Here is a 144,179-nt window from a genome sequence, read left to right as displayed (position 1 = left end):
ACGTTGGCCTCCACCAGGGCTGCCCTTTGTCACCGGTTCTGTTCATTATTTTTATGGACAGAATTTCTAGGCACAGCCAGGGTGTAGAGGGGGTCTGGTTTGGGAACCACAGAATCTCGTCTCTGCTGTTTGCGGACGATGTGGTTCTGTTGACTTCGTCAAATCAGGACCTTCAGCATGCACTGGGGCGGTTTGCAGCCGAGTGTGAAGCGTCCGGGATGAAAATCAGCACATCCAAATCCGAGGCCATGGTTCTCAACCGGAAAAAGGTGCTTTGCCCTCTTCAGGTTGGTGGAGTGTCCTTGCCTCAAGTGGAGGAGTTTAAGTATCTCGGGGTCTTGTTCACGAGTGAGGGACGGATGGAGCGTGAGATCGATAGATGGATCGGTGCAGCATCTGCAGTGATGCGGTCGCTGTATCGGACCGTCGTAGTGAAGAGAGAGCTGAGTAGGGGGGCAAAGCTCTCGATTTACTGATCGATCTACGTTCCGATCCTCACCTATGGTCATGAGATTTGGCTCATGACCAAAAGAACGAGATCGCGAGTACAAGCGGCCGAGATGAGTTTCCTCCACAGGGTGGCTGGGCGCTCCCTTAGAGATAGGGTGAGGAGCTTGGTCACTTGGGAGGAGCTCGGAGTCGAGCTGCTGCTCCTCCACGTCGAAAGGAGTCAGTTGAGGTGGCTCGGGCATCTTTTCCGGATGCCCCCTGGACGCCTCGCTGGAGAGGTGTTCCAGGCACGTCCCACTGGGAGGAGGCCCCGGGGAAGACCCAGGACATGCTGGAGGGACTGCATCTCTCGGCTGGCTTGGGAACGCCTTGGGGTTCCCCTGGAGGAGCTGGGGGAGGTGTGTGTGGATCGGGAGGTCTGGGCGGCTTTGCTTGAGCTGCTGCCCCCGCGACCCGACTCCAGATAAAGCGGAAGAAAATGGATGGATGGATGGATAAACAAAAAGTCGCTTTGCATTTCTCAGTTTAATCACCAAAGAACATATTAAAATGGTGTTCCCATGCTGAGTGGGAAAATTATGCAAGATGTTTTTTTTTTTTTACAGTGTTTCACTTAATTGCCTTTTCAGTTTTCTAGACATAAAATAAGTTTGATTTTTTTTTTTCAGAAAACAAAGGACTTTTGGTGTAACGCGAGTCACGCTGTAATTAGAAGTAATTAAAAGACTAATTAAAGCTTTATCTTCCTTTTTGTTCATGTCATTTCACACCTTGTGCCAACTTGCACACTCTCACGCGCACCACTAGCTTAGCTTATGGTAAGTTAAACGTGGATGATCTCATTTTGGTCAAACAACTGTCCACTTTCTGGGGATTCTGTGTAATCCGCAGCCCCGACGTGTTTGATGAATTCCTGCGCAAAAAGTAGTTCCTAGATAATTGTGATCATTCCTGTGAGATAATGAGTATATCTCATCTAAATTAATGCTTAAATTTACCAGTAATAAAATTATAAAGATAACTGAAGAGTGGCTGCAATAAATATTTATGAAATTTAAAGTTTATGAGCAACTTCACCTGTTATCGCTCAAACACATTGTAAACACTGACACTGGAATTTGATGCAGAAGAGTTCAGAAAGATACGACTGGAATGTTTTGATGACCATTTACAGTTGGAGATGAAAGACTTGGGTGTTAACTTGGTGTTAAAGTCAGAACAAGAAGCTGCACTGAAAGAGATCAATCTGGGACAAAGAGACACATTCCATGTGTTGTCGCTCCAAAGAGAGTGGCACACAGAGCAGGGTGGCCAACTGGCACATGCATGCAAAAAATGGTGTCTATATATGTATATGTGTGGGAGGTACACACAAAAAATAACTTGAGAAGTGGCCAGAAACTGTACCGTGTGAGTCACATTGAAACACCCAAAAGAAAATCACAAAGTGTAAAAATCACACACTGAGGGTTTTTTGTGTATTGACAAATGTAAAAAAAAAAAAATCACTATACTGCAGAAGTGTAGAGTAAAACTAGAACAATGGCATAAAGCAAACGGAATGGCTAATAGTTTTCTTTAAACTAAATAATAATAATAATAAGTGTACATAATATAATTGTATATTGTAACTCATAATTATAATAATAATATTAATAATTTCAATAAAAAAAATTGTGAGTAAAACACCAGATTCATAGTGGTGTCTGGACAACACAGGAAGTTGTTAAAAAATAAAACTTCTCTTAAGATAAAAACCAATAAAAGCAAATTACTGAGCAATGTGGCCCTTTAATAACTGACTTTCTACATCTGGCGTGCCCAACCAGTCGATTGCAGTCAACCGGTCAATCGCGGGCTGAGTTCCAGTTTATAGCATGAAAAAAAAATCCTTGAGAGGATTTAGTGCTGCTATAACAGACTGATGCAGCAGGTGGCAGCAATGCACAAAACAAGGATGCTGGCTGTACTAAATTCCAGAGAGGAAGAAGAGCTTCTTCTTCTATGGTGGATAAGAAATGAAAAAGTATCTATTTCATTCTAGATTTTTTTTCTTCATTTATTCAAATGGTAAATCCATCTGTCTTATCTGCAATGTAAATGTGGCTTTACTGAAGAAAGGGAAATTGGAGCGGCATTTTAGATGATTCACAAGAAATACGATGTTAACTTCTAATGCTAACCTGGCTAAATCCCCTCTGCTCGCTCGAAAAGTCCAGGAATTGAAAAGTCAGCGAGCAGCACAAGGATTCATGATCCATAAATATGAAAAGTGATGAATGTGGCGAACAAGATTACAGCGTTCTGTTCGGGCCAGGAGTCTGAGGAGGCGGATCAGCAGAAGTAAATTTCTGGAATGGTCTTCTGCCTGAAATGAAAGAATTTCTGAAATGTTCAAACCATGCTAAATATGCACAGCTTTTAGATTTGAAAGCACGTTTAAAAGCATAGTACATGTGCTATCAAGCAGGTTTCAACAGTGAGACCTGCAGAACTTTCCACACATGAACACAGAACTTAACACTCGGAGGTCCAAGCTTTTTTCTTCTACCTGTAAAGCCCACGGAGAGTCAAATGACCCTGGCTAGCTGACTTGGCTAGCCACATTCTTGTGTTTGCATATTTGCTATCTGTGTTCTGAGACTTCCTTGTTTACATAACAGAAGTAGCTCTCCACAGGGGATCTTGGAGTCACTTGCCTGCTTAGCTGAAAGGGCTGCGTATGAAGCAGGAGTTGTGTGCAAAACGTGTAAAATTACAGCTGCCTATTGCCTATTACTACAACTATTTGTGCACCACAGCGGCTGAAAGATCTGTCGTTCTGGATGTCCCAGCAGGACAACATGTACTGTGTTTGGATAGACATGGACTAACAACTGCCCACTGTGACGCATGTGTGTCTGCTTGCTGTCATCTTGTGGACATAATGACATAATAACAGTGTGGGGACTGTTAGTCATTGTGAGTGACTGTAACCTGTACCTATTGTATATATTTTGGTTTTCTGGTGTGTTTTTGGTACATTTTGGTACATTTCAATAAAATCCAGAAAACAAAGTTTTCTTTTGGTGTGTTTTTTGGTACATTTCAATACAATTCAGAAAACAAAGTTTTCTTTTGGAGTGTTTTTTTTGGTACATTTCAATACAATTCAGAAAACAATCTCTCCCCCAGGGTAAAGTTATTTATCCACCTAAAAATCAGCAGCCCTTTCAGACAAATATGCAAACACAAGAATGTGGCTAGCCAAGTCAGCCCCTCCCCTGAGGTGTTCTGAGACTTCCTTGTTTACATAATCAATCAATCAATCAATCAATTTTATTTATATAGCGCCAAATCACAACAAACAGTTGCCCCAAGGCGCTTTATATTGTAAGGCAAAGCCATACAATAATTACGTAAAAACCCCAACGGTCAAAACGACCCCCTGTGAGCAAGCACTTGGCGACAGTGGGAAGGAAACACTCCCTTTTAACAGGAAGAAACCTCCAGCAGAACCAGGCTCAGGGAGGGGCAGTCTTCTGCTGGGACTGGTTGGGGCTGAGGGAGAGAACCAGGAAAAAGACATGCTGTGGAGGGGAGCAGAGATCGATCACTAATGATTAAATGCAGAGTGGTGCATACAGAGCAAAAAGAGAAAGAAACAGTGCATCATGGGAACCCCCCAGCAGTCTAAGTCTATAGCAGCATAACTAAGGGATGGTTCAGGGTCACCTGATCCAGCCCTAACTATAAGCTTTAGCAAAAAGGAAAGTTTTAAGCCTAATCTTAAAAGTAGAGAGGGTGTCTGTCTCCCTGATCTGAATTGGGAGCTGGTTCCACAGGAGAGGAGCCTGAAAGCTGAAGGCTCTGCCTCCCATTCTACTCTTACAAACCCTAGGAACTACAAGTAAGCCTGCAGTCTGAGAGCGAAGCGCTCTATTGGGATGATATGGTACTATGAGGTCCCTAAGATAAGATGGGACCTGATTATTCAAAACCTTATAAGTAAGAAGAAGAATTTTAAATTCTATTCTAGAATTAACAGGAAGCCAATGAAGAGAGGCCAATATGGGTGAGATATGCTCTCTCCTTCTAGTCCCCACTAGTACTCTAGCTGCAGCATTTTGAATTAACTGAAGGGTTTTCAGGGAACTTTTAGGACAACCTGATAATAATGAATTACAATAGTCCAGCCTAGAGGAAATAAATGCATGAATTAGTTTTTCAGCATCACTCTGAGACAAGACCTTTCTGATTTTAGAGATATTGCGTAAATGCAAAAAAGCAGTCCTACATATTTGTTTAATATGCGCTTTGAATGACATATCCTGATCAAAAATGACTCCAAGATTTCTCACAGTATTACTAGAGGTCAGGGTAATGCCATCCAGAGTAAGGATCTGGTTAGACACCATGTTTCTAAGATTTGTGGGGCCAAGTACAATAACTTCAGTTTTATCTGAATTTAAAAGCAGGAAATTAGAGGTCATCCATGTCTTTATGTCTGTAAGACAATCCTGCAGTTTAGCTAATTGGTGTGTGTCCTCTGGCTTCATGGATAGATAAAGCTGGGTATCATCTGCGTAACAATGAAAATTTAAGTAATGCTTTCTAATAATACTGCCTAAGGGAAGCATGTATAAAGTGAATAAAATTGGTCCTAGCACAGAACCTTGTGGAACTCCGTAATTAACCTTAGTCTGTGAAGAAGATTCCCCATTTACATGAACAAATTGTAATCTATTAGATAAATATGATTCAAACCACCGCAGCGCAGTGCCTTTAATACCTATGGCATGCTCTAATCTCTGTAATAAAAGTTTATGGTCAACAGTATCAAAAGCAGCACTGAGGTCTAACAGAACAAGCACAGAGATGAGTCCACTGTCTGAGGCCATAAGAAGATCATTTGTAACCTTCACTAATGCTGTTTCTGTACTATGATGAATTCTAAAACCTGACTGAAACTCTTCAAATAGACCATTCCTCTGCAGATGATCAGTTAGCTGTTTTACAACTACCCTTTCAAGAATTTTTGAGAGAAAAGGAAGGTTGGAGATTGGCCTATAATTAGCTAAGATAGCTGGGTCAAGTGATGGCTTTTTAAGTAATGGTTTAATTACTGCCACCTTAAAAGCCTGTGGTACATAGCCAACTAATAAAGATAGATTGATCATATTTAAGATCAAAGCATTAAATTATGGTAGGGCTTCCTTGAGCAGCCTGGTAGGAATGGGGTCTAATAGACATGTTGATGGTTTGGATGAAGTAACTAATGAAAATAACTCAGACAGAACAATCTGAGAGAAAGAGTCTAACCAAATACCGGCATCACTGAAAGCAGCCAAAGATAACGATATGTCTTTGGGATGGTTATGAGTAATTTTTTCTCTAATAGTTAAAATTTTATTAGCAAAGAAAGTCATGAAGTCATTACTAGTTAAAGTTAAAGGAACACTCGGCTCAATAGAGCTCTGACTCTTTGTCAGCCTGGCTACAGTGCTGAAAAGAAACCTGGGGTTGTTCTTATTTTCTTCAACTAGTGATGAGTAGTAAGATGTCCTAGCTTTACAGAGGGCTTTTTTATAGAGCAACAGACTCTTTTTCCAGGCTAAGTGAAGATCTTCTAAATTAGTGAGACTGTTGTGTGGGCCGCCAGAAGAGGAGGTACTGCTGGCCCACCACCAGAGGGCGCCCTGCCTGAAGTGCGGGCTTCAGGTACGAGAGGGCGCTGCCGCCACGGACACAGCCGGGAGTGACAGCTGTCACTCATTCTTCATCATCTCACTCCATAAAACCCAGACGTCATCTCCACCTCATCGCCGAGATATCGTACTTCTATGGAGGTAACTTTCTCTGCCTGTATTGATTGATTCCAAGAGCTATTGTGTTGCAGCTGTCTAACCAGAGGACCGGCGTGGGTCGCGACTGTTTCGTACTACTTCCCGTCAGATAAGTGGTTACACAGACGCTACACGAGTGTGTATTAGAGGTGGAGGTGGCATTCCCACCGTTGTTGTTACGGGGTGTACACACACCCACACTTGACTGTCTTTGCTCTTCGCCAGCAGTACCAGATCTGACAGTCGGGGACGGTGATCACCTGGGAATTCGGGACTTGGCGGCTCCAGTATTCACCAGGTTCGGTGGCGGCGGAAATTGTGTGGTTCCGGCTCTTCTCAGGACAGACGTCTTCTATCCTCGAGCCTGCCCACACGTCACCTTTGTGGATTGACTGTTATCAGATTCTGAGATTGTCTGTATATTCGTTGTGCACCTTCACAACATTAAATTGTTACTTTTTTGGCTCATCTATTGACCGTTCATTTGCGCCCCCTGTTGTGGGTCCGTGTCACTACACTTTCACAACAGAGACGCCATTTCCTCTCCAACTTACGGGTTATCTGCTTTAAGCTGCGAGTTTGTGAGTTATACCACGGAGTCAGGCACTTCTGATTTAAAGCTCTCTTTTTCAGAGGAGCTACAGCATCCAAAGTTGTCTTCAATGAGGATGTAAAACTATTGATGAGATACTCTATCTCACTTACAGAGTTTAGGTAGCTACTCTGCACTGTGTTGGTATATGGCATTAGAGAACATAAAGAAGGAATCATATCCTTAAACCTAGTTACAGCACTTTCTGAAAGACTTATAGTGTAATGAAATTTAAACTTAAACTTAAACTCACTGCTGGGTAGTCCATCAGAGTAAATGTAAATGTTATTAAGAAATGATCAGACAGAAGGGAGTTTTCAGGGAATACTGTTAAGTCTTCAATTTCCATACCATAAGTCAGAACAAGATCTAAGATATGATTAAAGTGGTGGGTGGACTCATTTACATTTTGAGCAAAGCCAATTCAGTCTAATAATAGATTAAATGCAGTGTTGAGGCTGTCATTCTCAGCATCTATGTGGATGTTAAAATCACCCACTATAATTATCTTATCTGAGCTAAGCACTAAGTCAGACAAAAGGTCTGAAAATTCACAGAGAAACTCACAGTAATGACCAGGTGGACGATAGATAATAACAAATAAAACTGGTTTTTGGGACTTCCAATTTGGATGGACGCCTTCTCTGGCCCCCAGAAGACAATTGACTATGGTTGCTGGTGTCGCTAACTTCACATTTCTCAAAACAGAGTCGCCAATAACCAGAGTTTGATCCTCGGCGGGTGTGTCGTCGAGTGGGGAAAAACAGTTAGCAATGTGAACGGGTTGGCGGTGTACACAGGGCTTCTGTTTAGGGCTACGCTTCCTCCTCACAGTCACCCAGTCGGCCTGCTTTCCCGGCTGCTCGGGATCTGCCAGAGGGAAACTAACGGCAGCTAAGCTACCTTGGTCCGCACCGACTACAGGGGTCTGGCTAGCTGTAGAATTTTCCACGATGCGGAGCCGAGTCTCCAATTCGCCCAGCCTGGCCTCCAAAGCTACGAATAAGCTACACTTATTACAAGTACCATTACTGCTAAAGGAGGCCGAGGAATAACTAAACATTTCACACCCAGAGCAGAAAAGTGCAGGAGAGACAGGAGAAGCCGCCATGCTAAACCGGCTAAGAGCTAGTAGCTGCGCTAAGCTAGCGGATTCCTAAAAACACACAAAGTGAATAATGTGTAAATAATTTAGAGGTGATTCAGCAGAAGGAGTGCTTTAGTTAAGGCACGTGAAGATTACACTGTGAAACAAATCGTTATCTAGTTAACTAGATCAATCTAACTGCACAGATTAAACAGCTAACAGATACAGAAAAACACCGCTGTGCTCCGGAACAGGAAGTGATACAATACCGCAGTGAGAGCCAACCACCAGTAGAGGCAACATAACAGAAGTAGCTCTCCACAGGGGATCTTGGAGTCATTTGACTATCCGTGGACTTTAGAGGTAGATTGGTCATTTGACCAGACCTTGGCCTTCTGGGTGTTAAGCACCAGGACACAGAGTGGGCGGAGCCTGAGAGTGCACGTTATAATGACCACGTGCAGAACATCTTGTCAGAATTTGACAGGCGCTCAGTTTTCTCTATTTTCCATTTGGGCAAATATAGATGTGGAGTATATATCGTCCAAAGTGGCATCACTCTTCAACCTGGATCCTCACACTGAAAAATGACATTGAGCTCAAATCCAGAGCAACACCTGACATGAACGTCCAAATCTGGAATCTAATGCAGGCACACAGAGTGCATGAGTGCCTGCTTATGGCTGGACTCAGCTCATATTGTCTGGACTATGAGAGAACAGCTTCCTCCTCTTAGGGCCAGAAGTCCCACTAAGGTAGGAAACAACTTGATGCCAGTCCGAGGCCTACTTGTGCTTATTCTTTTCCACGGTGCACATTTACTTCAATGATGCATTATTATTGTTAAAACCTGCCAGAAAATTCAATTTCAGTTTCAATTTATTTTAGTTTATACAGCACCAATCACAACACAGTTACCTCATAGCACTTTACACAAGTAAGCTCTAACCTGACCAACCCCCAGAGCAAACACACAGGCAACAGTGGTAAGGAAAAACTCCCTCTGAGGAAGAAACCTCAAGCAGACCAGACTCAAAGGGGTGACCCTCTGCTTGGGCCATGATACAGACACAAATTATAAAACTGTTCATCATACAGAATCCTGGAAATGTTGCCGGTGCACAGGACATCAGGTTTTCCAGGCAGACATCACAACAAAAATTGTGTTATTATATTGGTGCACAATATATTGTGGCTACGCTGTGATGTTTGATATGGCTTGATAGATCTCGATACACTGTCAACTTTAAAAGGTTCAAAAAAGCTTGGGCACCTCTGTTGTACATGATCGCGGTCTCTCGCTACAGATGACTGTTTATGCTAATATCCCATTAGTCAAAAGCAGCTACTTTTAGCCTCCCTGCTGCTTCTACGGTGGATTTTAAAACTGGAAAAGTGTAATGTTACAAAAACAGGACACCCATTTATTTTCTTTAAATGTCTGTCTGATCATTTAGTTCCTTATAACATACTTATGTGTGTTTTACTCCAAATTGTTTCTTTTCATCTTGTTGCAGAAAATGTTTTTTGATTTTACATCTCCTATGGCTGTATGGCCACTCCCACTGAGCTGTCACATCAAATGCCCAGAGATGAGGTTATGACAAATCGGTCGATGTTGACGAGCCTGTTAACGTGACCTCACGTCAAGACGGGCAGCTTTAGATGCTGGATATGCAACATCTTCTGTTTCTGCTTTGATAAATTATTTGCTTTGGTGAGCAATAATGCAATAAGTCATTATTTTTAGAAGAGAGTCTGATTAGGCTTCTAAAGGCCCACCATTCAGCACTGCTCAGTTTAATCCATGTTGAAAAGGACATACTGCAGCTCTCCACCGGCACTGTAGCGGCTCCTCGCTCGCCCTCCCACTCAAAATGTCCGAGGACCACCAACAATCTCATTAGGATGCCAGATAGAGAGAGACGTCCTGATCCATTCAGAACTGCTCCTACGGGGGGGGGGGGGGGCATTCCCCCCCATCTGTGGGGGCATTCCCCCCCATCTGTGGGGGCATTCCCCCCATCTGTGGGGGCCAGGAACTGCAGATTAGAAGTCAGTGTGTCCGTGGCCCTGCTAAAGCACTCACATTAACAGACATCAGGGGTAGTAGCCCACGTGTGCAAATCCCTGACCGGGAGCTTCATTGCGCGTGTCATGACACACCGGGATGAAACTCTTTTTTGAATGTCTGCACCTCCACGTCCACACACAGTCTCTCAAACCTCAAATGAAGACCTGTGATCGTTGCTCTGGTCAAGGTGATTTTGTGAACAATTAATCTGTGTTTAAGGCTGTTAAGTGTGTTGATACTCCCAGTTCCCATGTTGTGTGTGTGTTTGTGTGTGTGTGCATGTGTGTGAGGGGGCAGATGGCGAAAGGAATCAAACAAATCGAAACGTCTCTCAGCCATTTACTGAACAGTGTAAACGGTCGCTCCAAAGCCTTTTTTCCAGCTTTGCTGAGCCGAGCAGTTGTTGCTTCCAGCTTTTTGATACAGGAAAACTTGTTTCTGCTTCTCTGTGTTTTCCTGCTGCCTTAACCCCCCCCCCCCCCCCCCACACACACACACACACACACTGATGGGCCACTCATGTATTAATAGAATAGAGCCTTTATTGTCATTGTACACATGCATACAACGAAATTTGTCCTCTGCATTTAACCATCTTAATTACATACAGTTACACACAATCCAACCACTAGGAGCAGTGAGCAGCCACAGTCTGGCGCCCAGGGTATGTGAGCCACGACTGCGCGTCAGCTCAGCTTCCATATGATATATGTTATCATATACAGTTGTGCTCACATGTTTACATACCTTGGCAGAATTTTTGCTTTTTTGCCCATTTTTCAGAGAATATGAATGACAACACAAAAACTCTTTCCCACTCATGTAGTGGTCAGGTGAAGCCATTTATTGTCAAACATCTGTGTTTCCTCTTTTTAAATCATAATGACAAGAGAACTACCCAAATGACCCTGATCAAAGGTTTACATACCTTTGATCAGGGTCTACCTTAAGTCTTTTGTGGTGGTTGTGGACGAGGCTCTCTGATGGTGAAGCTGCCACTGAATATCTTTCAGGCTTTATTTACATCAATTACAATGAAATACAAACAGTATGACACTTTATGGTAAATCTGCATGGAGTAGACAGTTCTCAAAAACTGAGTGACTGTGCAAGAAGAAGAATGACGAAAGCCACCAAGACACCCAGACAACCCAGAAGAAGTTATAGGCTTACATGGCTGTGATTGGAGACATTATGCAGAGTGCAAGCTTTGCATCTTGTATCACCAGTTATCCATCTTCATGATGAAGTGGCACAGAGGAGAATTTTCTTCAAAAGAAGACCTGAAAGTTTAGCTACAAATTTCCAGAAGGTACATCTGAGATACAAGCCTGGATTTGATCTGTTTTGGTGAAAGAAAATCCTTCTCTGCTCTACTCCACTATGAAGCATGTCATTCGGTGACTTGATGTCTATGACCATGGATCATATACAGAGAAACAGAAGTATCCTACTTGTATCATCCACTCGATAAGAGAGATTAAATATTAGAAATTGTGGTGGGTTTTGTTTAGGTGTGCGGTTTATTTTTTTTCCTCACAGCAGCAGCATGATGTGGTGCCACATGTTCCAGGTGCTCACACAAGCGTGCACACAACCGTCATCGTGGTATCAAGCACGCCTGTCCGACCATGTGTCCCTCCTGACACAAGGTGGACTGTTTCGTGGTTCCCCATTTCGTTTTTTGTTTGTGAGCTTTCAGCTGGTTTCTGCTTCTTTCACCCAATTTTGTCTTAGGGAGAGCCCTACAATATTAACACTGCATCTCATGAATATTTGTGTAATTCATTAATCTTTCAATTTTTAAAAAATTATGTTTATGTGTAAATGATTAATCTAATGATTTTAATAGAATATTAATCGTTTTCTGATTAATCAATTATTCTTTGGTTAATGAGTGTCCCTTCAGATGCTTCTTCTGCTTGCTGATTTGGCACAAGTTTTACACCAGATGCCCTTCCTGACACAACTCCATATTACATGGACAATGGGCAGAGGTGGGGTTTGAACCAGGAACCTTCCGCACTGGAATCAAGCACATCTGGCCACCACCCTCTCAGTTTTCCATTAAATAATAACCACAAATTCAACTAATAATTTGCAGCCTTGCATTCAAATATTTAGACATAAAAAGATTTATTCAATAAAAATAAAAAATAAAAAAATCCAGGCATAAATAATGCCATATTTTAAACTGACTGCAACAAATTAAAAAGGCAGTCATGAAAAAAACTATGGAAGAAAATACACACACACACACACACACACACACACACACACACACACACACACACACACACACACACACACACACACACACACACACACACACTTCCTAAGACACAAAAAGACTAATATATTTTAGAGAGCTGCAACTAACAAATAACAATTGTTTTCATTATAAATTCATCTGTGGATTATCTTCTGGATTAGTCCAGAAACAAACCCAGAATACGCGGCAACCATAACAAGGGGTAGAACAATGAGTCAGAACAAACGGAACTAAACTACAGAAACATCAAAAGTGCAGACTGAAGAGGTAAAACTGTGAAGCATAACATTAGAGTGCATGAAACTGAAAGTAAAACCAAGGAGACACCAGCACATCGCTCCAAACACCCTGAGGGAAAGTACAACACAGTAGCTAGAGATGGTAGTGGAGGGGGCAAGAGAAGGAACACAGGAGGCACAGGGGAATTAACACTGATACAGGGGATGATGCAGGAGTGCATGAGTGATGGGTGCATATATTATGGTGCATGTATTTTGAAAAATATCAATCAGTGTTTCACAAAGCCAAAGATGATGTGTTCAAATGTCTTGTTTTGTCCAAAGTTATTCACTTTCCTGTTTAAGACTATGACAAAAACAAGTTGTGGACCCCTTTGAAGAGAATGTCAGTTATTTGATATTTAACAGTTTATCACTGAGTTTAAAACAGACAAGCCCCAAAACACAGGAGCCAGTTCCAAACTGAGGACAGGATTTCCAAAGCAGAAGAAACTGAAAAAAAAAAAAAATGCCCAAAATTAACTTAGTACATTTTTAGTGAGGATGTCTGTCAGCAGTCATTCAGGAATACAACAGGTGGATGTATAATTTTTTGTGCACAAGGTCCAAAAACACAAACACAGTCCAAAAAATAGAAACAGCATATCAGAGAATTAACAGGTGGTTTATCCATGTTCTAGCAATGGCCAATAGCAAAGACAGCCTGAAATCATCAGTGATGGTATCTACAGAAGTTAGGTAAAAACACAGGTCAAAAATATGTAGCACAGGTCCAAACATGATGTAAGATAAATCACTGAGAATCATCACGAGAGGCTCTGGGAATACTATGAAGTTCATGTTGGAGCACACGTAGGAACAGCAGAAAAGTGAGAAAAAAAACTCACTTGGGAAACACTTGGACATACACGAGGTCTGTTAGAAAAGTATCCGACCTTTATATTTTCTTCAAAAACCTGATGGATTTGAATCACGTGTGCTTGCATGAGCAAACCTTGAACCTTCGTGCGCATGCTTGAATTTTTTCACGCCTGTCGATTGCGTCATTTGCTTGTAAGCAGCCTTTGTGTGAGGATGGGTGGAGTCTCTCATTGTTTTTTCTTTGCAAGGAAAATGACGGAACGACTGGAGCAGTGCCGCATCACATTTTGCCAGAAACTGGGTGACAGCCAGGTGGAAACCATTCGGAAGATTCAGACGGCTTTCGGTGACGATCCTCTGGGCATCACACAGATTAAGGAGCGGTACAACCGCTTTAAAGACGTCCGCACAATGGTGGAGAGCGAGCCGCGCTCTGGGCGGCCATCAACACGCTGAAACGACCAGATCATTTCCAAAGAGAACACTGTGGTGATGTGGGACCGTCGTGTGACTATCTGAGAAATTGCTGAAGAGGTGGACATCAGCACTTTTTCGGCACATTCCATTGTGACAGAAGATTTTGCCATGAAAAGAGTTGCAGCGAAATTCATCGGCACAAAGCTGATGGCGCAGCAACAGCGCCACCATGTTGAAGTCTCACAGGACATGTTGTGACATGCCCAGCTCGTCAACCATTCGGAAGATTCAGACGGCTTTCGGTGGCTTTTCAGTCGTGTGACTATCCGAGAAATTGTGGACAAGCTAGACATGTCAGGGCATGTTACAACATGTCCTGTGAGACTTCATCACGGCGGCGCTGTTGCTGCGCCATCAGATTCGTGCCGATGAATTTTGCCGCAACTCTTTTCATGGCCAAATCTTCTGTCACAGTGGAATGTGCCGAAAAAGTGCTGATGTCCACCTCTTCCGCAGTTTTTCGGATAATCACACGACGGTCCCACATCACCACAGCGTTCACTTTGGAAATGATCCAGTCGTTTCAGCGTGTTTATGCTGATCGGAGCGTGGCTCACTCTCCACCGTTGTGCGGCCGTCTTTAAACCGGTTGTACCGCTCCTTAATCTGTGTGATGCCCAGAGGATCGTCACCGAAAGCCGTCTGAATAATCTGAATGGTTTCCACCTGGCTGTTGCCCAGTTTCTGGTAAAATTTGATGTAGTCGCGCTGCTCCAGTCGTTCCGCCATTTCCTTGCAAAGAAAAAATGACGAGCGAATCCACCCATCCTCACACAAAGGCTGCTTACAAGCAAATGATGCAACCGACAGGCGTGAAAAAAATCACGCATGCGCATGAAGGTTCAAGGTTGGTGATTCAAGTCCATCAGTTTTTTGAAAAAAATAAAAAGGTTGGATACTTTTCTAACAGACCTCGTACACACTGTAAATAACAGAGAGCAACACTCACTAAAAACACAATGATATGGCAGTGGACACATGAAAAGGAGCGCCTTTTAACAGATGCTCAAAAATCAATGATAAAAGCACCGACGCACGGGAAAGAAACAAACCCGGAATACGCAGCAACCGTAACAACGGGTACAACAATGAGTCAAAACAAAAAGGAACTAACACTAAAATAAGAAACATCAAAAGTGCAGACTGAAGAGGTAAAGCTGTGAAGCATAACATGAATGCAGTAGAGTGCATGAAACTGAAAGTAAAACCAAGGAGACACCAGCACATTGCTCCAAACGCCCTGTGGGAAAATACAACGCAGTATGATAAAGATCGTAGTGGGGGGGGTAAGAAAGGGAACACGGGAGGCACAGGGGAATTAACTTTGATACAGGGGATGATGCAGCAATGACGGGAGTACAACAAAACCACAAAGAGAAACCATGAGGATGCTCTGAGGAAACTGACACACAGTAATCAGACTGGGAGAAATAAAACCAGACAAGTCAAGTCACGTCTGGGATCATGCCCTGATACTGCAGTTTGTCGCATCCACAACACCACGGAACCACCTTGGGTCCTGGATGGGAACCACCCAGGCAGACAAGCGGTCCATTCCCACATCTCTAAAACAGCCACTATCTGCTGCAGCCAGGTGAAGCGTGGGAGTCCCCTTGGCCTTCTGCAGCTACTGGAGTCCTCGACACTCAGGCATCTGTGTGCTGGATCATACACAGAGAAACAGGCCACATGGACAAAATGTCATAGCTGATGCTCCTTCATGGTGCAAGTGATCTCCTCATCTTAGTAATCTTTAGTAACCTCTCATCTTCTACAAAGTCATTCCAGTGATGAATCGAAGACACCTAGTACCAAAGACATCCAGTCATTGCCTGAGATCACATCCAAGTCTCACAACCATACAGACAATAAAACCAGAAACAAAAACCAGGACACAAAGAGGAGAACATCCACACAACTCACATGAGTGTGCACGTGAATGCAGATCAGGAGAAAGAGGAGTAAAGAAAGCAGAAAATATTCACATCAAATAATTTAGACATTTAAGAAAGGAAAAAAGGATGACCGAGAGTGTTGGTTTGGATTGATCTTCTGTGGTCACCTGTCTGGATGGCTGGGATTCTGAAACTGGATGAGCTTGCACGTACTGCTGACCTTCTGGGAACTGAAGTATCACTTCACTGACTGCATCATATCTGTGAATATATTCAAAAATCTTCTGGTGTGGCGTGAATTCCTGGATGGCTCAATTCCATTTCATTTCCTTTTATTTATGCAGTGCCAAACTGCAACATGTGTCACCCCAAGGTCCTACACACGCGCAAGGTCTTATCTGACAGACGGTGGCTGACTGCATATGAACGTCATACACTTGTAGCGGGCACTTCAAATGAGTGACAGAATTGTTTGACAAGAATTAATATCTTGAGTAGGTGTGGAGGACACTGATGAATATCTCCTTTTTTTAGTGAACTGGACCTGGCATTGATACGTGTGCTGTTGATTTTCAGGTCCAGCAAACTCACTTTACTGGACAGAGGGGAGTCTGGGGGAGATGTCAGAGGTCCAGCTACTTTGAGAATCTGCTACCTCAACAAATGATTCACAGTCGATCTCTCTGGGACTCTGACCTGCAATTTGTTTGTGTTGAAACAATTAACTCACCACTGACAGCAATCAATGTGTATATACGTATATATATATATATATATTTGCATGGTTGTTTTTTGTTTGTTTGTTTGTTTTTTTGTTGGAACATTTTCATCATCGCATGTTTTGTACGTAATTATTGTGCCAGACAGATAAACCAGACTGAATACATTAAATACCTTTTGGGTCGTGGGAAAAGCAGAAGCTTGATGGAGAAAAGTAAAACCCCAATTCCAATTAAGTTGGGACGTTGTGTGAAATGTAAATAAAACAGAACACAATGATTTGCAAATCATGTTCAACCTATATTCAGTTGAATACACCACAAAGACAAGATATTTAATGTTCAAACAGATAGACTTTTTGTTTTTGTGCCCAAATTTGCTCATTTTGAAATGGATGCCTGCAACATGTTTCAAAAAAGCTGGAACAGGGACAACAAAAGACTGGGAAAGCTGATGAATGATCAAAGAACACCTATTTGGAACATTCCACAGGTAAAAAGGTTAATTGGAAACAGGTGAGTGTCATGATTGGGTATAAAAGGAACATCCCTAAAAGGCTCAGCTGTTCACAAGCAAAGATGTGGTGAGGATCACCACTTTGTGAACAACTGCATGAAAAAAATAGTCCAAAAGTTTAAGAACAATGTTTCTCAATGGTCAATTGCAAGGAATTTAGGGATTCCATCATCTACAGTCCATAATATAATCAGAAGATTCAGAGAATCTGGAGAACTTTCTATATGTAAGTGACAAGGCCGAAAACCAACACTGAATGCCCGTGACCTTTGATACCTCAGGCGGCACTGCATTAAAAACTGACATCATTGTGTAAAGGATCTTACTGTGTGGGCTCAGGAACACTTCAGAAAACCATTGTCAGTTAACACAGTTCATGAAAATCTTTGTATTTACATTTTACACAGTGCCCCAACTTCATTGTTATTGGGGTTGTAGATGTTAACATACAGGATTCTAATTATGATTATTGATATTATTTGGCAACTTCAGTATCATTTATCATTTTATTATTGGCATCGTCAATGCAGCGTCTAATTACAATGCCTTCTCAACATAAACGTCCTCTGGCTCCTCCCGTTTTTACTGGAGGCTGCCATCGAGTCCGCGTATTGATTTGGCACGAGTTTTACCTGCTTTGATCCAACTCCAGATGTACGCTGAGAATGGGCACAGGTGGCCTTGAACAAATGACCTCACATGGAGGCAAGCACACTAACTACGGTTCCTGTAGTATTTATTATGAATTACATCCAATTAAAATACCATTTCTGCTGAATCTGATATACTATTTTCAGTTTGCATATTATCTCTGTTTTTAATACTGTGCGCAATTGTTGTTTTTTTTTCTTCTTCTTTGACTTTGTTTTGTGATTGTTTTGGTTTTTAAATTATAAGAACTGTTAAGTGTTTGGTTTGAAGTTTAAATTGTGCTCAAGGAGACTCTTCTTTGTCTACACCAGTCTTTCATAATCCTTGTCTTCAGGACGCAACATATTACACATTTCCCTTTGCCCCTAACTAATCAGAGAAGACCAGCTCAGCCACCTGTTGATTACCTGGACATGTGGACACCTTTGGGTCCTCAGGACCAGGATTGGGAAACACTGCTCCACACAAAGTGAAAAGGTGCATTATGCACAATTTCTCCAATCACAGCCACAGATGTCTCTTTCTTACTCTGTTGTTCAGAAAAGCAGACTCCAGACAGACTGACCATCCAGTACCATACTGTTCGTATTTCTGAATGGTTGAAGTAAATGAAGTATGAGGCATATTCAGCAACTTGGAAGTGTCTGTTTATCACCCTAGATGATAAACAAATTATTTAGGCAAAAATGGCTATAAAAGTGATCATTTAGTTGTGTTATACTTAAAGACGTCCTTTACTACAGTCCACGCTATTGTTTTGGTTTTCATATTTTTATATAATTAATGTGGTAAAGATTACTGTTTTTTTCTGGACATGTTGGAGTATTAGTTGCACCGTGCAAAATGTGTCACGAAGAGAAAAAACAAAAAGTCACATTTATTTTTTGAAACAAGGCACTACTGCTTCATACAAAACAAAGGTCTGCCAGCAAAATCATTTATATTAATCTCTGTGGCTATTACATAGACATGGAGACGTAACTGCACTAGTGATGAGGAAGAAAGCCACCTAATTACAACCTAAACCCTATTTGTAGTTGTTTTGGGGGTCATCTTTTCACTCCCATCTATATATTAAAAGTGAAGTGGCCTCTGTATGCGCGTGTGCGTGCATGACCATAACTTCGATCACGAAGAAACTGGGGAGGGCTAACATTTGCCGTTTGGTATGTTTATTGGGTCAAGGATGAACGCCGTGAAAATGGAAAGTTGACAGGACAAGTATTTTTGGAGAAATTAGGGACATTATCTAACAACAGTGAACAATGGATGTTGATATCACCATTAATCAGTCCCTTGGTAGCTGTAAAACATGACATCAGCTAAATGTGCCAAATAACAAATGCATTATTCACAAAATTATTCACAAAACTTTCTCATTTTATTTTCCTGCACTTTCAGTTCAAATAATTATAGAAAATTTGCATAAGTTATTACCCCCCCTCCAAAAAAAAAAAAAAAAAAAAAAAAAAAATGAGCTACCTATTTTATGAACACTACCCAATCTAGAGCCTGTGGATCCCAACAGGAAACAAGCTAGTTATTTATTTATAATGCAAACACCATGTTAATAAGCAGAAGCTAATGGGATAATTAAAATTACTGTATGAAGCAAAAAGAACTGTATTACGTATTGTCAGCAGTGAACAGATGAAAATGTCATTAGAAGTGCCCAGATGTAGGAATAGCTTTAATGCAGCACTAAACATACACACATTTATCACATAAAATCCAAATAAACTTTTGAAAATGACCAAATATTCAGGCTACACATTCAGGGTACAATTCAGGTCCATGTGATTAGGTGCTTGTGGACTTCAGGAAACTCAGTGCATTGTGTTGTGATTTTGACTCCTCCCACTCGCTCTCCTCAGGACACAAACGAATAATCTCCAGCATGGGAGGCGGATGCTTGTCCATTTGGCCAAAACCCAGGCTCTGGCCTGAGTGGCCAGAGTATCCCTTAGCTATTTGTTCATTCATTCACGTGTAACCTGATGCTTAGTGGATTTACAGTACAACATGTACTCTTTAGTTTGTATAAAGAACAAGAAAGTGCACTTTTTAAGCAGGCAGTAAAGTAAAAACATAATGTTTGGAACCTGGTGGGCAGCATGTCCATATAGCGGGACACAGCTCTCTGCTTCTCTAATTGCACCGAGAAAGTCACTTACTTCAGAAAACACTGCAGCATAGCAGCACTTTGGAGTTCAGAGGTGGAATTTTTAAAGTTTATGTCAAGTCAAATCTCGCTGTCCTCCATCATGCAAAATGCTCTCATACAACCACCATGATGGAGCACCTTAAAATGCAAGAACATTTCTCTGAATAAACCCTGTATGCATTCATCTACTAACCGAGGTCAACACCCCCCCCCCCCCCCCAGAAAAATGCAGGCTTTGAGATTCAGGCACCAGGGGAAGATTCTAAAAACAGCCACATGCATGACTTTAAGCATAGAAAGAGCAAAGTAATAAATTAGTAGAGGTCAAGCTGTTTTACCTCTTGTGCTGGAGGTCTTCAGTTCTAATGCTCTTCACTGTCGTGGGGATTCTCAGCCATTCAAACCTTCACACTGAGAGCTGTCATGGTGACAGGCAGTCATGTGAGAGTCATTTGTCAGAGGGTGATCTCGTTCGATCCAGTTTATGAGGCATTTCCACTCCTTTTTCAAACTCTAACAACGCTCAGGTGACATCAGAGCCAACAGGAAGCTCTCTACTGCCCTCTTATGCACATATATGCACTCGTGGTGAAACAGATCACAAAACCCACGGTTCGGATTGGATCACGGTTTGTAATCACTGGGAGACAAATGACAAAAAACAAACTACACAAGGAACGTAACATGCAACATAAATAGTACTACTGCACTGAAAAACATGACTCATTGGATGAACTCAATTCAACTAAATAAATTATCTTGGCTGGATGTGCTTTTTTGAGTTGGGCCTACATATATTTATTCAATGGATATCCTGCACATAATTGAATTGAGTTCATGCAATGAGTCATTTTTTTTGAGTGTCATAAAAAGTGTTCACTGTCATAAAAAGTATTTAAAAATAAAGAAAACAAAGCAGACCACAGCTGACACATTGAAACTCTTTTTCCTAAAAATGAGGATGTCTACACTGTTTGTTGAGCTGGTACACACATCGGAACGCTACCCCTCTCCCCGCCCCCTCCTTGAACATCTGCCCACCCTATTTTTTTAGAAGCTGTACAGCATTTCAAATTTCACAAAACTCACAGGAAAAAAAAAAATTTGACTGAAATCCAAACAAGTGATTTACAAGACATCCTATGTAAGATGTGTATGAATGAATTCAGAGGCGTTATGTGGTTTCAAAAAAAGTGTTTTTAGATTTAGAAGTGCTTATTACTCGCTAACTTACAAAATATATGAGGAAACACATTTGATTTATACAAAAATAAACTGTTTTGGAGCATTTACCACCATCTTGGTTTGTTTGATTTGAGTGTTATTGTGCATCTCTACTCTGATTGGCTGTTGCCATATACTTCCCTGCATCCCTTGCACAAGTCTGGGGAAGTCCCCTCGTCATCTATGACGTTGCTATCATAGACTGTACTGGTGAAATTTTCTCATCAAGGGAACTATTATTTGTTTCCAGACAAAGTGAATTTTAGTCATATTGTTAATGTCATATTATGAATCCCTTATTAAAAAGCTAATAAATAACATTTTAGTGGTGCCAAAGAAAATTATTTTATGACTTAAATCTTAAAATACCCAAAGGCCGTACACTTTTAATGAAAGTCGCTTAAATGTCCACCCTAAATTAAATTAAATTTTTAATTAAACTTTTTGATTAAACACCCACCCTAAATTATTATTTTTTTTAATTAAAGCTGTTTAAATGCCCAGCCTAAGTTATTATTTTTTTTATTAAAGTTGTTTAAACGCCCACCCTAAATTAACTTTATTTTTTTATTAAAGTTGTTTAAATCCTGATCCAGAATCTGGATAATATCAATCTGTAGCCCAAATTTGGTGAGAATTCATGAAGTAGTAATTTTGGCAAAATCTGTGCAGTAGTTTTGACATAATCCTGCTAACAGGCAGACAGACAGACAAATAAATAAACAGCAATGATTTTATTAAGTCGTGGCGGATGTAATTTTTTTTTTTCATTAAAGCTGTTCAAATGCCTAATCTGAATTAAAGATTTTTATTAAAGCTAATTAAATGCCCACCCTAAATCTCAATTTATTTATAAAGCACTTTAAAATGCACCAACAACCAAAGCGCTGTACACAACAAAAACAGGCAAGTTAAAATAAATAAATAAATAAATAAATAAGTTGCTTAAATGCAGACCATGTAAGGCTTTCTGGCACTAGGTGTTTGGACACAAATGTTGGACTCACGGATACAGGTGTAGGAGTAAAAAAGTCTTTATCCAAAGAATTGCAGATTAAGGTACGGTACACAGACAGATAGGCAGCCAGTGTGGCAGAGGTAAAGATGATCGACAGGCAGGGGTGAGGTCATACAACAAGCAAAGTTCACAAAAACACAGTGTCACAGAGTTCAGAGGGTAAGACCAGTGATGAAAGTTCTCCGGAAATGACCAGAAATCCAGGTTTTTACTCACGTGGTGAACATTTCCGGATTATTTTTGACAACATACGCCAGAATCCATTCATTCAGTTCATTTCAGTTCCACACCCAAACAGTTGGTGGCTGTAATGCACCGTGTTGGTTTGCAAACCATCAATAATTTCCAAAGAAAAAGAAGGTTATTTTGTTTTGGTTTTGAAAGTATATTAAATCATATTTTGGGGGAGTGCGCGGTGGTTCTCCTCACGGCTTACTTTGTTGTAGACATTAAAAGTTATGAGCTGTGTTTTTCCTCCAGTAATCATGCATTAAGTGGAGATAACAGGTGAAGCTTCTAGCTGCTAAAAATGCTAATGCTGTTAGCATTCTGATGAGAGTTTAACTCAGTCTGCAAGTCAAAACAACAAGATTAATGAGTTTGAGCAACAGACAAAAATTTGTCTGAGGTGAGTGAGTGAAAATAATACATGACGTTCGTGCTCCATTAAAGTTTAGCAGCTAAATTAGCTTTTTAGCTGCAGCTGATGTTGAGCTGAGCGTTCAAGCTATTTTTATTTTGTCCCACATCAGAAATTTAAACATTTGCTGAATTAATGAAGCTACCATTAGTACATGTAAGCATTACTTTTCATGCTATTTGTCTAAAAATAAAGTTTCCTAATCGAAGACAAGTGTTTTAACTTCAGAATGTACAGTAATCAGAAATTAATCTTGAAGTAAAAACACATTTGCAAGGATTTTAAGATGGCCAAGAATTTGAAAACAGAGATTTTCAGTACCTTCAAAACTCCTGCCAAAACCAGGAAAACCTATAAATGAGTGAAGATTAAATAAGTTTGTACCATAAATACCCCTGTTGTTCCATTTGAATTGATACTGAGAATCATTATTATTTTTGAGTTCTTTGAATTGTCACTTTTTTTTTTTTACAGTGTAGTTTTCTGAACCACACTGTATGTTTTTGGATTAACAGCCGGTAGCACAATACAAGTTGTGTGAAAATACTGGGGTGGAAAAACTGACCTGTCCCAACAAAAAAAAATTACATTTTTTTGGAGATTTTATTGGTGAATAAATAGACCAGAAAATGCATCAGAATGCATCTGACATCTCAAATGTTTCTGGGAGAGAAACCCCAGACCCACCCAGCCAAAAATGTTCAGTTTTTTTTTTCCCATGGCCCACTTTCATCACTGGGTAAGACGAAGGAAAGGTCCAAAAAAAAAATGAGGCAGGCAATCAGACAAGGACAAAAACAGATCTGGGAGAAAGACAAGGAAGTACAATGAACTAGCAGTGAGGAGGCAAACACAAAGGGCTTATATAGAGCAGGTGGTGATTAGGAAACAAGATGCACATGTGGGAGAAGGTTCTCTAACGGAGGCATGGTCAGGTGAATCCAAGAGACAGGAGGAGAGGAAGCAGAACGTTTGACCACATTACACCCGTTTTGGCATCTCTTCACTGGCTTCCTGCCCCTGTGAGATCAAGTTTTAAGGTTCTGCTACTAACATATGAAATTGACCTAATTAAACCTTACATACCTCTCAGGGTGCAGGACTACTTTGTGTCCCTAAGGTGTATAAAAAGTCTGCAGGTCATAGAGCTTTCTCTTATCATGCCCCTGTTCTGTGGAATGATCTCCCTGCATCAATGAAACAGTCAGATTCTGTAGAAGTCCAGACTTAAGACGCACTTGTTTTCCCTTTCATATGGCTAGCATACTGGGATAGTATGTTACTATGCTTTTTACTCTTTTAATTCATTTATTAGTAAAACTTTATCTAAATTCTGAGTCTTTTAATGAAGCTTAGGGCTAGTGGCCAGCGATCACCTTAGTATTTCTTCTGTTTTGTGTTGCTTAATGCTGACAAATTATACTGTATTTGTTGTCTTTCTGCCACCTGATTCTGTTTTTTCTCTCTGTTTGAGGTGCGGCTCCATCCAGAGATGGGTGTGGTGTCTGTTTCTGCAACCCTCCTGTCCTGTTTTGTAAATTGTTTTGTCAATTGTGTCGGTATCATGACCCAAGCAGAGGGTCACCCTTTTGAGTCTGCTCTGCTTGAGGTTTCTTTCTGAAATCATCAGAGGGAGTTTTCCTTACCACTGTTGCCTGTGTGCTTGCTCTGGGGGTTGGTATGGTTCAACCTTACTTATTTGAAGTGTCTTGAATGAAAATAATTTGAAATTGAAGTGTGAGAGGGAGTGGTCATGGCAGACAGAGACAAAGATGAGATGGGGAAGAATGAGAACAAAGATATATCAAAAACCAAAGGTGGAATAAAATACAAACATGAAAAGAGTACCGCTTAGTCCAGTTAAGGGTTGTGGGATTGCTGGAGCCTATCCCAGCAGTCACAGGGCATGATATGGGGTTCATCCTGGACAGACTGGCATCCTGTCCAGGGTGATTATTAAATACATTAATAATCCTGAGTAGGCACACGAATCTGAGAAAGTTATGAAAAGTCATGCACTATTTACGCACTATTTAACTGCACTAGTAATAATAAATATTACTAGTTATGCACTATTTAACTATGATAAATCCTTCACTCCAGCACTAAATCATCTTGTTTGTATACCTGTTTTTTGTTCGCATTTATTTCTAGTGTTTGATCTCCAGTTGCCAACATCCATTGGCTTCATATTTTATCTGTCTTCTGGACTTCCTGTGTGGTATGTTTGATTCCTGTGTACTGTTCCTCTGCTATCATATTTAGATTCTATTTTTTGCTGCTGCCCTCGGGGACACTGCTGACTTGTTGACTGCCTAACTGTGCACCAAACCCGTGCCTGTGTTACTGACCATGTGACCAGTTGTTACCATACAGACAAGTGTGAACAGACTAATACTGTCTAGTATTTGTTACAGCTTCAACATCCACTTGTAAATAAAAACTTGTTGAGCTTTTCATCAGTGTTGTTTTCTGCTCAGGGGTCACCAGCTGTGACACAAAGTTAATTAATTGACACTGACATAGGGTTTGTTTGTTTTTTTTTACATTCAGCCATCCTTTATCATAAACCACAGCACAGTTCCCATTAATGAGTCAAAACGTTTTGTGCTTTTTTTTTTATATAATGGCCTTATAGTAATAAACATTCATGGCAACAGTGATCAGCAATGATTTTAAATATAAAATAGTTGTGAGTGTGCAGCACAGAAGAAAAGCACAGAGCTGCTGTCCTTCACTCATAAGATAAATGGCAACAATGGAGACATTAAAAATTCTTAACCAAACCAGCACAAAGTACAGCGTTACCTCAATAAACATACACAACATTTAAATGGGCTTATTTTTTTCTCTTGTCAACAACTAGGTGGACCACCACATCTTCCAGAGAAGGCTGCCAACCCTGTTGAAAAAACAGTTCAAACAAAACTCCTTAACAGATTGTATGTATCAGTCGACAGATTCCTATTCGGCAACAATGGCTTTGTATGACCACATACATTTTAATTAATTATACTGTGGCATTTGGGCAAATTCATGGATTTCAAAAAATCCTGAAATGCAAATGCGCACAACCATTTGGAAAATTGTTTATTTTCACATATTCATACAATCTTTTCCTTTATATGCTGACCAAGAATTGATATGGATCTTATTCTGAGAGAAATTATACATTTTGATTTTTGTTGTGTAAGTGTGACCAGAGACCCCTGAGCAGAGAACACCACAGGTACACAGTTCAGTCTGCTTTTATTGGCTCTTCCAGTGGTACTGGAAGATCCAGGGCACACAGTGACAACATCCCATACAATAACATGATCCATGTAGAAACAGGAGGAGTGGACATTCGAGGACACGGATGATGGTTCAGTGCACAGGAAGACTGTCTGACTGACAAAATGTTTGTGACAGAATCAGCTGTCACATAATCCTGGTAAACAAGCAACTGGAGATCAAACATTGAGGAAGAATGTGAGGAAGCAGGCATAAGTGCAAGACAATCTGGCACTGGAGAGCTAAAGACAGCTATATAGTGTGTGACTCAATTAATGAGGAAGTGAGCATGTCCATAAAGCTGGAAACCTGAGGGACCCTGAAACAGGAACTAAAGCCAACAAAATACATAAGGAGTAACCATGTCAGAATAAGAGCAAAAGAACAACAACAACATGGAGGAGCATTCACCTGGTGGCACACAGATATAAGGACACAGGAAGAATAACACTAGAGAGACAGAAACCCAGAGAATAGAAAACTAACACTAGAGACAAGGTTAGACACGAACAGTGACAGGCAGTGTCCCCCCCCCCCCCCCCCCCCCACACACACACACATGCACAATACATACCATTACACTGTCGAAACTGTGGACCTATCATCTACAAACCTGGAGTATCAGAAGCAAATTAAGCACAAATGTCTAAGAACTCTCACACTGTCATGCAAGATTAAAGATCACCACTCAAGATCAAATGTCAGTAGACAGGATTAAAGGTCAAAAGCAAAAATCAAAGCTTAGTCAACAGGATTAAAGGTCAACAGTTAAAATCAAAGATCGGTCATCAGCCTTAAAGGTCAACAGTCAAGATCAAAGTTCAGACCACAAAATTAAAGGTCAGCAGTTAAAATCAAAGATCAGCCAGCAGGCTTATAGGTCAACAGTCAAGCTCAAAGTTCAGTCCACAGGATTAAAGGGCAACATCTGAAACCAAAGGTCAGTCAGAAGGCTTAAGGGTCAACAGTCAAGATCATAGGTCAGTCTGCAGGATTAAAGGTCAACAGTTAAAATCAAAGATCAGTCCACGGGATTAAAGGACAACATTGAAATCAAAGGTAAATCAGAAGGATTAATAGTCAACAGTTAAAATCAAAGCTCAGTCCACAGGATTAAAGGTCAACATTGAAATCAAAGGTCAATAAGAAGCATTAATAGTCAACAGTTAAAATCAAAGTTCAGTCCACAGGATTAAAGTTCAACATTGAAATCAAAGGTAAATCAGAAGGATTAATAGTCAACAGTTAAAATCAAAGCTCAGTCCACGGGATTAAAGGTCAACATTGAAATCAAAGGTAAATCAGAAGGATTAATAGTCAACAGTTAAAATCAAAGTTCAGTCCAGAGGATTAAAGGGCAACATCTGAAACCAAAGGTCAGTCAGAAGGCTTAAGGGTCAACAGTCAAGATCATAGGTCAGTCTGCAGGATTAAAGTTCAACATTGAAATCAAAGGTCAGTCTGCAGGATTAAAGGTCAACAGTTAAAATCAAAGCTCAGTCCATGGGATTAAAGGTCAACCTTGAAATCAAAGGTCATTCAGAAGCATTAATAGTCAACAGTTGAAATCAAAGCTCAGTCAACAGGATTAAAGGTCAACATTGAAATCAAAGCTCAGTCCATGGGATTAAAGGTTAACAGTTAAAATAAAAGATCATTCTGCAGGATTTCTGATGGTCTCGGCAACTCCCTCACTATCAGCACAGTGAAGAAGAAACTGGAAAGAACTGGACTGCACTTTAGTTTTGGTTTTATAAAATTTTGCAGTGCAAACACTTGAGTAAAACATCTTGATGTGTATAGGTTTAATGCCCAAGTGTAGCTGACTGCTGAAGTGTCTTTGGGCAATAAGGTGGTCCTTACTTTTTTAGATTTAATACTCTGACCCCTGAAAAGGTTCCAATTGATGAGAAAACATGCTGTGCAAAATTTTGTTTGTATAATTAAATTTTTAGAGGTAGCTCAAAAGAATTGGAATTTTGCTATTTTCATGCTGTATAATGCTATACAAACTATAGTTTGAAAAGTCTTGAATTTCTTAGTGAGTGCCAGCAGGTTTCATCAGGACTTTTGATATGTTGTTTAGGATGGGTCGGGGCACCATTACGCCCCAACCCGTTACCTTTGTATAGCGTTACAGAGTAGAAAATAGCAAAATTTCAAATGCTTTTGAATTACCTCTAGAAATAAACAAAATTTTACACAGCATGTTTTCTCATCGATTGGAACCTATTCAGGGGCTCGGAGTATTAAATTTCAAAACTTTGCAAAATAAGGACCACCCTAATGGGCAAGATATTGAATCCCTAAGTTGCTCACCTTTGGGACACATTTCTTCCTCCAACCTCACAGAGGTGTGGGATAAAGACGTGGAAAATTCTATTTAAAAAATAAATAAAAATTCTAAAGAAAAATAGAATATGGTAAAATGTAGCAATCGCAATTTCCAACAGTCCTCAAATGTCTAGTTTTATATAAACAACAGTCCAAAATTCAAACAGCATAAAAGTAACAAGTCCATATTATTTCTGACAGGTAACAGAGGGTAGATTATGAGATCAATCCTGTCTGTGTAATTGTTTTTGTACAGGATGAATCAAAACATATTCTGCGGGTTTTAATCAAATTTTATGTGTACACGGGCCTTAAGTCACATTAGAGTGGATTAAATCTCCAAAAATCCCCAACCTTGTAACAAATGTTTACTTTGTAACATCCAAAAATGTTTTTCATTGTCTTTATTTTTCACTGAGATTTTCTTGAGCTTTCCAAAATTCTTGCAGATAGACACAAAGCTTTTTTTTAATGTCAGTTTTATATTTGAGTTCTAGAACATTTTTTGCCTTATGACACCATTTAAATATGTCCTTTGTTGTGATTTTGTTTGCAGTAAATCTACACTCAAGTCCAGATCTAAGTGCATACCGGCCAGAGCCGCCCTCTGCTGGTGGAAGTAATAATGACATGAGTCACTATGGCGCTGTACCGGCAGGGCAAACAAACACTCTGAATGCCGTTCTAGTTGGAGAAGCTGCAGCATTGAGCTTCGCGGTGCACAGGAACGTTTTGCTCCTCTGAGTGTTTAACTGTTATTTAAACGGACAGAAATAAGCAGTGACGCAGTTCAATATTTGTGATGCAACAAGTGGAGAACGTGCAGAGATGCTTTCATTCTGCACCTATATATTTTTAGGTGACTACGCACACAGTTTTGGCAATAAATGGTGGCTTGTTTTTGCTCAAACAACACACGTGCATGCGTGCATGTGCGATAAGCGACGGTCTCATGGCCCCCATCCATTCAGGCCTCGCCCAGCCTGCTCCGTGAGTGGCACGTTGACTAATATACAGGCAGATAAACACTCACACTGACAAACACGATAAGGTTTTACCCACGAAACACTGACACAGACTGACTGATCGACATCTCCATGGAGACCAGCCACCAAGACTGACACGTCTTTCGCAGCAGCAGAGCACCGTGCCAATCGACCCGGAGAAGGTGAGGGAGAAACAGACAGAAGAAGAGAAAACACAACATCACGAAGCGGCGCTGAAATATTCCAACAGATGCAATGCAGATCTGCTCTAACAGGCCATGTGATCATCTCGTCTGCCCTCCAATTTGCTCCTCAGTCTCACCCCATCACTCACACCTCTCTCTCCATCACTTTTTCCTCACTTACACTAATCCTTCCCTCCTTTCTTCTCCGTGCCTCTCAGTGCCCCTCGTTCCTTCGCTGACACCTAAGCCATGTTTATTTCCACACCTCACCTCCGCTGCCGATTTCTCCACCCTTCTGCGGGTTCTTCTCTCCACCCCTCTCGCTCTCTCCCACGCTGTGCGAAATGGAAGCGCTCACAGAGACCTGAGGTTGCCATAGTAACCTGCCATAGTAACCACTCACCATCTTGAGTGTCTCTGTCACGTCGGCGGGGGCTCAAGGCGTCCGCGGCCCTGCTCTGCAGCTCCCGGAGCGGGATGTTGGTTCAATAAAACCGAAGCCCCCAGACTGAATCACATCTCACTGGAAAAACTTTGAAACAACTACAACAGGACAATGGGCGAGAAATACATCACCACCATGATGAAGTCTTATAACTTTGAACTCCTCACTCATGAATTTGAAGTACCAAATCCAATTAGGGCTGGATTGATTCTTGGGTAAAAAGCCCATCATGCCATATCAACTGTAGCTCCAGCCTCGTGTTGTACAACCCAATCTAGTAGGGTGTCAAAATCCAATCCTTTTTCCGCATTGTGAAACCTGGGTAATGGATCAAGTAGGGGATTGCCTGTTGGGGATGAAATAGGGTGAAGATATTTTGTGTCAGGTGGCCACTATGGTAGCCATGAAGGTCCAACAGAAGACAGTTAACAGGCATCTGGGGAAACAAGAAGTCCTCAACGGGGGATCAGGAGGATGAGGTAATGGCCAGTAACCCAATGGATGTAAAGGCAGATGAAGGCTCCAGAAGGTACTTAGACCCCGATCATCTGGGATTTCCCAGCTATTGGACCAGGCTAAGGATCTGTCAAAGACCATGTGTTTTTCAGTGTGGAACAACATTCCCACATTAAGCAAAGACCCACACACAGGTGTCTCTTGATCAACCCTGAATGTAGACTTTCTCTCTGTACCATCCCATCTGGGAATCGATCAAGACACAATCTTCCTCGCCTTGAGGGAATGCCACAAATCCTAAAGCTACCTCAAGAGAAAAGTGCAAGAGGTGCAAAATATATAAATAAACCAGTACAACTGACTCAACACTCCACATACACTGTGAGGAGTCTAGGGATTTGGAAAACAAACAGTGAAGGCATGTAACGTGTTCATGCGATGCCACTGAGAGTAATCATCCCAACCATACGCCGGACTCTGTGATTTATCATAGCCGTGGCATGTGGCTCTTCAAACTGTGTCCTCTGTGGCGCTGAGAAGCCTCCAGGGATAGTCGCTGGTGCTGGCACATCCTATCAAGCTCCTATGGAGCCACCAACTCGCCGTGACATCAGCAAACTCCCTGCACCTCCCGCATCACCACCCTGGAAATATGACAGCCTTCCGATCAGATCCAACAAGGACACTGGATTACGTGTCATCTTGTGCGACAGCGCACCCACACTTCTCTCCAGGCATCTCATTGTGATCTCTCAGAGAGCAATGGAAACCAAACCTGTCTGTGTCAAAGCTGAATCACAGGCGGTGAGGAAAAACACAACAACAAGGGGGAGGAGGAGTGCAGAAAAAAGTGTTAGACATCACACTTTGGTCATCAGGGTTCTGGTTTCTCGTTTATCTGCTTCAAGCTTTGAAATCATCAATATTTATACTGTCATCATCGTCGGCATCAGTATGCTGCTCCTGTTGTGCCTCTGGCCGGCGGAGCCAGTCAGCAAGGCAGACGGAGGAACAGGCCCGGCCTGACTCTGCAGTGCTGTACTGAGCTCTTATACTGTCATTGACCTGAAACAAACTCCCCCGAGACTCTGCGCCTAGACCAAGCTGGGCCGGCTGCAGCTGCAGAGCATGGTGGTCACTGAGGCCTGACCAGACCGCCTTCATTACCCAATCACATTTATCAAATCTCATCAAACCAGAAGAAGGTATAACCTCTTCTACTGGCCAAACCCAATAACGGAGAGGGTGGGTTGACTGTTTTCACCAACTGGTACAAACAGAACTCCATCTGGACTGCTTCAACTGAGGGAGCAGCCCCTGCCTGGGACCTCGTGAAAATCTTTACGAACCTGTGATCAGATATTTGGCTGAGCTCCATCGAGGAGCATTGAGACACACTCCTGAAGAGGGAGGAGGAGGAAATGGCCTCAGTTCATTTTTCAGGCATGCCTCCCCACTTTAGGTCATTATAAGAATATCTTCCTTGGGGGGAGATTGCTCCATTTCTAATTATGTCAATTCAATAGATTATAGCATTCATTTGGTGTCATTAGCCAATGCCATTCTTCCAACTATTATTCAATAATTAATGCCTGGCCAGTCATCATGATCCCCAAAGGGCCAACACCCCGGCCGGAACTCCAGACTCAATCAAACCAATCATGGCTAATTATATCCACCCTGTTATCCCAGACAGCTTAGCATCTCTGCTGTGGATGGTTCAGCGCTCATGCATTACCCGCCCCCCGGTCACTGAACAGAATGCCAAATCTCAGCACCGCGATTCAGCCGGGGCACGAAGCGCGCACAATACGGATGAGGCGACCCTGGTGTCTCAGATGGGGTCTCGGTCTGATGCATTAACAGATGGCCTCATGGTGTTCACACAAAGTTCAGCCTCTCATAGCTGATCACCCTTCAACCCGTGGACATCAATGAGCCGCCAGCCGTCAATCAAAGTCCTCAACGGATAGATCAGCACCCAGCTCGCCATAATTAGAAGCGTTTTCATGTCATCTGTAATCGCTGTCTCCTGCGTGCACTCACATACAAACTGGAATGTGCATACACATGCACGCACACACACACACAGCAAATTTAGGGCAACAGTTACTCCATTTGAATTCTAAAGCAGTAGAGACGGTCTTCAGAATTAATGCAGTCCTTTGTCCTTTTAGGTCCAGGATGGAGATGAGAAATGGCAAACAGCGCTTTAAAGAGTGCAGCTTCGCTGCAGAGATGTACAAATTGTTGACTTTGGATGATATTTTAAGGGGTAATCATTTATATGCTGGGCTCCTTCTGCAACCTTTCCCACCTTGTGTGTTTGGTTTGGGATGATTTGCTGCAACTTCTCCTCATCTCTCCTGGAAATAATCCGCAGTGACTCCTCGATTCCAGCAGCGTCAGAGCAGTAGGGGGGCTGAACATTATCTCAAAGTCGTACCTTCCCCATAGGCCAGGTGTGCAGGCGTAATTTACCATGTCCATGTTAACCCGCTCACGTGTTTCCATCAAGCTCATTGGCTGTGCTCAAGCGGTGTGCCTTGGAAATTAAACAGCAGCCTGGTTCCTCAAATGATTGAAACTGCTCAGCCAGCGCCTAAAACGCTCCACAAAACAAAGTCGAGACTCAGTTTAGGGGGCATGCAAAATGAATGATTAACAATTAAAATACGTGTGATGGCTGCATTCCTAATGATCTGCTTCAAGAGTCCGTCTGCAGGTTTCATACAACAAACCTGTGTGATCACCTTTAACGATGAAGAAAAGTAAGTAAATAAATAAGTCAAATATGGAAGTTGTTCAGGCAAAATCAAACATCAGACAACCTGGTACAAGCAAAAAGTTTATATTATGTGACACTGTTGAGAAAGTTCAACACTTCACTCCTTCTTCTAATCCATTTTTCAACGTTGTGCTCAGGTCTTACTTTATTGGTAAAGGGGCTGTCCTCCAAGCAGGGACATCCCAATCAAGTAGGGGTGTAACCATACATATCCATCCATTTTTCTATACCCGCTTACTCCAACTAAGGGTCATGGGGGAGCTGGAGCCCAGCCCAGCAGTCACAGAGCATGAGGCACCCTGGACAGGACGCCAGTCAGTCACAGGGCTACAGACAAACAGTCACCTTCATACGCACACTTGCCGACAATTTAAAGTTTCCAGTCCACCTAACCTGCAAGTAGGAGGAAGGTGGATCGCCCAGAGGAAACCCACAAACACAAAACAAACTCCACACAGAAAGGGTGGGAAGTGATCCCACAACCTTCTTGCTGTGAGGCAACAGTCTTTTTCAGGGACATCCCTGCTTATTTCAGCAAGACAATGCCAAGCCACATTCTGCACGTGTTACAACAGTGTGGCTTCGTAGTAAAAGAATGCGGGTACTAGACTGGCCTGTCTGCAGTCCAGACCTGTCGCCCATTGAAAATGTGTGGCGCATTATGAAGCGCAAAATACGACAACGGAGACCCCGGACTGTTGAACAACTGAAGTCGTACATCAAGCAAGAATGGGAAAGAATTCCACCTACAAAGCTTCAACAATTAGTGTCCTCAGTTCCCAAACGCTTATTGAGTGTTGTTAGAAGGAAAGGTGATGTAACACAGTGGGAAACATACCACTGTCCCAGCTTTTTGGAAACATGTTGCAGGCATCCATTTCAAAATGAGCAAATATTTGCACAGAAACAATAAAGTTTATCAGTTTGAACATTAAATATCTTGTCTTTGTGGTGTATTCAATTGAATATAGGTTGAAGAGGATTTGAAAATCATTGGATTCTGTTTTATTTACATTTTACACAATGTCCCAACTTCATTGGAACTGGGGTGTAGCATAAACAAATGGAATTGTCTGAACAGCTCTTATCAGTTCCACTTAACACAACAGTGTAGTAGTATATACTTCAAAGTAAGTGAGATGTGATTATTATGGTGTTGAGCTACCTTCACTTTGGAGATGATACTGTGATCTCCACAGAATCCCTGGATACGCTGACTGCAACATTTGACAAGCTGAGTGGGGGATCTGAGTATCTTGGTTTGCAGTTGTCCTGGATCAAGACTGAGATACATGCTTTCAATAGCTTCCTGGATTGGGCCATCAGGGGTGTATATGCATGTGTTTAAAATGTTGAACTTGTAGAGACATTTGTGCATCTTAGCAGAGACATTCATGTCCGCGGGTTTTCAGCCTTTGAAAACTGAGAAATGCCTGGAAAAACATATGAAGACATGAGGTTGTTGGTCAGAGGTGTTTGGCGATGCTGACATTTTTGCAGGACAATGAAGGTCTAAGTTTTTAGGGTCCTGCTGCTTCCTGCCTTTCTCTTTGGTTGTGAGACTTGGATGCTAACCAGTGACCTAATGACAACTAGGTCTTTTTGGTACTAGATCTCTTCTAAAGATCCTTGGGCACCACTGGAATTACTTTGTGTCAAATGGTTACTTAGGGAGACTTAAATGAGGAGAAGTATTTGCATTATGCGGGAACGTCAGCTCCACCATTTTGGATATGTGCTGCATTTCTCTGGGTTTGATTCAGCACAGTGTTGCGTCAGTGTTGAAGACACCAGCTGCTTGAGGAGGCCTAGGGAATGCCACATTTCACCTGTATGTATCAGATAGATGGTTACCTTTGACAGGTGAGGATGGACTAGTTCTCTGACTGGGTGGGTGCCATCCAGAAACCAAGGCAGTTCTGCAACCAGCACATACTCCCACACCCAACGTTTACCTCTGTACCCTTCAATTTTCAATTTATTCAATTTATAACGTGCTAAATCACAACAAAAGTTGCCTCAAGGCGCCTCACACAAATCAGTTCAAAATCAAAATGAGTGAGTAAATTTAAAGATTCAAATACACAATTAAAATACAAGTAAAAGAATAAAACAGACTTAAAAAAAACAAAAGCTATTCATAAGAAAGGTAGTAAAAATATGTTTTTAGTCTTGACTTAAAAATGTACACAAAATCTGACTGCCTCACAGTCACAGGGAGACTGTTCCATAGAGCGGGTGAATGATAAGAGAAGGCTCTTTGACCTGCTTTCTTCTTCACACTAGGAAAACACAGTAGTCCCGCATCCTGCAACCGCAAAACCCGGGCCAGTACGTAGGGTTTCACCAAATCAGCCAAGTAAGAGGGGCTACCCTTAGATCTCAGATATTGATGATGGATGGTTTGAAGAAGGCACAGAATCTGAAGCTAACAGGTGTGTTAACAGTAGCTGGCATGCTTTCAAGCAACAATTTTGACTATACACGGAGGTCATGAGACTGGACCTAAAGTTGGTGTGGCATATGATAGAAATAGTATTGGTGTATATTTGAAGTGAACCAGAGCATAGATACATATTTCAAACAATTCTTAAAGACTACTTGTGAGGTATTATTACCATATTACCCCATTAGAGCGCTTCGCTCTCAGACTGCGGGTTTACTTGTAGTTCCTAGGGTTTGTAAGAGTAGAATGGGAGGCAGAGCCTTCAGCTTTCAGGCTCCTCTCCTGTGGAACCAGCTCCCAATTCAGATCAGGGAGACAGACACCCTCTCTACTTTTAAGATTAGGCTTAAAACTTTCCTTTTCGCTAAAGCTTATAGTTAGGGCTGGATCGGGTGACCCTGGACCATCCCTTGGTTATGCTGCTTTAGACGTAGATTGTGGGGGGGTTCCCATGATGCACTGTTTCTTTCTCTTTTTGCTCCGTATGCACCACTCTGCATTTAATCATTAGTGATCGATCTCTGCCCCCCTTCACGGCATGTCTTTTTCCTGTTTTTTTCCCTCAGCCCCAACCAGTCCCAGCAGAAGACTGCCCCTCCCTGAGCCTGGTTCTGCTGGAGGTTTCTTCCTGTTAAAAGGGAGTTTTTCCTTCCCACTGTTGCCAAGTGCTTGCTCATAGGGGGTCGTTTTGACCGTTGGGGTTTTTCATAATTATTGTATGGCCTTGCCTTACAATATGGAGCGCCTTGGGGCAACTGTTTGTTGTGATTTGGCGCTATATAAGAAAAAAGTTGATTGACTGATTGATATTAGGACCTGAATAGAGTTTGTCTTTCAGCTCTATTGTCCCATCACTTTCAAAATGGACCACAGCGGGATCCAGGGTCAGTACAGTAGTGTTCAGAATAATAGTAGTGCTATGTGACTAAAAAGATTAATCCAGGTTTTGAGTATATTTCTTATTGTTACATGGGAAACAAGGTACCAGTAGATTCAGTAGATTCTCACAAATCCAACAAGACCAAGCATTCATGATATGCACACTCTTAAGGCTATGAAATTGGGCTATTAGTAAAAAAAAAAGTAGAAAAGGGGGTGTTCACAATAATAGTAGTGTGGTATTCAGTCAGTGAGTTCGTCAGTTTTGTGGAACAAACAGGTGTGAATCAGGTGTCCCCTATTTAAGGATGAAGCCAGCACCTGTTGAACATGCTTTTCTCTTTGAAAGCCTGAGGAAAATGGGACGTTTAAGACATTGTTCAGAAGAACAGCGTAGTGTGATTAAAAAGTTGATTGGAGAGGGGAAAACGTATACGCAGGTGCAAAAAATTATAGGCTGTTAATCTACAATGATCTCCAATGCTTTAAAATGGACAAAAAAAAAACAAAAACAGAGATGCGTGGAAGGAAACAGAAAATAACTATCAAAATGGATAGAAGAATAACCAGAATGGCAAAGGCTCACCCACTGATCAGCTCCAGGATGATCAAAGACAGTCTGGAGTTACCTGTAAGTGCTGTGACAGTTAGAAGACGCCTGTGTGAAGCTAATTTATTTGCAAGAATCCCCCGCAAAGTCCCTCTGTTAAATAAAAGACATGTGCAGAAGAGTTACAATTAGCCAAAGAACACATCAACTGGCCTAAAGGGAAATGGAGGAATATTTTGTGGACTGATGAGAGTAAAATTGTTCTTTTTGGGTCCAAGGGCCGCAGACAGTTTGTGAGACGACCCCCAAACTCTGAATTCAAGCCACAGTTCACAGTGAAGACAGTGAAGCATGGTGGTGCAAGCATCATGATATGGGCATGTTTCTCCTACTATGGTGTTGGGCCTATATATCGCATACCAGGTATCATGGATCAGTTTGGATATGTCAAAATACTTGAAGAGGTCATGTTGCCTTATGCTGAAGAGGACATGTCCTTGAAATGGGTGTTTCAACAAGACAATGACCCCAAGCACACTAGTAAACCAGCAAAATCTTGGTTCCAAATCAAGAAAATGAATGTCTCGCAGATGTGAAGAAATCATGAAAAACTGTGGTTATACAACTAAATACTAGTTTAGTGATTCACAGGATTGATAAAAAAGCAGTTTGAACATAATAGTTTTGAGTTTGTAGCGTCAACAGCAGATGCTACTATTATTGTGAACACCCCTTATACTCTGGAAAATAGGGACAGTGTAGAGAGTGACGTGGTGCCAATCCATTGGTGAGCAGGGGTGCAACGTCACCTCCTGTTGGCAACAGTTGCGGTAACATGACAGCATTTACAAAAAGCAGCTCCAGAGCGACACCACAGTTACTTGACAGCCAAGACAACAATCTAAAACACCCAAATGCACCCAAAGTACACACTGCTAGACTGGAGTCGTGGCCAGAAAAACGTGGGGGGAAAAAATGTTGTGTGGGCCGCTGAAGAGGAGGTACTGCTGGCCCACCACCACCACCAGTCGGCGGTGGTGGTGGGCCATTCATGTTTCACAAAAAAGGTGAAACATGAATACATATACGAGGTCTGTTAGAAAAGTATCCGACCTTTTTATTTTTTTCAAAAACCTGATGGATTTGAAGCACGTGTGCTTGCATGAGCCAACCTTGAACCTTTGTGCTCATGTGTGAATTTTTTCACGCTTGTCGACTGCATCATCTGCTTGTAAGCAGCCTTTGTGTGAGGATGGGTGGAGTCTCTCATCGTTTTTTCTTTGCAAGGAAAATGGCGGAACGACTGGAGCAGTGCCGCATCAAATTTTGCCAGAAACTGGGCGACAGCCAGGTGGAAACCATTCGGATTATTCAGACGGCTTTCTGTGACGATCCTCTGGGCATCACACAGATTAAGGAGCGGTACAACCGCTTTAAAGATGTCCGCACAATGGTGGAGAGCGAGCCGCGCTCTGGGCGGCCATCAACACGCTGAAACGACCAGATCATTTCCAAAGTGAACACTGTGGTGATGTGGGACCGTCGTGTGACTATCCGAGAAATTGCGAAAGAGGTGGACATCAGCACTTTTTCGGGACATTCCACTGTGACAGAAGGTTTTGCCATGAAAAGAGTTGCAGCGAAATTCATGCTGATGGCTTCAGCATGAAGCTGATGGCGCAGCAAAAGCACCTTCGTGTTGAAGTCTCACAGGACATGTTGTGACATGCTCACCTCTTCCACCATTCGGAAGATTCAGACGGTTTTCGGTGACTTTTCAGTCGTGTGACTATCCGAAAAAATTGTGGAAGAGGTGGGCAAGTCACAACATGTCCTGTGAGACTTCAACACGGAGGCGCTGCAGCAGCATGAATTTCGCCGCAACTCTTTTCATGGCAAAATCTTCTGTCACAGTGGAATGTGCCGAAAAACTGCTTATGTCCACCTCTTCCTCAATTTCTCAGACAGTCACACGACGGTCCCACATCACCACAGCGTTCACTTTGGAAATGATCTGGTCATTTGAGCATGTTGATGGCCGCCCGGAGCACGGCTCGCTCTTCACCGTTGTGCGGCCGTCTTTAAACCGGTTGTACCACACCTTAATCTGTGTGATGCCCAGAGGATCGTCACCGAAAGCTGTCTGAATCATCCGAATGGTTTCCACCTGGCTGTCACCCATTTTCTGGCAAAATTTGATGTGGTGCTGCTCCAGTTGTTCCATCTTTTTCCTTGGAATGAAAAAACGTTGAGCGCACGACACACACCTCACACAAAGGCTGCTTACCAGGAAATGATGCAATCGACAGGCGTGAAAAAATTCACACATGCGCACGAAGGTTCAAGGTTGGCTCATGCAAGCACACATGCTTCAAATCCATCAGGTTTCTGAAAAAAATAAAAAGGTCGGATACTTTTCTAACAGACCTCGTAATACTTCTAATGTATGAAGATCTGCCATCAGTACATTTGTATTGTACCAGTAGTCTGTAAGTCTTTATTTTTCCAATGTGTAAGCTAAGCCTAGCCTATGCTAACAAGAAATAAGTGCCACACTTTGTCAACACCACGGCACCACCTTCTGTCATGGATGGCAACCACCCAGAGAGACGACCGCTCCATCCCCACATCTCTAATATAACCATCTATGTGCCACAGCTGGGTGGAACACGAAGCAAAAAACATGATTTAAAGCCTATTTTCAATTGCTGTCTTCTCGTGCGACTGATAAACGCGAGATCTCACCATTAAAAGTCACACAAACAATCTGAACAAACCTGAAATGCTTTCTGCACAATACAACGTCCACTCTTATATATTTACTCATTTACAGTTCAAAGCTGAATATTCGAGCAATCCAGTGAGTGAAGTACACTTGGAAATGTGAAGAAGTCTTCTCGTCTTACTTTGTGATGCTTGTGTGAAGTGTCTCAGAGGAAAGCCCAAACTTCTACAGCATAGAAGAGTAATATCAGTCCTCTATCAGCCCACCGGCCCCTCTGCTTCCCGTGTGTATCTCTGGATATTGTTGCGTGAAGCGGATGAGAATCCACGACTCCGCCTGGATGGGTCACCAGTCCATCACTGTACCGGTTCCCACAGCTGGATGGACTGGGACAATGTCTACAAACTGTCTCATGAAAGACACAGACTGGTTGCGTGACCAAGACTCAAACCGGGTCGACATACTGGTTCCACTGAACTACCTTCTGTGCTAAATGTGTTCATAATAAAAGCAGTGTGTTTGTTATCCAGCATCATCTGGCTGCTACATCAAAAAGACCAGGATGTGACAACACACCACAAAGCCTGTGCTCCTCAATCAGTCTATGTCCCAGATGGAATACTATTCAACCCGGACTTGGAAAAACAAAACAAAACACACAAACAAACACAATCCACACAGACACGGTCATAAAACATTCACTCCATCCCTTTGCGTCATCATAGTGGGATTTTCGACAACCCCAGTAGACTGTCAGATGAAGTATGTCGCCGCCTTTACAGGATCAGAATTCCTGAAGTCACAAACACATCATTCTCTTTGTATCCCATCAACCAATCTGTCAGCTTTCCTCTACCATTAAACGGAACCCATTTGTTTTTAGATAAAGTTGTCAATCTTGGAATCGACACCTCGCCTTCACAGATGCTGTGTGGACCACGTTGTCATGTCCATCACGTCTGCTGTATTCCGGCTGCCTTTTAGGAACCCCACTTTGAATTGATTGAAGCCTGAGTCGCTTTGGTGGGCAGTGGGAAGGAAGAGGTGACAGCGTTCCTAAAGAACACATTCTACTGACATTTTGGCCTTACTTTTTTTTTTTGACAGCTGTGAGGTTTGAAGCTTGGTTGGAGAGGTTGACCTTAAGGTGTCACATGACTAAGGCCTTTATGAAGTCAGAGCATCTCACAGACTGGCTCAAAGAGTTCATGATCATTTTGGAAGAAGTCCTACTTCTTTACTAGCAGTCATTTAAAAGCCGGTATTAAAAACTTATTATCAGCTTAAAATTTTACATCTTTTTTCAGCCCCCCCCCCCCCCCCCCCCAGACATACTGGAAAGAATATGCAGAGAAATGAGAGCTCATAGACAGTTTGAGTCCTGGTCATTGACTTGATGATTGTGATTTACAGGTTTGCGGTTAATAAGAACCACAATCAAAGTGGAAATAAAAGGAAATGACACTACGTGCACTTCCACTCAGTCCATTTTTTCACCCTTTAAGATAAAGATTCTTCCTCAGCAGGTGTGCAGAAAAAAAAAAAAAAAAAAACCAACAGCATCAGTGACAGCAGCTCTGCACCCGCCCCTGGACTAATCCTGCCCCGGTGCCCCACATCACCCTCCAACACCCCATTAATAACTTATTCTCTTTATCATCAAACTCAGGAGAACATCCAGCTGGTCTTCTCCTCAGCATGTCCCCACTGGTCCGGATTTCTCTGAAATCCCGCCCATTAGCATTTAAATCCTCTCATAACCGTGTCATTGTGTTGCAGATAGAGGCAGCAGATCTTCATTCATCAGTCCTAATCTATCCGCTCCTTGTTCTCAGCCAGAGGGGCCCGGGCTCTGACTCACAGCTCAACACACCGCGCGCGCAACGCGCCAGGATCCTGCGCATTTCTGCTCCAAACCTCATCAGCTGTACCGGGGCCACACGGGGGGAACCGACCCACCGGGAGGTTAAAGAGCTGTCACATCGAGTGATCACATGTGAAACTTTGCTGTCATCACTCCCCCCCCCCCCCCCCCCCCCCCCCCCCACACACACACACACACACATACATACAAAAAAAGTTTCCGTTTGGCACGTTGATCACATCCTGACTGTGTAAATCCAACATCCAGGCGCGCAGTGAGGAGGCGCGCCTGTCTGCGCTGTGCGCGTGGACTGTGTCGCGCGTCGCATCAGGTCGTGGATGCGGATTTTTTGCGCGCGGAGCAAAAAAAAAAAAAAAAAAACAGGACGCACGGAAACAAACAACACAAACACCACAAAGCGCGCGTGTGTGCGCGTCGTGGCGCGCGGAACACACGTGTTGGACGGTGTCTCACCTTCACCGTGAGGACGCGGTGCTGCGCTCCGTCCTCCTCAGCGCGCGCGCCGATCCGGTACTCCGAGAGCGAAAAGAACACCGTATTCCTCCGCAGAGCCTCCGACACACTGCTCCTGCTCCCCCGCCTCCTCTCCTCCCCACCCCCCCCCCCCTCTCTCTCTCTCTCTCTCTCTCTCTCTCTCTACTGTTCATTTTTTTTATTTTCTTGTCTTCTCGTGAATCCATTCCCAGCCCTGCCTCGCGCTTTTTTTCGTGCTCTCGTCACGAAATTTCTTTACTGATGCCATCATGAAAAGGTATGAGACTGGTTTGTCCACTCCACAGGTACATGTAGACTGAATCCACGCACAAGAACATTGGTTTTTACTCAACCTTTCCAGCAGGACAATGGGTCAAAGCCTCAAAGCCCTAGACTCCCATGCTGCACTGCCATAAACCACAAACAAGTCCTCAAACAGCTCCTTTCCCTGATGGACCCACATGCCCCCACACACATCTCCCACATACACACAAACCTGATTTAGCAAACATCTAGTTTTTAATGTTAACTAACAAAAAACATTGATCCATGACCTGAAATACAAACATTACAGGTGGCTTTAATGTTGCTCAATTCCATCTTTGATGCTATTGATTGCTTCCATCAAAGAACTTAACATTTAACCAACGTCGCCAAGCAATCGTTCATCTAAGCAGAGTGGGATGGAGCAATGTCCTAATACTTTTGGACCAGCTGTTGCCTAATCATCAATAAAGACAATTCACTATGGCAACAGGAGAATATTAAATTACAATTAAATGCTGTTACATCATCAAATCCATGATCCATAGGTACAGAAGTATCACACCCGGGCATTGACAGGGCATGTGTCTTATATTATAATCAATAGCTTTAGAAACTGTGTGTGATCAGCCAAGATCAAAGCTCAGTCAGCTGGAATCTCACTGGTGTCCCTGTACTGGACTCTGATTGGTGTCCCTGTACTGGACTCTGACTGGTGTCCGTGTACTGGAATCTGATTGGTGTCCCTGTACTGGACTCTGATTGGTGTCCCTGTACTGGACTCTGACTGGTGTCCCTGTACTGGAATCTGATTGGTGTCCCTGGACTGGAATCTCACTGGTGTCCCTGTACTGGAATCTAACTGGTGTCCCTGTACTGGACTCTGACTGGTGTCCCTGTACTGGACTCTGACTGGTGTCCCTGTACTGGACTCTGATTGGTGTCCCTGTACTGGAATCTGATTGGTGTCCCTGGACTGGAATCTCACTGGTGTCCCTGTACTGGACTCTGATTGGTGTCCCTGTACTGGACTCTGATTGGTGTCCCTGGACTGGAATCTCACTGGTGTCCCTGTACTGGACTCTGACTGGTGTCCCTGTACTGGACTCTGATTGGTGTCCCTGGACTGGAATCTCACTGGTGTCCCTGTACTGGACTCTGATTGGTGTCCCTGGACTGGAATCTCACTGGTGTCCCTGTACTGGACTCTGACTGGTGTCCCTGTACTGGACTCTGATTGGTGTCCCTGTACTGGACTCTGACTGGTGTCCCTGTACTGGACTCTGATTGGTGTCCCTGTACTGGAATCTGACTGGTGTCCCTGTACTGGACTCTGACTGGTGTCCCTGTACTGGAATCTGACTGGTGTCCCTGTACTGGACTCTGACTGGTGTCCGTGTACTGGACTCTGATTGGTGTCCCTGTACTGGACTCTGATTGGTGTCCCTGTACTGGACTCTGACTGGTGTCCGTGTACTGGACTCTGACTGGTGTCCCTGTACTGGACTCTGATTGGTGTCCCTGTACTGGAATCTGACTGGTGTCCCTGTACTGGACTCTGATTGGTGTCCCTGTACTGGACTCTGACTGGTGTCCGTGTACTGGAATCTGATTGGTGTCCCTGTACTGGACTCTGACTGGTGTCCCTGTACTGGACTCTAATTGGTGTCCCTGTACTGGAATCTAACTGGTGTCCCTGTACTGGAATCTAACTGGTGTCCCTGTACTGGACTCTGACTGGTGTCCCTGTACTGGACTCTGATTGGTGTCCCTGTACTGGAATCTGATTGGTGTCCCTGGACTGGAATCTCACTGGTGTCCCTGTACTGGACTCTGATTGGTGTCCCTGTACTGGACTCTGATTGGTGTCCCTGTACTGGAATCTGATTGGTGTCCCTGGACTGGAATCTCACTGGTGTCCCTGTACTGGACTCTGACTGGTGTCCCTGTACTGGACTCTGATTGGTGTCCCTGTACTGGAATCTGACTGGTGTGCCTGTACTGGACTCTGACTGGTGTCCCTGTACTGGACTCTGACTGGTGTCCCTGTACTGGACTCTGATTGGTGTCCCTGTACTGGAATCTGACTGGTGTCCCTGTACTGGAATCTGACTGGTGTCCCTGTACTGGACTCTGATTGGTGTCCCTGTACTGGACTCTGACTGGTGTCCCTGTACTGGACTCTGACTGGTGTCCCTGTACTGGACTCTGATTGGTGTCCCTGGACTGGAATCTCACTGGTGTCCCTGTACTGGACTCTGATTGGTGTCCCTGTACTGGACTCTGATTGGTGTCCCTGGACTGGAATCTCACTGGTGTCCCTGTACTGGACTCTGACTGGTGTCCCTGTACTGGACTCTGATTGGTGTCCCTGTACTGGACTCTGACTGGTGTCCCTGTACTGGACTCTGATTGGTGTCCCTGTACTGGAATCTGATTGGTGTCCCTGGACTGGAATCTCACTGGTGTCCCTGTACTGGACTCTGATTGGTGTCCCTGTACTGGACTCTGATTGGTGTCCCTGTACTGGAATCTGATTGGTGTCCCTGGACTGGAATCTCACTGGTGTCCCTGTACTGGACTCTGATTGGTGTCCCTGTACTGGAATCTGACTGGTGTGCCTGTACTGGACTCTGACTGGTGTCCCTGTACTGGACTCTGACTGGTGTCCCTGTACTGGACTCTGATTGGTGTCCCTGTACTGGAATCTGACTGGTGTCCCTGTACTGGAATCTAACTGGTGTCCCTGTACTGGACTCTGATTGGTGTCCCTGTACTGGACTCTGACTGGTGTCCCTGTACTGGAATCTGACTGGTGTCCCTGTACTGGAATCTGACTGGTGTCCCTGTACTAGAATCTGACTGGTGTCCCTGTACTGGACTGTGACTGGTGTCCCTGTACTGGAATCTGACTGGTGTCCCTGTACTGGACTCTGATTGGTGTCCCTGTACTGGACTCTGATTGGTGTCCCTGTACTGGACTCTGACTGGTGTCCCTGTACTGGACTCTGACTGGTGTCCCTGTACTGGAATCTGACTGGTGTCCCTGTACTGGAATCTAACTGGTGTCCCTGTACTGGACTCTGATTGGTGTCCCTGTACTGGACTCTGACTGGTGTCCCTGTACTGGACTCTGATTGGTGTCCCTGTACTGGAATCTGACTGGTGTCCCTGTACTGGACTCTGATTGGTGTCCCTGTACTGGACTCTGATTGGTGTCCCTGTACTGGACTCTGACTGGTGTCCCTGTACTGGACTCTGATTGGTGTCCCTGTACTGGACTCTGACTGGTGTCCCTGTACTGGAATCTGACTGGTGTCCCTGTACTGGACTCTGACTGGTGTCCCTGTACTGGAATCTAACTGGTGTCCCTGTACTGGACTCTGACTGGTGTCCCTGTACTGGACTCTGATTGGTGTCCCTGTACTGGAATCTGATTGGTGTCCCTGGACTGGAATCTCACTGGTGTCCCTGTACTGGACTCTGATTGCTGTCCCTGTACTGGACTCTGACTGGTGTCCCTGTACTGGACTCTGACTGGTGTCCCTGTACTGGACTCTGACTGGTGTCCCTGTAGTGGAATCTGATTGGTGTCCCTGTACTGGACTGTGATTGGTGTCCCTGTACAGGACTCTGACTGGTGTCCCTGTATTGGACTCTAATTGGTGTCCCTGTACTGGACTCTGACTGGTGTCCCTGTACTGGACTCTGACTGGTGTCCCTGTACTGGAATCTGACTGGTGTCCCTGTACTGGAATCTAACTGGTGTCCCTGTACTGGACTCTGACTGGTGTCCCTGTACTGGACTCTGATTGGTGTCCCTGTACTGGAATCTGACTGGTGTCCCTGTACTGGACTCTGATTGGTGTCCCTGTACTGGTCTCTGACTGGTGTCCCTGTACTGGACTCTGATTGGTGTCCCTGTACTGGAATCTGACTGGTGTCCCTGTACTGGACTCTGACTGGTGTCCCTGTACTGGACTCTGACTGGTGTCCCTATACTGGACTCTGATTGGTGTCCCTGTACTGGACTCTGATTGGTGTCCCTGTACTGGAATCTGACTGGTGTCCCTGTACTGGACTCTGACTGGTGTCCCTGTACTGGAATCTGACTGGTGTCCCTGTACTGGACTCTGACTGGTGTCCCTGTACTGGACTCTGACTGGTGTCCCTGTACTGGAATCTGACTGGTGTCCCTGTACTGGACTCTGATTGGTGTCCCTGTACTGGAATCTGACTGGTGTCCCTTTACTGGACTCTGATTGGTGTCCCTGTACTGGAATCTGACTGGTGTCCCTGTACTGGAATCTAACTGGTGTCCCTGTACTGGAATCTAACTGGTGTCCCTGTACTGGACTCTGACTGGTGTCCCTGTACTGGACTCTGACTGGTGTCCCTGTACTGCAATCTGACTGGTGTCCCTGTACTGGAATCTAACTGGTGTCCCTGTACTGGACTCTGACTGGTGTCCCTGTACTGGACTCTGATTGGTGTCCCTGTACTGGAATCTGACTGGTGTCCCTGTACTGGACTCTGATTGCTGTCCCTGTACTGGTCTCTGATTGGTGTCCCTGTACTGGACTCTGATTGGTGTCCCTGTACTCTGACTGGTGTCCCTGTACTGGAATCTGACTGGTGTCCCTGTACTGGACTCTGACTGGTGTCCCTATACTGGACTCTGATTGGTGTCCCTGTACTGGACTCTGATTGGTGTCCCTGTACTGGACTCTGATTGGTGTCCCTGTACTGGACTCTGACTGGTGTCCCTGTATTGGACTCTGATTGGTGTCCCTGTACTGGACTGTGACTGGTGTCCCTGTACTGGACTCTGATTGGTGTCCCTGTACTGGACTCTGACTGGTGTCCCTGTACTGGAATCTGATTGGTGTCCCTGTACTGGAATCTGACTGGTGTCCCTGTACTGGACTCTGACTGGTGTCCCTGTGCTGGACTCTGACTGGTGTCCCTGTACTGGACTCTGACTGGTGTCCCTGTGCTGGACTCTGATTGGTGTCCCTGTACTGGACTCTGATTGGTGTCCCTGTGCTGGACTCTGATTGGTGTCCCTGAACTGGAATCTGATTGGTGTCCCTGTACTGGACTCTGACTGGTGTCCCTGTGCTGGACTCTGACTGGTGTCCCTGTACTGGACTCTGACTGGTGTCCCTGTGCTGGACTCTGATTGGTGTCCCTGTACTGGACTCTGATTGGTGTCCCTGTGCTGGACTCTGATTGGTGTCCCTGAACTGGAATCTGATTGGTGTCCCTGGACTGGAATCTGACTGGTGTCCCTGTACTGGAATCTGACTGGTGTCCCTGTACTGGACTCTGACTGGTGTCCCTGTGCTGGAATCTGACTGGTGTCCCTGTACTGGAATCTGACTGGTGTCCCTGTACTGGAATCTGATTGGTGTCCCTGTACTGGAATCTGACTGGTGTCCCTGTACTGGACTCTGACTGGTGTCCCTGTGCTGGACTCTGACTGGTGTCCCTGTACTGGACTCTGACTGGTGTCCCTGTGCTGGACTCTGATTGGTGTCCCTGTACTGGACTCTGATTGGTGTCCCTGTGCTGGACTCTGATTGGTGTCCCTGTACTGGACTCTGATTGGTGTCCCTGTGCTGGACTCTGATTGGTGTCCCTGTGCTGGACTCTGATTGGTGTCCCTGAACTGGAATCTGATTGGTGTCCCTGTACTGGACTCTGACTGGTGTCCCTGTGCTGGACTCTGACTGGTGTCCCTGTACTGGACTCTGACTGGTGTCCCTGTGCTGGACTCTGATTGGTGTCCCTGTACTGGACTCTGATTGGTGTCCCTGTGCTGGACTCTGATTGGTGTCCCTGAACTGGAATCTGATTGGTGTCCCTGGACTGGAATCTGATTGGTGTCCCTGTACTGGACTCTGATTGGTGTCCCTGTGCTGGACTCTGATTGGTGTCCCTGAACTGGAATCTGATTGGTGTCCCTGGACTGGAATCTGACTGGTGTCCCTGGACTGGAATCTGACTGGTGTCCCTGTACTGGAATCTGACTGGTGTCCCTGTACTGGACTCTGACTGGTGTCCCTGTGCTGGAATCTGACTGGTGTCCCTGTACTGGAATCTGATTGGTGTCCCTGTACTGGAATCTGACTGGTGTCCCTGTACTGGAATCTGATTGGTGTCCCTGTGCTGGAATCTGACTGGTGTCCCTGTACTGGAATCTGATTGGTGTCCCTGTACTGGACTCTGACTGGTGTCCCTGTACTGGACTCTGACTGGTGTCCCTGTGCTGGACTCTGACTGGTGTCCCTGTACTGGACTCTGACTGGTGTCCCTGTGCTGGACTCTGATTGGTGTCCCTGTACTGGACTCTGATTGGTGTCCCTGTGCTGGACTCTGATTGGTGTCCCTGAACTGGAATCTGATTGGTGTCCCTGTACTGGACTCTGACTGGTGTCCCTGTGCTGGACTCTGACTGGTGTCCCTGTACTGGACTCTGACTGGTGTCCCTGTGCTGGACTCTGATTGGTGTCCCTGTACTGGACTCTGATTGGTGTCCCTGAACTGGAATCTGATTGGTGTCCCTGGACTGGACTCTGATTGGTGTCCCTGAACTGGAATCTGATTGGTGTCCCTGTACTGGACTCTGATTGGTGTCCCTGGACTGGAATCTGATTGGTGTCCCTGGACTGGACTCTGATTGGTGTCCCTGAACTGGAATCTGATTGGTGTCCCTGGACTGGAATCTGATTGGTGTCCCTGGACTGGAATCTGATTGGTGTCCCTGAACTGGAATCTGATTGGTGTCCCTGGACTGGAATCTGATTGGTGTCCCTGGACTGGACTCTGATTGGTGTTTTATGCATCTTTTTGAGTTGACTCTTCCTTCTTTTCCTTCTGACCAAATTGCAAATAATTTATACTAAAAATAAATAAATGAAATAATAATGATTAATAATAATATTAATGTATTTATTTATAAAGCAGTTGAAATTAAAAAAAAATGAACAACCTGCTGAACAAACTCTAGAACAACATTAAACAAAGATCCCCATATCACAGAGTAAAAGAAATTAAAACCATAAAAACAACTTTGTACATTCAAAACAATTAAAAGAAGCTAAAAACTACAAAAAATGATAATAGAAAATACAAAGGTTTTAAGACTAGTCTTAAAAGAGTCAGTGGAAGTTGCCTTTTGAATCCAAGCAAGCAGGTTATTTCACTTCTTTTTAACCGTTGGGACACAGAGCAAGTCCACATCCAGTGACTACAGAGTACCAGGAGGCACATAAGGCTTAACAAGTTCATCAAGATAGTTTGGTGCATGTATATTTAGAGCCTTATATGTCAGCAACAAATCCTTGAAATCTGCTTTTAGAGTCACAGGGAGCTATTACATTTTTATTTTTCTACCGTCTAATGGATTGTTAGTGCTTCTCTTTCATTTCTTCTTCTACTGTTTAACCCTCTGGGGACCAATGACACTCTCACAATTTTACCATACCTTCAGTAATTCCCTTTGGGTGTAATGCCCACGTGTTGCATACCAAAATGTGCAGAACATTCTCAGTTTTCTGAACTTAAGACATATATTTGTCTAGAATACTGTCTGAAAATATATAATTTTGATCATTTAACTCTAATCACTGCAAAAACTGATATCTAAGAAAGCATAAAAAGACTTGAAAATTTGACTTAATTTTTTGTCAAAACAGAAAAATAATCTTATCAAGCATTTTTTACATAAGAAAAATGTCTTATTTTGGGAAAATGTATCTCACTTTTTCTTAATTTTTTCCATCTAATATCAAGGTGTATTTAACCAGTAACAAGTTAAGACAATGGAGTTCAAATCATCCAAGCAAAGGAACAATATTGTTTTCCTAATTTTAAGACAGAGGCTAATTTTAAAAAAGAATTCTGTCCAGTTTTAAGCCATTTTGATTATTCTATGCTGAGACATTTTACTCATTTTGAGAATTCTAACCAAGTAAATTTTTCTTACCCCATTGGCAGATTTCTTTTGCTTAATACAAGACATTTTGGCTAGATTTTGGATTATTTGGCTTATTTTCAGAGGGATGGTTTTTACAGTGATGCTGAATATATGAAATATATTTTTAGTAATTCTTTAAATCTTGAGTGACTATACACTTTTATTCATGTGGATTTACTGTTTTGATGTTAGAAATGGGTTACCAAAGTCTTTAGGTCACAAAAGGTGAAGGGGAGGTGACGGTCTAGTGGTTAAGCATTGGGCTTAACCACTAGAGACCAGAGGATCCTCGGATCAGAAAATCACTAAGGGCCCTTGGGTGAGGTCCTTAATCCCCTAGTCGCTCCCAGTGCTTAGTGAGTGCATTACATGGCAGCACCCTGACATTGTTTGCGTGAATGGGTGAATGTGAGGCATAACTGTAAAGTGCATTGAATGTCTGATGCAGATTCAAAAGCGCTACATATATGCAGTCCATTTACCATTTACAAAAGTAGTGTTATATATGAAAATGATTTGTATAAATAAATTTAATAAAATCAAATATGTGCAGTGCAGCGCAGCAGCTCCAACCACTGGGAACTGTGCATAAAGTACTGCACATAGTAGAGTACTGTTCACAGTAGAGATGAGCATAGTTGTAAAAGAAAATCACTCACCAGTTCCAGGTAGATGTCTTGTGTCTTCAGGAGATCCATGAATGTCCATAAATATGGAAAGTAGTAAGTCACAAAAATCACAAAAATGCCCTTTTCCTCCATTGAAAAAGAAAAATAAGGCATCACAATTTTCATGACAGTTTTTTATTTTGCTATTTATAATCCTCCCCTTCTTTTAACCCTAACCATAGCGTAAGTGTCTACCCTCCCCTAACCCTAACCCTATAACCCCACCAGACCCCCCAATCACACCACATTTCATGCCCCCGTTATGAAAAGTGCCCCATTTTCGTGCCCCCATCACAAACCCATAGATTAGTGTACTTTTCGTCATGCCACCACAAACTATCGTGAGACTGGGTTGAATCTGGACCGAGACCACCCCCTTTGGTCTGACCATATTTTGGTCCATTGGTTGGGACGATGCTACGCGGCAGCTCTCACACTTGCCAATTTGGTTTGCACCAAACTGAGCTGTTCAGTTTTAATAATCCCTACAAACTCCTTAATGTTCAACTTGTGACACCATCGTAATACATTCAAGCATTTTCTAAAGGTTTTAAAACGGGTGGTGTCGGGTCACTGGGGGCACGGAATGACTGCAGAGAGAATGTAAAGACGCAACCTGGTCTCATGTCAAGTCGTGATTCAGCAGCACGAAATATACATTAATCTATTGGTTTCGTGATATTGTGATGAAAAGCTCCTCATTTTTGTCACGGCAGCAAAAATTCTTTCTAATTCATTCTGTGATGGCTGCACGAAATTAACAGTGAAGCGGGGGGGGGGAGGTTGGGGTGGTTATGGTTAGGGTGGGGGAGAGGAGTAGGGTTAGGAATAGTGAGTTTTTTTTTAACTCACTATTCCTAACCCTAAACGTCACGAAAATTTGACTGATTTCATGACGGGAGGACGAAAAAAAATGTGAGACTGGGCTGAAAGAGGAGGGCAACAACTGGTGAGTTCATCTGATCCACACGGGAACAAACAAATACTCTGATATCAAACTTAGAAAGAACTGGGTTTGAAAGATTTACAGAGAGAGAGAGAGAGAGAGAGGAGGCTCCTGAAGTACAAGACGGACAGATATTTGACAAGGAAGAATTAAAAAAGCGACGTTCATCAAGCAAACATGTCAGAGAAAACCAAAATAGGACAAAAGCAATTTTACGCTCAGGCTCTCTGTCAGAGCTACGAGAATCTTACTGCATTTAAAAACTCATTTTGAGACCAATGTTTACTGATTTTCTGTAGAAGGTTTCTGACTGAAAACTGCACAATTAAATTTTTGGACAGATGTGAGTTTCCCATTTTTTCTTATTCCGTAGCTTCGCTCCAGCACCTCAGCATAGCCTGGTGTCAGGTACAGTAGTGTTCAGAATAATAGTAGTGCTATGTGACTAAAAAGATTAATCCAAGTTTTGAGTATATTTCTTATTGTTACATGGGAAACAAGGTACCAGAAGATTCAGTAGATTCTCACAAATCCATCAAGACCAAGCATTCATGATATGCACACTCTTAAGGCTATGAAATTGGGCTATTAGTAAAAAAGTAGAAAAGGGGGTGTTCACAATAATAGTAGTGTGGCATTCAGTCAGTGAGTTTGTCAGTTTTGTGGAACAAACAGGTGTGAATCAGGTGTCCCCTATTTAAGGATGAAGCCAGCACCTGTTGAACATGCTTTTCTCTTTGAAAGCCTGAGGAAAATGGGACGTTCAAGACATTGTTCAGAAGAACAGCGTAGTTTGATTAAAAAGTTGATTGGAGAGGGGAAAACTTATACGCAGGTGCAAAAAATTATAGGCTGTTCATCTACAATGATCTCCAATGCTTTAAAATGGACATAAAAACCAGAGACGTGTGGAAGAAAACAGAAAACAACCATCAAAATGGACAGAAGAATAACCAGAATGGCAAAGGCTCACCCACTGATCTGCTCCAGGATGATCAAAGACAGTCTGGAGTTACCTGTAAGTGCTGTGACAGTTAGAAGACGCCTGTGTGAAGCTAATTTTTTTGCAAGAATCCCCCGCAAAGTCCCTCTGTTAAATAAAAGACGTGCAGAAGAGTTACAATTTGCCAAAGAACACATCAACTGGCCTAAAGAGAAATGGAGGAATATTTTGTGGACTGATGAGAATAAAATTGTTCTTTTTGGGTCCAAGGGCCGCAGACAGTTTGTGAGACGACCCCCAAACTCTGAATTCAAGCCACAGTTCACAGTGAAGACAGTGAAGCATGGTGGTGCAAGCATCATGATATGGGCATGTTTCTCCTACTATGGTGTTGGGCCTATATATCACATACCAGGTATCATGGATCAGTTTGGATATGTCAAAATACTTGAAGAGGTCATGTTGCCTTATGCTGAAGAGGACATGCCCTTGAAATGGGTGTTTCAACAAGACAATGACCCCAAGCACACTAGTAAACCAGCAAAATCTTGGTTCCAAACCAACAAAATTAATGCCTCGCAGATGTGAAGAAATCATGAAAAACTGTGGTTATACAACTAAATACTAGTTTAGTGATTCACAGGATTGATAAAAAAGCAGTTTGAACATAATAGTTTTGAGTTTGTAGCATCAACAGCAGATGCTACTATTATTGTGAACACCCCCTTTTCTACTTTTTTTTTACTAATAGCCCAATTTCATAGCCTTAAGAGTGTACATATCATGAATGCTTGGTCTTGTTGGATTTGTGAGAATCTACTGAATCTACTGGTACCTTGTTTCCCGTGTAACAATAAGAAATATACTCAAAACCTGGATTAATCTTTTTAGTCACATAGCACTACTATTATTCTGAACACTACTGTAACTCAGTATTTAGTGCTTGACAAAGACTTCCTAAAGCAATCCCATGCCGATGTGGTTAAATCAGCTATTGATGAATGACTGTTCTAGATGTAGTGCCGTCGGAGGGAATTGGTAATCATGGATCCCCCCCAGCTGTTGTGTCCTGAAGAGGTTTGTGCAACATGTTCAAATATCATTGAAACCACAGATGGACCCATTCGCCTTCTGGTCCTCACGTGTCCAACTTTGGTGGCACCTGGTTGGAAAAATCCAGTCAACATTTAAACATGTTTGTCATGAAGAATCACGTCCAACAGTGGGCGGTGTCACACTTTATAAACACAGTCTCTCTTTTTGTTTTCTAGATTTCTAACTGCTTGCTGTTGATGATCCTTCTGCTGTTTACAGCTTTTTACAAGGAACATTTGCTGCTTGACCGGTTTCCTTGGCAACACCGAAGCACATCCAGCACCGAGCCCCACTTGTACCATGCTGCCTCATCAGTTCGAGTCCCGCCTGACACTGCAGTTTCAACGGAACGTACAAACACACGCCACAGGTACAACGGCGAGCGACACGGTGCAATGACAGGAGAGGAGGTCGTGGGTGCGTGCCGTGTGCCAGCATGGTGGTTTGTTTTATAGGTACTCAGTTTTTCCTACAAAGAATAATTAACGAGCGAAGAACTCAAGGAGCAGAAGGTGGTGGGGGGGGTGTGAATCCTGCACAATCTCTCCATGACAACCACGTGGTCACACGTGACGGGCATCATTTATGAATTAATGATGGACAGCTGCATATTTTTTTGCACATTATGTGCGACGTGCACTTGCTGTTTGACCCGACGCTCGTCCACAGTCTGCTTCACTCCGTGCTGCTTTTGCTTTGCCTCCTCTCTCTCTCTATTAAATTTCCAGTCACACAACAGTGCAGTGGATAGCCCTCCCTCCCCACCGCTGCCTCACCCCCTCCCTCACACATGGCTCAACAGTCTGTTCATGGAGACGATGCCGTGGTCCAGGATCTCACCACATCTGTCTTTTCACCGTCTCCGTGCACATCGCTGCTACCTTGTTTGTTACTTTAAAGAGTGCCCCCCTCTTGCATTTGGCTTTGTGTGTCTGTGCTGCAGTGTGTGCAGCGCCCCCCCTCCCCCTGCTGTGGTGGGAGTGCAGAGCTCGTGCAATCAGGTCGACATTTACCCGGCTGATTGAGTGGACACCGCAGGCCGATAAATGAATAAAGATGGCCACCGCTGCCAGGATTAATGCACCTCATATGAAGACAGAAAGCTCGCCGTCTATTCCTGCCTCTGTGCCTGCTGCCATGGCACAGCGGAGGCACGCTGGGCTGTGATCAGGGGGAGAGACCCGTGTCATCGGCACGGTGCGGAGACGTAGGTGGACCTATGTTACCTCGGAGGCCCCAACAGAGCCCTGATCCGTATCTGATGGGGAGACGGAACGGCAGCAGCGGCAGATTCCAACCTCTCGGGTACCCAAACGGACATTAGCACAGTCACGACTTGTGAGACAGGGGCGAGCGCTCTGAGGCGTGTACCCTCCAACATAAGATTTTCACCTACACAGGAAGAAGCAGCACTTTCAAACACAGAGTTAAACAGGCCTGCACCGCCGCCGCTACCGCTGCAGCTCTTTGATCAAAAACAGCCAACCACATCCCGCTGGGACGGTTTGATGGTCACACACCCGCCCGAGTGGGCTTTAGGTATGAGGCCTCAGAAGGCCAATCTAATTTTAGGTCATAAAGCCAACAAGTAACATCCTGAACAACAACTTTTCTGTTGTTGTAATTTTGTCTCTGTGCACCAACACGAAACGATTCAAGTGTCGGACTTTCAGCTTTACTTCAATGACTTCAATAAAAGTGTTGCATTTTCTGGAGTATAAGTTGCACCTGCCAAAAATTGCTGTTGAAGAGGGGAAAACAAAACAAAACAAAAAACAACCAATATACAAGTTGCACCATTTTTCTGTATTATCAACTTTGTAATTTTGGATTTTACTCTATTGTTGTTGTGTATTATTAGCTTTTATTCTTTCATTATTAGAATTAATTTGGTTTAATGATTTGATTCTCACAAAAGTCCAATATAAATAGTCATTATAATTATTATTGTTCATAACCAATGTGCGATTTTTCTGCATGTAAGTCAAAGGACCTCCCAAAGGAAAAGACAGTATAAATAATTAGACAAACTACACTGAACAAAAATATAAATGCAACACTTTGTTTTTGGTCCCATTTTTCATGAGCTGAACTCAAAGATCTAAAACATTTTCTGTATACACAAAAGACCTATTTCTCTCAAATATTGTTGACAAATCTGTCTAAATCTCTTACTTCTCCTTTGCTGAGATAATCCAACTGACCTCACAGGTGTGACACATCAAGATGCTGATTAGACAGCATGATTATTGCACAGGTGTGCCTTAGGCTGGCCACAATAAAAGGCCACTCTGAAATATGCAGTTTTGGTTTACTGGGGTGTCTGAGAACCAGTCAGTATCTGGTGTGAACAACATTTGTCTCACACAGTGCAACACATCTCCTTTGCACAGAGTTGATCGGGTTGTTGATTGTGGCCTCTTGGTCCACTCCTCTTCAATGGCTGTGCAAAGTTGCTGGATATTGGCAGAAACTGGAATGTGTTGTCATATAATCCAATGGGTGACATTAGGGTGGTCCTCTGCAGTACGCCAAAAATGTGACTTTCTGAAGGTGCTTCCTGACAAAATTCTTCATCTTGATAAAAAAATGTTTTTGCACAAAATTTTATTTCAATTCGACTATTCTATCCACTGTTGCACGTGGGGTGGAAACTGCAATGGAGGAGAAGCAAACCCCAAGGCTGTGGGTCTGGGGCCCACATAGGGTCCTGGAAGCTGAAGGGTTCTACTGCTCTGAAATGCATTCTCCTGCACTTCAAATACAGGCTGCTCGTCAACCTGCTCTGCATCACTGTCTGACACACCTCCACCCGTACCTTAGACTACTCCCCAGTATTCTACACTTTAGAGACCAGCCAACACTTTGAACCACCTATGCAGGTCATCAGCTTAGATGGTGCCAACGTGTTGTTTTCAAGCAATAAACTGAAATTTCACAGAGAATTTCATCAGTTGATTTAAGAAAATTTTGTGAAATACTGCAGTGTGAGTATTTATTTGTAATCACAAAGTTACACGTCCTGACAATCGAGTAGCACCAGAGCATAAGTCACAGGACCTTCAAAACTAGTAAAAAGGTGTTCTGAAGAGGAAGGTCTAACCTCACCAACCCCCATGAGCAAGCACACAGGCAACAGTGGTAAGACAAACTCCCCTGGACATTTTTGTGATTGTAGTAAGAAACCTCAAGCAGACCAGACTTGGAGGGGTGACCATCTGCTTTGGCCAAACTGACAAAAAAATTAAAAAATCTAAAATCAAAGTTCAACAAAGAATTGTCAAACATGCAAAACAGTGAGGCCAAGTGTCCAGATAGAATGAGGCAGACAGGAGAACACCAGCTTGACCCCGAGATCCTCCAACTCCACTTGGTGGTGTAGAGACAAAATTACACCCCCCACAACCGCCATCTGTCCAAATACTTATGGACCTGACTTTATATACACATCACTGTTTCACACCCTTCTCCTCTTCTTCTCCTTCTCATCTCCCCCTGTGTGACCAATAACACGTTGACCAATTGTGCAGTGATGCTTAATAATAAGAATAAAGCATCTTCTGCTCCTCCGGCACTTATTCCTGTCAACATCTCCTGCAGCGGGCATAAAACAAATGCTGCCCCCCCGGCCTACGGAGCCCGGTGTGCCCCGCAGTGTTGCTGCTGCCACCAGGCTGCACAATCTGCATCTCCTGCGGCCTCTCATCTTCGAACCGGCCCCAACGGCTCTGACTGTTCTACCCGTAAAGACAATGGAGGCTGACAGCGGGATAGTAGCCGCGCGACCAACAGCAAGCAGGAAGGTCGCGAGAAAGAACAGCCACGGTGTGCCGAGGCTGTAATGGAGGCGAGCACGTTCACCGGTGTGATCACCGACTTTTAATGCAGCCGTCGTAAATCTATATGAGGCGTATTAATGGAAACACACTCAGATGTGCTGCGTTGTGATTGTTAAAGCGTTACAGGAGATATTTTACAATTGTGTCAGTGAGCTCAGATGTTTTGGTGCCATTTCAAAGTCACACTGGAGCGTCATGTAGAACTTAAAACCTTTAATTCTGCATCAGCGGAACTCACAAGAACACTGAGAACTGGACACGGAAGAAAATGGAAATCAAAGGATGGAATTTTTTTTTTCCTCTCCTGAACTTTTACAACCCCAATTCCAGTGAAGTTGGGACATCTTGTAAAATGTAATTTAAAAACAGAATACAATGATTTGCAAATCTTCTTCAACCAATAGAGGGTTTTCAATCACGTGACCGATTTGCTGCAGGACAGGTGCCGTCTCCATTCTGGATTACAAGGAGGCTGGCACATGATAGAAAAATGGAGAGATTGTCCGGTTATTATGATGCTTTAAATCCTCAAGATAAAGCTATTTATCGTGATAGATGTGTAGCAGTCGGTTCAGTGGATCCGTATCTTATACCAGATAGTGAATTTAGCGGTGATGTAACAAACTGGCCGACAGTGTCACACTGCGATATTGTGAACTAGGAAGCTGCCGACCAGATCAGCCTCGCCGGCCTCCTGCAGAGCATCACAGTGAAGCTCTGAAAGCGGAGGTCGTCTTGAAGTCCTGAGCGATTTCTCTCACCAGACGCTGGAAGGGCAGCTTGTGGATCAGCAGCTCGGTGCTCAAGGACCACAATGTAAATAAGCATCCGTATTGGAAGCGTTCTTGTGTTATCCTCGGCAGTATTTTTGTGTATTCTTATATAATTTTATTGCCGAATAAAATAAAATAAAATTCTGGGAGCAGTGGATTTCTGGTAGCGGTGGATCTCTCTCAGCGCCACGGTGCCGTGAGGCTTCTTCACACCGACGATGAAGCTTCTGCAATTGTTCACCAAATGCACGAAGTGTAATCACAGCGGCCACCGCGTCGTAATCCAGAATGGCCGCGGGACACAAAATGACGTGACAGATACGTCACACGAAAACCCTCTATATTCACTTGAATACACCACAAAGACAAGATATTTAATGTTCAAACTGATAAACTTTATTGTTTTTGTGCAAATATTTGCTCATTTTTAAATTGATACCTACAACATGTTTCAAAAAAGTTGGGATGGGGCAACAAAAGACTGGGAAAGTTGATTAATGCTCAAAGAACACCTGTTTGGAAAAAGGTGAGTGTCATGATTGGGTATAAAAGGAGCATCCCCAAAAGTCTCAGCTGTTCACAAGCAAAGATGGGGTGAGGATCACCACTTTGTGAACAACTGCGTGAAAAAATAGTCCAACAGTTTAAGAACAATGTTTCTCAATGTTCAATTGCAAGGAATTTAGGGATTCCATCATCTACAGTCCATAATATAATCAGAAGTTTCAGAGAATCTGGAGAACTTTCTACACGTAAGCGGCAAGGCCGAAAACCAACATTGAATGCCCGTAACCTTTGATCCCTCAGGCGGCACTGCATTAAAAACCTACATCATTGTGTAAAGGATCTTACCGTGTGGACTCAGGAACACTTCAGAAAACCATTGTCAGTTAACACAGTTCGTCGCTACATCTACAAGTGCAAGTCTGTATTTTCTATCTATTAAGGTGCAGCTCCATCCAGGGATGGGTGTGGTAATTGTGCTGGAGACCCTCCTGTCCTGTGCACCAACAGCTTTTCCTGTGTATTCATTTTGTGAATTGTTTCTGTAATTTGTCTGTATAATGGCCCAAGCAGAGGGTCACCCCTTTGAGTCTGGTCTGCTTGAGGTTTCTTTCTCAGAGGGAGTTTTTCCTTACCGCTGTTGCTCTGGGGGATAGTAAGGTTAGACCTTACTTGTGTGAAGTGCCTTGAGGCAACTCTGTTGTGATTTGGCACTATATAAATGAAATAAGTTAAATTAATAAAATTAAGTTAAAACTCTACCATGCAAAGCGAAAGCCAAACATCAACAACATCCAGAAACACTGCTGCCTTCTCTGGGCCTGAGCTCATTTGAAATGGACAGATGCAAAGTGGAAAAGTGTGCTGTGGTCTGATGAGTCCACATTTCAAATTGTTTTTGGAAATCATGGACGTCGTGTCCTCTGGACAAAAGAGGAAAAAGACCAGCCAGATTGTTACCAGTGCAAAGTTCACAAACCAGCATCTGTGATGGTATGGGGGTGTGTTAGTGTCCATGACATGGACAACTTACACATCTGTGATGATACCATCAATGCTGAAAGGTACATTCAGGTTTTGGAGCAACACATGCTGCCACGGAGACCCCGGACTGTTGAACAACTGAAATCAGTAATGCAATGAAGACACACATCCCAAGCATCTGAAGAGGCGTGCAGGATCAACAGCATATCACCATGAAAAAAAAAATCAAAATGATCCGCACAGCCACAGCGCTCTCAATCCGAATAAAGTTTGATTAAAAATTTCAGTTGTTCCCACCAGAACAACTGAAGTCATACATCGAGCAAGAATGGGAAAGAATTCCACCTACAAAGCTTCAACAATTAGTGTCCTCAGTTCCCAAACGCTTATTGAGTGTTGTTAGAAGGAAAGGTGATGTAACACAGTGGGAAACATACCACTATACCAGCTTTTTAGAAACATGTTGCAGGCATCCATTTCAAAATGAGCAAATATTTGCACAAAAAACGTAAAGTTTATCAGTTTGAACATTAAATATCTTGTCTTTGTGGTGTATTCAATTGAATATAGGTTGAAGAGGATTTGAAAATCATTGGATTCTGTTTTTATTTACATTTTACACGACGTCCCAACTTCATTGGAATTGGGGTTGAACTTTTATCATACTGAAGTGCCAGCTGCCTGTTTAATGCCGAAAAATTAAGCCAATGCTGAAGTGTCAAAACCTGCGATTCTTTGAATTTCCATTGGAAGGACCATCAGTCCACATTACTTCCTCTGTAACAGATGTCATATCATCAGGTATGAGAGTTGCCATAAAGATGGTCAATGAAAACATTGCTTTTCTCCTTCGTGCCCGAGCGCATTAAGAAGGTCGTACTGTCACTATTCATAGCTTTTTGCAATTTCACAGTTGTGGGGAACTTAGACAAATTTCACATCCAGCTCAACAGTGACCGTCTGCTAACTGTTGTCATGTTAAGTGTGAATGGCCACATATTTTCTAAGTGCCACACAAGTGGTTTAAGATGTTTGTATCACCAGGAATTTGGCCGACACCTGCCGTGAGAGGGTTCGATGGGCTCACTCAGCGCACTCGCTGTCTTTCAGCCGCTGATGTGCACAAATAGCTGTTGCAACAAGTGTATGAGGCGTTAGAAGCAGCTATGATTTTACACGTATTGCATACAATTCCTGCTTCATGCACAATTTGACCAAATTTGCACTGTTTAGGGGCCCTTAGGATGGGAAATTTGTATTTTCATGTTTTAATTTTCTTATGTATACGTTGTCACTTCAGTTTAAGTGTTTTAATATTTTTCCGTACAGCTTTTATTGAATATTGTAAAGAACTTTGCATTCATGCTATTTGTGTTAAACATACGTAAATAATTATTAGATCTGTGAATATTCATTAACATCTTTTTATTTCAGTTTGTTGTTTGATACAAACAGCATTTCAATGTCCAATGGCAACGTGGAAACAAACCCAAGTTGTAATGGTGGTGACTATTTTTTGAATTATGCAAACACACAAACCTGATAACATCCTCATCAATCCCGAGTTGGCAAGTTGAGTGTTGTAACAATTAGCAGAAAAACTCCACGTTGTCTTTTGTGCTCAACCGACTGAAGGCCAAAGTGAATTCAGTCCAGCAGGCGATGATCAGAGTATTTATGTGTAATTCCTCAGTCAAAAGTGACAACCTGAAGTTAAAGATAAATAAACGTTAACCCTACAGTCACAGTTAAAAACCAGGGCAACGGGCAGGTGTTTGTCTCTTGATGGGTGTTCCCAGCTCGTGGTTACTTTGTGCTAACGTACACAATGATTAATGACGAATTATAAAAGATAGAAAACCAAACAGTTGTTACGAGTTTTTCCTCCATGCTTGACCGCTTAACAGAACCAAAAGGAGATTCAGTCAAACATCTTTCACAGGGACGTTCTTGTATCGGCAGTTAGCATGCTAACATCTCTGCAGCATGTCTTGTAAATCACTTCAGAGGCGTTATCTGGTTACAAAAACAGCATTTTTAGAATTTGAAGTCTTTATTTCTTGTAAATGTTGACAAAATATGAGGAAAATGTTTAACAGATTTACAGAGGAAAAACAGTTGTTTTGGAGCATCTCCCGCCATCTTGGATTATTTTGTTTAACATCACGCTGCCTTTTTACTCGGATTGGCAGTCACCAAGTTACTCACCATTTGCACAAAATAAACTTCTCATTTATTTGGCCCCTCCTAGTTGGTGGCATAGCAACCATTGTTGCTCCCTTGTGGCTACAAAATTGAATGTCTGCTCATCTCTGCCATGTTGCCTTAGTAAACGTCACAGTGGATCTAATGTTGCCACACTACATGCTAATAATCAATCAATCAATCAATCAATTTTTTTATATAGCGCCAAATCACAACAAATAGTTGCCCCAAGGCGCTTTATATTGTAAGGCAAGGCCATACAATAATTATGTAAAACCCCAACAGTCAAAAACGACCCCCTGTGAGCAAGCACTTGGCGACAGTGGGAAGGAAAAACTCCCTTTTAACAGGAAGAAATAAGGAGGAATTCAAATGACATTTCAAAAACGATTGAAAGAGAAATGAAATCTTCGTTCCTAGTCTCACCTATGGTCATGAGGGTTGGGTCATGACCGAAAGAACTAGATTGCGGGTACAAGTGGCTGAAATGAGTTTCCTTAGGAAGGTGGCTGGTGTCTCCATTAGAAATAAGGTGAGAAGTTCGGTCATTCGTGGGGAGCTTGGAGTAGAGCTGCTGCTCCTTCACATTGAAAGGAGCCAGCTGAAGTGGTTTGGGCATCTGGTAAGGATGCCCCCTGGGTGCCTCCCTACGGAGGTGTTCCAGACTCGTCCATCTGGAAGGAGACCCCGGGGAAGACCCAGGACTAGGTGGAGAGATTATATCTCCACACTGCCCTGGGAACACCTCTGGATCCCCCAGTCAGAGGTGGTCAATGTGGCATGGGAAAGGGAGGTTTGGGGTCCCCTGCTGGAGGTACTTGCCCCTGCGACCGACCCTGGATAAGCGGTTGAAGATGTATATATGTAGATAATTTACACATAAATGATGTAGAAATAAGAGTGTATGATACAAAACTTCTTGATCAGAAATTATGTTGTAAATCTCACATTAATGATGTAAAATCAAAAATAAAGTCAGTAACGTTAATACACAAGACTAATACGCAAGGCCTTTTAAATCAACATGTACTGAAATCTGACATTGTCCCATGTATAACGTACTGCCTGGAAATACATACAAAGCAAATACTAATTCAGTTTGCATATTGCAAAAAAAAAAAAAAAAAAAGAGCAATTAACATGACTTGAATAAGAAACATCGAAATATGAATTTAAAGGATTGACTGCGTTTAAAAAAATGAGGGCAAGAACTAATATAAACAGTAAATGTATTTCAATAACTGTACTTATGGAACAACCCTGAGGACAAATTAAAAATGTGTAATATTGTTTATACTTTTAGGAGGCTGTTCATAAATAGAATAATGGACATTTATGTAACAGACTTCAATTCAATTTCAATTCAATTTTTTTTTTTATATAGCGCCAAATCACAACAAACAGTTGCCCCAAGGCGCTTTATATTGTAAGGCAAGGCCATACAATAATGATGTAAAACCCCAACGGTCAAAACGACCCCCTGTGAGCAAGCACTTGGCTACAGTGGGAAGGAAAAACTCCCTTTTAACAGGAAGAAACCTCCAGCAGAACCAGGCTCAGGGAGGGGCAGTCTTCTGCTGGGACTGGTTGGGGCTGAGGGAGAGAACCAGGAAAAAGACATGCTGTGGAGGGGAGCAGAGATCGATCACTAATGATTAAATGCAGAGTGGTGCATACAGAGCAAAAAGAGAAAGAAACAGTGCATCATGGGAACCCCCCAGCAGTCTACGTCTATAGCAGCATAACTAAGGGATGGTTCAGGGTCACCTGATCCAGCCCTAACTATAAGCTTTAGCAAAAAGGAAAGTTTTAAGCCTAATCTTAAAAGTAGAGAGGGTGTCTGTCTCCCTGATCTGAATTGGGAGCTGGTTCCACAGGAGAGGAGCCTGAAAGCTGAAGGCTCTGCCTCCCATTCTACTCTTACAAACCCTAGGAACTACAAGTAAGCCTGCAGTCTGAGAGCGAAGCGCTCTATTGGGGTGATATGGTACTACGAGGTCCCTAAGATAAGATGGGACCTGATTATTCAAAACCTTATAAGTAAGAAGAAGAATTTTAAATTCTATTCTAGAATTAACAGGAAGCCAATGAAGAGAGGCCAATATGGGTGAGATATGCTCTCTCCTTCTAGTCCCCGTCAGTACTCTAGCTGCAGCATTTTGAATTAACTGAAGGCTTTTTAGGGAACTTTTAGGACAACCTGATAATAATGAATTACAATAGTCCAGCCTAGAGGAAATAAATGCATGAATTAGTTTTTCAGCATCACTCTGAGACAAGACCTTTCTGATTTTAGAGATATTGCGTAAATGCAAAAAAGCAGTCCTACATATTTGTTTAATATGCGCTTTGAATGACATATCCTGATCAAAAATGACTCCAAGATTTCTCACAGTATTACTAGAGGTCAGGGTAATGCCATCCAGAGTAAGGATCTGGTTAGACACCATGTTTCTAAGATTTGTGGGGCCAAGAACAATAACTTCAGTTTTATCTGAGTTTAAAAGCAGGAAATTAGAGGTCATCCATGTCTTTATGTCTGTAAGACAATCCTGCAGTTTAGCTAATTGGTGTGTGTCCTCTGGCTTCATGGATAGATAAAGCTGGGTATCATCTGCGTAACAATGAAAATTTAAGCAATACCGTCTAATAATACTGCCTAAGGGAAGCATATATAAAGTGAATAAAATTGGTCCTAGCACAGAACCTTGTGGAACTCCATAATTAACTTTAGTCTGTGAAGAAGATTCCCCATTTACATGAACAAATTGTAATCTATTAGACAAATATGATTCAAACCACCGCAGCGCAGTGCCTTTAATACCTATGGCATGCTCTAATCTCTGAGAGAGACCTAATGTTTAATAGACCACATTTAACTGTTTTAGTCTGTGGTGCAGTAGAAGGTGCTATATTATTTTTTCTTTTTGAATTTTTATGCTTAAATAGATTTTTGCTGGTTATTGGTAGTCTGGGAGCAGGCACCGTCTCTACGGGGATGGGGTAATGAGGGGATGGCAGGGGGAGAGAAGCTGCAGAGAGGTGTGTAAGACTACAACTCTGCTTCCTGGTCCCAACCCTGGATAGTCACGGTTTGGAGGATTTAAGAAAATTAGCCAGATTTCTAGAAATGAGAGCTGCTCCATCCAAAGTGGGATGGATGCCGTCTCTCCTAACAAGACCAGGTTTTCCCCAGAAGCTTTGCCAATTATCTATGAAGCCCACCTCATTTTTTGGACACCACTCAGACAGCCAGCAATTCAAGGAGAACATGCGGCTAAACATGTCACTCCCGGTCTGATTGGGGAGGGGCCCAGAGAAAATTACAGAGTCCGACATTGTTTTTGCAAAGTTACACACCGATTTAATGTTAATTTTAGTGACCTCCGATTGGCGTAACCGGGTGTCATTACTGCCGACGTGAATTACAATCTTACCAAATTTACGCTTAGCCTTAACCAGCAGTTTCAAATTTCCTTCAATGTCGCCTGCTCTGGCCCCCGGAAGACAATTGACTATGGTTGCTGGTGTCGCTAACTTCACATTTCTCAAAACAGAGTCGCCAATAACCAGAGTTTGATCCTCGGCGGGTGTGTCGTCGAGTGGGGAAAAACGGTTAGAAATGTGAACGGGTTGGCGGTGTACACGGGGCTTCTGTTTAGGGCTACGCTTCCTCCTCACAGTCACCCAGTCAGCCTGCTTTCCCGGCTGCTCGGGATCTGCCAGAGGGGAACTAACGGCGGCTAAGCTACCTTGGTCCGCACCGACTACAGGGGCCTGGCTAGCTGTAGAATTTTCCACGGTGCGGAGCCGAGTCTCCAATTCGCCCAGCCTGGCCTCCAAAGCTACGAATAAGCTACACTTATTACAAGTACCATTACTGCTAAAGGAGGCCGAGGAATAACTAAACATTTCACACCCAGAGCAGAAAAGTGCGGGAGAGACAGGAGAAGCCGCCATGCTAAATCGGCTAAGAGCTAGTAGCTACGCTAAGCTAGCGGATTCCTAAAAACACGCAAAGTGAATAATGTGTAAATAATTTAGAGGTGATTCAGCAGAATGAGTGCTTTAGTTAAGGCACGTGAAGATTACACTGTGAAACAAATCGTAATCTAGATAACTAGATCAATCTAACTGCGCAGATTAAACAGCTAACAGATACAGAAAAACACCGCTGTGCTCCGGAACAGGAAGTGATACAATACCGCAGTGAGAGCCAACCACCAGTAGAGACTTCATGTATGATACTTTGCTGATATTGCTAACAGTAAAACCATCAGAGTCTGATGGTCTTCTATTTCTAGGTTGGACGATGTGGGTGATTTAGAGGCTGCCCTCTATAACTGGGATGTTAAAGCCTCAGTCTTCACCTTTTTGGTATTTTTATTAGAGCCATTATAGTTAATATAGATTAGTGGTATCCCTGTGCTAGCATATAAATTAAATAATGCTAAAATTTCACTCAAAAGAAATACCGGAGCACCAACATCTTGCTTGTTCAGTTAGTGTACTGTATTTTCTGGAGCACAAGTCACGTTTTTCTAAAACTTTTTTTACTACTTTGAGAGGTCCTGCAACTTGCACTCTAGTGCAATACACAGAAAAATCACTTTCATTAGAACTTTCCAAGGAATCAAATCACAAAACAAAATAAACTACCAATAAAAAGCACACTACAACAATGCACAAAAATCCCTAATTCAAGAGTGAAAAATCCAGAAAAAAGTGACTTGTACTCTGGAAAATACAGTAATTAAACCATATTATCTCAGATATTTGTAATAAAATGCTGACAGAACAAACCCACAGCAACAAGCTGCATCCTAACTCTGCATCACAGCTGTCACTCAAAGTGATCACGCCCCTAATTATTCATAACTTTATGCTGTAAAACAGCTTGAAGTTAACACACAGTCCTTGAGTACTGACAATTATAGTACATGTGACCGATTAACCCACAGAGCCAAGCAGTACTTATCAAATACTTTATTTACACGGAATATTCAAACATGGTGTGATGAAGCGCCTGAGCGCAGGTGGATGGTAAAAGCGTCATAATGAGTGGGAGACAGATACAAAGAGGCGGGAAAAGACAGAAAAGAGACAGAGCGGCGCTCAGCACAGCTCCGATGGTCGGCCAGTGATTAAGGGGCTGAGCAGCAGCCACTGAGGGACCAGTGTCTGTCCGTGTGAGTCCATGTGAAAGCGCGGCTGAAGAAAGGCTCGCAAACAAGAACCCTCTGTCACGGTATCTTAGCAACCGTCTCCGTCTCCCAGGTGACAGGGACTGATGTCACTTCCTGTTGGTGCATGTGTGTACATAATGTGTAAGTCAAAACCAAAAAAAAAACTGCTGCACTCATTTGTCAGTCAGTCGCACTTTTCTCTTTTCCTGCAGGTTTGGTGCGCGACGGCACGCGTGTGCGGGGTGCCACTCTCACGCACTGCTTGGGTGGTTTTGAGAAGCAGGTGCTGTGTATGTGTATGTGGAGTCGGCGCCATGTGCACATGGGGTCAGCCTGGTTGCACGTCATGCCAAGGGGGCGGAACAAAACGCAGCCAACTGCTGCCATCTGGTAGGACTACTTGGTGTGAGCGGGACACTGTACGGGTCCATGGCATATTGGAGTAGTTAAAATGAACACTGTGACACTATTGGGCAGAAAAAAAAGACACTGATGGCGCTGCGACAGAATCTATTTCAGGCTGTCGCTCACCTTCAGAGCCCGAGTTGATCAACATGGTGTCAACAGACAATAAAAAGATTTCTTCAGTTAGCTGTGGTCCTGATATCTACTCTTATTTAAACTTAAAAAAAAAAAAAATGCATCACTTTCCAAAATTCATAATTTTCCAAAATTAACCTTTATTTGTTATATTAAAAAAGAAAGCAAAAATGAAACGTGAGTCTTATCCAAAAGCTGGCCGTCAGAGGAGGTCCCTGAGGATTTCATCCTCCGTGACGCTGGAGATCTGAGGTATGCCGGGCTGAGGAACCGCCCCTCGCTGGCCCCCAGACATCAGCATCTGACCTACACACAGGTGGGGGTGTTTAAGGTGAGGGTTAAAAGGGCAGAGACACACACACACACACACATTTATCAAGGGTTTGTTGCCACATTTTTGCACTTAATAGAAACACTTCTGCAGTTCTTTACAAGAACTTCAAATCAGGACAGTGAGACATTATTTCTTTGAATGTCTTCCATATGAAGACATTCTTTACAAAGCAACAACACAACGTCACTGTGTCCATCAACAGTCAACTCACGGTCTTCAACCCTGACTGACAGACATCATCCGTAACGCTGCTTCAGTGGCATCTACAGAAAAGCGACGTACGAGTTGGTACGTCAAACGCTGTGGCTGTTTTCTAATTCAGCAGTAAACCAATTAAAAAAAAAAAAAAAAAAATTAAATACATTTACATACACAGAATACACAGAGGCACAGGCTTTGGCAACTAACTGGTGGCTTGAGGGCCAGACACGGCCCTCGTCTTGAATTGAGCCGGTCCTAACATATGTCAGAGCTGTTTCTGTAGCAGTTAGCATTCACCAACAGGGGGCAGCAGAGTGGGTACTGACTCCTTCCTACAGAAAAGTCTGATAGAATAAGACTGCAAAGCTGAAGTCTAAATTATATCAATCACATACGATAAGCCTACAAGAGCAAAGGACACAACTGGAAGCTGATTTTGGCTGTCAGCCCATCTTATTTTCACTAACTTGTGATCTGGATTGGCAGACGTCAGAAATTTCTGATTGCTCTCGTTTGTTTGTATGTTGTTTGCCATTTTGTCAAATAAGTGTGAAACTCGTACAAAATATGCAGTGAATTTAGTCTCAGAAAATATACAGCTTTGCAAATTTCGTCATTTTAAACTGTGTTTGAACAGACTGTCTGACCGTGACACTGAACAACACCAACGACTCCAACTGCAGATCCAGCCCATCGCTGAGTACGAGTGTGAACCAGACAGAGAAGACGTGATGAGACATGCATGAAGGTCTTTCAGCTGTGGTGTTATCCACGGATCCTGAGCCCATCCACACCACTGCAGCAGTAGATGGGCTGTGATAAATAGGACATGGTAGACCAGGCTGGAGATGAAGGGTTTTTGGATGCACTGTATGACTGAGAATTCCGTCAAACAGGTCATTGTAGATGCGTACGTCAAGGGCAGAAGACAATATCAAGACATGGATGTGGCATGCAAGAAGTGAAGACAACAGTGACAATACTGGTGTCTTGTCCTTCCATGAACATTACAGACCATCATAACAGGTGACGGTGGGTAGGCAAAGTTGCTTGTCCTTTCAGTAGAATCACTGTGTTCATTTTTATGCAAATTTCTGTCTACTCATAAGAATTCACCACATAAAACCGTCACGAAGGTCATGCTAAAGCTGGTTAAAAAGGCTTACAGACTGGAAATTATATGTCAAACAAAAACACTTTGCGTGCGACCTTCAGCCTCCAAAATGGTTTTGTTGGGCTGCGCAGCTGTCAGGATGAGCACCGTGTGCAGGTCCAGTAGGTCTTTAAAAGTTGACTTTTGCTGCAAATTCACAGCTAGAAGGAGGAACAACTAGTTAAAAGTTCCACTGTACTTGTTTGAATAAAAAAAAAAAAGAGCTAATGAAACATCTCCCATCTTTAGGCGGTTTAAAAAATATTCTAAAACTTTTCCTTTAATTTAGTTTATAGTTGTGTCCTCATTTGCCTTGTTTTTTTTTGGGGGGGGGAGGGGGGGGGTGCTTACTCACCTGTTAAAGGCTGCCTCCACTGGTTCTGCATTTGCGCCCCCCCTCCTGGCTGTGGATGAACCATCTGCTGTCCCAAACCTTGGTGAGACATCAACACGCCGCCTTGCTTAGAGGACAGAGACACAGGAGAGCCACGTTAACTTGTGCAAAGACCGAGAGGTCCAGGAAACCAATGGGGTCGCACACGGCCAACTGCACAATTCAAGCAGCCGTCTGGCTGAGCGCTTACTGGCTGCTGTTGGCTGAGGAGGAGACTGCGAAGCTGCGGATTGGCTCCCGGGTTGGAGAGGCGCAGTATGGGGCCCTGGGGTGGAGCTTGTCCACTCTGGGCAACCTGGTTTGGCGGCGCGCTGCCAACTGGCGGCTGTTGGTTGGCTGGTCCAGCTGCTCTCATTGACATCTGAAGGAATGTCAGTTTAAGAGGTTTTAAGCTCAAAAATCTATTTATGGTTGATAAAATTAAGATTTCTTGAGGTAAATTCTTCTAAATTCAAACAAAATTGCAGCAAGTCCTGTCAGGCTGTTTCTCCAGTCATTATGTGCTGGTTTTACCATTAATGATGCAGTTTTATTTTTCTCTGGAAGTCAACGTGTATCGTTTTTCTATGATGAAGACAAAGCATCGGAGGTGAAGAGGAGAAAACATTCCAGCCGGGCTTTGTTGATGAACTCGGTACTTCCCATGTTGTGCACAATGCAAACATCTGTTATTTTTCAGGGTTACACATGCATGTTGTAACTAAAGCATTCAAATCAGAAACAGCATGCCACATGGGGACTGAAACAAAGTTAAAACATGCTGATAGGAAATGAACTGTCCATCAGTTTGATACTGAACAGTGGGAGGAGGAGGACATTAACACCTGCTCCTCTGCCTGGAGAGGATACGTCAACTGCAGACAAAAAAATAAATAAATAAATAAAAAACAGAGTGGATGACATGTGATAGAAGCTCCTGAAGCAAACTAAGGTGAAGACTAAACATCTTTGGGACCAGGTCTCTGGAGGATCCTGGAGTACCCCAGGAAAGACTTTATGTCAGATGAATGGGGGCTTGGGGAGAATCAGATGAGGTGTAGCATTTGGATCATGAGGGATCGTTGGCTACGATATTTTGGTCGTCTTTGGGTGTGATCCAGGTGCCTCAGTACTAAGGAGCCCAGTGGCTGGACAGGGCCAAGTTCCACCTGGATGTGGAAGATAGATGCTTATTTTTGAAAGGTGGGGGATGGACTGGTTGCCTGCCTTGATAGTTGCCATCCAGTCACCAAAGCAGTTGGGTCATTCCATCTGACATCAGTTTTGAACAACTTTCCCAGGTCACCCCTCAGCTTTATTCTGTCAATTTTATATGTTATTCACATTCCAAAGTTACGGTGAAATGCCAAATATTGGGTCTGTATCTTGAAAACTTTTGAAGTTACAGCATTTGGAAATTTTTGTGATTTTTTTCCACATATTGTGAAAATGGTGTTTTCTACCAACTTTGCATGTCAATAATGAGCTCCCTATACACCTCACAGCTTTGAAACTGCTCATGCCAGGCTAACGTTTGGTGTAGAATTGAGAAATTGTGGCAGTTCTGATGTATCTAGTGCGATCTGCCTTCCACAAAGGCCTCTAAATGGTAGAAAACCTGAAATTGTACATGTCGTTGGTATCTTTGATTAGTTCAAAATCAAAGAAATATACCAGCTATGGCTATAGAACGTTTTGTATGATGGTTTGTGATATAATGGAACATATCTACACATTTAAATGATACACCAGGTTGTTTTAACAAAACTGATAGTTTTTGAAAAAAATTCTAATCTTAAAAAAGTGTCAAAATATGCCAATTTTCGTCACCCCAGATGCTAATGTGGACAGTTGACTATCATATTCATATTTTTACATATCTCAAGATGATATGCTGTAAATATGTTTCAAAGCTGTGAGGCATATAGGGAGCTCATTATTAACATGCAAAGTTGGTAGAAAACACCATTTTCACAATATGTGAAAAATTCACAAAAAATTCCAAAGGTTGTAACTTCAAATGTTTGCAAGATACAGACCTAATATTTGGCATTTCATCATAATGTTGTAATAGGAATAACATATCAAACTGACAGAACAGAACTGAGGGGTGACCTGGGAGGCTCTGGGTGAGGAGATGTTTCTTAATGCAGATGTTGTGATGGGTGGCACCTGTTCATGCTCCTAGACCTTAGCGTGACTTTAGTTTAAAGTCCAAATCATGATTTTTAAGTGTGATTTTCAAGTATGAGTCAGGATTAACGGTGTCACACTTTTTTTTTTTTTTTTTTTTTTTTACAGTGGAGTTCCACACCGTTAAGGCGTAAACAATAATTTGGGGATTACAGGAAGTGTCTGAGTCTTCCAATTCATTTCATTTCTCTGAGCCTAAAATCTGCAAACTGTAACTTAATCTGCAACACCTCCACAACTCGGTGTTATGAAGAGAAAGTGTGCAAAAAGCATCTTCAGCAGGTGCAATTTTTTTTTTTTGTTACATTTTTTGTGGGAAGGTTAGTCGAGAGTGAAGGACAGAAAAACAAAAACCATGAGCAATTTGATGAGCAGCTGGTGAAGGAGTTAGTGTACCTTGACACTTGCACAATGAGTAAATGTGTCGTAAACTGTGCGTGACTGCATGCCAGTGTGCAAAGAAAATTTTGAAAACGTTCAAAACTTCTGGCACGCATTAATGTCGTGAACATGGTCATGAACAGACAACATATTTGAAAACACTGTGTGTCAATGTGCGCAGCGCATCTGAAAGATTATGACGAGATGTTACATCTATAATAAACAGAAATTTAAAAATACATTATCTAACTCATAAGGAATGAAAATGCAGCTGTTTTACCAATCCATTACTATATATTATAAATAATTACTTTTGAGACAAGATTCCAAATGCGTTCTCCACTGCAAGGCGCACACGAGACAACCTGCAGCTGTAGATAATTTCATTGTGATTCTGGCAGCGATGAGAGATGGCTTCATCAGCAAATGTATCATCAGCTATGAAATGATTATTTTATATATACAGTGTGGCATCAAGCAGCACTGGCACGACGAAATGCGCGGCAGTGCGGTATGAAATTTGTGCAAGCGTCAAGGTGTCTTTACCTAAAGTACTGTTCTCTGTAGGGCTGATTGTTCACAACTATTTCTTCTAACTGTACGGCGCCACCCATCACAAATCCAGCAAAACCCACATGTACATCATGCAAATTATTTAATGTGAAATGACCAGATAGTCTTCATATGGAAGATCTGTCTGAACTCCCACTTCCCTGCCCCACGCACACACAGTTCGGCACGCATACAGACCGAGGAATATTTGCAAAGATTGCACAAGAGTGCGAAATGCAGATTTACTGTTACAGTGACTTCTTTTTAAAGTAATAAAATTCTGTGAATCTTGAAGCAGAGCTGCAGTGAAATCAAAGCAGCTGTGCATTCACGTGCATGAGGGTTAATGTCGATGCATGAGGGTATCTAAGCATGGAAAGAATCACTCCAAAAAATCAGGAGTTGAGGAAGGACTGCGCACCGTGATTCCGCTGTTTCATCCTGAGGTCACTGAGCCAAGCACAGGCGGAGCCACTGAGTTCAGAAAAAAAAATGGTTTTCCCAACTTTTACTGGGCGGTGTGTTATATTTGTGTGTTGCCCTAAAAAATGCGCCAATCTATCATTTTTTAACATGTTTTGTTTATAGCTCTATAATTGGTTAATACATAACAAATAAATCCTACTTGAAGACAAGTGGTTTGGGACATAAACAGCATTTGATAAAGTTACTAAAATAAACATGACAGTGAAAAAAAAAAAAATCTGTTGTGCACTAATCTAATAACAGCGCTGGCGAAATGAACATTATTATATGAAGACCCACAAGTTTTCAGTTCAAACCATCTGCAGAACCTTAAGTCCCGTGGACTCTCTACAGTCCTGCTCCTGCAGGTCTCACCATGCTGTTCTGCCTCTGCTGTTCCTCCATCATAGTGACCTGACTAACAGGGGGCATGCCCACCACCACCGACTGGACACAGGAGAGACAGGAGGAAGAGGAGAGGGCAGAGTGGTGGAGCAGGAAAAATAAGAGACAGTGGAGGAAAGTGTTAATGTCGAGGCAGGCAGAACCCAGAAGCCACTGGGGCAGGAAAAGGTGTGAACAGCGTGAAAAGGGCACCGAGGTGAGAATGCAGGCGGACGCGACAGCCCATGTGGATGAGTGTACCTGCTGCGGGACGTTGCCGTGGGATACGGGGATGGGCCCAGGGGGCCTGTTGAAGGTTTGGTTGGGGGGGACTTGACCGGGCTGCATTGGACCCCCAGCACCACCCAACTGTTGCTGACAGAGAGAGGTCAAAACAAGGTGAACCCACAACATTCGCCACCAAGTGATTTCACAGGGACTGACGGGGCGTTTGACTGCTTGGCAAAAACAAATCAGCACTCTTACTCTGGATGTAGGTTTTCTTAAATATCTTGATTTCTAATTCGTTTCTCTTCTCCTCCAGAAAATAAAATTGTATGACTCATCCTGCACTCGAGGGCAAAGAGACTAATTAATAAAACAGAATAAATTCAAATGTGATTTGGGCGACTGATTAAACTCATAAAACGACACATCCATATTTGATAGATGGAGAAACGTATCATTGTGGCTTTATAGTATTTGATTTAGGAAATTCTACTTAAGGACAAAGAGTGTAAATTAGCTTCAACTACAAATCTGACACTGAACTTTGCTAAAAACCCATCTGTGTGAAAGTAAAGACAATTATTACATTAAATGAGGGTCTGTGATTAAATGCTAGCTGGTAATAATGTTTGCATTTTCCAAAACTGGCTGAAAAAAATACAAGTGAGGCATGAAGAAAATATTCCTCTGCAATGTGAAAGTACTCAAATATTCACGTCCTAAGGGCTACGACATCAAGTGGCCGACGTAACGGATTCTCAAATATCTATGGGAAAAACCAGAGAAGGCTCGCTCCAGGGCTCCAAATTTGCTGTTTCACATGCAGGTCACTGTAGCACTGGTGGAGCTCTACGCTCAGCAACAGTCCACTGACTTACTATAAAACGTAGTGACACTTTCACTGTCAGAGGGCAGGTGCACTTCACAGAGCAGTAGGGGAGCCGGTGTCACAGACTGAATGGTCCCCCCTAAAACTCAGTCCACCCTGCCTTCACTGCAGATGCGTCATTAGCCGCGGTTCACTGATTATCACCTCGTTTCTGCTTCAAACTGCCTCCAGTCATCATCTATATCAGCGACAGATATCTGAAGCTTCTGTACAACAATCATTTCCACATAAATTCAGCATTATTTCATCATAAATGACAGAGGAAGCGATCAGAGCGCCGCAGCTACACGAGCTGCTAGCTGTTGTGTTCACTGCGCGTCCGTCATTTCAAAGAGTCACCGAGTATCACCTCGTTTCTGCTTAAAACTGACTTTAGAATGATTTAAGAAGTTTTGCTTTGTCATCTGATAGTTAATAGTCACATTAATCCATTTGATCACTTTGGGTGAAGAGAGTCTGTCTCAGATGAGCTGCTGAGCTCCGAAATGAGACATGCGCAGTGGAGGCAGGGCGGACTCATTTTTAGGGGGCTGTTCGGTCTGTGACACCGGTAGTCAACTCATTGTTTGCAACGTCACGTGACGTAGCTTTTTCTAAATCCCAAAACGACGCATATTGCGGCGTTTTGGGATTACCTTTCACTGCTATGCAGAAGATACTCAGTTATACATGCCGATAACTGCTGATAATCTCTTTCACATAAAATCCTTAGAAGATTGCTTTGCAGCAGTGAGAAGTTGGATGTCTAGAAACTTCCTACTTTTAAACTCTGATAAGACTGAAACGATGGTTCTTGGTCCAGTGAGACATCGGCATCAATTTGACCAGTTAATGCTCAGCCTCGGCTCGTGTGTCATACATCATCACTCTGCATTTAATCATTAGTGATCGATCTCTGCTCCCCTCCACAGCACATCTTTTTCCTGGTTCTCTCCCTCAGCCCCAACCAGTCCCAGCAGAAGACTGCCCCTCCCTGAGCCTGGTTCTGCTGGAGGTTTCTTCCTGTTAAAAGGGAGTTTTTCCTTCCCACTGTAGCCAAGTGCTTGCTCACAGGGGGTCGTTTTGACCGTTGGGGTTTTACATAATTATTGTATGGTCTTGCCTTACAATATAAAGCGCCTTGGGGCAACTGTTTGTTGTGATTTGGTGCTATATAAAAAAAAAAATTGATTGATTGATTGATACATCACACTGACAAAGTGAGGAACCTTGGGGTAATTTTTGATCCTTCGTTGTCCTTTGGACTCCATATTAGAAATATTACTAGGACTGCTTTCTTCCACCTGTGAAATATAGCGAAGATTAGTCTCATCCTGTCTATGGCTGATGCTGAGACCCTGATCCATGCGTTCATCTCTTCTAGATTGGACTACTGCAATGTTCTATTTTCTGGTTTACTGCAGTCTAGCATTAGGGGTCTCCAGTTGGTTCAGAATGCTGCAGCCAGACTTTTGACACGAAGCAGAAAGTTTGACCACATTACACCCATTTTGGCGTCTCTTCACTGGCTTCCTGTCCCAGTGAGATCAGATTTTAAGGTTCTGCTACTAACCTATAAAATTATTCATGGACTGGCACCTCCCTACCAAGCTGACCTAATTAAACCTTACGTACCAGCCCGGGCTTTACGTTCTCAGGGTGCAGGACTACTTTGTGTCCCTAAGGTGAATAAGAAGTCTGCGGGTCACAGAGCTTTCTCTTATCGTGCCCCTGTTCTGTGGAATGATCTCCCTGCATCAATAAAACAATCAGATTCTTTGGAGATTTTCAAGTGCAGATTTAAGACACACTTATTTTCCCTTTCATATGGCTAGCATACTGGTACAGTTTTGTTTTACGCTTTTTACTCTTTTAATTCATTTATTAGTAATTGAAGTGGGCTGCGGCCTCAACTTTACCTAAATTCTGGGTCTTTTAGTGAAGTTTAGGGCTAGTGGCCGGCAATCACCTTAGTATTTCTCTGTTTTTCTTGTTGTTTAATGCTGGCAAATTATATAGTATTTCTTGTCTTTCTGATGCCTGATTCTGTTTTTTCTCTCTGTTTAAGGTGCAGCTCCATCCAGAGATGGGAGTTGTATTCGTGTTGGTGACCCTCCTGTCCTGTGCGCCGATAGCATTTCTTGTATATTCGTCCATGAATTGTTCTGTGAATTATTTCTGTAATTTATGTCTGTATCATGGCCCAAGCAGAGGGTCACCCCTTTGAGTCTGGTCTGCTTGAGGTTTCTTCCTCAGAGGGAGTTTTCCTTACCACTGTTGCTCTGGGGGTTAGTAAGGTTAGACCTTACCTGTGTGAAGCACTTTGAGGCAACTCTGTTGTGATTTGGCGCTATATAAATGAAAATAAATTGAAAATTGAATTGAAATTGTAGCTTAGATAAACTTGATGTAACGCTACAAATGATTCACTTGCTACTGGTGCATTGGCGAGACAGTTTCTACATATTTCTTCACATTTTATATTTCTTCATGCCCAGGGGATCCAGAGGAGGTGGTGCATCTAGTCAAGCCTCTGACGGTGGCCAGCGAAGGCGAGTGGAGGAGAATGGAGCAGTAACAGTGTACTAGCAAAAGTTGCGTAGCGGCAGTGGAGTTCAACTCTTGCTGGAGTTTTAGCATGACCATTGAAGTTTTTCCAAGAGCACGGCAAACATCAGCATTGCCCAACTAATGTTGACTTAACTCTCGTGGAGTCTGGCAGATCCTCTGCATTGGTCAACATTAATCAACATTTCATTCTCAGTCAGGGAACGGCACGCTAATCGTCAGTGTGAATGGGATGTATTCATTATGGCTCTTCAAAGACTCACTGAGTGACAGCCATGTTTGAAATATCAAATCAATCAGTGTATTCGTAGTTTCACAATTGTGAATGTCGCACCATCTCGCGGCCCGTGACTTATACAACCCCTGGCAATAATTATGGAATCACCGGCCTCAGAGGATGTTCATTCACTTGCTTAATTTTGTAGAAAAAAGCAGATCACAGACATGACACAAAACTAAAGTCATTTCAAATGGCAACTTTCTGGTTTTAAGAAACACTATAAGAAATCAGGAAAAAAAATAATGGCAGTCAGTAACGGTTACTTTTTTAGACCAAGCAGAGGGAAAATTCTGAGGAATAAATTAAATTATGGAATCACCCTGTAAATTTTCATCCCCAAAACTAACACCTGCATCAAATCAGATCTGCTCGTTAGTCTGCATCTAAAAAGGAGTGATCACACCTTGGAGAGCTGTTGCACCAAGTGGACTGACATGAATCATAGCTCCAACAAGAGAGATGTCAATTGAAACAAAGGAGAGGATTATCAAACTCTTAAAAGAGGGTAAATCATCACGCAATGTTGCAAAAGATGTTGGTTGTTCACAGTCAGCTGTGTCTAAACTCTGGACCAAATACAAACAACATGGGAAGGTTGTTAAAGGCAAACATACTGGTAGACCAGGGAAGACATCAAAGTGTCAAGACAGAAAACTTAAAGCAATATGTCTCAAAAATCGAAAATGCACAACAAAACAAATGAAGAACGAATGGGAGGAAACTGGAGTCAACATCTATGACCGAACTGTAAGAAACCGCCTAAAGGAAATGGGATTTACATACAGAAAAGCTAAACAAAAGCCGTCATTAACACCTAAACAGAAAAAAACAAGGTTACAATGGGCTAAGGAAAAGCAATCGTGGACTGTGGATGACTGGATGAAAGTCATATTCAGTGATGAATCTCGAATCTGCATTGGGCAAGGTGATGATGCTGGAACTTTTGTTTGGTGCCGTTCCAATGAGATTTATAAAAATGACTGCCTGAAGAGAACATGTAAATTTCCACAGTCATTGATGATATGGGGCTGCATGTCAGGTAAAGGCACTGGGGAGATGGCTGTCATTACATCATCAATAAATGCACAAGTTTACGTTGATATTTTGGACACTTTTCTTATCCCATCAATTGAAAGGATGTTTGGGGATGATGAAATCATTTTTCAAGATGATAATGCATCTTGCCATAGAGCAGGAACTGTGAAAACATTCCTTGCAAAAAGACACATAGGGTCAATGTCATGGCCTGCAAATAGTCCGGATCTTAATCCAATTGAAAATCTTTGGTGGAAGTTGAAGAAAATGGTCCATGACAAGGCTCCAACCTGCAAAACTGATCTGGCAACAGCAATCAGAGAAAGTTGGAGCCAGATTGATGAAGAGTACTGTTTGTCACTCATTAAGTCCATGCCTCAGAGACTGCAAGCTGTTATAAAAGCCAGAGGTGGTGCAACAAAATACTAGTGATGTGTTGGAGCGTTCTTTTGTTTTTCATGATTCCATCATTTTTTCCTCAGAATTGAGTGATTCCATATTTTTTTTCCCTCTGCTTGGTCTAAAAAAGTAACCGTTACTGACTGCCACAATTTTTTTTCCTGATTTCTTATAGTGTTTCTTAAAACCAGAAAGTTGTCATTTGAAATGACTTTAGTTTTGTGTCATGTCTGTGATCTGCTTTTTTTCTACAAAATTAAACAACTGAATGAACATCCTCCGACGCTGGAGATTCCATCATTTTTGCCAGGGGTTGTACGAGAGGTCAGTTTCAGCAGAGTTCCAGCTCAGGGTACAATGTAAATAAACCTTGTGAAGTATGGACATCAGGGCACAGCAGAAGTTCATCACAGGTGCTACACCTCCTCTAGATAACCCTCTCAACCTGAGAGAATGTGTATCATCATAATCGCAGGGGGCCATCAGGGGGAGTATGGGAAATGTTAAATTACTGAATGCAGCCAGGTCCAAAAGTATTTGGACAGTGATGCCATTTTCCAAAGCAATCAAGGTGTTCTTGTAGTGCTGACATTAAGGTTGTCTAAAGCTATACAGATACCCAGGAAAATACTCGATAACCTACAACATGTTCAACACAATGGGAGTAAACATTATTTTAAAACAAATAGCCATCGGGAGATGACCCATCCCCCCGGTCCCCACAAATCAGTATTAGAAAGTGTCGGGATCACCCGAGTACACCTTTAGGCTAAATATGAATGAATCTTGTCAAGTGGTTCTTGAGATATCATGCTAAGAAGGATGGCAGTAATAATATCTTGAATATCTCGCTGTGACCTTGAAATTGACCCCAAGGTCAACAAAAATCGACTGGTGTCGAGGGATCACCCAAATACAACCTTATGGTAAATATGAATGAAACTGGTCAACTGGTTCTTCAGATGGTAGCACAGCTTTGTGGTTAGCACTGTTGCCTCACAACAAGGAGATCATGGAATCGCTTCTCACCTGTGGCCTTTCTGTGTGGAGTTCGTATGTTCTCCTCGTGTTTGTGTAAGTTCCCTCCAGGTGGAATCTTTAAATGGAACGTAGCGTAGGTGTGCATGTGTCCGTCTGTCAGTATGTATGTGGCCCTGTGATAGACTGGCATCCTGTCCAGGGTGAAACCCGCCTCATGCCCTATGACTGCTGGGACAGCCTCCAGCCTCCCTGTGACCCTTAATTGGAGTAAGCCAAAAATGGATGGAAGGATGATTCTTGAGCTATCGTGCTAACAAGCGTGGCTAGACAATATCTTGAATATCTTGCTGTGACCTTTAAATTGAGCACAAGGTCACCGTAATCAACTGATGTTGTGGGATCATCCAAGTACATTTTTATGCTAAATATGAATGAAATTGGTTAAGAGGTTCTTGAGATATTGCACTAACGAGCCAAAATAGATGGATGGACATTGTCATTGTTATACAACCCCCAGCGCACATTTCATACCAGGGAGATAAAAAGAGGCAAATATTTTCATAAAGATTAGAACAATACATACATTTTTAAGGTTTTCTGACATAACGCAGAACAAAAATACAGGAACACACGATATATATGACAAACACTCTGCTTTCTTGGCCCTCATGGTTTAGTAGTGAGGAGAATAAGTTCATCGAATAAGTTTCAGTTATTAGCCAGGCTGTCTGCTAAGCTAACTGGTGCACAGTGAGAATCCAGAATGTCAGGCAATTTAACACTAAATTCACTTCAGGCTGTCAGCCCAATGTGATGAGTAGATCAACGTGTGCAGTGCAAGATACAGACATCTCAAATTTAATAAGTGACCTGACAGAGCAGTTCTAAGAGAAAGCAGCACAGGTTGAAACTGAAATTCTCCACATCAGGATCAATCTAAAGTGATACCACTGTAATGGCCTAAAGTATCCAGAGTGGCCAGACAGGATCTGAAAGCTTGTTAAGATGAACGGCCAAATCACCCAGATTTAAAATATTGCCAGCATGGGAGACCAGACCTCAAAGAATGAGTGTATAGACCTGGGGGCCTATATAATGGAAGAAGATAAAATGACTCCAGTCCAATAACCAGATTATGGCTTTTCATGGTGGCATGAAGGGGGCATAAAACTCGACACTCAACTGAAGAAAATTTAATATTAATCTTTAATGTTAGTGTATCCAGGCAAAGACGCCTCATTTCATTAGCGTTGAGGTACACAGTGGGCTTTTGCAAAGCTTCACATCAGCCAATCACATCGTGAGTATGCTCCCAAAATAAATAATGTATCAGCAGTGATTTGGCAGAGAGTGATGTGATGTTAAAGTCAAAGGTTAGTGGTTTAACATTACTGTGTAACAGATCAGACACTTCAAAAAGAAAAGTCTTGGAATTATGTTTTCTAAGAATATCCCCTTAATATTAAGAGGAGGTTCGAGTAATGGTAAAAGTTATTCACAAAGCATCTTAAAATTGTTACAAGTCTGAGGAGGACTTAAGTACATTTCTTAAGCAGAGGAGAAAAATGGCTTTATGTTCACCTACTAACTGATCCAGGAGTCGGCACTGCTCTCTGTCCAGTTTGGTTTTCTAGACCTTTAACTTGATTCCTAGATGTCTGCCTTTGGCTGAACGCTGTACCAAACTGAACCCCCAAATAGATTAAGTAGGAAAATTACCAGCGTAGTAAATACAAGTAAGTCTCTGAGGCTTCTCCCTTGTTTTCACTGGACGTCACCACAGCAGATCAAAAGTGGCTCTGGATGTGGATTTGGCACAAGTTTTACACTAGGTGCTCTTCCAGACACAACTCCACATTACATGGAGAATGGTCAGGGGTGGTTCTGAGCTGGGAACCTTCCACAATAGAAACAAGCAACTTAACCGCTTGGCCCTATTACACCAAGGTAGTAAATAAACATTAGTAAATCAGTCATGAAGAGGCAACTGTGCAGTAGGTACTGCAACCCCGCCTTCACCGTTTCACTCTAATTACTTTAACACCAACACTGTCTAAAAAACACTGACGTTTCTGTTACTTGCACCAAAACAAGGTCCTGCATAACTGCTGCAATTTCCAACACCAGTTAAAGAATCAATCAGGAATTAGGATGCACAAATGTACCAATTCTTTGAAAAAAGTCATAATCTGCTCCAATACCAGCACCTGGACATCTTTATAAATTATGAGGCTGGAAATCTTAATTTACTGTGACAGAGCAGGAATATGAGCTCCTGCTTGAAGCGGAGTCTGCATCTGCCGTCTGTGCAGGGTGATATCTGTTAAAAGGGACATTTTATAGCTGGTGAAACAGTAACGCACTGCCAAGTTTTCAACCCCATGCAGAGGGGTTGCAGTTTTAGTATATGTCATTTTCTGGCCTGTCTTTAGCAAACACACTAAGTTGATGTACAGATGTCTGCTTTAAGCGGCACTATATCCGGTAAGTAACGGGAAACGTTCATCACCGCAGATGACACTGGGCTTTAAACCACAGCCACGGCGAGAAGCTGACATCAGCACATGGACGTGTATGTGAAAAACTGAACTTTCAGTATCTTTGACCAGTTCTTCTAGGGTAGAATTACTGCACAACATTCATCTTTACTTTTTTAATTTGGTGCACAAGTCGTTTATTTTGGGTTTTCTTACATCAACATAAGGTCAAAAACTATAAATAGAAGGTCAAAAATATACACAGACCACAGCTAACATTTAAGCTTAATGTTCCTGAATGTTGTTTGCCATCAACAAACTTCTGGAAGAATTTTTAATCTTCAAGCAACTAAACTGAGGGAGTGAGATCATTTATGACCAGTTATATTTTCTACTTTTTAATTGACTCCATTTGTCTTGATCACACCTATACTGCTTCCTTTACCTATGACAGTCTGCAAGGTTATAACTAATGACTGATTTTATGTGATAAATCAAAGACTGTAATATAAAATAAAAAATTAAATATCTTTACAGGGTCATAAACAACCCCAATGGGACAATTCCTGTATAAAAATATGAAAAGCCATAGGACAGTTAGATTAACAAATTCAGGGCAGGTTGAATTTTTCTGATTAAAAACATCACAACAGCTCATACTGTATAAATATTTGGCCGGCGTTAAAAATGTCCCCACTTGGTCACTTGAAAGTTAAAAACAGTCCAGACATTTTCGATGCCAAGTTTGACGTATGTTTGGGGTGTCGACGTTTCAACCGCCTTGCTGATGCTTTGTTTAGCCATATAATACTCCTCCTCAATTATTCCATTCCCTTTGAGCAACGCACCAGTTCCACTGGCAGCAAAACAGCCCCATGGCATGATACTACCACCACTGTGCTCATCATTCTTGGTAGTGAACACCTCTAAACCTACCACTGGTCATAGTGGACAAATAAATCGACCTTTGTCTCACGTGAATATAACAGCCCTCCAGAAGGCTTCTTTTTTGTTTGTTTGTTTTAAATGGTGGTTCTTCCAGCAGCTACCACTTCATGGCCTTGGTTACAGACTATTCAAGTCAATTTCCTCTCACCTGTGGAGAACTTTGGTCTCCTTCCAGCCATTGGTAAAGTGACTACATCTCCCAATAACTTCAACTTTTGTGATCTGCCCCGACTTGCTTGGACGTCCCCATTTTAGCGCATGTTGGGCAATCTGATAAGTGTTAAAAAACAAACCAGTCTTTATGTTGGCAAAGAGAAGCTACTAGCTGTAGTCAGTCAAGGTCATCAATAGGAAATTAAGAGGACTTAAAAAGTTCATAGACATTCTGTACCTTTCAGCACCACTGAATTAATAATCCAGATGGGAATGTATAATGTGGATTTCAGAAAACACGAAATAAATAAAAATCATGCATCAACTTTCTTCCTGTATACACACACTGAATTTTACAGAGTACAAGTGATATGGGGTTTTTTTTGTGTGTTTGTTTGTTTTACCAATTTGGAAGGTTCTGCAACTCATACTGTGGTGCTACTTATACATAAAACAGTCATATTTACTACTAGCTGGGGTACCCGGCGCTGCCCGGGTTAACCTGTTTTAGACATAAGCCAAATGCCAATCATTTTAATCCACACAATTGCCCAACATTTGTTTTTGTAATGCTGATGTCTTATAAATATAATAGTTAATGGGCTAAAGTTTGTCCAGCAGAACTATAAGAGGTGGACTCCCCAAACTAAGTGGAAATACTTGGTTAAAATTCAAACACATTTGAAGTCCTTCATGCAGACTTTGCTTTGCAATCAAATTTATAACAAAATTACACACAAATGGTAGGTAACAGTAAATGTAAATATCAGTGAATCAAAAGTGAGGTAGTGGTGTATTTCACTGTTTTTACAAACATAAAATGAATGTATTCAGACAGGAAGGCAAACTGGGTTGTACAGGACAGTCAGGTGCTTAACAGCTGAGAACATAAAGTAGCTGAAGAAAGGGATCAAACAAACAGAGATGGCCAACACATATACAGGGCTGGAAATGTGAATCTGCCTGGTCATACCCACAGCCGGCTATTTTGGGGGTAATTTTCAGTTCAACTTTTTAAAAAATGGTACCAGTTTGTTCCCCATGTCATGAGGATTCAGAATATGTGTAGTTTTTAGGGTTACATATTATAGTTTGGGAGTTTATCGCACATGGTACAACACTGTATGGTCTTACATAAATGGCTATTTTGGGGGTAAATTTCAGTTCAACTTTTTAAAAAAATGGTACCCAGTTTGTTCCCCATGTCATGAGGATTCAGAATAAATATATATATATATATATATATATATATATATATATATATATATATATATATATATATAGTTTTTTGGGCTACATATTATAGTTTGGGAGTTTATCCTGGACAGACAGACGTAGCCCTTTATGTATATAGATTAATAATAATAATAATAACAATAATGACTATTTATATAGGATTTGACCAGAAATCAAAGCACCAAACAAAATAAACTCCAATAATCAAAGAATAAATGCCAATAATAAAAACTACACTACAACAATATGCAAAAATTACAAATTAAACAGCTGATAATACAGAAAAAGGTGTGACATATTTATTTTTTTTTTTCTCTTTAAGAGGCATTTTTTTTTCCTTTTTTTTTTTTTAAACAACAGGTGTGACTTCCAGAAATGGGCAGTTCAAGAATTCATTCAAAGCCCAACATTGTCATGATTACCATGAGTGCATGTACAACTGCACTGACTACAACTGCAGGATGCAGGGACACTTTTTCTGTGTGTGTACAATTACTACAGAGTGTCCGCTTATGGACAATGACTGTGAACCATCTAAGTGCTCCTGAGTGAGCTGCACACTGTGTGTGTGTGTCCTGTTTGTGCACGTCTACACTGAGGAAGAGACGACGGTGCATTAAAGATGTGGCTTCCCTGCTATAAGCACTAATCATTAAGTCCGGAATAAAAACCAAGCATGACGTTAAAACACCCTGAGCCATCCATCTTCCTGAATCTATCATCATCTTCAGACTGCACTCGTGCTCACTGTGTTTACTGACCAACAACAGAGCCCTGGGTCTTTGGGTAAAACCAAGAAAACAGCTGCAGTCTAACACTTCTGTCTTTAACCAGGTCACCGTGAGATTAAAGAATTCAAGCTTGTATCCCCTTTTCAAAGAAAAAGTGTTGCATTTTTTGTCTTTCTGTGAACAGAACAAACTGCAATCTTGCTCAGTAAGAATGCCACTCCAGGGCTTTGCACAGGGAAACCTTAACTACTGGGCCAGATTGAAATTTTAATTACGTTAGGCTGCTGTAGCACTTCCTTATTAGCAATGCAGCACTGAATATGTGATGATACACAAGAGGCAAGGGAGGGGGAAAATGACTAATTCCATGTCTTCTGCAGTCTCTAAATGATATAGAGCAGACCCGCTTTTACACAGAGACGTAACACAAGCAGCATGCAGACTGGAAGAGGAAATGGAATCTGACAGAGGCGAAGTCGACGGCCAGCTTCATTCATCAACAACTGCACTGTTTCAAAACTGGAGCTTTTTTGGATCCAGGAAGCTGGAGAGTAGCTTGGAATGAAAGGACACATTTTAAATCCCACCGCCTCCATATGTGAATGCACAAAAGAAAAGTGACACCACTAATAAAGCCGGCCATCACAACCGGTTTGTCTTAAAGTAGCACAAGTGCAGCCTGCTCTCTTGGTTTCCTTATTAAAGATTGGCACACACCACCGGCGGTGCAGTTTTCTGCCGGCCTCGTGTCATTTTAAAATCTGTGCTGTCGGCACTCTAGAACTGATATGCAGCCAAGATGTGTTTGGTTTAATGTTGAAACTCACTCTGAAAATTACCAATTATAGGCAGCAGCACGTGGATAAAATGTAGACGCTCTGACATCGGTGACAGCAGGATTTAAGGTCCCGTTTCCCGATAAGGCTTGTTCAAACAAACGTGAGCCGTCAGAGCTTTTACACTTATCCAGTGTGCAAAATGAACACGTTGCACGAAAGCAACAAGGGTGACCTTGAGGAGACGGAGGAGTACAAGGTCAAGCCAGAGTAAATGCATTAATTAGATTAATAAAATTATCTACTATATGGATTCTTATTTTTATATTTCTTATTCATTTAATACTTTCTAAAATGTGTGTTTATTCAAAACCATTTAATTTGTTCATTTAATTTTTTGTGTAAATTTTTATGATCATTGGATTTTGGCATGTTACAAGTTAAAAACACCTTGCTTGACAGTAAGAAAAAAAAACCTGGCAAAGGAACAAGTGAAAATTTACAGAAAAGAAATTCTGATGAGTCAACAAACTTGTATATTTATCATATTTTCCCTGTGTCTAAGTTTAAAAAAAAATGCCTGTTGAAGGGGAAAAATTAATAAACAAGTCGCACCTTTTTCTGTACCATCAGCTCTTTAATTTGAAATCTTTTTACAACTGACATTTATTCTTTCATTATTAGCTTATTTTGTTTAGTGCTTTGATTACTGGAAAAGTCTGAAATAAATAGGTGTTATAACTATTATTATTTAAAACAAATGTGTTTTTTTGGAGTGGTATATAAGTCACACGAGAGTATAAGTTGCTTGAATTACCCAGGAACCCAAATTTGTAAAAAAAATAAATGAATAAACATACAAGACTTATACTCCAGTATAGGTCTATAATACAGCATATCTTGGTGTGCAGAGCATGCAGGATGTGCATCAGCCCATTGATGGCCTTCATTAGGTTTTTGTTTTCAGTTCAGCTGCATTAACATGGTAACGTGCAACGCTGGACATAAACCTGCCATGTAAGCAGGCGTATATAAACACTGCATCCTTTACATAGCAAAAAGTGTCTGCGCTGGACTTCAGACTGTTTTGCTGGTCTATGGCACAACTGCATTTTGCTTCTATATTATAATAATCCACCTTCCCTACACCTGACCACACCTCGTTTTCAGACAAATAGGCATGTAGGTGCACAGCTGAGCACAGTTATACTCCTAGATGACGTGTGCACAACAGCGCTGGGACACGTTGCAAAAAATATCATGCTCTGATATTTTTGAAGCAGGTTGATGAGCCTTGATCTTATCACGCTGTCTTCATGTTGATTTTGTAAAGAACATTTTGCAAATTAGCAGAAAAACATTTTTCTGTATTTAAAAATAAAAATAAATAAATAAAAACCTACAAAGTAACAAAACCTACAGCATAAAAGAATAACAGACCATTGAAGCTGAAATATCTTGTCAAACAGATTTAAAGCAGTTTAAAAATCTGCAGAATGTGAACATTCAAGTCTGTAGTTTAGACTTTTATTCAAATACGATCAGACGTTTAAATAAATCTCATCCCAAAAGGAACACGGCCTTCAAAAGCGAAGTGCATTAAAGTGTTACACTGGTAGGAATTCTGTTTGTCTGCCATAAGTTTTAGTGATGTTATTCATATAAAATGGTATTGTTATTATTATTATGAACCAACTCCTCATCATTAATGGCAATATTTAATTTTCACCCCGTAGCGCTGGGTGACATTTGTGCTTGAACCACTGCTGACGGGTCCAGCTGTTTCTTAGCCACACTGTCCCCTTTCAGTTCCCAACATTCCCCCTGGGAAGTACGTTCTTTCAGAACCGTGCACTGCACTGAACACTCATACTCAAATAAGGTTCTCAACTGCAAGGATCAACTGTTCCAAGCAGTGCGCTGAAACCCTTGTTTTCCACCATTTTTTTTTTTTTTTTTAATGGGGAATTGTATCACCGGTCAGGTAAAATGTCAGTGCTTCTGTTTATCTCTCTGCAGTGCTTCTTTATCCTGTCACAGGGAATGCCCTTTTCAAATAACGTTGTTAGAGCCGTTTGTTTCAGCCTTGGATTTCTGGCTACGTGTTTGTAGCTGATGCACTTAACGTGGGATCCCCACACTGTCTGCACTCTTCAGGGTTCTTTGGATATATGCCCAAGTGACACATTTCCATCTGATGTGCAAGCTTCATATCTGCAAATAACTACCATTTGCATCATGCTGGGTTTGGAAAATCCAAACCACTTCCATATTAGCCATGCCAAGGTAAATTTTTGTTTTTAGGGTCAATTCCTGCCTATTGTGAATGACGGCACATGTCAAGAAAAGAACGTGAGATGCTTTATGTTGTGCTACACATTTTGAATGAGTGCCAAAGGAGGAGAGGAACAAATCTAAGGCAGAGCCACAGAGCTGCACCACAGCACGATGCTAACGATGATCTCTGTGAAGGTAGACTGTGGAAACATTTAATCATATCACACCTCCCTAGGAGCAAACTATAAATAACACTTGCACTGCATTGTGCCTTTTGCGTCGGGAGGACGGCCCTATGATTTATAACGATCTCCGCAACTTTAACAAAAATAGAAGCCTGTCATACCAAATGCTAAATAAAAACAAAATCTCCTCACTCTTTGCATAATGCAGTGTCAGTGTTTAATTTTCTGTCATTTTTAATAACTCTGAGAAACTGAAGACATTTATGAGCCACTCCAGGTCTTATCGTGAAATTACAAAATTTAACGATTTATGCCCTGTTCACAAGCTGGCATCAGATAAACTGTCACAGCAGTCGTTACAGCAGAATTTTGGTTTTCTGCAGCAGTAAACAGCAGGTGACGACGCTAGGCGTCATTTTTTCAATGATAACGACACAGACAATAACTCAGTTAATTGAAAGATATGACAGAGTTTATCATTTTGCACAGTGTAATATAAAAACAGGAAGCCTTGGACCTGATGACAGCTTAAAAAGTCAACTTTTTGCAAGGGTATGAATTAATTTCTTTCTGAAATATCAAATGATCCATGTTTACCTTTGAAAAAAACCAGGGAACTCTCTGCACTTAAATAATCCATCCCTTGCAGTCCATTTTTAACGCTCCTTGTTAAAGATGAAACAACATCCAGTTTGTCTTTGATGCTATGGTACACAGCCAGAGTTGAAAATGCTTATTTTTTAAGGGTGAGTGCCATCACAAATGTGCAGCTGCCATGGTCACAGCCAGAGGCGACGGAATTTTTCCATCAACCTCTGATTGAAAATAATGGAACTTAAATAATGGAGTTTCTCATCTGCCGCCTACAGCCAACATGTGAACGCAGCACTATGATTATGACTGTGTTTGTTCGGAAATGTTTTCAGATATGTTCCGACTGTAAAACTAACAATTTTCACTCTCAAGCTTTGCATGCCTTAATAACAACTGAAAATTACGCATTTGAACTTCTTGTTAAAAAAAAAAAAATCACAACTAAACATATTTAAAGAACATGGTGCACGTTGCTGAGGACATTCTGAGAGCTATTATAAATAGAACACCTGTGTGGTGTGGTACCTATATTGTATCACTTCGACAAAAGTAATGGTAGAAATTCAGCTAAGGCTTGGCCCCATTAGGTTTGACTACAGTGAGACATTGGCGGCTGTGCTGAAGATACTCGGCTTGCTAAATGACATGTCAATAACAATGCACACTAATGCCTTAAGCAGTACACCTCTATTCTCTCGTGCTCTTCATTATTCCTTTATGGTGTCTGCTCTCCCTCTCTCCTGCATCTCAGACACGCTACCTTCTGCTGCCACCACTTACCACTCGGTGCTGCTGGACTTGCTTGTGGTTGGTGATGACTTGCCGGATGCCGGTGACAAAGCCGCTCTGGTCGTTGGGGATGAGGCCCATGAATATTCTCTTCTTGGACGAGTAGAGCAGCATCAGCACACGCACTTCACATGGCGAGGTGGTGTGGGAGAAGTGGACACAGCCAGCCTGCAAGGAGGGCCACAAGGTGGTACACCAGTGTCAAAGACATTACCACTGGGATACTGCACCACTATATAGATTGCACAATACAGACAACACTTTGAGAAATCAGTTTTCCCCACAACACAACCGTGAAAATTATTTTTGAATAATCAATCATTTTGATGCATCTGAAGCTCTGATTAGGACAACAGCACTGAGGCTGTGATGATCAACACTATTTATAGTATTTTCTGGACTATGTTCCAGAAAATATTTCCTGCATCTGTCCAAAAATGTGTCAAGAAGACGACAAAAAAAAAAAAAACATACACACACACACACATATATATATTTATTTATTTATTACACACACTCACTCAAATATACATACATACACAATTTTTCCTCAGTAACGTTATTTCTAAAAGGTGCTATGGACATGAAATTCACACCAGATGTCGGTAACAACCCAAATAATCCACACATATGAAGAAATCAAACAATAGATGTTCATAAATTAAGTTATGTGTAATAATAATGTGAAACCACACAGGAAAAAAGTATTGAACACCTGAAAGGTTGGTGCAAAAAGGTGTGGAAAGCCAAGACCCCAGCTGAAATCAGTGATTAGAAAGCAGTCCTGCCCCTTGTCAGTGCAAATTAAATCAAATCAATTTTATTTATATAGCACCAAATCACAACAAACAGTTGCCCCAAGGCGCTTTATATTGTAAGGCAAGACCATACAATAATTACGGAAAAACCCCAACGGTCAAAACGACCCCCTGTGAGCAAGCACTTGGCGACAGTGGGAAGGAAAAACTCCCTTTTAACAGGAAGAAACCTCCAGCAGAACCAGGCTCAGGGAGGGGCAGTCTTCTGCTGGGACTGGTTGGGGCTGAGGGAGAGAAGCAGGAAAAAGACATGCTGTGGAGGGGAGCAGAGATCAATCACTAATGATTAAATGCAGAGTGGTGCATACAGAGCAAAAAGAGAAAGAAACACTCAGTGCATCATGGGAACCCCCCAGCAGTCTACGTCTATAGCAGCATAACTAAGGGATGGTTCAGGGTACCTGATCCAGCCCTAACTATAAGCTTTAGCAAAAAGGAAAGTTTTAAGCCTAATCTTAAAAGTAGAGAGGGTGTCTGTCTCCCTGATCTGAATTGGGAGCTGGTTCCACAGGAGAGGAGCCTGAAAGCTGAACTCCAGAAAATTAATATCAGCTAGTTCAGTCCCAACTGGTGGCCTATAAAAAGGTGCTTCATTACCAAGGTGTCACACAAGAAACATCTCGTAATGGGTGAAAGCAAAGAGCTCTCTCAAGATCTTCGCAACCTTAATGTTGCAAAACATACTGATGGCACCGTTTACAGAAGGATTTCATTTCATTCATTCAACATTTTGAATGTTCCAGTGAGCACTGCTGGACCATAATCTGAAGGTGGAAAGAGCATCATTTCACCGTTAACCAGCCACGACCAGGTGCTCCTAACAAGATTTCTGACAGAGGAGTGAAAAAAAATTATCAGAAGACTTGCCCAAGAGCCAAAGACCACGTGTGGAGAGCTTTAGAAAGACCTGGAATTAGCAGGTACAATTATTTCAAAGAAAACAAGAAATAATGCACTCAGCCGCCATTGGCCTGTATCCACGCTCAACACACAGGACTCCACTGCTAAAGAAAAAGCATGTTGAAGCTCATTAAATGTTTGCTACACAATATTTAGACAAACCTGTGAAATACTGGGAGAATATAGGCTGGTCAGATGAGACCAAAACTGAACTCTTTGGATGCCATAATGCACACCATAAATGGCACTGCGCATCAGCCCAAAACCCCACACCAACAGTGAAGTTTGAAGGTGTAACATCAAGGTGTGGGGCTGTTTTTCACTGACAAACTGTATAGGGTGTCCCAAAAAATATACATTTAAAACACTCGGTTTGACCCTTAAATGCTACAAACATAATCACTTATGTTTCTTTTTTACTTGCAGAGACCCTGAAGTTTATGTTGATGCCAAGCAAGACTTAGGAAAATGCCAAGATTAACTTTACTACAGCGAACAAAAATTATTGAGTTTTGGCACCAGATCCAGAGTGTAAAACAGGTGCAGTGACTTTATGCTAGTCTGACAAAATGCAGGGCCAATATTGACATTGGTATGAAAAATTTCAACCTTTCAGCTTTCTATCCAGCCATAAATTTATTTCCTAGACATGCTTTGACCATTTTCTTTGCTGATAAAATGTTGCATATTTTTTTTGGGACACCGATATATAACTGAAGGAAGGATAAATGGAAAAATGTACCGAGACACTGTTGATAAAAATATTCCAGGATGAAGAAAAAAACAAGGCTGAATGTTTCAGCAAGACAATGACCCCAAAAACAGAGACAAGGAAACTTAACATACTTAACTTAACATATCAAAATGTCTTTTTTATTCACATAAAGCGAGGTAATACCTTGATGTTTTAGCTCATATCACTCCACCCCAAAGGTTGATTAAAACTGTGCTGTGGTACCTCGTATGGAAGGGGCTCACACTTAGGTACATAACCCATTCCTCAGACCTGTTTCCCAATCAAACACATCAGTTTGGTAAATTGAAAGGTAGATGACATTAATTTAATTCATACTGTCTTTTCTCTGGGCTGTAAATGTAATTCCGCCAAAGAGGTAGCGCTAAGCTGCAGTAAAAACGATTAATGCCTGTGCGATTTCTCAGTGGAGTTACCTGATTAGCAATGTGCCCCACTGATGGGTCTCCAATCATTACGCCAGCCTGAATCGAAATTAAACAATTACATTTCTTTTTGTCTAAAGTGATGGCAAAGCGGGTTTTAAATCCTATTATCTGGTATGAAAGAGACTAAACGTGGTCAGGAACCCCCTCTAGAGTGCTGAACAAAACACTGCAAGACATCAACTGAATGGAGACACACAAACGTGAACCTGAGGTTCAGCATGAGGAAACGTACCAGACCACTGGCCATCATTCGATAAAGACCTTTCAGTGACTCCATATCTTTGTTGGTGAAGAGAAACTGGACCATTCGTGAGTTTCTGAAGAGGTGACCTAAAGTTGTCTGCAGACACAGATGGCAAGAAATACCTTAGTTATGCATTTTTCATAGCACGCCTGAAAGCAGAGCAAACAGGGGCGTGCGGGCTGGCGCCTTACCAGTAGCTGATGTGGAATTAGCTGCATAATAAGCTTCTGTGGCCACTGGTCTGTGTTGCTTTTTTGAGACACAACCAGGCAACGTGAAATTGTAATTGTGTGCAAAATAAAGCAGCACTGGAAATGTTGTGTAGATCATGTTCGATGGTGACTTACAGATTTTCTCCTTGGTTTACATGCACCTGACATGGCAGAGAGCGAGTGACTTTAGTCGCTGAATCCATTGACGAGTTTTTAGGTTTCTGTAAGAATCAGAAAATAAAACAGGTGAGGAGTAACAACAGAAAAGGAAAACAAAAGTGAAAGCCCTGAAATACACCCGTAAAAGTAAATGGCAACCATTACTGAGATGCCCCCCCCCCACACACACCATTTTTTCTACATGGTGTAGGACAATGGAAAACCTTTGTCATTTTTCAATTAACATGTCAGCTAATTACGAATGCTCTTAATAAAACTTGTGATTTTTCTATTTAAAAACTTGTCATTACACTAAATGAGAATAACAATGATCGATATTCAGACTTTAGTTTGTTTCCCATTTTGTGCATTTGATCATTCTTTGTAGTACTTTGCTGTGTGATCTTTGTTATTGTTAGAATGGTCTAATACTGCGTTTACACATGATGGCAACAACTCACGAATGCTACAAAGTATATATTCTTGGCCGCTGATCACAAATGTGATGATTCGGGGCAGAGGTTTGAATCTTTGACTGGACTGGGTTGCTTGACGCGAGGATGTTTCGCTTCAGGTGTCAGGAGTCCTGTTGCAACCGGTTACCACACCTTATGATTAATGGCACGTATCGATGTTTCTGTGAAGGCTGTCAGTTGTCCAGGTGGTTTCCATAGTAGAGAAGCTTGAATCTTCGACTGGACTGGGTTGCTTGACGTGAGGACGTTTGGCTTCAAATCACAGAAGCTTCCTCAGCTAAAATTCTTGCCTGAGGAAGCTTCTGTGATTTGAAGCCAAACGTCCTCACGTCAAGCAACCCAGTCCAGTCGAAGATTCAAGCTTCTCTACCACGTATCGATGGCAAATTATGATGAACCATTACGCACTGTCAATAATAATGTTTTGTTCTGTCATGAATCTGTCAGGAATGCTGCAAATCAGGCAAATTGTCTCCACACACTCCCCATATTCATCCTACTGTCAGCTGTTGAACAGTTCACATCGCTCCAGATGAATCCACAGCAGAAGAAGAACTTTGTGATTGCATGCTTAGTTGGGCTCTGTGTTACAGAGTTGTGCAGAAAGGAGGGAGGAGGAGACAGAGAGCCAGATGTCTGGCTGCACGTGGCTCTCCTCTGGCTCAGATTCATTCTCCTTAACATCAGGCACAACAGCAAGTGGAACACCTGCAGGAGCGCACTAAGGAGCATTGGAACAAGACTTAGCCGATTTGGCATCACTGTCCTCCTTCGGCATACTGCAGCAATGAAACTGAATACAGTCCAGCAGGGTTTAATTGTGCACACGTGAGAGAAGTGATTCATAGTGGTGCGCAGTGAAATGTGACACTGCATTACAATTCATGTCCAAACTTGACAGTTTCCGTGTCAATTTGTAATAACGCGTGACAGTAAGGGCTCCAAGAACCATCACAGGAACCACTACGAATGCTGTCACACTCTATTAAGGATCACCACCAATCAACACGCTCAGCTGAGAGCTGCACAGCATGAGGCGAAATGAGGGTGGTGCGTGACATTCGTGGAAGTTTTTTTGACAGCCAAAAACATGCTCCACGAATATCACGCCGTTAAGAAACCTATTCAGATGCATTAAGAATGTCAGGAATGTGCCACAAATGACATTCATAATGCGTCCTGCCTATGTGTAAACACAGCATAAGCAGTGGGCCGCCCCTCTGAGTCCGGTCTGCTTGAGGTTTCTTCCTCAAACAATGCCTATTACCCAGGTGAAGCGCATTGGGGTGACATATGTCTTGACTTTGTGCTACACAAATTTAATGACATTTCAGTTGGTGTGTTCTTAAAATTGTAATAAAAGCATTCAGTTTACTGCTCAGAAAATATGAAAACTAAACAGTATACATACTGATATACAGAAAAAGACCTTCTTCTTCAATTTGTTGTGTTTGAAACATCTTTTTCATCTTATAAGGATGTTCCAGGATTGTTCTGCATTGGTGCAGGTTTGTTGTTATGTTTGTCTGTCTGAGTGACAGTAATATTTAAAAGAATTTTGCCAGATTCAAAAACATCAAGAACCTACTCAGCAAGACTTGTGTAACAGTATTTGACACAATACTTTTGCCATTTATAAAAACAAAACAACAAAAAAAAAAACAGTTTGCTATACTTGTTGTGGTGAACACGGCCTTAGATCTGTTTCTCAGTTGTTGCCCACTGCCCCTAACCCATGTCCAACTTTCCAACAGAGACCAACAGAATAAACCGTAAAGCCTCATGGGCATGACAGGCTGGGATGCATTGTGTCTGGCTTGGTGAGATTAGAGTGGCATATCTGTCATTGATGTCTGTGCTGTACTGTTGCCTTTGTTGGACTCAGACCTCTGATGTTTATTCATGATTCTGCATCAAGTCATGTCTCAATACATAAGCAGAGACTTGATTTTTGAAAGGGGGAGAACTGCAAAGCAATGATGCTGCTGCAAAAAGAAAGAAATCCTTCAACCAAGTCATCTCCCATTACATCTGTGACAGTAAAACAGAACTGGGGACTAAGTGCAGAGACTTGACAGCAACTTGACGGAGACTGGGTTCTACCCAACTCTGAACGTTGTTGAAGTTCCTTTAGGAATATACCAGAGTATATTAGTGCTCAAACAAAAAAGTAAGGACCTTTTAGACATCATGAAAGTGGCAAACCTACCTCCCAGTCAACCATCTTTTGAGGGTGTATTGGGCAAGACTGACTGGAAAGACCTATCAACTGCCAGAGAAGACTGATGAGGAAAAGCACATATAGTCTACCCAACTCAATCCTTTTAATGCTGAGACCCGAACAAGGACTAGCAGATACCCAAACCTAAAGGAAGAATAAAGTACTGAGGAAAATAAGTCATGGCAATCCCTTGATGGTGAGGAAGGTGGTCTCTTGGTTGATTCTTGGTTGGGATTGTGTATGTGGACATGACTCAACAGGCCCAGTCTTGACCTGCATCATTTAGAAAATCTCCATTCAGGGTTGAGCTGGAGATGCCTGTGCATGGATTTGTTTAACGTGGGAATGTTGCTGTATGCCAACAAACACACGGCCCTTGTCAGATCCTTAGCAAGGTTCAATGACTGGGAAATCCCAGGCAAGCAGGGTCTGACAACCTGCTGGAGCCTTCATCCACCTTCACAAGCAAGCCATCAATCACCCCCTCCACCTGATCCACCATTAAAGAATTCTTCTTTCGCCAGAGCCCAGTTAGCTGTCTCGTGTTGAGGATTCCTGTTGGGCCTTCATGGCTATCATAGTGGCCGCAGGGCACACAAGGTCCCTACTGTATTTCACCTCAATAGGTAATCCCCTACTTGATCCATTACTCAGGTGTCACTACGCAGACGAAGGGTTGGATTTTTAAATAAGCACCGTAAGTAAAACTACACAACTTTCTCAGCACATCAATGCCCTAATCTCACTTGGAAAGTAGTCTTCCTTTTCATGGCATCAATACAAGATCAATAAATACAATCACATGGTGAGTTGCACAGTCGCCGCAGTGCCATCCATTCCAAGCATTTTGTGCCAAGGATTTATTGCGGGCATTTTATGTGCATGGCATGCTAAAGCAAGAATGAAGGTGAGTGTTAATTGTGGACAGCCAAAAACATTTATTTACATTTAATGGTGGATTTACTTATGAAGGGATATCACATTTTAAAGGAGGATTCAGAAATTTAACTAAAATTTGATGAAACAATGTTAGATGTCATTTTTGCTACTAAAAGCCAAGTGAAATGAAACAGACGAGGAAACAACACACCAAGAGTGACGCTAAATGTGCATCTTCTCAATGTTTGAAACGGCACACTTCGTGCTTTGTTTCTCTCAACCTGAGCAACTGAGGACATGTTGACAAACAAGGGAAAGAATGAGACTCCAGTCAATAGAGGCAATTGATCTTGAAGGACTCCTAAGCACCACAGAAAAGCTATTAACATCCATTTCACTGCCTCAGCACCACGACTATAAGCTAAATTGATCAGACTTTGAACCTAAACCAATAGTAGTAAGGCGTTAAAAATATGTGCAATTACTCATACTGTACTATAATCAATGGCACGTTGTTATTAAGACTTTCCACTGTGACAGACCAGATGATCCTGGATCAAAATTATGTTTGATCAGGCAATTCTCCTTTCTCATATGTTAGATCTCAGTTTACACCAAACTGAAAATATTCTACCTGATGCAATTTAACAGCTACACGTTTCTCATTATTTTTAGGTCAAGAACCATTCAACCAGTGAAAAAAACAAACAAAAAAAACAAACAAAAAAAATCTCAGACCACTTAACTCCCCAAATATACAACCAACAGGTTATTACAAATTACAACCTAATATTGACAGATTTACAAATAGCTTTGTTGAGTCAGTTGCATACAGTATATGCTACTGTCTGTACTATGTCTATACTATACTAAACGGAAGTCTCTTCAGCTGCCGCCCGCCCGCCACTCGGGGTCAGCACAGCAGATCCCATGTGGAACCTTCCACACTGAATCCAAGTGCATTAACCACTTGGCCACCACCCCTGCCTGTCTATACCATACAACTACATATGTGTGTGTGTGTGTGTCTCTCTCTATATATATATACACAACCCCTGGCAAAAATTATGGAAAATTGAGTGATTCCATATTTTTTTCCCTCTGCTTGGTCTAAAAAAGTAACCGTTACTGACTGCCACAATTTTTTTTCCTGATTTCTTATAGTGTTTCTTAAAGCCAGAAAGTTGCCATTTGAAATGACTTTAGTTTTGTGTCATGTCTGTGATCTGCTGAATGAACATCCTCCGAGGCTGGTGATTCCATAAACAGTTTGAGAAACAATTTAAATGTGACATTTTACCAATATACTCATAGACCACTAGGGGTCACTCACAGACCACCAGAAAGGCTGACATACACATTAGTTCACTAAAAATACACACCCAGATGTTTACATACACTGATCAAGGATTTTGTAGCTCAGCCTGTCACGATAATTTCCTTAATAATTTATCATACAATATATGGACATGACCTCAGCAACTTTGATATGGGTGGATGTGTTTCCGTGCATGTTTGTTTACATAAGATCTTTGCCAGCATGATGTCAGAACCAGTGTTACCAGTTACTTTGAAAAAGTAATCCAATTACTGATTACTTCTTGAAAAAGTAACTTAGTTAGTTTACTGATTACTCAATTTCAAAAGTAACTAAGTTAGAGTACTAGTTACTTTATTAGTTACTTTGAGCAGCTGCCAACAACACCCCCCTGCCACCTCAACATGATAATAACCCGTTTTGCCAATACTCACTTTATACACCCCCTTTCTTGACTTCAATGAACAAAAATACTTGTTTTATAAAAAATAAAGACATCTTCCCTGACCTCATATTTAACTGTTGATGGCAATGTAACGGTAAAACTTGCCATTTCTAACCTACATTGTTTATAAATGTAACTATTAAATTCTAACATTTAAATTCTCTATACACATTTTAGTTGTTGGAATTATTATTATAAGTAGTTTTAGTAGCAGTAGTTTAAAAAAAGCTTCAAAAGTGCACCTTTAATTTAGGAGTGTTACATAAAGACAAACTCATGCACCCTGTACCAGATCCTGTTTTCAGTCCAAACCCTAACCCTATGATCGTCTGTTCAGTGGATGAAAGAAGCAGTTTACTCAGGGTTTTGTGCCTCGTACAATAACATGAATCAGGTCGTTAGCTACTGCTCACTAATGCGGTGTTTAGATTAAAATAAATAACACGCAGATTAATGTTGCTTTTTGTTGCATGAAGCGTTCGCACCTTATATGTGATTTACAAATCGGTGAGATTTATGCGTCTTTTTTCCCTCTTCTTAACACATTTCTGAACAGATGTAATACTGTGATGCAACTGCTACTCTGAAAAATACATAGTCACTTTTACCAACCCGCTAAAAACAAAGGAACAAAATAACTTTACCTCTTGCCACTCCAGAACTCCAGTCCATGCTACAATCTTATTGGCTACTCCTTGTGGCTGCCCAATTGGGTTTGCATTGCCTTGAGGTCCAGTTACGCCAGGCTGTCAAGTAAACAGAAAGAAAAACACACACACATAGGTGTATACAGGGCCAAGCGCCAAATGAGAATTCTAAATCTGTGTGATTGATCAGCTCATTTTGGTGCGTTTGCTTGCTCCAACATCTACATATTTAACTGAAAAATCATGTCATGTCATTTTGAGATATCCTGTTGAAAAACCTAGTAACATCACCTCCCTACTGTAAGCAACAACAACAACTGCTAAAATGTGAATTTATCCACATTATTATTCTTGTAGATGGTGCCTGCTGTTACAGTTTACCATGCCGGGTTGTGCTGACGGTGCTGTGGGTTGATTGGTTGTAGGTTGCTGCTGAGGTGGTGCCTGTGGTTGCTGATTGGCTGCAGGCTGCCCTGAAGGAGGGACTTGCTGTGGCTGTTGACTGGGAGGAACCTGTTGCTGTGGAATCATGGGAGGTGTGGTTGTTGTCACTGTTGATAGGCTGGGCTGACTGGATTGGGGCAACTTCACCCCAGAGACCGATGACAGGCTCGGTTGACTGCTTAAGGGAATTCCTGTGACTAGAATAGAGATGAACAATGAGAGGAGGGCAACAAAAAAAAAAAAAAAATCTAACTTGACAAATCCAGAACAGGTATCGGGGGGCTAGGTGTAAGACAGCAAACAAAGTACAGAAAACTTAGCCCCAGCACTAAAAAGCATAGATCTACAGATCTATGAACAAGCATGCAAAATGACACATCTAATTTAATTTATTTTGTTTATACAGCACCAAATCACAAAGCTGCCTCAAGGTGCTTCACACAAGTAAGGTCTAACCTTACCAACCCCTAGAGCAGGGGTGGCCAAGTTCGGTCCTCGAGAGACCACCTTCCTGACACTCTTAGTTGTCTCCTGCTCCAACACACCTGAATCCAATGAAAGACTCGTTAGCAGACTTTTAATGAGCTTTTCATTGGATTCAGGTGTGTTGGAGCAGGGAGACAACTAAGAGTGTCAGGTAGGTGGCTCTCGAGGACTGAACTCGGCCACCCCTGCTCTACTGCAGAGGCAACAGTGTAAAGAAAAACTCCCTCTGATGATATTGAGGAAGAAACTGCAGTCTAGCATTAGGGGTCTCCAACTGGTTCAAAATGCTGCAGCCAGACTTTTGACATGAAGCAGAAAGTTTGACCACATTACACCCATTTTGGCATCTCTTCACTGGCTTCCTGTCCCAGTGAGATCAGATTTTAAGGTTCTGCTACTAACCTATAAAATTATTCATGGACTGGCACCTCCCTACCTAGCTGACCTAATTAAACCTTACGTACCAGCCCGGGCTTTACGTTCTCAGGGTGCAGGACTACTTTGTGTCCCTAAGGTGAATAAGAAGTCTGCGGGTCACAGAGCTTTCTCTTATCGTGCCCCTGTTGTGTGGAATGATCTCCCTGCATCAATAAAACAGTCAGATTCTGTGGAGATTTTTAAGTCCAGACTTAATATGAAACACCTGAATAACCAAACTGGGTGAAAAAAAAAAAAAGAAAATCTGACTATTTCTTATTGAAGACGTTGGACCAGAATTAGTTTCCTTCTTGCACATCTTCACAGTGTGCTATCACAGACTGAAGCTTCACTGAAATTCATAAACTGGTCTAAGAGGAGTTGTGCTACAGATGGACGGGATGATTCCTATACACCCCCCCCCACCACGTTTGTGTGTGTGTGGGGGGGGGGGGGGGGAGGAGCTGCAGTGAGGACCTTGGCTTCCATGACAGATTTGGACAAACGTTTAACGATATTTGCAATATCAATATAACTAAAATATTGTTGCGAAATGACAGCGTTTCCTTTGAGTTATTGCAGGTCGCTGCTGGGTTTTGTCTTCTTGTGAGGCTCTCTGTAACTGTAAATCCAGTAATCATGACAAAGTGTAAAGCCCAATTTATGCTACTCTGTATCTGCAACTTCATAGCCACGCAAAACCCTGTGCATCATTATGATAAAAAGGCCTTGAGTCCTGCTAAACATTACTATTTCTCTCTTCTTTTTATCCATACTGCCATAACGTCATCTCTTATGTTTAAGGAGCTCACCCTCTCTTACTTTGCCCACATGTACCATGCTGTGTATTTTAGAATGTTGTTTATGTGTGTCATGTGACCTGTAACAGCGAAAAAACTTGTTTCCATTTCACTCTTTCTAAATAAGGCTTTTTTTTTTTTTAATCTCTTCAAAAACCACCTCGTGGGAACATAAAAATAAAGACATTTGACTTTCCAATTGATTAGAAGATCACTGGGTGCCCTCTACCCACACTGGGGGACCTTCATGTCTCTTACTGTCTCAGGAGAGCCAACACCATCCCAAAGGACTCGTCCCAACTGGGACACAGTTTGAGCTGCTGCCATCAGGCAGACGGTACAGGACCATTAAAGCAAGAACAAATAGACTGAAAAACAGTTTCTACCCAACTGCTGTTAGAGCTTTGAATGCCACTGGAACCAAACAGCCAGGTCACATGACACACTTGGAATTTGTTTATGTGCAATATCCACTGCCAGTGAAATATTCACAGTTTTGTACACACTTTTCTCTTTGTTTATATGCAATCTCTTTTTGCTACTACGTTTTTATTTATTTTATTTTTTTTCCTTTTTTAATGTGCACTCTGGACATACCCCTTTCATTCGGTTAAATTTTATGTTTATTTTTCCTTTTCTTCTCCAGACCTTGTAAGTCTGAGTGTGGTTTACTCAGGGGTATATTTGCACTAAAAGGCTGCACCTGACCTTTTGTTGTACTGGTTACAATGACAATAAAGAATCTGTATCTGTATCTTACTTCAGTTTGTTCGATATGGAGGATAATGGAAACATACCCAGTGATGCTCGCTGTGAATGAGACCATTGACTAAACATCAAAAAGTAAAGCACAAAAACACAGAGGCCAAGTTTTGCTGTAAAACACACACACAGCAACAAAAATGTCTGCTGACATAAAATGTTCCAGAAAAACCCCCACAGCATCCACTCATAACTCACAGCGGCTCTTCTGGTTGTTGGCTGCATCCAGGGCCATCTGTGCGGCCGCCTGAGCCGCGGTCATGGAGGGCGGATTCTGTCAGCAGGCGGATTAAAGAGAGACAATATTGAGCAAAGCAAGTTTAGTCAAAGAACAAAAACACTGCTGTCTGAATCACAGCCAAAAAAACGGGCAACAGAAATGAGTTTCACACAGTCTGACACACTGTGGCTGCCTGCCCAGTACCTGGTAAGGATGGGCAGCACTGATGGGGGGAGGGGCCTGTGAAACTCCAACAACAAGAGACTGACTGACGGGCAGCGGCTGCGGCGGGAGAACAGGCTTCAGCGGCCCAACTCCTGCACTGGAAGAAACTGAGAACACAGTAGGAGCTGTTCACATGGTCCTCTGCCTGGATTCATCAAAAGTCAGAGTTTCTGTTTACAAAACGCAGCGCAAACACAGAACATCCAGTGTTTTGGTCAAGCAAAGATACTGGAACCTGTGTGTGAAAGGTGTTTCAACATGAAGGGCCCTATCTTCACTCCCAGAGCAAAGTGGTTCACAGCGACACGCTGTTTGGAAGTGTTGTTGCTATTTATTATGTAGATCTCTACATGTTAAAATAACAGAATTTTGTGTTGAAAGAAACCTGTGTGCCACGCTTACGTTACAAGTGCAATTTACATGGTTGATGGTTTCTCATTTTATTCCAAAATGTAATTAAATGTTTTCTTTAGAGAGAACTAAATGCGGTTGGGAAACATTTAGAAAAATCCGTTTTTGTTACTTAAATGAGAACTGGACCACAAAAGCCAAGTTTATTAAACATTCTGTTGTGCCGAACTAGTACCCCTATTCCCCCAGAGGACCCTTCCTTCCTGTTTCATCTCGAATAGCAAATCGGGGCATTTTGAAGAATCACAGTAATGTCTTTATCCATCTTTTGTTAATCTTGAATAAACTTGGCATAAACATTAGTTACAGCCATCATTTTGCTGTCTGCTGATTAGTGGTGGGCACAGCTAACCACAAAGTTAGCTTCAATAACCGCTAATCTGCTAACTGAAAAGTTAACTTTTGTAACGCTAAACCGATAAACTGCTAAAACATTTTGCAGAACTTACAGCTAACTGCTAACTCTTAGTATGGACTCCGGTACACTGGCAGCTACTGACAAGCTAGTTTTGAGTTTACGCACCACCGACGCTTCTGAGGAAAAGCAAAGGCGATCACAAACCCAACACAAACGAGTCAGAGCTTGTCTTTCTGCGCCCTGCCCACTGCTTTAAGGAAGAGTCATTTACTTTCAACATGAAATAGCACAGACGTGTGCAGGAGACATCAGAAGTAAAGCAGTTTTCACTTATGGTTTTGATTTATAAGCAAAACTAATTCCGGACAGTTAATCCAAATTAAGGTCAACTCTGTCATTTTTACAAAGTGAAAAACGACACATATGTTTTAGTTTTAAAGTAATACACTAATTCTGACAGTTTGAGCATTAACAGAAACATATGCCTAAAGGCATTAAGGGAAAATGAGCCTCCTCTGATCACTGGTTGGTTGGTTGATTTATTTGTAAAAAAACACAAGTTACTGTAATGTGTCTGTTGGTTTTTACAAATAATTGTGTATTTGTAAATATATCATTTTTTAAAATTTGTAAAAAAAAAAAAAAAAAAAGGCATTTGCAAAACTAAAAATTCTGTTAAGTGTGTGATTCTGAAAATGCAACTGTGATCGTTCGTTGCTATTCACACTCCCATCCAGTAGATGGCAGTGTTCTATGCATTTTGACCATCCACTGGATGGTTTCAGGGAATTATACAGAGGGAGTGCCACCCCTATTTGGCTAAATTTATAAGCACATGAATGAACACAGTAAATCCAACCCCTGCCTCCCCTTTTCTGGCCAGCTCTCTTTAGACACACCACTCAATGGCCAAAAAAAAAAAAAAAATATTCAGACACGCAAAATGCATCTGTGCTACGCTGCACCTGCCGTCAAGATAAGGCCCCATACTCCTTTGAATGTCTACTTTTGGAGTAATCCTTGGGTTTCATGTGAGAAGACAACAGTAAGGTGACCAGAGAGCCTACAGGAGAAAACCAAGCCAGCACAAAAACCTGAATGACAGTCAACATAACAATCTGAAATCAGAAATAGAGACCATACAAAAAGCAGAGATATCAGCCATAAAAGCCACACTAACCTCTGTCGAAATGACAAAGTCCACAGGATCTGAGCACAACCCAAAATGCACACCACTCAGTGGTTTCTATTAAATGGAGAATATGCTTGAGAATTCTGATTGTTGTTTAAAGTTTTTTATCTTGCTGTTCAACCACACATCAAAGTAGCCATGAGTTTATCCGTGCACATGTGGTCATGATTAGTGGTCACTGATGTATTTTATTGCTAATTAAACCTCGTGCTCCATGAGCCTGCAGGGGCATTTCCGGAAAACATTTAAGAAATGGCGTCACTTTTAGTAAATACAGAAGTAGCACAATGACAAACAGACCGAGTGAAACAAACTCTTCAACATCAGATCACGAAACTACTGACCATTCATATGACAGTGATGACTCAGCATTCAGTCAGATCGGTGAACCTACGAGAACACACTTGGAAAGAATCGGGATTACGCTATTTCAGGAGCTTCAGGACTTGCTACCAGTTCGCGATTGTGCACAAGCGCTGCTTGCCGCTTCAATGTTCTGTACAGAGAGGAGACGACACACCTCACCATTAAACTCTTAAATTTTTGAGCGAGGCTGTTGGATTTTGGATCCTAACGTGTGCTGATTCTGCTATCTGTGTTGCAGGATACTATTCGTCTCTGCAGAGCTCTTTTAACAGGTTTTGTGTGTGTGTGTGTGTGTGTGTGTGTGTATGTATATATACAGTGAGAAAAATAAGTATTTGAACACCCTGAGATTTTGCAAGTTGTCCCACTTAGAAATCATGGAGGGGTCTGAAATTTTCATCTTAGGTGCATGTCCACACATAATCTTAAAAAAAAAAAAAAAAAAAAAAAAAAAAAAAAAATCCGGAAACCACAATGTATGATTTTTTAATAATTTATTTGTATGTTACTGCTGCAAATAAGTATTTGAACACCTGTGAAAATCAATGTTAATATTTGGTACAGTAGCCTTTGTTTGCAATTACAGAGGTCAAACGTTTCCTGTAGTTCTTGACCAGGTTTTCACACACTGCAGCAGGGATTTTGGTCCACTCCTCCATACAGATCTTCTCTAGATCTTTCAGGTTTGGAGTTTTAGCTCCCTCCAAAGATTTTCTATTGAGTTCAGGTCTGGAGACTGACCAGGCCACTCCAGGACCTTGAAATGCTTCTTACGGAGCCCCTCCTTAGTTGCCCTGGCTGTGTGTTTGGGGTCACTGTCATGCTAGAAGACCCAGCCATGACCCATCTTCAATGCTCTTACTGAGGGAAGGAGATTGTTTGCCAAAATCTCACAATGCATGACCCCATCCATCCTCCCTTCAATACGGTGCAGTCATCCTGTCCCCTTTGCAGAAGAGTACCCCCAGAGTATGATGTTTCCACCCCCATGCTTCACGGTTGGAATGGTTTTCTTGGGGTTGTTCTCATCCTCTAAACATGGTAAGTGGAGTTGAACTTCAAACAGGCCTGGACATGTGCTGGCTTGAGCAGGGGGACCTTGCTGCCCTGCAGGATTTTAAACCATGACAGCATCATGTGTTACTAATGTAATCTTTGTGACTGTGGTCCCAGCTCTCTTCAGGTCATTGACTAGGTCCTCCTGTGTAGTTCTGAGCTTTCTCAGAATCATCCTTACCCCACAAAGTGAGATCTTGCATGGAATCCCAGATCGGGGGAGATTGACAGTCATCTTGTGTTTCTTTCACTTTCTAATAAATAATCGTAACAGTTTTTGTCTTCTACCAAGCTGCTTGCCTGTTGTCCAGTAGTCTATCCCAGCCTTGTGCAGGTCTACAGTTTTGTCCCTGGTGTCCTCAGACAGCTCTTTGGTCTTGGCTATGGTGGACAGGTTGGAGTGTGATTGATTGAGTGTGTGAACAGGTGTCTTTTATACAGGTAACAAGTTCAAACAGGTGCAATTAATAGAGGTAAAGAGTGCAGAATAAGAGGGCTTCTTAAAGAAAAATTAATAGGTCTGTGTGAGCCAGAATTCTTGCTGGTTGGTAGGGGGTCAAATACTTATTTGCAGCAGTAACATACAAATAAATTATTTAAAAAAAAAAAATCATACATTGTGATTTCCGGATTTTTTTTTTTTTTTTTAGATTATGTGTCTCACAGTGGACATGCACCTAAGATGAAAATTTCAGACCCCTCCATGATTTCTAAATGGGAGAACTTGCAATATATATATCAATCAATCAATCAATCAATTTTTTTATATAGCGCCAAATCACAACAAACAGTTGCCCCAAGGCGCCTTATATTGTAAGGCAAGGCCATACAACAATTATGTAAAACCCCAACGGTCAAAACGACCCCCTGTGAGCAAGCACTTGGCTACAGTGGGAAGGAAAAACTCCCTTTTAACAGGAAGAAACCTCCAGCAGAACCAGGCTCAGGGAGGGGCAGTCTTCTGCTGGGACTGGTTGGGGCTGAGGGAGAGAACCAAGAAAAAGACATGCTGTGGAGGGGAGCAGAGATCGATCACTAATGATTAAATGCAGAGTGGTGCATACAGAGCAAAAAGAGAAAGAAACAGTGCATCATGGGAACCCCCCAGCAGTCTACGTCTATAGCAGCATAACTAAGGGATGGTTCAGGGTCACCTGATCCAGCCCTAACTATAAGCTTTAGCAAAAAGGAAAGTTTTAAGCCTAATCTTAAAAGTAGAGAGGGTGTCTGTCTCCCTGATCTGAATTGGGAGCTGGTTCCACAGGAGAGGAGCCTGAAAGCTGAAGGCTCTGCCTCCCATTCTACTCTTACAAACCCTAGGAACTACAAGTAAGCCTGCAGTCTGAGAGCGAAGCGCTCTATTGGGGTGATATGGTACTACGAGGTCCCTAAGATAAGATGGGACCTGATTATTCAAAACCTTATAAGTAAGAAGAAGAATTTTAAATTCTATTCTAGAATTAACAGGAAGCCAATGAAGAGAGGCCAATATGGGTGAGATATGCTCTCTCCTTCTAGTCCCCGTCAGTACTCTAGCTGCAGCATTTTGAATTAACTGAAGGCTTTTTAGGGAACTTTTAGGACAACCTGATAATAATGAATTACAATAGTCCAGCCTAGAGGAAATAAATGCATGAATTAGTTTTTCAGCATCACTCTGAGACAAGACCTTTCTGATTTTAGAGATATTGCGTAAATGCAAAAAAGCAGTCCTACATATTTGTTTAATATGCGCTTTGAATGACATATCCTGATCAAAAATGACTCCAAGATTTCTCACAGTATTACTAGAGGTCAGGGTAATGCCATCCAGAGTAAGGATCTGGTTAGACACCATGTTTCTAAGATTTGTGGGGCCAAGTACAATAACTTCAGTTTTATCTGAGTTTAAAAGCAGGAAATTAGAGGTCATCCATGTCTTTATGTCTGTAAGACAATCCTGCAGTTTAGCTAATTGGTGTGTGTCCTCTGGCTTCATGGATAGATAAAGCTGGGTATCATCTGCGTAACAATGAAAATTTAAGCAATACCGTCTAATAATACTGCCTAAGGGAAGCATGTATAAAGTAAATAAAATTGGTCCTAGCACAGAACCTTGTGGAACTCCATAATTAACTTTAGTCTGTGAAGAAGATTCCCCATTTACATGAACAAATTGTAATCTATTAGACAAATATGATTCAAACCACCGCAGCGCAGTGCCTTTAATACCTATGGCATGCTCTAATCTCTGTAATAAAATTTTATGGTCAACAGTATCAAAAGCAGCACTGAGGTCTAACAGAACAAGCACAGAGATGAGTCCACTGTCCGAGGCCATAAGAAGATCATTTGTAACCTTCACTAATGCTGTTTCTGTACTATGATGAATTCTAAAACCTGACTGAAACTCTTCAAATAGACCATTCCTCTGCAGATGATCAGTTAGCTGTTTTACAACTACCCTTTCAAGAATTTTTGAGAGAAAAGGAAGGTTGGAGATTGGCCTATAATTAGCTAAGATAGCTGGGTCAAGTGATGGCTTTTTAAGTAATGGTTTAATTACTGCCACCTTAAAAGCCTGTGGTACATAGCCAACTAACAAAGATAGATTGATCATATTTAAGATCGAAGCATTAAATAATGGTAGGGCTTCCTTGAGCAGCCTGGTAGGAATGGGGTCTAATAAACATGTTGATGGTTTGGATGAAGTAACTAATGAGAATAACTCAGACAGAACAATCAGAGAGAAAGAGTCTAACCAAATACCGGCATCACTGAAAGCAGCCAAAGATAACGATACGTCTTTGGGATGGTTATGAGTAATTTTTTCTCTAATAGTTAAAATTTTGTTAGCAAAGAAAGTCATGAAGTCATTACTAGTTAAAGTTAATGGAATACTCAGCTCAATAGAGCTCTGACTCTTTGTCAGCCTGGCTACAGTGCTGAAAAGAAACCTGGGGTTGTTCTTATTTTCTTCAATTAGTGATGAGTAGAAAGATGTCCTAGCTTTACGGAGGGCTTTTTTATAGAGCAACAGACTCTTTTTCCAGGCTAAGTGAAGATCTTCTAAATTAGTGAGACGCCATTTCCTCTCCAACATACGGGTTATCTGCTTTAAGCTACGAGTTTGTGAGTTATACCACGGAGTCAGACACTTCTGATTTAAAGCTCTCTTTTTCAGAGGAGCTACAGCATCCAAAGTTGTCTTCAATGAGGATGTAAAACTATTGACGAGATACTCTATCTCCCTTACAGAGTTTAGGTAGCTACTCTGCACTGTGTTGGTATATGGCATTAGAGAACATAAAGAAGGAATCATATCCTTAAACCTAGTTACAGCGCTTTCTGAAAGACTTCTAGTGTAATGAAACTTATTCCCCACTGCTGGGTAGTCCATCAGAGTAAATGTAAATGTTATTAAGAAATGATCAGACAGAAGGGAGTTTTCAGGGAATACTGTTAAGTCTTCTATTTCCATACCATAAGTCAGAACAAGATCTAAGATATGATTAAAGTGGTGGGTGGACTCATTTACTTTTTGAGAAAAGCCAATAGAGTCTAATAATAGATTAAATGCAGTGTTGAGGCTGTCATTCTCAGCATCTGTGTGGATGTTAAAATCGCCCACTATAATTATCTTATCTGAGCTAAGCACTAAGTCAGACAAAAGGTCTGAAAATTCACAGAGAAACTCACAGTAACGACCAGGTGGATGATAGATAATAACAAATAAAACTGTTTTTTGGGACTTCCAATTTGGATGGACAAGACTAAGAGACAAGCCTTCAAATGAATTAAAGCTCTGTCTGGTTTTTGATTAATTAATAAGCTGGAATGGAAGATTGCTGCTAATCCTCCGCCCCGGCCCGTGCTACGAGCATTCTGACAGTTAGTGTGACTCGGGGGTGTTGACTCATTTAAACTAACATATTCATCCTGCTGTAACCAGGTTTCTGTTAGGCAGAATAAATCAATATGTTGATCAATTATTATATCATTTACCAACAGGGACTTAGAAGAGAGAGACCTAATGTTTAATAGACCACATTTAACTGTTTTAGTCTGTGGTGCAGTTGAAGGTGCTATATTATTTTTTCTTTTTGAATTTTTATGCTTAAATAGATTTTTGCTGGTTATTGGTAGTCTGGGAGCAGGCACCGTCTCTACGGGGATGGGGTAATGAGGGGATGGCAGGGGGAGAGAAGCTGCAGAGAGGTGTGTAAGACTACAACTCTGCCTCCTGGTCCCAACCCTGGATAGTCACGGTTTGGAGGATTTAAGAAAATTGGCCAGATTTCTAGAAATGAGAGCTGCTCCATCCAAAGTGGGATGGATGCCGTCTCTCCTAACAAGACCAGGTTTTCCCCAGAAGCTTTGCCAATTATCTATGAAGCCCACCTCATTTTTTGGACACCACTCAGACAGTCAGCAATTCAAGGAGAACATGCGGCTAAACATGTCACTCCCGGTCCGATTGGGGAGGGGCCCAGAGAAAACTACAGAGTCCGACATTGTTTTTGCAAAGTTACACACCGATTTAATGTTAATTTTAGTGACCTCCGATTGGCGTAACCGGGTGTCATTACTGCCGACGTGAATTACAATCTTACCAAATTTACGCTTAGCCTTAGCCAGCAGTTTCAAATTTCCTTCAATGTCGCCTGCTCTGGCCCCCGGAAGACAATTGACTATGGTTGCTGGTGTCGCTAACTTCACATTTCTCAAAACAGAGTCGCCAATAACCAGAGTTTGATCCTCGGCGGGTGTGTCGTCGAGTGGGAAAAAACGGTTAGAGATGTGAACGGGTTGGCGGTGTACACGGGGCTTCTGTTTAGGGCTACGCTTCCTCCTCACAGTCACATACATACATACACACACACACATATATATATATTTGAAACGCCACCACAATGCTGTTTTTACAGGCTGCCTGACCACACAGATGTGTTTCTTAGATTTTTCAGTTAGATCAACAATAACACTTATAAGCACGCATAAAGCGGAGCCTCTAGCAGAGACTGTTTTTAACAGTTATCACTTAAAAAGGAGTCGTCAGAATACGACATCACACTTATGTAAACTTTGCAGTTAATCAGTGGCTCCGTTCTTGACGTAAGCAGCTACATTACATGCAACAACATGTTGAGACATTTCCTCAAAGCTACGTAAATGCTATTGGAAACACTCAGAAAAACAAGCACGGATGGTCACTAACAGCCTCAATCTAAGTTATGATTTCTGTGACATGTCCTTTAACTATGATAGTGCGCACACTTGCACAGTTCAATTCATTTAATTTCAAGTTTATTTAATTTATGTAGTGCCAATCATAACAACGCCGTCTTGAGGCACTTCACACGGGTAAGGTCTAACCTAACAGCTACAGTAGTGTTCAGAATAATAGTAGTGCTATGTGACTAAAAAGTTTAATCCAGGTTTTGAGTATATTTCTTATTGTTACATGGGAAACAAGGTACCACTAGATTCAGTAGATTCTCACAAATCCAACAAGACCAAGCATTCATGATATGCACACTCTTAAGACTATGAAATTGGGCTATTAGTAAAAAAAAAAAGTAGAAAAGGGAGTGTTCACAATAATAGTAGTGTGGCATTCAGTCAGTGAGTTCATCAATTTTGTGGAACAAACAGGTGTGAATCAGGTGTCCCCTATTTAAGGATGAAGCCAGCACCTGTTGAACATGCTTTTCTCTTTGCAAGCCTGAGGAAAATGGGACGTTCAAGACATTGTTCAGAAGAACAGCATAGTGTGATTAAAAAGTTGATTGGAGAGAGGAAAACATATGCAGGTGCAAAAAAGTATAGGCTGTTCATCTACAATGATCTCCAATGCTTTAAAATGGACAAAAACCCAGAGACGCATGGAAGAAAATGGAAAACAACCATCAAAACAGATATAAGAATAACCAGAATGGCAAAGGCTCACTCACTGATCAGCTCCAGGATGATCAAAGACAGTCTGGAGTTACCTGTAAGTGCTGTGACAGTTAGAAGACGCCTGTGTGAAGCTAATTTATGTGCAAGAATCCCCCGCAAAGTCCCTCTGTTAAATAAAAGACATGTGCAGAAGAGGTTACAATTTGCCAAAGAGTATATCAACTGGCCTAAAGAGAAATGGAAGAATATTTTGTGGACTGATGAGAGTAAAATTGTTCTTTTTGGGTCCAAGGGTCGCAGACAGTTTGTGAGACGACCCCCAAACTCTGAATTCAAGCCACAGTTCACAGTGAAGACAGTGAAGCATGGTGGTGCAAGCATCATGATATGGGCATGTTTCTCCTACTATGGTGTTGGGCCTATATATCGCATACCAGGTTTCATGGATCAGTTTGGATATGTCAAAATACTTGAAGAGGTCATGGTGCCTTATGCTGAAGAGGACATGTCCTTGAAATGGGTGTTTCAACAAGACAATAACCCCAAGCAGACTAGTAAACCAGCAAAATCTTGGTTCCAAACCAACAAAATTAATGCCTCGCAGATGTGAAGAAATCATGAAAAACTGTGGTTATACAACTAAATACTAGTTTAGTGATTCACAGGATTGATAAAAAAGCAGTTTGAACATAATAGTTTTGAGTTTGTAGCGTCAACAGCAGATGCTACTATTATTGTGAACACCCCCTTTTCTACTTTTTTTTTTTTTACTAAGAGCCCAATTTCATACCCTTAAGAGTGTGCATATCATGAATGCTTGGTCTTGTTGGATTTGTGAGAATCTACTGAATCTACTGGTACCTTGTTTCCCATGTAACAATAAGAAATATACTCAAAAGCTGGATTAATCTTTTTAGTCACATAGCACTACTATTATTCTGAACACTACTGTATATTCTAAACTCTCTGATTGACTGGAACAGTAATTATCAAGTAAAAGTTCCAGCCTTTGCATTTCAGTAAGTTCATGTCATTATTTTTTTCTGGATATACGAGGTCTATTAGAAAAGTATCCGACCTTATTATTTTTTTCAAAAACCATATGGATTTGAATCACGTGTGATTGCATCAGCCATGCTTGAACCTTCGTGCGCATGCGTGAGTTTTTTCACGCCTGTCGGTGGCGTCATTTGCCTGTGAGCAGGCTTTGTGTGAGGAGTGGTCGTCGTTTTTTTTCATTGTTTAGGAATGTCTCAGAGACTGCCGCTTTGCTTGATCAGAATTTTTCAGAAACTGTGAGGTACATCCAAGTGGACACCATTCGAGAAATTCAGATGGTTTTTGGTGAAATTTTTATGGGCTTCTAAGAGATTACGGAGTGTTACTGTCGCTTTAAGGACGGCCCAGAGCGACTGGTGGTGCACCGCGCTCTGAAGCCCCCATCGACAAGCTGAGCGACCATTTCATTTCTAAACGGATGGCTGTATGGATCCGTGACCATCGTGTGCAATTTCTCTGGTTATCACAAGAGCTGGACATCAACCATTTTCCGGCAGATTTCACTTTTAACAAGAGATTTTGTCATGGAAAGCGGAGCGGAGGCTTCGCGCGTCACAATGGATTCGCTACTGGAACGAGACAAAACCACCTTCGTTTTGGTCTCACAGGATGGCTTTGAGATGGCGTTCAGACAGCTGTCGGTGGTTTTTCCATCGAGTGATTATCCGAGAAATTGTGGATGTGCCTGGACATGCCAGAACATGTCCCATGAGGCTTCATCATGGCACTGCTGTGCGCCATGCGGCACCACCGCGACACGCGGAATTCCTCCACACGTCTGTCTCAATGTGCCAAAAAAGTGCTGATGTCCACGTCTTTTCACAATTCCTGTGCTAGCCAGATGACATCCTGGATAAAACACAGCGTCCAGTTTGGAAATGAACGGCACATTCCACTGTTACAGGAGTTTTTGTCATGGAAAGAGGAGCGGAGGCTTCGCGCGTCGTGGCGGTGCCGCATGGCGCAAAGCAACACTGTGATGAAGCCTCACGGGACATGTTCTGGCATGTCCAGGCACATCCACAATTTCTCGGATAATCACTTGATGGAAAAACCACCGACAGCTGTCTGAAAGCCATCTCAAAGCCGTCCTGTGAGACCAAAATGAAGGTGGTTTTGTCTCGTTCCAGTAGCGAATCCATCGCGACGCGCAAAGCCGCCGCTCCGCTTTCCATGACAAAATCTCTTGTTAAAAGTGAAATCTGCCGGAAAATGGCTGATGTCCAGCTCTTGTAATAACCAGAGAAATTGCACACGATGGTCACGGATCCATACAGCCATCCGTTTAGAAATGAAATGGTCGCTCAGCCTGTCGATGGCGGCTTCGGAGCGCGGCGCACCACCAGTCGCTCTGGGCCATCCTTAAAGCGACAGTAACACTCCGTAATCTCTTTGAAGCCCATAAAATTTTCAACAAAAACCATCTGAATTTCTCGAATGGTGTCCACTTGGATGTGCCTCACAGTTTCTGAAAAAATTTTGATCAAGCAAAGCGGCAGGTCTCTGAGCCATTCCTAAACAATGAAAAAAACAACGAGAGGGGTGGACCACTCCTCACTCAAAGCCTGCTCACAGGCGAATGACGCAACCGACAGGCGTGAAAAAACTCACGCATGCGCACGAAGGTTCAAGCTTGGCTGATGCAATCACACGTGATTCAAATCCATATGGTTTTTGAAAAAAATAAGGTCGGATACTTTTCTAATAGACCTCGTATTTGACAGAACAAGAACATCTGAGGCAAAGAGCAAATTATTAATATCAAATTTAAGCATTTCACTGGCTGCACATAGACATTTTAAAATATATGATGTTTTTTTCCTGTTGAGCTGCACAACAGCTCTGTGCTATATAGGAACAACTATCAATTTCACTGAGGTTTTTGAATCAGCAGACATACACTCGTTTGGCCACATGGGGGCAGAAGAACACTTCAACCACCTGAAACCTTTCATGAAGTTGTTGAGAAAAATACCTGGACACAGACCTGTTAATGGTTATTTGTATTCCAGTCTCTTTTCTCATTTTAGACAGCCGTTTAGTTTGCAAAGGCTGCAAGAAACCCCCATCGGCAGTGAAGAAATGGCGGGGAACAGATCAACATGGAGAAGGGGACAAAAAAAAAAAAAGGAGGCTACTGGTTTTCAAAATCATTTTCAAACACACTGCCACAAATCTCTCAGTCACACGGGTGTGCATTCAGCACATCACTCATAAATGTTAAGTCGTGCTTCTCACCGGGAAGAGCGATGCCTCTGACCAGGACCATGTGAAAGGGGTCCTGACTGTAGTCTGGATGGGGCTCCACCCCCCCAACCGGAGACGCCCACTCAAACAAAGCTCTTAGAGCAGGCAGCTTGCGAGGTGCCACCACAGAAAAGTGGATACCTCTCTGAAAAAGAAAGGACATTAACGTCTTACAGCGTCTAAATCAAACCAAACTCATTTAAAAACCAGTTTGTTGTACATAATACTGATTACTCACGTCTCTGATGATTTTGACCAAACTGTCGGCTGTGCAGCCAGTGTAGCTGACACTCTCCACAGCAGGAAGCAGGTACGGAGGAGAGTTACACAGCAGCACGCACACTTTGTGGGTCTGACCTCTGACACCAGCAGATGTGAGACAGAGACAGAGAAACAGCCTCAAAAAAAAAGGCAGCGCTCCTCTTACGAAGGAAGGACGGGAAACTAACAACATACTGAAAATTGTCAAACGTTTGTTTGTTTCACTTCTCCTTGGAGGTGCTTGGGCCAATTTCCACCAAAGTTCAAACATCTGGATCATCTGTCTGTTCTCCCACCCCTTCCAAGTCCTCTGGCCAATTTCCACCAAACTTGATTTGTGGATGACAGTTAATCCCAGAATTAGTTTGTTTTGGCAAAGATCAAGGTCACTGAGGTAAAAATTAGAATTTTCACTCCGAATTGCATGAAACTTAGCACACATATGGAAGTCGGTTCTGGAACTGGCCAGACAATGCCAAATGTGCCAAAGGTCAATCATTGGTGTCAAGGTCATTGGGGTTATAGGTCAAAATTTAAGCTTTCGACCATTTGCCTCAATACTGGCACACTTATAAGGGTTTGTTCCAGAACAGCACAGCAAGGTCAAATTGGCCAAAGGTCAATCATTGGGGTCAAGGTCACGTCTGTTTGTTGGTCAATTTAGGATTGTAGTGGATAAGTTCATTATTTTTTTCTCATCCTTGGGATACAGTTTTCATTGTTGTTCTTATCTTTTGTTTAATCACAATGGAAAAAGTGAATCTGCATATTATCATAAATCTTCCCAATTTTGCATTCAGATTAACATACTGTGGATTTGCAGAGCCAATTCCAACACGGCAGTTTAATAACTATTAGTAAATCAGCATGCGCTTATCTTTTTTGGGGGGAGTGCTATGGTGTTTGTGCACATTTTTACACACAAACTATCACCGAACAGACTGGACATTTGGCGTATGATACTTTTCTGTTTGTTTTCAACTCTAGGATGCCATGAGAGCAAAAATAAATCTTTGGCAAATCTGCTACAAATGGGAAAATGCTGTGACTATGCAGACTGTCTGTATGGGTTGTGGCCAGTGATAAACCGGATCATCTTACATTTGCTCTCTCATCTTCTTAAAATCATCAAAGAGCTGCAACGCCACAGAGAGGCCCTCAGCAATCAGACTGCAGCTTTCTGCTCCACCACCCATAAACCTGGGACAAAAAAGGGGAAATTTAGAGTTTATTTCAAAATGACAGGCAACATTCCAGTCATAAGAGTTAACGTGATTGTCGCCTGAATAACTGTCATCACTTACTGGATGCTGTCGATCCATGAGACAAACTCGAAAGCTGAACTGGTCGGGGCGTGACACTGGACATAGGACTCAGGAGCACAGTCCACTGTGTTGAACACCACTAAGCCATACTGTGTCCCGCCATACTGCAAGCACAAAAAGGGCAGGAATCATTTTGATAAAGCTTTTCTACGTATTCACCTGCCAACAAGTGACATGAATGGAAATATGAAAATAGATTGAAGGGAAACAAAAAAGGACTCACATCTCCACCAAAATCTGTTTCCGCTGGAGGCCCACCATTAAAATATCTACAATATATAAAATAAAAAAAAAACATATTCAGCGTTGGCTATGCGAGAGAAAAGACTTAAAGGTGGAATATTTTTGTGCTCTTACTCAATAGCAGGCAGGATGTAATTTTTTCTTAGTGATTCAAAGTAAGGGCCGAGGTTTGCCGTCCCTTCAATGACAAACACTACATCAGCAACCTGGTTGGCCCCTGGCTTAGCGGATGGCTCCATCATCGTTGCACCTGTCACCGTGGATATGGACATACAGGTCTGCAACTAAAGGCTGTGGAAATTCCCAAAAAGCAATTTCAAACGGAACTTGAAACTGCAAAAGCATTATCACCTCAACAGATCAAATTCTTCTGAGACAAAGTTGAAATTTATTTTTGAAATTTAAGTTTATTTTTTGATGCAATTTTAATTTTTTTTATTTTTTAAAGAAATAACTATTTGATAATTAACTCACACACTCTGGAAGGCTAGAGGCTGGAACACATTCAAATTAGGCAGTCTGACCCTTAAACACACTGGATGTGAAGAAAGTTAACTAATAAATAAAAACAGAAAATATGAATGGCCAAATCCATACAGTTTTTTGTTTTTTTTTTACAAATTAAAACTACTAAGGTTTATGCATTTTAACTGCATACAATTTATTAATTAAAAACAATGTAAGGTGTCTGGCAGCACGGTGGCTTAGTGGTTAGCACTGTTGCCTCACAGCGAGAAGGTCATGGGTTCAATTTCCGCCTGTGGTCTTTCTGTGTGGAGTTTGCATGTTCTCCCCGTGCTTGCATGGGTTTCCTCTGGGTGCTCTGGTTTACTCCCTCATCTAAAAACATGCAGGTTAGGTGGATTGGAATCTATAAAATTGTCCGTAGGTGTGCATGTGGGTGTGTCTGTGTTTGTTTGTCTATATGTGGCCCTGTGACAGACTGGCGTCCTGTCCTGGGTGTACCCCGCCTCGCGCTCTATGACTGCTGGGACAGAGCAGTTGGACTAATTGGACTATGCGGTTGAAGGTAGGTGTAGGTGTGTGTGTGTGTGAGAGAGAGATGTAAGGTTTCTTTCTCAGTCAAGTGAAGATAAAACAGGCAAGGATGACATTTATACAATAGGTTAATAATAAACTTGAGATGTTTAAAATGCACAAACAGATAATCCTAAATGAATCCAATGTTTCAAATTCATGAGTTTAAGTAAAAGCTGCATGATCAAAATGGGTAGAAATCTTACCTGCAATTAAAACGCACAACTGTTTACAAGTGTGAACATTTTTTGAGTGCACAGCAGAGAATGAATCATGAATAACGTGGCGTGTCCCATTCCTGCCTCAACTGTCCATCTCTGAGGGGTCAGAGGTCAGAGATTAAGGGGCGGCCCGGGATCGAGTATTCGTTTACATAAGATGTCGATCTGCTTTGTTTAATTGCCACAATTATTACTGTACGTTATACTCTGGAATACCAGCAATCGCGAAGAGACAAAAATAACCAAAACAATCAGTCCAGTTAGCATCACCAGTACTTAGCTGGTAGGCTAGATGAGCAAACACAACAAACTAGCTAATAAAGCCCGCCACGACCTTACACACAAAAACACAAGGGACTGACCTGGATAACTGCCGCCAGCCAGGAAAACTGTACAACAAATTAAAGCAAAAACATAACATAAACACGCAGCACAGCTAACAGCTTAGCGTTTATCGGAAGTGACAGCCGAGCACGCGCAGATGAAATACAGGCCAGAGCGGACATCCGGCTCGTGTTCGCGATATTGTCTTCTGCCATCTTGTGTAGGAATTGCCATTGGATGGAAACATCGATTTGTATTTACCCACTGGATGGAGGACCGCGGTGATCCGCTCAGTCCCTGGCTGTAACCAGAGCGCCGCCATCGTGGTTATAGGATAGAAATAGAAATCAATGGACATGATCAATGTTTTCAAGAGAGTTTCAGGATCAATCTGCATTTTCCACGCTGTTACATTTATTCAAACTCAGTCTTTCTGTGTAGGCTCTCAGTTGTCCAGGTGGTTTCCATAGTAGAGAAGCTTGAATCTTCGACTGGACTGGGTTGCTTGACGTGAGGACGTTTCGCTTCAAATCACAGAAGCTTCCTCAGCTAAAATTCTTGCTCTGGTAGTCTGACTTCTGTCTTGACTCTTGGAGAGAAGAATAAACCAGAAGCCAACAAAAGCTGGAGTTTTTAACCTAACCAGACCCCTCCTACCGAGAGGCCGACTGCTATAGGCTAGTGACTAAACAATAGCTCTAATTAGCACCTATTGTGCACTCTCCTAATGATGGGATGGAAGCCTCCCCTGATGGCTCCCTTGACGACTCTCCTGATGACGTGAATGACTCATTACCATGAACAAAAGACTGAAACTGCTTTGACCTCAGTACCCCATTGTAAACAGGAGATAAAGCGTGTCTCAGACCCCCTCCCCGGTTAAGGCTGGGTTTCAACTGTTTCACATAGAATGCCTCCTTGACCCCTCTCTCAAACCATTTCTTCTCTCTGGCTAATATTTTAACTTCTTTGTCCTCAAACGTGTGGTTAGTGTCTTTAAGGTGGAGATGAACTGCAGACTGAGGTCCACTGGCACCCTTTCTGCAGTGCTGGTATAGCCTCTTGTTTAAAGGTTGCTTAGTCTCACCTATGTAGTGTTTGTTACAGTTTTCCTGACATCTGATAAAATACACTACATTGCTCTGTTTGTAACTAGGGATCCTGTCCTTAGGGTGAACTAATTTCTGTCTCAAGGTGTTAACCGGTTTAAAGTAAACTGGGATTTTGTGCTGTCTGAAGATCCTCTGTAGTTTTTCCCCTACTCCTGCTAAATAAGGGAGAGACACTCCTCTTCTTCTTGTCTCCGTCTCCTCTTCTCCAGCTTTTGTTGGCTTCTGGTTTATTGTTCTCTACAAGAGTCAAGACAGAAGTCAGACTACCAGAGCAAGAATTTTAGCTGAGGAAGCTTCTGTGATTTGAAGCGAAACGTCCTCACGTCAAGCAACCCAGTCCAGTCGAAGATTCAAGCTTCTCTACTATCAAACTCAGTCCCACATTTGTACAGCCACTCATTGTCAAAACAAATACAGAAGAGGATCAGACTCTTTATAGTTGAGAAGCTTGAATTTTCTTGAAGCTTCTCTCCTATGGAAACCACCTGGACCTCCTGGTTCTCTCCCTCAGCCCCAACCAGTCCCAGCAGAAGACTGCCCCTCCCTGAGCCTGGTTCTGCTGGAGGTTTCTTCCTGTTAAAAGGGAGTTTTTCCTTCCCACTGTAGCCAAGTGCTTGCTCACAGGGGGTCATTTTGACCGTTGGGGTTTTTCTGTAATTATTGTATGGCTTTTGCCTTCAATATAAAGCGCCTTGGGGCAACTGTTTGTTGTGATTTGGCGCTATATAAAAAAATTGATTGATTGATTGATTGACAACTGAGAGCTTTCACAGAAATCAGACTCTTTATATAAACAGGCTTGAATGAATTTGTTAGTCCCAGTCCAGATGTTGTGAAGCAAGATAGTAAATAATATCATCAGCATTATGTCTGCCACAACACAAGATACTAGTCTGATACTTAATTCATTTAATTATGAAGTTAAAGCACACTTGCAACATATTAAAGACATGCAGCTTTTACGGAGCGTTTCTCCACGAAAATATCAAATACAATAAATAAAATGAAACAGTCATGCTGGCCAGGGTGAAAGTAAGATTATTCAATCATTTCTGGATTAAGTTGAAAGAAATCTGAAAACACTACACTGGAATATCCAGTATATCACAGAGAAATTAATCTCATTTGTGTATATTCTTATATTAGTCAAATCAAAGCAATTTTATTTATATAGCGCCAAATCACAACAAACAGTTGCCCCAAGGCGCTTTATATTGAAGGCAAAAGCCATACAATAATTACAGAAAAACCCCAACGGTCAAAACGACCCCCTATGAGCAAGCACTTGGCGACAGTGGGAAGGAAAAACTCCCTTTTAACAGGAAGAAACCTCCAGCAGAACCAGGCTCAGGGAGGGGCAGTCTTCTGCTGGGACTGGTTGGGGCTGAGGGAGAGAACCAGGAAAAAGACATGCTGTGGAGGGGAGCAGAGATCAATCACTAATGATTAAATGCAGAGTGGTGCATACAGAGCAAAAAGAGAAAGAAACACTCAGTGCATCATGGGAACCCCCCAGCAGTCTAAGTCTATAGCAGCATAACTAAGGGATGGTTCAGGGTCACCTGATCCAGCCCTAACTATAAGCTTTAGCAAAAAGGAAAGTTTTAAGCCTAATCTTAAAAGTAGAGAGGGTGTCTGTCTCCCTGATCTGAATTGGGAGCTGGTTCCACAGGAGAGGAGCCTGAAAGCTGAAGGCTCTGCCTCCCATTCTACTCTTACAAACCCTAGGAACTACAAGTAAGCCTGCAGTCTGAGAGCGAAGCGCTCTATTGGGGTGATATGGTACTATGGTACTATCTCCCCCTCTAGCTGCCACCTTATCATGGTGGGGGAGTTTGCGTACCCGGATGATCCTAGGAGCTATGTTGTCGGGGGCTTTGTGCTCCCTGTAGGGTCTCCCAAGGCAAACAGGTCCTAGGTGACGGGTCAGACTAAGGGCAGCTCAGAACCTCCATGACCAGTGAAAGATCAAGGACCGAGACGTCACCCGGTATGGCGGAGCCGGGGTCCCACCCTGGAGTCAGGCCTGGGATTGGGGCTCACGCGCGAGCGCCTGGTGGTCGGGCCTTAGCCCATGGGGCCCGGCCGGGCTCAGCCTGAAGGAGCAACGTGGGCCCGCCCTCCTGTGTGTTCACCACCTGCAGAGGGGGCCATGGGGGTCGGGTGCAGAGAGAATTGGGTGGCGGTTGAGAGCGGGTGGCCCGGCGGCCCGGTCCATGCTCACAGCCCCTGGCTGTTGGCACGTGGAATGTCACCTCGCTGGGGGGCAAGGAGCCTGAGCTTGTGCGGGAGGTTGAGAGATACCGACTAGAGATAGTCGGGCTCACCTCCACGCACAGCATGGGCTCTGGTACCCAACTCCTGGAGAGGGGCTGGACGCTTCATTTTTCTGGCGTTGCCCACGGGGGGAGAGGCGGAGAGCTGGGGTTGCATTGCTTATTGCTCCCCAGCTCAGTCACCATGTCTACGTCGAAAGGAGTCAGTTGAGGTGGCTCGGGCATCTTTTCCGGATGCCCCCTGGACACCTCGCTGGAGAGGTGTTCCGGGCACGTCCCATTGGGAGGAGGCCCCAGGGAAGACGCAGGACACGCTGGAAGGATTACATCTCTTGGCTGGCTTGGGAATGCCTTGGGGTTCCCCCGGAGGAGCTGGGGGAGGTGTGCGTGGATCGTGAGGTCTGGGCGGCTTTGCTTGAGCTGCTGCCCCCGCGACCTGACTCCGGATAAAGCGGAAGAAAATGGATGGATGGATGGATGGATGGATGGTACTATGAGCTCCCTAAGATAAGATGGGACCTGATTATTCAAAACCTTATAAGTAAGAAGAAGAATTTTAAATTCTATTCTAGAATTAACAGGAAGCCAATGAAGAGAGGCCAATATGGGTGAGATATGCTCTCTCCATCTAGTCCCTGTCAGTGCTCTAGCTGCAGCATTTTGAATTAACTGAAGGCTTTTCAGGCAACTTTTAGGACAACCTGATAATAATGAATTACAATAGTCCAGCCTAAAGGAAATAAATGCATGAATTAGTTTTTCAGCATCACTCTGAGACAAGACCTTTCTGATTTTAGAGATATTGCGCAAATGCAAAAAAGCAGTCCTACATATTTGCTTAATATGCGCATTGAAGGACATATCCTGATCAAAAATGACTCCAAGATTTCTCACAGTATTACTAGAGGTCAGGGTAATGCCATCCAGAGTAAGGATCTGGTTAGACACCATGTTTCTAAGATTTGTGGGGCCAAGTACAATAACTTCAGTTTTATCTGAGTTTAAAAGCAGGAAATTAGAGGTCATCCATGTCTTTATGTCTGTAAGACAATCCTGCAGTTTAGCTAATTGGTGTGTGTCCTCTGGCTTCATGGATAGATAAAGCTGGGTATCATCTGCGTAACAATGAAAATTTAAGCAATACCGTCTAATAATACTGCCTAAGGGAAGCATGTATAAAGTGAATAAAATTGGTCCTAGCACAGAACCTTGTGGAACTCCGTAATTAACCTTAGTCTGTGAAGAAGATTCCCCATTTACATGAACAAATTGTAATCTATTAGATAAATATGATTCAAACCACCGCAGCGCAGTGCCTTTAATACCTATGGCATGCTCTAATCTCTGTAATAAAATTTTATGGTCAACAGTATCAAAAGCAGCACTGAGGTCTAACAGAACAAGCACAGAGATGAGTCCACCGTCTGAGGCCATAAGATCATTTGTAACCTTCACTAATGCTGTTTCTGTACTATGATGAATTCTAAAACCTGACTGAAACTCTTCAAATAGACCATTCCTCTGCAGATGATCAGTTAACTGTTTTACAACTAGCCTTTCAAGAATTTCTGAGAGAAAAGGAAGAATATAGTAGAAGAATATTAGTAGAATATATAATGTCAAAGCGACTGTCATGTGACCCACCAAATTGAGAGAGAAAGGATTTTACATTCTATGAATTTGCTCTTACAGAATATCTCAGGATGGAAAACTTGATGTGAAGAAAAAAACAGAGGCTAATTAAATAGGAATGAATTGAGACTTATGAAAGTGAGACTTCTAATTGAATCGCTAAAGGAATGGTGAGGTATTTATCACAACAAAGCATTCAGGCAGTAAAACTGAAATCACTGCTTTAAAGAATACAGATCGACACAAAAATAAATAATTTTCTAACCTTTATTAAGCAATTTCAGTCATTTCCCCACATCATTTATATTAGATATATTTCAATTCAATGTATTCATTTTATATAGTGCAAAATCACAACAGAGTCGCCTAAAGGCACTTCACACAAAACAATTTTTTTTTTTTTTTTTTTTAAAGCACAGTAAAAGAGTAAAAAAGTAAAAAGCATAGTAACATACTATGCCACTATGCTAGCCATATGAAAGGGAAAATAAGTGCATCTTAAGTCTGGACTTGAAAGCCTCCTCAGAATCTGACTGTTTTATTGATGCAGGGAGATCATTCCACAGAACAGGGACACGATAAGAGAAAGCTCTGTGACCTCCAGACTTCTTATTCACCTTAGGAACACAAAGTAGTCCTGCACATTGAGAATGCAAAGCCCGGGCCGGTACATAAGGTTTAATTAGGTCAGCTAGGTAGGTCCCAGGCAGTGAACACCTTTATAGGTTAGTAGCAGAACCTTAAAATATGATCTCACTGGGACAGGAAGCCAGTGAAGAGATGCCAAAATGGGTGCAGCATTTTGAACCAACTGGAGAGCCCTAATGCTAGACTGCAGTAAACCAGAAAATAGAACATTGCAGTAGTCCAATCTAGAAGAGATAAATGCATGAATCAGGGTCTCAGCATCAGCCATAGACAGGATGGGACAAATCTTTGCTATATTTTGCAGGTGGAAGAAAGCAGTCCTAGTAATATTTCTAATGTGGAGGCCAAAGAACAATGAAGGATAAAAAATTACCCCAAGGTTCCTCACAGCAGGAACAGTGAATGGCAATCCCAAAATGCCACAGTATTTGCCCAAGGGGTGCTATACAAAGGGAAAAAGCAGGGAGCCAAAGACGGATCCCTGTGGAACCCCAAATTTCATGTCACTAAGGTTAGAGGTAGTGTTATTGTACAAAACACAGTGAGAACGACTGGTCTTGTATGACGTCAACCACGCAAGGGCACACTTATGAAATAATAGTATAATACACACTTAAGAAAGCTCGCTCCACAAATTGTTATTATTACTTTTTGTTTATTTAACCTTTATTTAACCTGCTGATACTCCTTTGTCAGCTTGTCGCAGCACCTGGACGCTGCACAAAACAGCATTTTCAGATCACTTTAACCCAAGTTTAAGTCAGCAAATAATCTATTTCTATTTAATCTAATGTCTGACGAGGTGATGAGGAAGTAATGGGTAGATATGGTATCAAGGACAGGAATGTGGAAGGACAGATGGTAGTTGAATTTGCAAAAAGGATGGAAATGGCTGTGGTGAATACCTACTTTAAGAAAAGGGGGGAGCACAGGGTAACAGAGGGGAGGAAGGTGCACACAGGTGGACTACATTCTTTGTAGGAGATGCAAGCTAAAAGAAATTGGAAACTGTAATGTGGCGGCAGGAGAGAGTGTTGTTAGACAGCATAGGGTGGTGGTTTGTAGGATGACTTAGAGGTGAAGACGAAGAGAGTGAGAACTCAACAAAGGATCAGATGGTGGAAGCTGAAGGAGGAAGACTGTTGTGTGAAATTTAGCAAGAGAGGCACTGGATGGAGTGGAAGCAATTGTGGACAACTGGAAAAATACTGCAGATGTGATGAGGGAGACAGCTAGGAAGATACTGGGTGAGACATCTGGACAGCAGAAGGAAGACAAGGAGACTTGGTGGTGGAACAAAGACGTCATAAGAAAGCATAAGGCGAAAGTGTTTGGTGAAAAAGAATTCTGATAGTCAGAGGAGTACAAAGAGATGTGGCGAAAGGCAAAAAGAGAAGTGGCACAAGCTAAGGAAAAGGCATATTGTGAGCTGTACAAGAAGATGAATAGGAAGGAAGGAAAAAAGGACTTGTACCGATTGGCCAGACAAAGGGACAGAGCTGGAAAGGATGTGCAGCAGGTTAGGGTGGTAAAAGATGCACATGGTAATGTGCTGACAAGCGAGGAGAGTGTGTTGAGAAGGTGAAGGGAATATTTTGAGGAGAACATTTTGTCCTTCAATGGAGACCTGGACTCGCGAGGAATACTTCAGTGGAGGGTCCTGTAAGTCCCCTAGGCTCCATAATGGGGCCGACACCATGATCACATAGGAGTCTAACAAAGACAAGTCAAGTCTTGATTAAAATCCAAACAGCACATAGTATCATAATAACAATAATAATAATAACTAGAAGTACTCGGAGAGCGCAAACCTCCGCCAAGGCCATAGGGTCACTGACGTCACATGGAATACCCTTTGGCAAAGAGACTTATTCCACGTCGTTTCACACATCTACCGTCATGTTTCAGATTCAGTGGTTAAACCCTTAGATCTTCAGCAAATGTATTTATAAAGAGAAACTGCATGAACTACACAAGTTTTTTTTTATTTTCTAATAACAAGTTTATTCAATAAAAAGAAACAATTAGTGTTGTGTCGTAACTTAAATTTTGTTCAGCCTTTGTGACCCGTCTTCATGAAGTTAGATGCAAAAATGTTGAAACTGGCCCTATCCTGCAATGATAAAGAATCCTTAAAAAAATTACTGGATCCGGATCATGTTCCGGATCATTACCAAAATTTAATGACTTTTAAGTTAGGCCAAGATACACCCGTGGTAAGAATTTCATTGAAATCCGTTGTGGATTTTTTGAGTAATCCTGCTAACAAACCAATCAACAAACAAACGGACACGACTGAAAACATAACCTCCTTGGCAGAGGTAATAACGACTGCGGGAGTATGATGTCAAACAAAATCAAAATTCCATTCAAGGGATCCTGTCATCTGCACTAATTTAGTCTAGTCTATGGATACAGGAAAAGTTGGCCCAATGCAAACTCAGCCCACATGTGAACCCTACCCCTACCCCTAACCCTAATCCTGTAACTCTAACGCTAACCCTAACCCTAACCCTAACCCTAACCATACCGCTACCCCTAACCCTGCCTCTAACCCAGGCCAAGTTCTTGACTCGGTCAATTTCTCTTGTTACCCAACAGGCCATCTGGTGTATCAATATGGTTTCCAAAATTCAACAAAAATATGAAAACTATTCTGAAAACAACATGTTGCGACATGATAGACAGATTTATCTACAATTATTATGGTCTCCACCAAGATGATTGGTTTATTTATCATCAGGATGTCTCCAAAATATAGGAATGGACATCAATACCTTTTGGTACAGCTGATCGTTTGGGATTTCTACATGTTATTTAGCCACATCTCCAGCAGATGTCAGCAAATATCTACAGTGACCAAAGCCAATAACCAGCCATCAGAGAAAATTTGAAGAGCCTTTTTCCTCATTGAGAAGGTTTGAGTGTCTACATCTATTTTTAGACTGACAAAATACAGGAAAAGCCTGAGGGACACTAACACAATCATTAAGTCCTTAGAGGGTATATCGGACCCTATTCTCTGACTACACACCGTGCTGCTGATTTGATAGTTGTTGTCATACTTGACTAGCTTGCAGCTTTTTCCAGTCTGTTTCATTCAAGCCATAACCTTCTCTTAACAGAATGCCCATCCCAACCCTAAACCTCAGCGCTGAAAAAAAAAAAATCGTAATTAGTGGGACAGCTGTAAGCATGTTAACCTGCTGTCAGAGCGCACAATACACCCGCGGCTAAACTGTAGTCATAACACATCGGGATAATGTTTCTGTGGTTCCAACAATAGCATCTACTCCCCTGTGGCATCGGAGGAGAGTCAGCTTTGGAGCTCATCAAATTCTAAACCTCCCACAGAAAACAATACCTCATATCAATTTAACCTAAATTCAAAGCAGGACAACAAGCTGTGAGCTCAACCAGCATTCCCATTTGGGGCATCAGCAAACAGGGCAGTAGTATCCAGCAGCCATAAGTAAATGGACCTTTCTGTAGTGCTTTTCCATCCAATTCACACATCCATGTCAGCTTGCAAAGTGCTCAACTGCACACTGGGACCAACTTAGAGATTGAGGACTAAGGGACCTTGGTGATTTTGGTGTTTGACAGGGATTAAAACCAAGGATCCTGTGGGCTTGAGCCCACATCTTTAACTTCTAGACTTCTTTAACTTCCTTCCTTATGACATAAAGGTTTGTCCACGGGAGGGTTGGCGCCAAAGGCTACCCCCCAGGTACAAACATTAAATCCCTACAGTGTCCATGTTCTTGGCCAAATTAAAGTGACAGGAAGGACTGTGGTCGTACACTCGTAGTGACCCTTACTTGTGAAAACTGTAATGTTTTCTGCTGCTCAGAAGGGATATATGCTCTGTCTTAATGCTTTGAACCTAAACACACGCAGTGCCCACAGTTGCCAAGCAATTACAGAAAGCCTACTCTCTGCCTTCGGAAAACCAGAGATTGTTCTTGTTGTGCTTTTTCTTTATTTCTTTTATGTGTGGTCATGGAGTGATACAGTAAAATGTAAATGAGGAAAGCGGTTGGTGCTGTAGGTCTTCATTGTCTGAGACATTCAGGTGGTGCAGTTAAGAAAATCCATCTCCTGGCTTTGGTGATCCAGCTGGGACTCTGAGGGCCAGATGGCGAGTGCACAACAGGTAATCACAGCTCGTATGCTGACACACCGTCACGCACACAAACCTGTGACCACAACTATCTGAAGCACTTTGGATGCTGTTATAGCAACCGGCCAATCAGTCTCAGTGCCTTTTTATATCGACTCCAGCACTTGTACCCTGCATACAAGGAATGAAAAAGAGCTCAGATATACAGGTATGCTTCGGATTGTTTTTTTTCTTTTCAGACAGACACACATTAAATTAATTTTTTCATGATAAAACATTGTTGACAATCATCATATGAGAGAAATGCAGTGCAAGGTAAGGCTGCCTTGACATTTGCATGACATTGATCCGCGCACTTGCACGCACTCTGCCACGCAGGAGAGTCAGCTCGTTGCAAACTGTTGTAAACTGTGTGCAGCTTTGTGCAAGTGCGCAAAGAAAATTTTGAAATGCTCAAAATCTCTGTCACACATTAATTAAGTCTACTTCACGTGAACATTGCACAAACAATTAAAAAACACTGTGTGTGAGTACTTTGAGCAGGTGTAATCCGTTAATCACTGAAATCACCTGGTGGAGTCGGTGGCTGCAAAGAAAGCCTGGACCCTCTCACCCCTTTTGGGAATGAGTTTGAGACCTCCAAACTGACATTAATAAGAATAAAAATAATAATAATACAGAATTACAAATTGAAATATTACCACAGTGAACCACATGGCTCGCTCAGTGAATTATTCCTTATTTTTCAGCTCCATGTTCATCGCTTGAAAATAACTTTTGTTTGCTCGTACCTGTGCTTCAGACTCTCAGCCGCTTTCCTGGAAACTCAAATAGATAATTATTCTCCGCAATGTTTGTTTTTTTTTTTTTTTCTGGAAACAAACTGAAACTAAAGAGAGTCTTGGTGATCTCTTGATTCATGGAAATAAAAGTACGGAATCATTGCTCATGTCCGGGAACATTGTGAGCCAGCCACAGTGGAAATGTCTACATTAAACTGTGACCATAAACGGAACACTGAGCCATAAAAATACATTTGTTAAACACTCAGAATTTTCTGAGTCAGATAGTTGGGGTAGTAGCTAGTCATAGCTGACCACCAGTAAGAACTTATTTGCCACAACCTTAAGTCATTGGTAAAGGTGCAAAGTTGAACACAGCTGGATGCTCCAACAGCAGATTGACTCCAAACACTCATCAAATGGAATGCTGAGTAATCAAAGGGAACAGATAAGGCAACATGAAGCTTTTGGAATGGGCCACCCAAACTACTGACCTCAGTGCTGTTAAAAATTCCTGGACTGTGCTTCAACGTTGGGTCAGTGGCAGCAAACAAACAAAAGTAACTGAAATAGACCAGTTGTACAAACCAGAATTCTGCTACGTTTGATGGTGGCTGCCACAAGTGTCTGGTGAGGTTTCCCTTAGCAAAAAGTAATATACTTAAAGTTCATTTTATTAAGTATGCTTCAGTATAAGTATAGCAAGTATACTACAGACCGTGTACTGTTAGTATACTAGAAAGTACACAAATTTAATACTTTTTTCGGACTAAATTAGAAGATTTCAAGTTTTTTTTCCAACTTTATTTATAATTTTTCAGTAACACAAATACAGTTCTGAAACACAAGATATAAGAATTCAACAATCAAACATATACCCCAAACCCACCGTACGTGCCCACAGATTATATTGAATAGAACAATAAAGAAAGCAACAATCATAAGCCACACAAAAAGAAAAGGGATGCTACAAAAAATTTTCAAACTATGACACTCTGAAAAGAAAGATTACTTACATACGCCAGAAAGGGATTCCAAATATTGACAGATTTATGTTGCAAACCAGATACACTGAGCCTAATTTTCTCACACTTAAGGAAATACAATACATCTCTAATCCACTGAATGTGAGTAGGTGGACGAGCAGATTTCCAGTGCAACAATATTAGCCTTCTTGCTAATAAAGTTGTAAAGGCAATCATGTCCCTGTATACAGGGGAGATCCCAGGCAGAGAGGGATAAACTCCAAAAAGTGCAGTAATCGCCACAGGGGCAAGTGTAATACCAGACACTTTAGATGATGTATGGAAGACCTCACACCAGAAATTTTTTAAAGCCGGGCAAAGCCAGAACATGTGAAAATAATCTGCAGGGTCATGTTGACAACGGTCACAGGCTGAAGATGTCCCTTCAAATGTTTTCGCAAGCCTGGCCTTAGTGTAATGGGTGCGATGCAAAATTCTACACTGTGTGAAACAAGGTTTCGCACAAATGGAAGATTTATGAACCCGGCTTAGGATTTCCTTCCAAGTTTCGTCCAGAATAACCTCTCCCAAGTCAGTTTCCCAACTGGCCTTGACCGCCACAGAACTGTCTGGACAAAGATTAAAAATATTTAAATAAAAATATGAAATTGCCCCTCTAATAGATGGAGCGGGTACTAAAAATTTGTCAAAGTCTTGACTGTCCGGGATAGAAGGGAAACATAGAAGGGAGGAAACTTGGTATAGTTTGAAACAAATAAGAAAACCTGGGAAAAATATTCATCTTGATAGAATTTACCTTGGCCGCTATGGATAGATTAAGAAGAGACCAGCGATCCAAATCATGTTTAACTTGCAATAACAGTGAAAAGAATTTTTTTTTAAAAGGTTATTAAATGTATTTGCTATAAATATACCTAAGTAACGGAAGCCAGACTTAGCAACCTTGAATGGAAGAGTTTGTAGAGGGAATTCCTTGGCAGGTTTATTAATGGAAAAACTTTACTCTTGCCTAGATTCAATTTGTACCCAGAAACCTTACCGAAGGACTCTAATATTGACAGGACAGCAGGGATTGAGCTAGGGAGATCTGATACAAATAGCAACAGGTCATCTGCATACAGAGAAACCTTCAGCTCCACACCATTTCGAGAAATACCTGTAAATTTAGGGTGTGTCCTCAAAGCAATTGAAAGTGGTTCCATGACAATTGCGAACAATAAAGGACTAAGTGGACACCCTTGTCTGGTCAAGCGCGTCAGAGGAAAAAATTTAGAAGTATAACCATTGGTCTTAACCGCGGCCTGTGGCAACATATAAAGTAACCTAACCCAAGAAATAAATTTTTCCCCAAAGCCAAATTTACGTAGAGTGAAAAAAAGATAGTCCCATTCTACTCTATCGAAGGCTTTTTCCGCATCCAATGCAACCAAGACCTCCGAAAATGTCGAAGATGTTGAGTTATAAACCACATTAAGCACTCGTCTAATGTTAAAAAAAAGAGTGACGGCCCCGAATAAACCCTGTTTGGTCAAGGGAGATAACTGAAGGGAGAACTTTTTCCAATCTCTGGGCCAATAATTTGGACAATATCTTAAAATCTGCATTTGATAATCTAATAGGCCGATAGGAGCCGCACTGTAAAGGATCCTTGCCCTTTTTCACCAATACAGTAATACAAGCTTGGGACAGAGTTTCAGGAAGTTTTTTTTTAAGAAAAAAAAAAAAAAAAGAAGATTTCAAGTTTATAAAAGTTTGTTTTAAGTTTGCAAAAGTACACTTTAAAGTAAACAAGTACACTCATCTATATACTATCAATGTACTTGGTATATCCCTCTTGTATGCTTAAAGTATACCACAAGTGCACTTATCAATATACTGCAATTGTACTAATTGAGTCCCTAGTTTAGTTTATTTTTAGTTTATTATCATATACTTAAAGTATACTGTTATACACATTAGTTATTTCACTATTTTACTTGAGAAACACACACAGCCGCTGGTGTTCCAAAGAGGTCTCCCATCCCAGTACTAACCAGATCCTGCTCTGCTTAGCTTCTGAGATCTGGCGGGATCAGGCTGACACGGAGCAGACCGGCTGCTGTGCACAAGAGTGTGATGCATTTAAAAAATCACAAGACAGAATGTTGAAAACAAGTTTGATATATTTTCAAACATTTCAAAAACAAAGACCTATGAAATCAAGTCTGTTGTGAAAGTGTAGGGACACGGACCCACAACAGGGGGCGCAAATGAACGGACAATGGAATAAGCCAAAATATAACAATTTAATGTTGTGAAAGTGCACAACAGAGCAACAGACAACACAATTGAGATCAACAGTCAATAAGTCACGGTGACGTGTGGGCAGGCTCAAGGATAGAAGACGCCCGTCCAGAAAAGAGCCGGATCCCACACGCTTTCCACTGCCACCGGATCTGAAGCACCCCGGAGCTACCAAGCGCTGGGTCCCCAAGTGGCCACTGCCTCCGGCTGTCAGATCGGGTACTGCTGGCAGAAAGAACAGACAGGTGATGGTGGGTGCGTGAACACCCAGCAAACAGTCAGAAAGGGTGGGAAACACCTCCACCTCTCAATCACAGTCACACAGGAACAAAAACGTGCAGCGCCTGAAGGACTACTTATCAGAGGAGCGAAGACGTCGTCTCCTCCCTGCTTCCAGCTGCTGACCAGTCAAACAGGTACGCCTGCAAATGTTCAGAAAGTTGTATGACACAAAACCACGGCTGAGTGTTTACCTGATCGGTAGACGATTTCTCGGCAGCGAGGTGAAGATGCTGCCCGGCTTTTATGGAGATGTGGTTGTGGTGATGATGAGTGACAGCTGGTGTTGTTGATGAGTGACAGCTGCCACTCCCGGTTGCTCCGGCGCCCTCTTGTGCCTGAAGCCCGCACTTCAGGCAGGGTGCCCTCTGGTGGTGGGCCAGCAGTACCTCCTCTTCAGCGGCCCACACAACAGGACCCCCCCCTCAACGGGCGCCTCCTGGCGCCCGACCAGGTTTGTCCGGATGTCGGTGGTAGAAATTGGCCAGGAGGGCCGGGTCCAGGATGAAGCTCCTCTCCACCCAGGAGCGTTCCTCAGGTCCATACCCCTCCCAGTCCACCAAGTACTGGAACCCCCGGGCCTTCTGACGGACGTCCAGGAGCCGGCGTACTGTCCATGCCGGCTCCCCGTCGATGATCCGGGCAGGAGGCGGCGCCGGTCTGGGGGTGCAGAGCGGTGAAGTGTGGTAGGGCTTGATCCGTGACACATGAAAGACAGGATGGATCTGCAGTGAAGCTGGACTGAGGACTTTGAGGATGGGGAACGGTCCAATAAATCTGTCCTTAAGTTTTTGGCATTCCACTTGCAGTGGGATGTCTTTGGTGGATAGCCAAACCTCCTGCCCAGGCTGGTATACAGGGGCCGGGGAACGCTGGCGGTCTGCATGGGCCTTGGCCCTCATCCGGGCTTTCAGCAGGGCAGAGCGGGCCGTACGCCACACCCGACGGCACCTCCTGAGGTGGGCTTGGACCGAGGGCACCCCGACCTCTCCCTCCACGAGCGGAAACAATGGGGGCTGGTACCCCAAACATACCTCAAACGGTGAGAGGCCGGTGGCAGATGAAACTTGGCTATTGTGAGCGTACTCGATCCAGGCCAGATGGTTGCTCCAGGCTGTCGGGTGCGGGGAGGTCACGCAGCAGAGAGCATGCTCCAAATCCTGGTTGGTCCGCTCCGCCTGTCTGTTTGTCTGGGGATGGTACCTGGATGAGAGGCTTATGGTGGCCCCCAGTTTCCTACAGAAACTCCTCCAGACTTGCGAGGAGAACTGGGGACCACGGTCGGTGACAACGTCGGATGGAATCCCATGCAGACGTACGACATGGTGGACCAGGAGGTCTGCTGTCCCCTGGGCCGTTGGGAGCTTCGGAAGGGCCACGAAGTGGGCCGTCTTGGAGAACCAGTCCACTATTGTGAAGACGGTGGTCATGCCCTGGGACGGCGGGAGGCCTATGATGAAGTCCAGGCCGATGTGGGACCAGGGGCGGTGAGGCACAGGTAATGGCTGGAGGAGTCCCTGTGCCCGTTGGTGGTCAGCTTTTCCCCTGGCGCAGGTGGTGCAGGCCTGGACGTACTCCCGGATGTCGACTTCCATAGACACCCACCAGAAGCGCTGCCGGACCACTGCCATGGTTCTTCGCACCCCTGGATGACAGGAGAGCTTGGACCCGTGACAGAAGTCCAGGACTGCAGTTCTGGCTTCTGGTAGGACGTAAAGTCTGTTCTTTGGGCCGGTCCCTGGGTCCGGGTTCCGTGCCAGGGCCTCCCGGATGGTCTTCTCCACATCCCAGGTGAGGGTGGCCACGATAGTGGACTCGGGGATGATGGAATCCGGTGGATCTGACACCAGAACTGGTGCAATCGAGAACCGGCGTTTCAACTCCCTAAACGCGGCTTCGCACCGATCCGACCAGGTGAAGGGGACTTTGTTGGAGGTTAGGGTCGTCAGGGGGCTAGCTACCTGGCTATAGCCCTTTATGAACCTCCTGTAGAAATTTGCAAAGCCGAGGAACTGTTGCAGCTTCCTACGGCTTGTCGGTTGGGGCCAATCTCTCACCGCTGCAACCTTGGCCGGATCAGGGGCGACGGAGTTGGAGGAGATTATGAACCCCAGGAAGGACAAGGAAGTGTGGTGGAACTCGCACTTCTCGCCCTTCACAAACAGCCGGTTCTCCAACAACCGCTGCAGGACCTGACGTACATGCTGCACATGAGTCTCAGGATCCGGGGAGAAGATGAGAATATCGTCAAGGTATACGAAGACGAACCGATGCAGGAAGTCCCGCAAGACGTCATTAACCAATGCTTGGAACGTCGCGGGCACATTGGTGAGGCCGAACAGCATGACCAGGTACTCAAAGTGACCTAACGGGGTGTTAAATGCTGTCTTCCACTCGTCTCCCTCCCGGATCCGAACCAGGTGATAAGCATTCCTAAGATCCAGTTTAGTGAAAATTTGGGCTCCATGCAAGGGCGTGAACACTGAATCTAACAGAGGTAACGGGTATCGGTTGCGAACCGTGATCTCGTTCAGCCCTCTGTAATCAATGCATGGACGGAGTCTGCCGTCTTTCTTGCCCACAAAAAAGAAACCAGCACCCAACGGGGAGGTGGAGTTCCGGATCAACCCGGCAGCTAATGAGTCCTGGATGTAGGTCTCCATTGATTCGCGTTCCGGACGTGAGTGGTTGTACAGCCTGCTGGACGGGTACTCAGTGCCCGGTATCAAATCAATGGCACAATCGTACGGACAGTGCGGGGGCAGCGTGAGTGCCAGATCCTTGCTGAAGACATCAGCAAGGTCATGGTACTCAGGTGGCACCGCCGCCAGATTGGGGGGAACTAGACCCTCTTCCTTAGCTGTCACGCCGGGTGGAACCGAGGATCTTAAACACTCCCGGTGGCAGGTTTCGCTCCACTGCGTCACAACCCCAGACGGCCAATCAATCTGGGGATTGTGTTTTAACATCCATGGAAAACCCAAAATCACTCAGGAGGTAGAAGGTGTTACATAAAACACAATCTCCTCCCTGTGATTCCCAGACACAACCAATGTCACTGGTTGTGTCTGGTGTGTGATTAGTGGAAGAAGGGTGCCATCTAGTGCCCGTACCTTCAATGGTGAAGGAAGGGCCACTAGAGGGAGCCCCACCTCCTCTGCCCATCTGCTATCCAGCAGATTCCCCTCCGACCCCGTGTCCACCAGTGCTGGGGCATGAAGGGTTAGATCCCCACTCAGGATCGTAACTGGGATGTGTGCAGATTTACGGGGTTTCCCCACGTGAGTATTATGGCCCACCCTTAGCCCAGTCTCTAAGGGCGAGTGTTGCTGTTTTGACCGTTTGGGGCAGTTTTTCTGCGTGTGCTCAGTTGAGCTGCAGTACAAACATTCCCCACGGGCCAGCCTCCTTTGTCTCTGATCTGATTTTCTTTTGGCCCTGTTCGTTTCCCTAACAACGTCAGCAGGGGGAGCTGTCGTCACGTGGAGTGCTCTGGCTGTGGAGCGTGGGGAAGACGGCTCCCTTTCGGACCCGGGAGGAAGAGGGACGGCTCGTGCCTGACCACGCCCTTCGTCTTGCTCCAGTCGGCGTTCTGCTAATCGGTTGTCTAACCGTATTACCAGGTTGATAAGCCCGTCTAAATCCCGCGGCTCGTCCTTTGCCACCAGGTGATCCTTAAGGACCAGAGACAGTCCGTTTACGAAGGCGGCGTGGAGCACAACAGCATTCCAGCCGGCTTGCGCAGCTGTGATGCGGAAGTTGACTGCATACTTAGCTGCGCTCCGACACCCCTGTCTTAATGACATCAACACGCTTGAAGCAGTCTCGCCTCTATGAGGGTAATCGAACACTTGTCTGAACTCCCTCACGAACTCAGTGTATGCTGATAGAAGCCGTGAGTTCTGTTCCCAAAGCGCCGTAACCCAGGCGCGTGCCTCACCTCGAAGCAGATTAATAACATAAGCCACCCGGCTGGAGTCTAATGCGTACATGATGGGACGCTGTGGAAAGACGAGTGAACACTGCATCAAGAAGTCTGCGCACATCTCGACACAACCTCCGTACGGTTCCAGAGGGCTTATGTATGCTTCAGGGGATGGGGGGGGCGGGGTTCGTTGAACGACCACTGGTATATCTGTATGCGACACTCGGTCAGCAAGAGGAGGTGCTGCAGCAGCGCCCTGCATGTGCGCTTCCACTTGTGCGGTGAGAGCCTCCATCCTCCGATTGAGTATAACGCTCTGCTCGGTTACCAAGTCCAACCGAGCAGTGAAGGCGGATAAGATTTGCTGCAGCTCACCTAACACGCCTCCTGCCCACACCTGTGCACCCTGCATTTCCATTGGTGGTTCACTCGATGGTTGACGCCCCTCAGGATCCATGACGCTGGCCGAGAAATCCTGTTGTGAAAGTGTAGGGACACGGACCCATAACAGGGGGCGCAAATGAACGGACAATGGAATAAGCCAAAATATAACAATTTAATGTTGTGAATGTGCACAACAGAGCAACAGACAACACAATTGAGATCAACAGTCAATAAGTCACGGTGACGTGTGGGCAGGCTTGAGGATAGAAGACGCCCGTCCAGAAAAGAGCCGGATCCCACACGCTTTCCACTGCACCCCGGAGCTACCAAGCACTGGGTCCCCAGGTGGCCACTGCCTCCGGCTGTCAGATTGGGTACTGCTGGCAGAAAGAACAGACAGGTGATGGTGGGTGCGTGAACACCCAGCAAACAGTCAGAAAGGGTGGGAAACACCTCCACCTCTCAATCACAGTCACACAGGAACAAAAACGTGCAGCGCCTGAAGGACTACTTATCCGAGGAGCGAAGACGTCATCTCCTCCCAGCTTCCAGCTGCTGACCAGTCAAACAGGTACGCCTGCAAATGTTCAGAAAGTTGTATGACACAAAACCACGGCTGAGTGTTTACCTGATCGGTAGACGATTTCTCGGCAGCGAGGTGAAGATGCTGCCTGGCTTTTATGGAGATGTGGTTGTGGTGATGATGAGTGACAGCTGGTGTTGTTGATGAGTGACAGCTGCCACTCCTGGTGCTCCGGTGCCCTCTCGTGCCTGAAGCCCGCACTTCAGGCAGGGCGCCCTCTGGTGGTGGGCCAGCAGTACCTCCTCTTCAGCGGCCCACACAACAAAGTCCTTCCTTTGTGGAGAAAATTAAAGGAAAAAGTGCATGTAAAATGTAAACATAATGGTCTCTTATTTGTAAACAATGTAAACATAGCATCTTCAACTGAGAACTAACATCCTTCCTTGTCAAAAAAGGTAAAAGAAAAGTGCAAACCTTTGGAACCAGAAATAGATAATAAAATAAAAATAGTGCTGCATGCTTGAAAGATGGTACATTTTGTTGAATTAATGACTTGGTCATCTTTAAACAAACATGTTCACATTAAATCCCTGCTTTTTGTTCATGTGGCAAACCATGTTGTGTTTTAGTTGAGGTACTTAGTAAATCAGACAGGCCTGTATGTAAAGATTCACAAATTGATGTACAAAGTACTTTCCTATATGTTGTTAACAAAAACTGAAACTGTTAATGCTGTCTGGCCTGACATGATCAAAACAAAATGTGTTCTTGTTGAAACCACTGCCAAACCCTTATGAAAGGGACGCAGTGGTGTTATGTACATAGCATCATCTGTTTCAACAACAACAACACTCTTGTGTACATACAGTATGAGTAAACTTTAAGAATACTTTAAGGAGTATATTTTCAGTATATAAATAGTAAGCTACAGGCAGGGGTGGTGGACGTGGTTAATGTGCTTGGTTTCAGTTCAGAAGGTTCCGGGTTCAAATCCCACCCCTGCCACATTTCTCCATGTAATGTGGAGTTGCGTCAGGAAGGGCATCCGGCGTAAAACCTGTGCCAATTCCACATGCAGATCCACCTTGGATTTGCTGTGGCGACCAAACAAGGGAGCAGCCGAAGGGACTTACTTTAAATAGTAAGCTACAAGTAATATGCCAAGCACAATTAAAGTATAAAAAGTAAAACAGTGAAATAACCAATGTGCATAACAGTATACTTTACGTATACAATAATAAACTAAAAACAGGGACTCAAAGTATACAACTAGTACAATGGCAGTATATCAATAAGTGCACTTGTGGTATACTTTAAGCACAGCAGAGGAATATATCAAGTACATTGATAGTATATAGATGAGTGTACTTGTATACTTTAAAGTGTACTTTTGCAAACTTAAAACAAACTTTAAAATATACTTTTATAAACTTGAAATGATCGAGTTTAGTCTGAAAAAGTATTAAATTTGTGTACTTTCTAGTATACTAACAGTACACGGTCTGTAGTATACTTGCTATACTTATACGTATACTGAAGCATACTTAATAAAATGAACTTTAAGTATGCTACTTTTTGCTAAGGGTTAGTATATCTTGCTCCAAGTGCGTAATAAGTGTTAGTACTTTGTGGCAGAAAGACGTAAGGCAAGTATACTTCACTATACTATTCTTAAGTATATAAAATATAGTTTATAAAAAATCACCTTCAAGTATACTTCGGAAGAATGATGGAAGATGGCAGACGGAAGATGGCGGTGAGTCTGCGCGGTTTTTAAGACATCTCCGAAAAAAATAAGACTCCAAACTGGTTTGCTATGATATTTATGAAACTAAAACAAGACTCTTTAGTTAATTAATGAAAACACATATACTTCAGTGATAAAAACCAAAGAAGAAGACACAACACGACTTGGAAACCGGACTTCAGCTTTCATTAACCAAGGGTTAGTTAAACTTTTCAGAAATAACAATGAGCAGAGCTAAAAAAAAAGGAAGACATAAAGCGTCCCAGAATTCCAAATTCGTCAAAACCTATGATTAATGAACATGACTACGCTGATGTGAACAACTTTGAGGAGCTGGACATCGACCCGGAATTCACTCCTCTCCCAAAGACACCGATTAACAGCTCGGCTCCCAAGATGTCCTGCAGCGGTGAGCCAGAGCCAAAAATACTCATCCACCAAAACTCAGAGGACATTAAAGAGTTGGAGAAATCTGTTGAGTATTTGCACACAGAGGTTGAGGATATAAAAGAAGATAATAAAATGCTGAAAACAAAGTGTGAAAAGTTTGAAAGTGAGATTGAAAATCTACAAGAGCGTGTGGCAGATGCAGAGCGCTACAAGTGCAGGTGGTGTCTGCGTCTTATGGATTACCTGAACATGACCAGGAAAATGTCAAAGAAAAGGTGACAAGCATCTGCCAGAAAGTGGCTCCTGCACTGGAATCGAAAGTCGCTGATGGTATTGACGTGGTCCATCGGCTGGGGAGACGTGATGGCAACAAGGCCAGGGGAATCATCATTCTTTTTGCTTATCGCACTCTGAGAGATGAGATATGGAGAAGTGCCAAAAACAACTCTTTTCTGCGAAACAACAAGCTGAGCTTTGGAGAAGATCTCACAAAGGATGACAAGGATGCCAGAGCTGCGTTGTGGCCCATCATTGAAAAGGCTCAAAAAGATGGAAAAAAGGCATACTTCGTGGGACGCAAAGGCTATGTAGATGGAAAAGAAGTTCGATGCACATCTTGACTGTTGTTAATGAAGAAGAAAAATCCGCTAGTGATTTGAAGGTGGTTTATTTTCACTATATAATTTTTGTTCTCACTATGTGAAGTTGAATACATCCAGTTCATGAGGATGATAAGTGCTTTCTTTATTACCAAGCTACTATATAATACTAGTAATATTAAAAAAAAAAAAAAAAGACTACAGTTTTGGTTTTGACAGGACCAATGTTAGGAGTCATACCATACCTAAGTTAAAGTTTACATTCAGGGATTTGCCACTTCTAATCTCCGTTGAACTTCAGAACGTATTAATTTTTGTTTGTTCATTGTTTTATATTTAAACTGAAAAGTTCAGTTTCACTTTTATCAGTCAATGCAAGGGGTCTATGTGATCTGACCAAACGAAAAAGTCTATTTTTGTTTTGCAAAGGGAAAAAAAGCACAATTATTTTTCTTACAGGAAACACACTCGAAAGACGATGACGTTTCTTTTTGGACTCAACAATGGGGTGACAAAATTTATTTCAGTCATGGTTCATCTAGTTCAGCAGGCACAGCAATCCTTCTTAAAAACTTCTCAGGCCAAATTGTACTTAATAAGGCAGATGATCACAGCCATTGGTTAATTTTATTAGCAAATATTGACAACTTGAAATTCATTCTTGTAAATGTGTACGGTTATAATAACACTAAGGACAATAAACGTTTATTAGAAGAACTAACTTTACACCTGGATGATCTCAAACTAGCGTACTCTGTTGAGAATATAATAATAGGCGATGACCTCAGTTTGGTTAATGATGATTTCCTGGATAAATATCCCTCTAAATTCCTTTCAAATCATCCTAATGTGATATTTAATAACTTTTGTAATGATTTATGTCTCTCTGATGCCTGGAGATACCTCAATCCTGGAGTAACTCAATTTTCATGGTTTAGTTCTATCTATAATTCAAAATCTAGAATCAACAATTGGTTAGTATCAAATAATTTACTATGTTATGATATAAATTCAAGTATTTCTGCGGCTCCTTTAACTGATCATTGCACAATTTTCTTACAGATTGGCTCAAAAAACAGAAACCCTTCGAATAAATATTGGAAATTTAATTCAAGTCTGCTCAAAAATGAGGAATATTGTAAAATGATAAATGACATTAAATGTAATGAAGAACTTGTAACGCCGATCAGAAAATGGGAGTTTCTCAAGTTTAAAATACGTGAAGCTGAAAAAAGATTGTAAAAATTGAAAAAAGATCTTGAAAAAAAGGAAACAGACATAATAAACCAGTTAAACATTCAATGTAACAAACCCACTCTTGATGAAGATGACAAACAAATGATTTTAAAGTTACAGTCCAATCTAGATGAAATCTACCGTCATAAAGCCCAAGGGGCTTTCATTAGATCTCATGCAAAGTGGATAGAAGGAGAGAAAAATTCATCTTATTTTTGTGGGTTGGAAAAAAGTAGACAAGAGAAAAATAACCTGAAATCATTATTAATTAGTAATAAAGAAATTACAGATGATAAGCTAATCGCCAATGAAATATACAAATATTATAGTAGCCTTTATTGCTCAAAATTTTCAAAAACAGACTGTGAGGCTTTTCTAAAAGATATTGGTCAGTATATTCCAAAAATTGATGACATTTATAAAGAAACTTGTGATAGCCCACTTTCAATAGATGAACTTGATGCCGTGATTGGCCGTTTGTCCCCAAACAAAGCTCCTGGATCAGACGGTCTTACAGGAAATTTCTATAAACGTTTTTGGATCAATATTAAGGAATTACTTTATAATGTATTTTTAGAAATATTTGATACCTGTTCACTCCCAATTACAATGAGACATGGTGTAATTATCTCTATTCCAAAACCAAACAAAGATCCTAGAATTATAGAGAATCGTAGACCTGTCACTCTTAGAAACTCTGACTACAAACTTTTAACTTACATTTTTGCGACTCGGCTGCAGTCAGGGCTTTCAAATATAATTGCAGACACACAATCTGGTTTCTTGAAGGGTAGGTCTATACATAACAATATAAGACTGGTCATGGACTTAATTGAATACCGTGACTTAATTCAGGATGGTTTTATTTTCTTTCTGGACTTTTTTAAAGGCTTTGATTCAGTAGAACACCCATTTATTCTTGCTGCACTTGAACTTTTTGGTTTTGGTCCTAAATTTAAAAATCTAATTTGTGGTCTATATAAAAACATAAATAGCTGTGTTCTCCTCTCTAAGGGTTCCACTCCAAGTTTTAATGTAAATGCTGGTATTCCTCAGGGGTGCCCAGTTTCGCCATACTTATTCATCTTAGTCGCAGAATTGTTATCCATTCATATTAAAAATTGTAACAATATCCAAAGACTTAATATCCATGGAACAGAAATTGTAATAAGCCAACTAGCTGATGATACAACCTTATTCTTAAAAGATGAAAAACAAATCCCAATTGCTATCCAGGAAATTGAAAAATTCTCCAAAGTTTCAGGTCTACGTTTAAATCTTAAAAAATGTGAAATTTTGCCTCTTCACAATACTTCACTAAAAGAAATACGAGGGCTGTCAATAAAGTATAGGTCCTTTTTATTTTTTTCAAAAACTATATGGATTTCATTCATATGTTTTTACGTCAGACATGCTTGAACCCTCGTGCGCATGCGTGAGTTTTTCCACGCCTGTCGGTGACGTCATTCGCCTGTGAACACTCCTTGTGGGAGGAGTCGTCCAGCCCCTCGTCGGAATTCCTTTGTCTGAGAAGTTGCTGAGAGACTGGCGCTTTGTTTGATCAAAATTTTTTCTAAACCTGTGAGACACATCGAAGTGGACACGGTTCGAAAAATTAAGCTGGTTTTCAGTGAAAATTTTAACGGCTGATGAGAGATTTTGAGGTGATACTGTCGCTTTAAGGACTTCCCACGGTGCGAGACGTCGCTCAGCGCTCTCAGCCGCCGTCGTCAGCCTGTTTCAAGCTGAAAACCTCCACATTTCAGGCTCTATTGATCCAGGACGTCGTGAGAGAACA

At 42.4% G+C, this 144,179-nt stretch overlaps 1 protein-coding gene and 1 long non-coding RNA gene across 4 annotated transcripts; one reads left to right on the top strand and one right to left on the bottom strand.

Moving 5' to 3' along the window:
• Positions 1-67,304: 67,304 nt before the first annotated feature.
• Positions 67,305-119,620, bottom strand: med25 (mediator complex subunit 25). Of its 3 annotated transcripts, none has more exons than XM_034190368.1 (20): positions 119,495-119,620; positions 117,988-118,164; positions 117,854-117,899; positions 117,610-117,734; positions 117,407-117,505; positions 116,283-116,403; positions 116,036-116,189; positions 103,455-103,582; positions 103,229-103,304; positions 100,503-100,762; positions 100,119-100,220; positions 94,112-94,197; positions 93,956-94,013; positions 93,753-93,860; positions 90,612-90,788; positions 74,357-74,470; positions 74,087-74,158; positions 70,332-70,502; positions 70,103-70,208; positions 67,305-68,365 (listed from the first exon to the last, which is right to left on the bottom strand). In XM_034190368.1, exons 2-20 carry the CDS (start codon positions 118,143-118,145, stop codon positions 68,262-68,264), a joined length of 2,265 nt encoding a protein of 754 aa, XP_034046259.1. In that variant the 5' UTR covers positions 118,146-118,164; positions 119,495-119,620; the 3' UTR covers positions 67,305-68,261. The 3 variants fall into 3 exon arrangements, with proteins under 3 accessions (XP_034046259.1, XP_034046260.1, XP_034046261.1); XM_034190369.1 differs by lacking the exon at positions 119,495-119,620 and adding an exon at positions 119,118-119,206; XM_034190370.1 differs by lacking the exon at positions 74,087-74,158.
• On the top strand, positions 118,035-128,023 carry LOC117527869. Its single transcript, XR_004565627.1, has 3 exons — positions 118,035-118,166; positions 125,935-125,944; positions 127,990-128,023. It is a non-coding gene; the product is annotated as an uncharacterized LOC117527869 (long non-coding RNA).
• Positions 128,024-144,179: the final 16,156 nt, after the last annotated feature.

Source organism: Thalassophryne amazonica, chromosome 16 (assembly GCF_902500255.1).
Source record: "Thalassophryne amazonica chromosome 16, fThaAma1.1, whole genome shotgun sequence".
Classification (NCBI taxonomy): domain Eukaryota; kingdom Metazoa; phylum Chordata; class Actinopteri; order Batrachoidiformes; family Batrachoididae; genus Thalassophryne; species Thalassophryne amazonica.
Note: the sequence above shows the minus strand (reverse complement) of the source record. Positions and strands in the feature narration are given on the sequence as shown.

What these genes read in the sequence shown, in the direction of transcription:
- med25 (XM_034190368.1), bottom strand. Translation starts at nt 118,145, where the DNA reads ATGTCCATATCCACGGTGACAGGTGCAACGATGATGGAGCCATCCGCT. An exon ending in TGGTCAAAATCATCAGAGAC is followed by an intron (nt 116,190 to 116,282) that starts GTGAGTAATCAG and finishes TTTCTTTTTCAG; the next exon opens with AGAGGTATCCACTTTTCTGT. An exon ending in TCCTCAGCCAACAGCAGCCA is followed by an intron (nt 70,209 to 70,331) that starts GTAAGCGCTCAG and finishes CTGTCCTCTAAG; the next exon opens with CAAGGCGGCGTGTTGATGTC.